The 144,179-nt window shown below is 41.5% G+C and overlaps 3 protein-coding genes across 3 annotated transcripts in view; all 3 read left to right on the top strand.

The window, feature by feature from the left end:
- Positions 1 to 15,361, top strand: part of LOC139336226 (mothers against decapentaplegic homolog 6-like) — a 20,730-nt gene extending 5,369 nt beyond the window's left edge. The window contains exon 4 of the mRNA XM_070970237.1: positions 14,444 to 15,361. Coding sequence (XP_070826338.1) covers positions 14,444 to 15,084 — 641 coding nt within the window. The 3' untranslated portion in view covers positions 15,085 to 15,361. The remainder of the gene's footprint in view (positions 1 to 14,443) is intronic.
- Positions 15,362 to 37,552: 22,191 nt separating this feature from the next.
- smad3a (SMAD family member 3a) lies at positions 37,553 to 63,377 on the top strand. The gene is made up of 8 exons (XM_070959233.1): positions 37,553 to 38,017; positions 55,223 to 55,416; positions 55,742 to 55,876; positions 56,547 to 56,672; positions 57,578 to 57,790; positions 57,913 to 58,050; positions 58,779 to 58,923; positions 60,703 to 63,377. Exons 1-8 carry the CDS (start codon positions 37,815 to 37,817, stop codon positions 60,824 to 60,826), a joined length of 1,278 nt encoding a protein of 425 aa, XP_070815334.1. The 5' UTR covers positions 37,553 to 37,814; the 3' UTR covers positions 60,827 to 63,377.
- Positions 63,378 to 86,120: 22,743 nt separating this feature from the next.
- map2k5 (mitogen-activated protein kinase kinase 5) lies at positions 86,121 to 141,750 on the top strand. Its single transcript, XM_070967265.1, has 22 exons — positions 86,121 to 86,599; positions 86,917 to 86,965; positions 87,522 to 87,589; positions 91,335 to 91,404; positions 92,141 to 92,181; positions 93,735 to 93,802; positions 93,886 to 93,934; positions 95,249 to 95,313; positions 103,383 to 103,422; positions 103,564 to 103,632; positions 104,035 to 104,116; positions 105,130 to 105,191; positions 107,311 to 107,359; positions 107,472 to 107,545; positions 109,187 to 109,237; positions 109,340 to 109,411; positions 110,881 to 110,910; positions 115,687 to 115,713; positions 116,066 to 116,098; positions 124,470 to 124,531; positions 125,712 to 125,757; positions 138,490 to 141,750. The coding sequence occupies exons 1-22, from the start codon at positions 86,468 to 86,470 to the stop codon at positions 138,598 to 138,600; spliced, it is 1,350 nt and encodes a 449-aa protein (XP_070823366.1). The 5' UTR covers positions 86,121 to 86,467; the 3' UTR covers positions 138,601 to 141,750.
- Positions 141,751 to 144,179: the final 2,429 nt, after the last annotated feature.

The raw sequence follows: 144,179 nt of genomic DNA, 5'->3' as shown, positions 1-144,179 counted from the left end.
GGATGTGATTTTGAGCCATGTCCAAGCTACCAGGCTACCACCTATCGTCTGCCTGGTGAAATGAGTGGAAATAGATCAGTTTTCTTACGAGATGTGGTGTGTGGAGTCTGTGCGTGTGTGTGTGGTCTCTGATCCCCTGCCCCCCACACCAGAACGCTGGAGCGGAGAACTGGAGCTCAGGCCAAGAGCATGAGTAGGAAAGAGACTTGGCAAAACAGAGGTAGCCAAGAAATCTGCATGTAGCTTTTGTCATTAACTTTTACAGGTTATAAGGCTCCTCCTTTGAGCTCCAGCTGCTATAATAACAGGAAATAAGCAGAACATGAAGCTTGTATCAAAGAATTGTCTGCAGGTAAAAAAACCCCCTTGATGTTGGTTAGATCTTTCAAGAGCCTAAATGAATCTTTTTGTGCAGGTGATCCTTTGGCATATCATCTAAAGCATGTGGTGTTTTCTTTAGAACAAATACACGCATTGAACATGTGCTCTGGTACTTCAGCATCTTTTTTATTCCTTTTAAACCAGCCCTAGCTTTGAGGAAAAAAAGGCTGCAGCAGGGTGTGGTCCATACATACCTTTGTCCCGGCCTCTTTTATCATTCGATCAGTTAAAGCTTTAAAGTGCAGCAAACGGCCATGCTTTGAAAAAAAGGAAATGTCGTTTAGTAGTCTTATATCTGCTTGGACTGTCCCTCTGTGACTCCAACAAAACGTGCCATTCAGCTTCTTATTGTCAGTGTGTGTGTGTGCGTGTGTGTTTGTGTGACACAGGGAGACAGAAAGGGAGGAATTTCTGTCTGACTCAGTGATAAGATCGTCTCAGAGTACTCACATAGGGGTTCTATCAAGACAAAAACACACACATGCACACACACGCACTCTCACCAATCACGCGATTTGTAGGACGGGAGGCAAAGTTTTGCTTTTTTACATTCATAATTGAGGTACAACTAAAAGTTATGTCTGTTGTATCTTATGTTTGACAAAGCTTGTGATGCTTTTTCTCTAAATACGCATTATTTGGGACTGTATGCAGTATTTTCTAGTCTCTGCATAATAATCTCATCCTGTGATGATACACAGACTCAAACTCTGCATTAAATTTGTTGGTTGCTGTTTGTTAGAAAATGTGGCTGTATTGACGTTAGTTGTTTGGTCATGAAATTTGGGACTGATATTCATGAGCCTAATGAATCTGGTGACTTTTCTTTTAGTGAAACAAACAGATCAAAATATAGACCGAAAATTAGGTTCTGCTTCAGCTGTAGCTTACTTCCCAAAAACAGCTGACATAAAATGCTAACATAGCATTGTTCAAGACATCTTAATAGCTGAAGCAGCTCTTTTTTTATCATCATAAGAAGCATTAAACTGCCCCTAGCAATTGGTGACAACTTAAAAACAAAACAAAATAAGCTCCCTTTCAAGCAGAAATCAGCTAACATGAACATAATGTCAGTTTGAATGAAAAATGCTAAAATTATCATGTTATCATGCTACAATCAAACATCCTAAATGCTATTATGCTAACTGTGCTCATCACTATATTAGTATAGGCTTATGCTAACATTAGCATACTTATATGCTAATTGATATGTGCTAAATTTCAGTCAATGTAAACAACCACAAGCTGTTGGGTCAACATTAGGCATGTTAGTGCTTTAGCATTCGCCTAGTCGAATATATACATACATAAATTCCCCATATCTCACTCTCATCGTCCCATTCAACTGCTCATATTTACAGTCTGTATCCAATAAAGTTGATCCTGACTAAGGATACAGTCGATTCGGATATGACTTAACTGTGACACACGCAAGTCATAAAATGTCCATTGTATGTAGAATAAACACTTTTGATTTGCGCAACACGATGGACTTTAAATGTTGCGCAATGAGCATCACAGTCTCTTGGCCTTGCTAGCTTGGCTGTAGACTTTTAGTCTTGGTTTTAGCAGCATTTCACATTTTGATTGTAATGTTTTTAACAGCACTGGCGAGCACACTTAGCATCGTTTTCATTTTAAGGGATTGAGAGACAATGCCAAAGCGTGATTGATGTCCTTGTCAGCTTTTACCATATGACCTCATTGTACTTGTCAAACATTTGTCCACCTTGTTGTCATTAGGCCCTGGCTTTTGGACATGTGGAAACAAGTAAAGCAATGGTACTTAGTGGACATTAGTATAGCCTGGATGCACTGAAGTAAGACAAGAAGACTGCTCCCTCTCTGCCCCCAGTAATCATATTTTGGTGGCTTGTTTGCTTAAGCAGAGCAAGGTATCAGCCAAACATCCTGTCTCAAAACCCTGTCTGCACTCGCTGCAGCATTAACCCCATGAATTGGCCCTTTGACTGATGGGGCACAGCCCAGGAATGTTGGGAAATTGGGAAGGTGAGGGGGAGAAGGGTCTCGCAGTGAAAGAGGTGGGAGGGGGATAAAGGGGTCTGACTCTGGAGAGTGACATCTGATACATGTTTGAACATATCGCCGTTAATACTTAAGAAACACGGAGCTGAGCCGACATTCTTGGAAGTTTGGAGGACAGTTTTAAGACTTTGACTGCGCCGTGCTGTTTTAGTGAGTTTAGCTCGGAAAGTGTGAAGCTTTGCAGGCAGAGCGCGTTGGCACAGTTGGATGAGGTTTTGTGAATTATCTGCTGAGGCTTTGAGACTCACAAAAGCATGGCTATTAAATGAGACACCCTAGTAGAATTCATTTCAATCGTGTGTCAAAGAGATGTGAAAACAATGCAAAGACAGAAAGCAAACAGGCACATTAAACTGTGTTCAGTGAGAATCCATCCGTCTCAGTCTGGACGGGTCCTCTCAGTGACCTGAACCTCCAGCCTGTTTGCTGGCACGCGTACAACACTTGCTCTTATGCCTGACTGAGACACATTAGACTATGGAATTCAACATCAAGTGCTGGCCCATTAACCATTTGCCATTTCCTCAAATATTTTCCATCACGGCTCTTTTTCACTACAAGCGGGGTATGCAGCTAAGGACGCGGCGCGCAGCTCACCCACAGCTCTTTTTATGTCTTTTTTTTTTTCTTTAGCTGGTTTTTGAATGCTTTGACATTTTAGGCCGAATGCCAGAATGTTAACACTGTTTTTACAACCCTGTTTCTGAGAAATTATGATTATATATAAATAATTTGCAAAAGCAAACACATTTTGAAGGAAATGTAATGTGTTTTTTATCAACATAGTGAGGAAATGTTACAAAAATGCTGCTACTGAATGTTCGCTGACAATATATTTCATTTGTTTTCCCCAAAGTGATATCTGCTCATACTGATTACAGCATTATTAAACTTTTTATGACTACTTTTAGGCAATGCCAACACTCGGTTTGGGTTTAAGGAAAAATTGTGATCTTGGTTCAATACAGAAAAAGTCTGCAGCGATTTAGATCAAGAAACGTGATGATTCACCTTAACCAAAGTACTTTTGTTGCCTAAATCTACCCACCGACCAGGCTCTCTGGGGTGTAAGCCTGATCTTTGATTGTCCATCATCCTCCCAGTCCCCCTCCAGGCAACTCCGTCGGCTATTATCTGAAAAATCATGGTAACAGTAAAGTAAAACTCCGGATTTTCCTAGATGACAGACAAATGCTTAATGTTATGACCAGAAAATATTGATTGACAAATGTTAGAAAATACAATAAGAAATGAGGAATGATTGAGAACAAATGGGAAGGAGGCGAAATGAAAGGTGTATTCATGCTCTTGAGATGCTTTTCGGGTGGTGTAGTCATGCTTTTGAACAAAAAACACTGAATTAAGGCTGACACCACCAATATTCTGCTGTTTTCCAGCTTGAACTGTGTTGATATTTCAATTTACTCTTCTTAATTGCTTACTGTGACGTCCGAGTTAGCCTTGAATCACCCCCAACTTCAGAGCCTGTCATATCTCTCCAGTCTTCCTCGCCTGTGTTTAATCATCACATGCATAGGAAAGCTGTAAACTCTGAAGTGGTTTCATTGTCTGGAGACACAGAAAGCGGCTTTCTAGTTGAATGGAGCTTGAAGATGCCCCCAAACAGTCAGTTCACACTAATCTAAAATGTTTGAGCTCCAAGTACTTGAGGGTATCTGAGGCGCCCATTATTTTAATTTATTTAGCTTTTTTTTTATTTTTACATTTTATCTTTAGTGAATCTTTATCTTGTGAGTCTCAAACTGAGTATTTTGTTTGCTTCCTGGTATCCCTCTGTTAAGATAAGGACGTTGGTAGTTTAATTTTGGGTTTTGTATTGAGCACTGACTTCCTCCTTACTGGAAGTCTAAGAGCATTTCCTCATTATTATATCTAGTTATCATTATGGTCTGTTTTTTAAGTCTGTTCACATTGATATGGGTAAAACCATAACATAAACATAATGTAAAATGTAAGATATTAAACAGTAATTGGCTGATGATTGGCTTAATTTTAGTTTTATTTATAAGTCTGGCCTCCACAGCGTCACAAATGTAGCTGAGAACTTCATGTATTTGTGTTCACACTCTATTCGATGTACAGACGGACACATACTCGTTTAGAAAAGCATATTTCAGACATTTATATTTTGTTGTGAGTGACGCTGAAGTGACAGCCTTTGACCTCTCCAATTTCATGGATTGGGGAAGCGATCCTGACTATCAAGTATGTCGTGCCGAATAACTTTTTGTCCTTCGTCTCAGTGTTAATTTGACTTCTGCGTTTGTAGCCTCTCCTGTTTGTTGTACACACGTTTTCACTCTCTCTCAGTGTCTCTCTTTCTCTGTAGCCCTCATTCTCGCCCTCTCTCTTTCAGTCCATGTTGTCAGGCCATCACAATTTAAAATAAGGTTTAAATTACAGGACTGGCTGTGGCTTTCCGTTGTTCCCTCAGAGTTTTTGCCAACCCGCAATTTGGCTTTTAATGGAATCCTGCCATGCTGCTGAACCTAAAGATTCTTTGCAGATGTCGACAGGCTCTGACTCTATGAAATGTTGGAAACTGTCGCTTGTGCTGTGAGCTGTGGATGCAGTGCTGAGTTAAGACTGAAGTATGTTTGAGGGAAGCGACATTTTCAGGAACTTTTAAGGCGACATAGCTGTCTGCTGTTAGCGAGAACAACTGTGTGTGTGTGTTTGTCCTAAGCATTCAGCCCTGTTATTGGAAACCAACAGCAACAGCTAACAGGCAAACACATACAGTATTCAAGCCTCGCTATCAGATGTGAATAAGAAGTGAACGGCCATATATACACACATGCACAGACACTCTTCTCTCACACATGGAGCTTTCAGCATCCATTGATCATTACTCAGTTCTTTTGTGAGAACTGCCCACTCTTGTGCATGCATCATGGATTGCAGTCATACTATTGTCTTTGAATTTATTATCTTAAAGACAAGCTAAATGTCACTTCTTTTATGCCAGATTTGCCTCACAAACTGGGAATCTAAAGCATAAATGCTTAAATAATTGCTTCATATTTTGATCCTGATCCTGGTTCATGCTGTAAATCATGTTAGAAGTTGTCTGCATTTAATTTAAACGATGATCATATGATCATTTACTGGTTGTGGTGGCTAAATATTTTGGATTAACATCAATGAAGCAGTCTCAGTTAAAGTTTTTTTTTTTTTTTCATTTGGAGCAATGCATGCCCATTCTGAAATATGAATACATAGCTTCATGGGTAAAGCTGCACTAATCAATATTTCTTATTAACAACTGATAAAATGGCTATGTGTCATGTGAAAGGGGTTGCTAGCAGCGATGAACCCACAGATCATCAGACCCTGCAGTTCCCCTCAGCTCTACAGCATCTTTCAGCTCATTGTTCAGGTTGGTTTTCTTGGTTCACCCTCAACAATCTCACAGTGATGTTTCCAGCTGGGTCACTTAGCTGTTTCCTACACAAAGCTCAGATGAACCTGACTGCTACATGTCCCTCATAGCAACTCCGTAAAGTGATAGTATGTTAGGCTGTGTTGCTTCACTCAGCAGATTTAAAGTATTATGAAGGAAATGTTGATTGCTCAATGTAATGGCTGCAGTATAATGACACCATCGGCATTTAGACTGATTCCCTATAAGCCTCACTTTCACTATGCAGTTTGTCTGCCGTTGGGTCAGGAAAATGAAGGCTGCCTGCCGGTCCAGTCAGTCTGGCACCGTTTCTATCCGCTTTCATGTCTCCATTATAGATTAAATGAATGAATGAACTCAGGCTTTTTCTCTTAATGTTTTCTTCTACTCCTCCACTTCTACCCTGACGCCAACTCCTGCTGTAGTTGCGCAAAGCAATGCTCAAACTATGTTATTACTCCATATAAAATCATGACAATTTCACCTTACGTCTTTAACAAACATGCTTCTTTCCTTTCTCTTATTTCCAAACTGGTGTTGATTGTCATGGAAACCTGGAAACAAAGACAGTGTATTCTGTGTGGTTTGTGCTTGGTGCACTCAGAGCATACCTCTCAGCCCCCCTGTTTTTACTGGGATTCTCCCACACTTTGCCCTTTTTTTCCTGCTCTCCTCCTGTTTAAATATTCCCCCATCAATCTCCCATATTTTTAACTTTCAAAAAAATTGATAGGAGGCTTAATCTCCTATTTGATGTGTTTACTGCATTCCCCTCCAGGACAGCAGGTGGCAGTGTGTAGAACATTAGCTGTAACATCTATTGAAGAGGGGTCCTTCAAGCATACAAAAAGAAGAGGAAGAATGAATGGGAGAGGGATGGATCACCTGCCCAAAAGGCTAAAAGTTTGTGTCTCACTAAATGAAAGGAGACTTACCCCAACTTCAGACGAGAATCATTGATCAAAGTCAGGCTTTTCATAAGTATTTTATTTTTATTTTTTTAGTATATCATATGAATGGAAAAGCAACAAATCTACAAAGCATAATCGTGGCCAAGAGGTGCAGAGACATGCTCCACCAGTGACTGCATTTATACTATCTCTGCCATCGATTTTCATCTTCCTCTTCTGGTAATTGTCTCTCTTGCCAGCAGCCTCTTTCAAAATCACGCATAATATGTAAGTTCTGAGTATATATCCTTCAAGTGAGACATATTTAAACTAAGTGCCCATGACCTTTTGTGTTTTCGTTCATATAATGCAGGGATGTTCACTTTCATCCTGACACCTAACTGTCGTCACTTATTTAATACAGGAAGGTGGTGATTTTAGGATTGATTGTGTGCCCCCTTGTCTAAATGTAAGGAGTATGTGGGACGGCCCAGGGCATATTTTCAGATCCCAGCATTGACAGGTACGACTGAGGAAAACTGAAAGCGATCGGCTCGTCTTTGCGACAGCTGCACTAACAATAAAACCAGGAACCACTCGGAAACACTAGGGGGCATTGAAAAATTATGTTTCTACTCCAAATGCGTGAAATTAAATGTGCTCACACAAAATGCATTTGTTTTCATACACATTTTCTAAGGATCATTATACTAGATTACTGCAAGTCTCAGTTCTTGCGTCATGTCCTCACCATGTTAGTTGTGTATTGTATTTTCAGCCCACGTCAGAGCTGCTACACTGAGAGACTTTCACATTCAGATAATTCCCCCAAATTAAGTTTTCGATGGAATTTCATAATTCTCTTTTCATAGTGGAACAAATGGATCCATTCCACCAATAAATGTGTGTAATTATGTTGTGAGGAGTGAAGGCAATATAGTCGGACCACGTGAGGCTCAATGAGAGACTTGTCAACTTGACCTCTGTGACTGGCTGAGCGGGGGGAGGAAGTGTCGAGGAAGAGGGCCTGTCCAGGAATGTGTTGGGAGGGGAGGCTTGTCAACTGCAGACCTCTGCTTCTCTGCGTCTGCCTTTGTCTCTCTGTTCAGGTTCAAATCATCTTTCTTTATGCCGTTTGTGCAAAACTTTCGTTGAGCCTGATTTAAGTGTCTGTCGCAGTGTTGTGATACAATTCATGTGTCTGTGCTGCCTCTGTAGGTACAGACATGGCTTCCTCCTATCTGCACCTCCTGAAAAATGTAACCACATGTATAGGGGCTATGCACACTCCACATGACCTATGACTGAACTGTTGTGTTTGTTGATAGTGAAGACAACATACAGCAAGCAGAAGAAAGGACTAATGTTCCCCTTATCAGACATAGTCAACAGATGAGCTCATCCTCATCGAGCAACAACGTTTCCTGTGCAAACTTTGACTTTGATGTGATTGTTTCTCCCACTCTGTCACAAGTGAAATATGAACGTGAATGTGATTACATCAGGTATAGAGGGAATATAGAAGCAATCGATCAAGCAATCTACTTTAACACTGCAGCACAAGAGTGAATACCTGCTGTGTGCAGCACAATAAATCACTTCACGCTGTAGCTGCTGTGACACCTTAATGTACTGTAGAAGTGTAATTTAGGCGTTGGTCCTTCCTCCTGTTTAGCTGGTTAAGTTGTACTAAAAAAAGTCGAAATGTTGCGCTGAAACTAAACTTGCTTCAACTTGAAGTGCAAGTCTGAAACAGCATGATTTAAGGTTCAAGACCCCACACATTAACACACAGTCAGTTGTGTTTACTCAGCTTTAGATCATTCTTTTTGTCCACCTTTAGAAAACAAAGAAGAAAAGCTGACAAAGCCGTCAAATGGGAATAATAACAAGAGCAGTCCTTGCGGTGCATTGTCATTCTTCACAATTGCTCTCTCACAGCTTATTTACCATAAATCTTCAATTGCAATAACAGAGCTACTACATGTCACCTCAATATACTGTAGAGGCTTTTGTTATTCTAGCATTTGCCTGTGGAAAATGTTGAAATCTTGGTACATCTTGGTAAATTCACAGCCTCAAATTTGTTGGTTGTTGTGCAAAGAAAAGACAGCAGAGTGCATCAATGAGAGCTGCTATCAATGCTTCTGAACTTGAATCTGAACAACAGCTGAACACCAGTAATATAAATGTACCTTTGTGCATGTTCTGCAGGAGGAGTGGTTGGATGCAAACTGATATGTCGCTATACAGAAACTATATTTAGTACATTTTCCTTATTCTTTGTTTACTGAAACTGAACAAGAACAAGAATAAAAGGTCTACAGTGTCCCCAGAGGAGCGCTGATTTCTCACTTTACTCCTTATGAGATATGTTAAGCAGATGGTTTAAGATCATTCTAGTGCATACTTACTCATTTATGAACTTGACAATGTAAAGTCAGAACATATCCACATTTGAAAATGTTTTTATTGACCTCTTATGGTGTTTTTGCCTGTATTTGATAGGCAAACAGTACAGTGAGATAAAAAAAAAAAGGGGGCGATTAGTGACACCCTCTATCAATCGTATGTACATAATCAATATGTTATATCACCTGAAACCACCTTTTATTTCCAGTGTAACAGCTTTCAATGAACTAAGAAGAAGAAGTGTAAACATCAAAAACACCTAAATTTTGATTTCCAGTGTTTCTATGCACACAGCGGCAACACAAACTTGCCGTCTTGGCGGATGAAGTATGACATGACAGCAGACTTGTCCGGGATGCGATGATGTATGCAAAACCTGAGACATTCCTTGGCTTAAGTTTTCTGGCACTTTGAAGTAGCAGCAGAAACACAGGAAACTGGTTACTTTCTCTCTTCCTCTTGGAGGAGCTTTCTAAACTGCCTGCAAACACATCTTCCTAGGAATTTTACTGGGACACACAGTAACTTTCCTGTGGCTCCGTTGCCCTCCAGGTTCAAGGAATGTGGTCGGCTGTTTGTACGAAATGATGGATTGGCGTTGGAGAATTGTATTTCATGTGTTATTATACGAGAGACAGAGAAAGATGTCTTGTTGTCACACTGCAGCAGGCTACATCACAAGATCCACTTTACAATGGAAAAAGAACAGGGATGAGTGTGTGCGTATGTGTGTGCAAGAATGTGTGTGTGTGTGTGTGTGTGTGTGTTTGTGAGTGAGAGCCCCGTTGTGTTCGACTGTAAAGCCCATGTCTGGCGATAACACAGCCCTCTGATGGCAGAGATAGTCGAGACGCCAGCTTAAATGTGGCTTGCTGGATTGAAGTTACCCTGTAATGATAGTTGTCTCAAACAAAACAGAACCTACCAATTGTAGCCAGGGAGGGGTGCCCCCCCCCCCTTTTTTTTATTTTATTTCTTCTTTTTAGAGCTTTGGGGGGAAATTTTGAGGAAGCTGAATCAAAACAAAGCATCTTAGAGGGGACCGACAGTGGTCAGTGGCTGAATTCTGTCCTCCCATCTCGTCCCTCTGCCCCCCCTTACACTCCTCCCCCCTCTCCCCAACCCACCCACTTCTTTCAGCACAGTGGAAGAGTCTAATAACTGGAGGGGAATCTAATCCTTGGCACTGGATGAAAGACGAGGGTCTCCCTCCCTCCCTGTCTTTCTCACAGTCTCTTTCTCTCTCTTCATTTTTTCCGTGGGTGCTGGTTATGCTTGGCAGGTTCTCTCCCTCTCTCCCTCTCATTTTCCCGCTCCCTCCTTCACCCAGTCTCTCGTTTTTTACTCATCTACTCCCCCCCAACTTTCTTCTTCTCCTCTGTGCAGGTTAAGGTTAGCAGGAGGAAGCTTCAACTGCTCCAACTGGAGGGAGAGAGGAAAAGGAGGGAATTTAGAGGAATTTTGGGAAATATGCTTTGTTGCTGAGAATGAGATGACAAGATCAATCCCACTCAGCAGCCGGTTAGCTTAGCATCAAGACTGGGTAAGCAGCTAGTCTGGTAAAAAGGTAAAAATCCACCTCTAAGAACCACAAATTAACCTCAAATTAAACCTTGGTCGTTAAATTTGTGCAAAAACCCCAAAATGTCAAGTTGAGATTGTATTGGTTAGTTTGGTTTCATGACTTCCTGGAGTCACATTGAGGTTGTCATGTGACCAGCAGAGACTCCAGGATGTCACCGCTCCTGGTCAGTAAATAATCTGGAAAATAACCCCCATAACACCACAAACTGTTCTTTCTACACTCTTGTTGCATTTGCACAGAGCCACGCTGGCTGTTACCCCCTGTTTCCAGTCTTGATGCTAAGCTAAGCTAAGCTAACATGCACTGGCTTCATATTTTCTGTCCAGACGTGTGTGGTATCAATCTCCTCATCTAACTCTCAAGAAGAAAGTGTTTGAGGATATTTCCCAAAATGTCAAACTATTCCTTTAATATCTATTCAGTTATGACTGGAGGTAAAAAAAAAAAAAAAAAAGATAGATAGATAGATAGATAGAAAGAAGAGGAAAGAGAGAGGAAGTATGAGTGCTGCTGTCATTGTTTGAAGTCCAGGTTCGACTGTCTGTGGGGAGCTAGCAGGAAACTGACTGTCTGACTCCTGAACTTTGATTGCTACTGCTTCTTATCAGTCCAAATACAAAAGTAGAGCATAAGTTGGTGATTATTGAGATGTAATTACAGTTCGACCTTTATTTTATACTCCACCTTTCTTCCCACCTTTGTTCAGGCCTTGGATAAAAACAGCTGTGAAGTGTAGCGGTGTTTTGATGAGATTGGCACTAAGAGACAGCGATTTTGAAATGAAATAACAAAGGCTACTTATCTAATTGGTAAACAGAGCCATTAAATGGTGGTTGGCTTAAATGCTTGCAGGACGCAGTAATTGCTGCCAGCCCTCACGTACAGATGCAGGCATGCACATTCGCACATAGTCGCACACTAACTGCTCGAACATAAACATGCTGATAACCTCCAGTTTGAACCCGTCTGTAAAAATTCCATTGAAGAAGTCCCCCCCCCCCACTCCTTCTTCCTTCCCACTCCCTGCTCTCCTCGTCATCCTCGCACGAGCTCGTCATACCTTCAGCTGGATGATAGCCAGGCTGAGCGTGATGACACCGAGGACTGTGCCAGAAACATTAAACATGACATGCTGTACTACTCATACTGTCAAACACTGCTGGAAAACCTGATGGAGTGTTTCTAACTTCACAACAGTCCATCTTCAGAAGACTGTGGCGCTAATGCATAATGTGAAAGAACACTCCCACTCACATTTGTCAGTTTTCAAGCCTTTTGATTACTTTTTAGACTTTCTGGACTCTTTATGCCTCAATGCAATGCCCCTGACGAGGTAAATGAACAGTTACACATAATAGAAAACAAAGAATTAAAAATAAAGTCAGCATGCTTATCACCCAGTAATTGAAATGAAACTCTGCACAAATGCAGCACAATAAATTCAAATATTATAAGTACATAAACAAATATACAGTGATTTCAATGAATAGTTTGAATAGTATGAAACTTTATTTGTATGGTGCATTTCAGCAACTTTACAAGAGGCATTAAGACAAGATACAACACGACACTATAAACAGCTTATTACCGTCCACTACTACTACAAATTACTGCCCAGCTATAGTGCAAGACATGAATGAACAGCCTTAAATTTAATTTAATTTTGAAGCCCTAATCAAAGAGTTGGAGCAGATCTGGAGGTTTCCACTTTCTTCTCGACATGTGGTGCTGAAAAACTGAATCGCATCATATTCTGCAGTTTAGCTCTTTGTTTGCAGGATCCCTGCTCTGAATACTGAATGCACTGGAAACTTAAAAGCCAGGATCTCATATTATATCCTCTGCAGTGTCATTCATTATATGATAGAGATTAAAGTGTACTGTCCCTAAAAAAAACCCTAAAAAGTCCCAGTTTGTTTTATGCCTCGGGAATTAATTTGATCGTGAGCTCATAAAGTCTCCCTGTGTTTCCCCAGACATGTTTGTGTTGCCTTATTACAGGGAAGAGCATGGCTTGTAAAAGTGTGTGCGTGCGTGTGTGTGTGTGTGTGTGTGTGTGTGTGTGTGTGTGTGTGTGTGTGTGTGTGTGTGAGAGAGATAGAGTGAGAGAAAGAGAGAGATCCTGCTAGCTGAGCAGCCTGCTCTCTTATTGGAGAGCTGTAAAAACTCCAGACCGCAGGAGTTGCCAGCCTGGAATTCACTAATGACACACGTGGGCCTCAGATGAGAAGTGCAATTTTGTGTGTGTTAGTGTGTGCGTTAGTGTGTGTGTGTTATAGACATACTGTTTGGATCAGAAGGCCGAATTTGTGTGTGTACATGTGCTTGTGTGAGGCCCTATCTCATCATCTAGTGTGTGTGTGTGCTTGTATTTGCGTACAAACACCCACACACAACCCCCTCTCCTCCTCCTCCTCCTCCTCTTCCTCCTCCTCCCAGCTCTGCGTACTTCCACCACCTCCTCTACCACATCCCCCCCGAAATGAAAATGGCTGCTGTGCAAATATAACACACCTAGCCTAATCTCGGTCCTGGTTTCACCCAAAAGTGGCTTGTTAATGGGAGAAGGGCCACAGCCGTCCCGGCCCCTGGTGGATGAAGAGGGGGTGCTCTCTGGGATATGAAAGGAATGGGGCCACAGGCACATGGGTCTTTAAATCTTCTGTGTCAATAGAGTCTCTGGAGCAAAATAATGGCATCACTCTGTGTGGGAGTTAATGTGAGCTGATAGCATGAGGGCCGGGGGGTCAAGGGTTCACGGGCTTGCGCTAGGTTGACAGAGAGCTGAATACTTTCCACCCCCCCCCCCTCACTGCCCTCTGTGCTGCTCTCCACCTCCTCTTTAACTCTGGACCTGAGGGAGTGTTATGGTGGGAGATGATGAGGGATGTCAGTGCAGGAAGTGGGCTGTTCCGTGTTGGCAGTTTTACCCACCTTTTCAAAGTGAGTGAGGAAAAGCATGAGTGGAGAAACATCGTGGATGCAGATGCTTCCATGCAGAGTAACGGGTCACAGTATGGAAATGTTGTGAAGCTCATACTGTAGGGAAATCCTCAGGCAGCACAAGCGCATCCAGACAATCTTTGCATGTGCTAAAGGTAGCAGTAGTCTGCATAAAAAAACCACTGTCATCTCCAATTCCATTCCCAGTTTTTTAAGTACCACAGAAAACGCACTGTCTTCCAAACCTTTGCGATGTCGAGTATTGCTCTACTTCAAGCATCATGCGCACCACGTCAATGTGCAGAGAATTGCAAAGCTTGATTGGCCTGCTCCTAGTTACAGATACTAAGCTATGATTGGACAGTTGCTGTTCGGAGGAGGATTTAGGAGCAATGTTAGACAAAGAAACAGTTTCTGTTTCGCAAAGTAATGAGAACAAAATCAGAAGTAGCTCGTTAACGATGCTTTCTCCTCATAGTGACATACAGCTCTTCACTGCATGATAGTACATAAGCTGTCAGTAATGAGTCTGGTCCTGGTACTACTTGTATTCAGATTGCAGCCAAGTTATTGTCCATCTTTCTCCCCAAGTGAAAACAGAATGAGCATTCAAACGTGTGGCTCATGCTTTCGTAAAGACTTCCTCTGTCATTCCTCCTTCCTCTTAACAAAACATCACTCTCCCCTCCAAGATGAATTACTGTCATCAAAAAATAGCCCTATGCAAACACTAATTCTTCAACCTCTTTTCTTCCTCAGACACTGGTACCTCCCTCGGCTCCTCGACTTCCGGCGGACATCGCTCTCACTGGTGCAGCGTTGCCTACTGGGAGCAGCGCACGCGCGTGGGTCGCCTTTATCCAGCCTACGAGCCCTCGCTCAACATCTTCTATGACCTACCTCAGGGCACGGGCCTCTGCCTCGGACAGCTCCACGCCAATGCCTACTACAGCCGCCGGGACGACCCAGGCGGCCACGGCACATCTGGTCTTCACGGACATCACAGCCATGGAGGTGGAGGGAATGGCAGCGGCAGCAGTGTGCAACAGATTCGCAGTAAAATCGGCTACGGCATCGTGCTGAGCCGGGAGCCGGACGGCGTGTGGGTGTACAATCGCAGCCAGCACCCAGTGTTCATCCACTCACCCACTCTGGACCCACCCAGTGCTCGAGGGCTGAGTGTGAAGAGGGTGATGCCGGGCTTCTCCCTCAAGGTGTTTGACTATGAGCGCTCCAGCTGGATGGCGGAGCACGGCGTGAAGCCTGAGTGCCAGGAAGGGCCCTGGGACCCCCACAGTGTTCGCATCAGTTTTGCTAAAGGATGGGGCCCCTGCTACTCCAGACAGTTCATCACCTCCTGTCCGTGCTGGCTGGAGGTGCTACTCAACAACCACAGATAGCACACAAACATTCACAGACTCTCATGAGGTTTCCTGACCCAGTATCCGTATTGTAATCTACCTAGATTTAATATAAAATTTATATATTATATAAAATATATTATACATGTAAATACTTGAGTCATTTTTACAATGCAATTATTTATGTATAGTGTAATGTGTATATGGACAAACTAAAAAGGAACAAGAATATGCACTTTTGATTCTATATATGCATTACAGTTTCTCAATGTCATTTTGCAAATGTAAACTGTACAATTAAGGCAAACCTGGTTTATGTTCTCATGATTTAGCAATTCCATCAAAAGGTATGCCATACACACATTGTCAATAAAGTATTTGTATTAAATGAAGCTTCTGTGGTGGTCTCAAGTGCATCTGCCTGAGCTGTGGATTAGTCTGCACCGTTGACATGCAAAGGTTATGACACGAGATCCTCGATACTCATACCGTCTGTTAATGAGATGCTCATCAACATATTTGCAAGACAGACGCTTTGCTGCCTGTTTGCTCCCTCAGCAGACGGACATATTCCTCTGTTCATACCGTTGTGTGGGAGATATCACCATCATTCAAACATCCTTTTACCTCCAGTTCTATAAAGTATGTTTGTCAGCCCAGTGTCACTCCTGTCACAAAGCAAATGACCGAATGTAAACACGGTGTGGGAAATATAATTAAGGACAACACAGACTGAGATCAAGTCAAACAAAACTTAGCTCCAGGTGACGTGACATCACAGCTCTTTGCTGAAACCCACGACAACCATTCATTTAAAAGCTCTGAAACGCTCTTAAGAGGACCTTTGAGCTGAGATTAATTTCATTATGTTGTTCCCAAAGGTCAAGAATGAGCCTTCATGTGCACATGATTTGCATTTTGTGTCTGCATCCGTATACATGTACAAATATGCAAAAAAAGTTTCACAATGAATGCGCACTTTTTAAAAATGAGTTCAAACTGTATGAATCAAGATCAAACTTCTGCTATCTTCTTGGCATTGAAAGGGACCAGTGGCAATGGAAAGCAGCGCAAGGCGTCACAGTGCCAGTGGTAAGAAAATAAAGTGCATAACTGAGAGATTACACAACAAACCACAGCAGGGCACTCAGGCCCAAACCGACTCTGCTCGGAGAAAGTTCTGTGTTTATAGCATAATGGCATCCTGTTTGAGTCTTTCAACAACACAATTATTTATGGAAACTCATATTTGGGCAAGAGGTTGAAGAGCGAGAACAGTGAGATGAAAAAAGCAATGTAAGCAGTTAAAAAAGCTGCCGCCGACGTGTGCTTAAGAGGCTGAAGCAGCAGCGCCTCGCTCAGCTCCGGCAGTCAGGCATTTTTGTTTTGACCCTGAACCTCAGCAGGCTGCTTGCTGAAACCTGTAATTAACTTTAGCTGTAAAAGTAAAGAGGGGTTGATTACAAAGTCGCAGCACTCCTGAGGAAAAATGAAGCATTACAGCATTCAGAAACCTCTCCAGTGTGACAGTATGTTAGCCTGAAGGTTAAAAGACGTGTATTGAAAGGACTGTGTCTCAGTTTCTGAGCTCTTGTTTGTATGTAAAGACATAAAAAAAAAAACTTTTTAAGAAAAGCTCTGGGCATTCCCATACACCCCCCCAAAAAATTCCAATGTATATTTCAGTCAAGTCTCCTCTCTGCTTTTCCAGGCAAAGTGTGGGATTTGTGGTCAGGATACAATGGAAGGATTCAGAGGAGGGATTGGGGTGGGAGAGTTGCTGCTGGCAGGACTAGTCCAGAAACGTACCATGTTTCTCTTCCGTCTCTTTTTTGGTTTTCTCATCTGAAAACACCCCTTGCCCAGTCTCCTGTCTTAATTGTTTTCCTTTGTCAGGATTCAGAGTCATGGAGACGATGAAATGGATCCCAGGCAGCGAGCGGTGGAGGAGGGTTTCTGGCCCTCGTCTTCAGGACTGCGGTGTGTGCTGACCTCACCGTGAACTGAAGGAAAATGGGCTAATTCTGCCGCTGGCTCTTGAGCTCCACCCCTTCACCGTATAATTATCCCTGTCCAGATTATGATGTTATAATTATGTTAATGAATACATCAGTGATGGGTAATTAATGGAAGACATTTTCTGTTTTGGCTGAAAACAAGATGAGCCATCGCTTGAAGAACCACACCAGCATGTTTACACGTTTTAGCTGCAAATCAAGGGTACTTTATGTTTTTATTGATCATTTTCAGATGCAAGGATTAATGTAAGTGCTCCCAATGTGTGGGTTGCAGCCCGTTTTACGGGCTTCAGGTTAAACCTTTGCTTTATTTCTTGTGAATTTCTGAATAGTTGTAGGTGTTTGAGGCCATTTAAACATGATTGTCACTTAATGGTTAAACTGGGAAGACACGCAAAGAGGTGGCACAAGGGGACATTGATTTATTTTTAAAGGGCAAAGTCAAAAAGACTTTCCATTCATATCGCTTGAAAATGAATGATCAGATTGTTGAAACCTATAATATTTTCACCGTCACAGTTAACATCGAGACTGCATCAGTTCTTCTGTTGTTGTGTGGTAAGTAATTTAATTACAGATTAATCTGAAAAGTCTGCATGCGATGTAACAAGACACTAGAGCACACTCGACGCTCTCTTGATGGCTTTCTAACAGATTGTTTGAGAAAAGAGTCGATTACAACAAATGCATGTTTTAGTCAAAACCATTCAGATGTCTAAAATACAGCAGGATGGATTGTAAAATGCTGTAATTAGCTGTGATTTGGAGCAAATGGGCTAAAACATGAAACTGCTACAATCCTTTAAGTCCAGCTTTGTGCTGACTGAGTAAAATTTCAGAACAAACAAACTAATTCAGACAGCATGTTGCACAGTGAGGCAGACGGGTGATGGTGTTATTTTGAACTGTTTCAGGACCAATTAAACCTGATTAACTGCAGACAAACACTGTCAGATCTTCACAAGCTGATTTTACTCAACTTACTGCTAAAAACAAGTGTTTTGCTGCTCTCTCTCACTGAGTTTCAAGCCTGTTTCACAACAGGTGTGACTGAAGTGGGCTTTACTGCACCTGTAAGCACGTACAACACTGCAGCCACTTGAGGTCAGCAAAGGGGATGTTAGGCTGATCTTTTCAAGAAAGCAGGAAACCAGATGCCTTGAAAAAGGTAGATACTGCAGAATCCTTCTTAAGTTGTATTTGCTTAATTTTGATAAGCTCTTTAAACACAGTAAAAGCAGGTAACTTGTTGTTTTTGTTAGCATCTTAACATAGCTGATTTTACAGAGCGCCTTAGAAACAATTAACCACAAATAACAATAACAACAGTCTCCCCCTACCTTATATAAGGCAATTGCAATAAAAAAACGCCTAATTTGGCACCAGTTTTTCAGTAATGCAGCTCTGAGTGATCCCATGAGTGCAGACATCTGAAGCAGTACAAGTGATCACCAGAGAAAAGCACAAAATCCTCACTCCTCTTCCCTCATCACACCATCATCACGCTGACAGTGTTTTGTCACAGAGTGCGTGTGGATCGATGCCGCCGCTGTTAGCGAGGCCTCTCATGTGAAACCGCAGACAGCCCAGACATCCCCTCGCTGTCTTGCTGCTGAGTGCACATCAGTGTTTATTAATGTCTGCCTCGCAACCAAAGGATGATGGCAGACAAGTCCTAAGTGTTCTCTCACTGACTCTAAACGAGGAAATAAACAATTGGCAGTTTGTTAAACGAAGACTAGGCGTACACATATATTTCTGATGTTTGCTAGTCGCATGTAATCCAGGATTATAGGCGTGCCTCCTGGAAAATGTTAAAATTCAGACAGATCTCAAAAACAAGCAAGTTTGCCAATGGACAAGTTATGTTAGTTGTAAAGTTATCCTGTAAACACGGTGTGTGTTTGCAGAGTCATCAGTAAGTGAAGAATAAACATCCAATGACACCGAGGTCAGCGCTGTTTAAAGACGCCTCTGTGACTCAAAGCACTGAGTCAGTTTCATCTCGCCAGCCATTTTTATACCTGAAGACATTTGAAAATAAATTTACGTTAGAGTGACGCTGGTACAAACTGAGCTCAAGCTCAGTTCAGTTACTTATTAAAATTGTTGATTTTCGTTACTTCACCCATGAAATGTAAATGTTGGGACAGTTGCAACAGAAGACTGGGAAAGTTGTGAAATGCTGAAGGAAACAGCTGGTGGATCATCTCAGACTTAATTAGGTTAACTGTCAGCAGGTGAGCAGCATGATTAGGTATAAAGCGCATTCACAGAGGCTGAGCCTACGTTTACACGTAGCAGGGTATTCTGGAAAAACGGATATTTTGGCTCCTCCGTTTTCAGAAATAACATCGTGCACGCAACATTATTTTCAAAAATGTTGTCGTTTACATGAACCCGGCTAAATACGCCGTCAAGCTCCATCATAACTATTCCAAACCTATGGGTGCGAGTGTAAACACACATCGCTGACATGACATTAAGTATTTTCAGTCGCATGTTGTGACGTTTCCGAACCTAAAACGCTGTTTAACCCTGTTTACATGCCAACACATAGCCGGCGTTTTCAGGAATCTCCACTTTGGCTGGAGTTTTTAATAATGATTGTTTTCCGTGAAAAAAACCAAACCAAACTGCATGAAAACACATGCCTTTTCCCTAAGTGTAAACGTAGCCTGAGTTTCTGAAGTAAAGATGGGGAGGGCTTCACCACTCTGTGACCGACTGAGCTGAAAAATGGGGCAACAATGGAAGAATGATGCTTCTCAGCATACAAATGCAAAGCATTTGGGAATTTCATTGTCTGCAGTGCATAAAGTCATTAAAAGATTCAGAGACTCTGAAGAAATCTTTGTGCACAAGGGACAAGGCTGAAAACCCCTTCAAATGGCCTTGGCCTGCAGGCCTTCAGACGGTGCTGCATCACTGCATGAGCTCATGAACATTTCCAAAAACCACCGTCTGTGAACAGAGTTCATCACTGCATCCAAAAATACGAGCTGAAACTCTACCATGAGGAAACTGTAGATAAACCAGATCAAGGTCCGGAGCTCATTTAAGATGGACTGAGGCGAAGCAGAACACTGTCCTGCAGTCTGACTAGTCAAAATTTGAAATTCTTGTTGGAAATCATGGACACCGCATCCCCTGGGCTGAAGAAGAGAGTGACCATCCACCAGCCAATGCTGAACCATACACACAGGTTTTAGAGCAACATGCTACCAAGTAAATGTATTTTTCAGGGAAGGTCTTGCTTATTTCAGCAAGACGATGCCAAACAACATTCCAGTAAAAGAGTCCGGGTGCTGAACTGGTCTGCCTGCAGTCCTGACCTGTCACCCACTGAAGATGTGGCGCATTATGACATGTAAAATACGACAAAGCAGACCCAAACTGTTGACCAGCTGAAAGTGTACATCAAGCAAGAAAAGGAAAACATTCCACGGTTGTTCTCTTAGAAGAAGAGCTGATGCAAGAAATTCTAAATGAGGATAGAATTTTCAAAAACAATGACATTTATCATTTGAGTTGTCTTTGTTCTACTTTCAATTCAAGTCGTCTCATTCTGTTTTATACATTTTACACAGGGACCCAACCTTTTTGGAAACGGGGTTGTAGATAAAACATGAAGAGCCCTTTATGGTGGCCCAGTGTCCAAGTAGATGTGATGAGGTGCACTCCAGAGGGCTCTTCCAACGGAGAAAATGTGATGAAGTACCCTCTTCAATGCCCCCTTGGTAGATGACACATGATACGGTGCCCTCTGGGGTGCCCTTCCAGTAAAGAAAACTTGATGAAGTGCCCACCAAGGTTCGGCCCTGCCCCTCAGTTCACCACTGTCGTCCTCTGAATGATGGTTAGTCTAAATGGTTTGCTTCAGGCCCGTTAGCGGTGGATTTACCCCAGATTCACTTCGTAATGTGATCCACTCTGAAGGAGAGACACCTCAGGAATGGGGGTAAATGTTTGTGGCTGAAACAGCAGACAGTGGCTTAATGAACCTAATTAACTCAGGTAGTTTCAGTGAAACAAAGGGCAGACACGCAGGCATGCCATGCTGTTAGCCTACTAGGCTAATTAGCTTGTGTATAAACTTGACATTTTGGAGTATAGACATTGACTTTTTTTCTTTTTTTTTAAATTTAGTCAGAATGTCTAATGTTTAATAATAATGTCTGTAAATAAAATGCGAAAATATACAGTGTCTTTGTTGATGTCACACACACACACACACACACACACACACACACACACACACACACACACACACACAGACACACACAGTTTTTCAGTTTTATTTCTGAAATCTAAAGCATGAGGTCACTGTAGACTACAAAACTGGAAAAAAAAAACATGGCTCACTGGTGTCACTGGAAATAAGAGGATGTCACCTTTATGGCTTCCAAAGACATAACTTTGCTTTCACAGTAAATTATTTCCCATCTACACTAAACTAAAACTCAGCAAACACATCTCAGACTCGCCATTTCAATGAATGACTGAGGTGCTGTTTATTTTCCAGCCCGTCTTTGTTTTGTTACTTTAAGCACCATGTCTGTCAGCCATAGTGTAATTATATGGAGACAGAGACACAGGAGGGGGGGAGGCGTTGGAGACAGCCTTCTCTTTCAGCTGCTGTGAGCCGCGACCAGTACCGCCTGAAGCTGCTCACCCCCTTGAAAAGCAGCCAAGAGACTCTTCGACTCCCGTTTAACCCCTTAGATCACCCAAAGAGCTCTTTCTCCTCCAAAACACCTGACGGTTTCCTCAAAAGAGTCCTGAGCTGAGGGGCAGAGAAAAACTGGAAAAGGTCTCAAAAAAGAGACGGACACACAGTTTTTGGAATGGTTTTTATGAATGAAGCTATCGTAAATAAACGATAAAGATTTCCTCAGTAATTATCTGTCTCAAAAAGTCCATCTCTGAACTTTTTAATTGAGCCACGGAGCATTTATACACACTGCAATTAACACACACCATTATTTAATCTTTTTGCTGCTTGTAGCTAAATTAACAGTCACACATTCACATAACACTCTGCTTTTTCTGAAAACTCACCTTAAAGCTCGTAGTTTTTGCGAAATTATAACATAAATACAACATTTTGGAATGAGATAACTTGATCCCTTCACTCAGGGATTAACAGGCTGTTTTTCTGGGCTCGTGAAAAGTTTACTTTTGAGAGATACGTGGTTTTCACAGGACAGCAACACTACAAACATATGATGATCTTATAAAATATGATGCTTTGCTGTAAATCAAGCTAGCCAACGGTATATTAAATAGTTAAAATTTGCTCAACACATGAATGCAGCAGTAATATTAATCCACAAATATCAAATATAATAATAAATTGGTACTTTTACTACTTACTTTAAATAAACACATCTTTCTGAATATAGGACTTTTACTTGTAGTGAAGCATTTTCGTAGAGTGGTATTAGCACTTTTGCTTAAACAAAGGATCTGAATACTGTTCCCACCACTGCTGCACAGTGATATCTATAGAGAATGACACAAACACGGACATTTCCACAAACTATGGATGCATGTTCAGGGTCAAAATTAACCCTGTCTCCTACAGTATGCGTTTACATACATACTAATTTTGCTTTGTCAACGCTACGATCCTTGCCTAACCTTAACTTAATGCTGTGAGTTGCTTAACATGACATCATTCTGCATGACAGACGTGTCAGAACTGATAACAGTGTTGTTACATAAGCTCATATGGTTGCAACTATACTATGCCTACATGTGATGTGGCCTTTGAGTGAATATTTAAGACTGAAGAATGGATGTAAGCAGAGACAGTACAATCACTTCACTAAATCCAGTTTTCTTGCTGAAAGAAGGCCTTTTTAACCAGGATATGTCCTTTTTCAAATATGGCTGCCATGTGATAATGTCTGATAAATAACAAGAATAACAAGCTACCTGCTCTTCTCGTTCTGTCCATCCATCCAACTAATGAAAATAGGAAATCAAGAGGATGTTCAGCTATGATAGAGTGGACCTGGCCTGAGCTATGCAGAACCTCATTTGAAGAATGTTAAATGTTCACTAATGGTGAGTGTGTTGTCTTATGTGCAACACAGTCCCTTAATACTAAGTAAACGTGATTCAGGGTGCGTACGAATGATTCAGACAGAGGTTAAACGTAAAGCTTTTGTCTCTGTGTTCAGGACTGACATGTTTTTGTTCCCTACATAGTTTTGAAACGGATGGAGTTACAGTTTTAAAAACAGTGGAAACGTATACAACATATGGTGGTTTAATAGTGGTTAGAGTAAATATCATGCCTGGTTATCCTAGCGCAGAGCCACACCACCCAGACAATAGCTGCAGCACATTTCCAGAGACACAGAAGATGTTTGACTATTTTCATAGAAAGTTTGATATTATTCATTTCACAAATTCAGAACAATGAACAATTGTGCCCCCAAACCACACAATCAAATATCAAACCCACTCCTCTTCTGTTTTCAATTTGTTATTGTTCGCAGATAAAAGGTTTCCTTTACAAAAACTTGCATTTACCCCAAATACCACCAGAAAAAAAAAAAAAAAAAAAAAATCACAACCAATGTGTGACTTGACTTTTCTTCTTTAAGAGGTCTAAATGTTTTCCATATTGTGGGGCTCTAAATGGATGCAGGAAATGCTGTCACTCCACTGCTTTCCAAACTTCCAGAATGAGGTTTTGGCTCCGGCAGATGCCAGTGCGGTAGATTCCAGCGCAGTACTGAGCCTGCTCAGGTTTCCTCTCGCTGGGAGAGAGACCTCAGGAGTCTCCGCCCTCTCCTGATTCTCCAGGATTTTCCCCTCGCTGTCCATTCAGATCTTGAGGAGATGCATTTGCTTGACTTGAGGACAGTCTGGTTATTTCTGTTTGAAACCTGCGTGTTGCTGAACTGCTCCTTTGAATGCTGACCGAGCCCATTTTTCCCATTGCAAACCAGATCTGCTGTCAGCTCAGTACCAACATGCACTTAATCTAAAACACTACATCAACTAAAGCGGACCTGCAACTCAGAAACAGAGTACTGGCCTAGTAAAAAGCAAGTGAAACAGAAAACAGCAAACAGACGTGAACATAATGAGATGATGAAGAAGAGGACAGCATGCAGATGCGGTATATTTCAGCCACCCTGGCAGTGTTATTCTGCACTCTGGCAGCCTGCACTGGGTTGGGCCTGTCAGAGGTCTCATTGTTGGAAATCGTATACACAGCGGTTAAAACTGACAGAAATCAGAGTAAAGAATGAGCCTTTGGCTACACCCTGATGAACCTCACAACATTTTAATTGTTAAACTGATCTCTGTTCATTTAGAGATTCCTTATGTATCTGCCTTCTCAAACCCTGTGAGAGGAAGAATGTGTTTAAGATGCACATTAGCTGAGAGAGTACAATCAGATTTAAATATTAAAGAAAAAAAAACACATTTTAAATATATTCTCAGACCCAGATACAGATGTAGATGTATTTTAGACAATGACTTTTTGTGTCCAAACCCACAATGACAAATGAGAAGAAAAATGAGTGGATGTACAGTATGCCTTCAGAAATCTGACATACTGTGACAACACGAGAATATAGTTCTCACCAAGGCTGAGGATTTACAGCCGTGCTAGTAGCTCTGTGAGGCTGTACTTCAGTTTGAGCTAAATGCTAACGTCATGCTCATAATAACAGTATTAATATACAAGTGTAATGTTTAGCATGTTCATCATCTTAGTTTAACGTGTTAGCATGCTAGCATTTGTTAGAGAGTGCTAAACATAAAGCACAGCTGAGGTTGATGGGAATGTCATCACTGTTGCAGGTATCTGATCATAAACTTAAATCTGGGACCACGAATGTCAAACATTTATAGCAATCATCCAACCCTTGTTGTAGGTTTTCAGTCTGGACTGAACAGACCATCATTGCCATGCCTGTGGAGCCATAACGCCATGTGTGCCTACAGATGAAAGAGGCGTTTGCGCCATAAAACATGCAGAAAACAGCAAAATAACTATTAATTTAAGCTGTTCCAGAGCTTGTTTTCACATTTTCTTCAGTGGATCAGCACCTGACTGCATCATACAACGTCCAAAGGATTTCTGATTTTTACATTTTCAATAGAATTAATTAAAGTTTTGAACTGTTCCTTTAAACGTCTTCCCTGTGATAGCTCTATTTATAAAATCAATGAAAATCATTAATTATACATCAGAAGAGTAATGGAGCCGTTCTGAAGCCTTTCATCTTTGTAAGTATGATTACTCCAACCAGCTGCATTCATGCCATCAGTAGACTGTGGTATCGGCATTATTTGTGCCCGAGACTAAGCTGTTCTTCAGCATAAAAAAAGGCCAGGTCTACATCAGACAACCCCAAACTGTTGGAGACATTAAAGGTGACTCTTTCATCCCTTTTCCTTTATTCTTTTCTTTCTCTCTTTGACACACATGGACATTATTCCTCATATCAAAGCATTTCATTGAACCATGGAGGCTAGCTAAAAGCCACAAAGCCTTATTGTCTGACCTCCTCTTGAACCAGTCTGGGATATACAGCCATTTTTCATCTCTCGCCCTTTGTCTCAAGCAAGGTGTTAAAAAGAGAAATAAAAGGGTGGAACTGAGAGGTCTCACTTTCAGAGAACTCACTTTCGGCTCCTCGTATTGACCGGAGAAGATAAAACTGCCTTGTTTTCCTGCAGCCGTAACCAGATCTTCTTTCAAAAGGAGAGTTTGGGTGTTGAACAAGAAATGCAGCGAGTGAAGCATCAGATCAACGCAAAGTCCCTGCGCTTGTGTTCGGCTCTGCCCGGTTGAAGCCCATTAATAGTGATTCTCTTGGTTTCTCTGTGAAACTGTCAATCAAACTGAGGTGGAGGTGAGAAAGCTTTGTCAGCCTGTCAGTGTGCAAGTGTTGCAGGTACTAGCCTGAGCCCTGAAGGCAACATTACTGAAACTACTGATTGAACTTCAGATTGTTGGAGGAGCTGCCAACACATGCCCTGGAGTGCTGCAGTTGGCCTTCGCTGCTGTTTTAAAAATCTTTGTTCAGTGTTTTGTTCTAACATTTTCAGTTTGGTATGCTGGAAAGTCCTGAAAATCAAGACCCGATTCCCAAAACCTGAAAAGCACCAGTGTTCTTGCAGAAATAAGGAGGAAAACCACAGAACTGTCAATGTGAAATTGCACTGGGGTTCACCTTGCTTCTTCAAATGAAATTCATGACATGTCATAAATGCTGCAGTGAAAGATTAACACTTTCCCACCACACAGATGATGCATTCACACTCTGCCAAAAGATTCGGAGAAATTTGGTTGCATTTTTCTCAGGAATTTTCCAATGATGTCATTGCTCCTAATCTGCATCCAGACTGAAAGTTCAGTGTTCAAATAATTATCAAATCTAATTTGATAATTTTTTTGTCACATGCCCTATCAATTTAAAGACCAGTGTCCTTGCATGCTTTGCTCAAAATAGAATGAAATCATAACTCAAATGTAATGACTGAAGAACAGACAATAAAACTCAGTGTTTAAATGATTTCATTCATTAAGTGGCCAGTGAGACTGTGCACACAATAAAGTCAAGCTTCATATATGTCTCCAAATATTCTGTTTGTTACCATTTCTGGCCTATGGTACTGTCCAAAGATCCACTCTGTGCACTTGGAATACACCTGAAGGACTTCATACAAACATCCGAAGAGATTAAACTAAACAAGGGAGCGCTCGGACAGAACTGATCTGGGAAGACTAACTTACAATATTAAGAAAGACTTTGTCCAGCTGGAGGAACCATACATGAATCATAAAAGCTGGAAATACAGGCTTTACCTGAAAGGAAATCATAAACAAGGTGGGAAAGATTGAGTTTTATTTGTATTCTATCAAATATCAGGTTGAGTGTGTGTGCATGCAGGTGTGTGTAATGTGCCTATAACTTGGCTCAGACTGTTTTATTTTCACTGTATATGTCTCTTTGATCACATATTATAACATAAGAAAATGACAAAAATGACAAAAATTATCTTCCAGGGAGCCTTTGACCTCCATGTGTTTCATTACAGCACGGAAATCCATTTGTCGAGACAGAATCTAACACATTGCAAGCATGCATAGGAAAACTGACACCAGTCATAAAGTACATGATTAAAGGACTTCAAGCGACTGGGTAACATTGATATATATGGTCTGCAGCGAAGGCAGTGACAGAAATGGGGACAGAGGTATGTCAAACTGTCACTCATTAATTTCTGTTATCGTAATGTGCACAGAGACAGTTATGATGTATAAAATGCATCTGTTGAGGCGATAATAAGTAACATCACGCTTGCAGGTCACAGATATAATATAAAAGGTTAACAAATTAAGCATGTGATGTGAAACAATTTAAGCCTTACATCGAAAAAGGATGTAATGCAGTACATGCACTAATACTAGTACTAACACGCAAATAAATGTCTGTAAATGGGAGCATGTTCACTGAGAAAAACAGTTCTTTATGGACTTTTTAATGTATTTTCATACAGTAGACACGGTCTGACTTTTACTTGCAGATGAATCAAGGGCGAAGAGAAACGCTGCTGAACTCTGATCCAGCTGCTGTAATCTACACGGCACTGCAGGGCATCAGAGCATGTTGCTGTGCAAGTGTGTCTGACATTTCCTCAGATGGTAGAATTTACGACTGCATGTGAATGTTCACAGCCTCCTTTTATCAATTGGTCTTTTGTACCTATTTAGCAGAGATACATTGCCTTAAACTATTCCGAACTACCGCAAAAGCAAATCAATTACCAGTCAGTTAGCGACACACCTGCTTGTGTCAGACAAAGAAATGACTCACCTAATCTCTACTTACACTTTCAGGCTAACATCAGTGTGTTTGATCAGAAAACACACATTTTTAAAGTTACATTATTTCACAAAATAAGCAAAAATGAGTGTGAAACATAAATATAAATGTGTTCAGCAGAACTTTGCCGTTGTTTCTTGCAAAATGAAATATCTCATGATGATCATTTTGATCATTATCAACAGTCTAATAATATCATTCTTTACTTTTAAGCAGATTTTCCTGGTGATACCTGTATTGTTTTACTTAAGTTGAATTTTAAATGCAGGATTTGTACCTGGAATGAAGTCTTTTTTCATTGTTGTATTGGTACTTTTACTCAGGTAAAGGATCTGAGTGCTTCTTCCACCACTGATCTTATCACAAGAGTTAAATCATGTTTAATATACTGTGGAATTAACATTAGATACAAAAGCACACTTTTGATGTACAAACACATTGACTCTCTTCTGTTCTGCTTTCTGTCCTCTTAATAACCTTCAAATGGTTCTGATAACGTTTTAACGTCATGAAAACGGAACTTGTTGGTTTCCAGATTTATAAAGCTGTTGAACTTGAACAAAACATCACGCCTGACATGGGAAATGACATCGAAGCAGAGATAAAGCAGCTGATCCTTCCAGCTGTGACGCAGATATATAACACACTGTTGACCTCGCGGACAGACAGACAGATGGTGACTCAGATGGACGGATAGATGGTCAGACTGGCAGGCAGACAGGCAGTTAGACTGTCTGGCTCTCAGTGTTTTGTGAGGTGGTTTCTGTTGAGAAAGGACTTTGTTCTCTGGGTTTCAGACTCACAGTTAGAGTTTGCTGCCATCTTCAGGGACAGCTGTAACAAGTCATGCATGTTTTTTTGTTTATGGAATGAGCAGTGGTGAAGGAAGCACTCAGACCTTCTGCTTTAGTACAAATAGTAATACCACAGTGTAGAAATACTTTGTTGGAATAATGTGTGTTTTATTACTGGATTGCGATTATTGATGCAGTAATGTGTTGATCACTCCACTGATGTTGCTGGTAAAGGTGGTTTTAAATGGATATATAGTTATTACTTTTATTAATTTATCACCATCATTTACATATTACTTTCTATACTGCAGGGTAGCATGCAATTTTTAATTTTTATTCTAAATCTGAATCTTGAAAGTAACTAAATGTATTAGTTACAAATAGAGCAGTCGAGGAGGAGCAGAAGGTGGAAATAGTTCCTTTCCATCTCTGGGAATGAGGGCAGGAAATATTGATAAATGTCTCCTGGCTGCCTTTTTCAACATCAAAGTACAATCAAGTAAATCTGAGGAGTCCCAACATCAAGATGTGTCACACACATTATGATCTCTGTTTGTGGAATACTCTTCAAATATACAATCTTAGCAGTAAAAATGATTCCTTGTTTGAAGTACAGACAGTCTAACCCGGGGCCATAAGTTTTGACGAAATATTGCTTCATTTTAAGGGGTCATAAGCCAAAAAGGTTGGAAATAACTGTATTAGGGCTTCCCATCTCAAAAAGACCAAATATCATCATAATCATAGCAGAATGGAAAAAAGGTGGAATAAATTGAATTGAGTATCTCATTTCCATGTTGCTCATAATAAAAGACTCTTATAGATCTCTTTGTTTATGCCCCTAAATTATGATCAGCTGCAGCCATTTTTAAAGGCTCATGGAATCTGATAACAACTCCAGCAACAATAGTGTTCCTCTCACTCATACTGTTCAAGTGCAGCGATACAATGGTAGCCCAGGGACATTATTTGCATATTGTCAAGGGGTGTGTGAATAGGGCTTAGGAGAATGAGAAATTATATCAGGCACAAAGAAAAGCAATGGTCTGTGACCAAATGCTCGATCTTCTATGCATATGTTATCTGAGATTGAGGGGTTTGTTGTCATATAAATGCAAATGGAAGACGGGAATGCAGGGATATAATGTGCAATTATGGTACAAATGGGAATTTCACTCGATCTAATCCACTTTAGTGTTCTGTTAAGTATGATGTGCAGTGGACAGAATCATACAAATCCCACACAGATGTAATGATTTTAGACGCATTTCCCTGAACATAGCATGCAGAGTGTTACAGTTAGCGCCCATCATGGTGGTTCAGCTCAGAGAAAACACGATAAAGAGTTTGACGATCAGAATTGAGTCTGATTAGTCTAATTATTTGGCTGGTTGTGATAGTTTGAGAGTAGATTTAATTTTTGTAGTTTAAGTCAAATTACATCCTCTGTCTCAGCTGCAGGAAATTAATATGTGAGGGCAAGTGCTTGTAATAAAGCAATATTTCCACTGGATGGCGCAATTCAACAGTTCTTTTTGAAAAAGAAAATAAAAGCAAATATGTTGACAGCTGAGTGCAGGACAGCAGAAATTTATTTCATAGTCTTGATATGAAGTTTTCTATTTTAACGAACTCATGCTTATTGTATTATTTCAAAAACTATATATTTATTTTTCTTTGTGTTGTCATTGGTGGCACGTTGGAACAAGTGGTAACACTGTCGCCTCACAGCTAGAAGGTCCCGGTTCGAATCCCGCTGTGGGTGCCTGTCCGAGGAAAAAGGGGGCCTTTCTGTGTGGAGCCTGCATGTTCACCCGGGGCATCCTCCCCAAACAACCCCCACCAAAAACATGCGAGAAGATCACCACCTGACCAATGGTGACAAACAGAGTTGGGTGCCACCGTCGGCCAGCAGTCCACCGCCCCCCCTGAAAAATGTTGGATCAGCGGAGAAAAGATGATGATGCGAGACAAATATATGGAGTTACTGGTAGAAATCCAGAAATTCAGAGATGCTCCTTTGTGTTAGAATGAGGACCAGTTTACTGGTGATGTACTGTCAGTCACATGTGGCAGAAACTGGTCTGCACAGTATAACGTTACTCATACCACTGATTCCCAACCTCTTCACTTCTTTATGACCCCATCAAGGCAAAGACGTGTCTTGAAAGTTATTAGTCATTATTGTGAAATTGGCCACTCTACAGTGAGTGAGTACTACTACTTGAGATTAGCTTAATAATGTGATAAGTTTTCAACACTAGGATCAAAAATCTCTTCAGCTTTAAGAAACAACTGTTAGTCCTTGTTTGCTCCTTTGTGTATTTGCTCATGTATGTATTCACTCATCTGTTTCTTCTTTACTCTTCTTCTACTCTTCTTTACTTGACCTACAAGTGTCGCTGTTCACTTACTTTATTTCTGTTTCTGTTGTTTTTTATGTCCATATACCTCACTGAGCGCTCAGCATAAAGAAGAAGAGAAGCTTAACTTCAACATAAAGGCTGCATTTTCATCTCTGTCAGTGACATTTCTTCAATTGCTGTGACTGTTTTTAGGACTCAGTAATGCCATTACCGAGTACATTTAGAATCATTAGGGAACGGAAGTAACAATGGATAGATAAAATAATTCATATTCTGTACTTCAGTTACTGTAAACTGCTGTTAAAGAGGCCTGAGTGTGCTTAACATGATGAAAAATCGCAGCCAGGAAGCTTCCATTGACGGTCTTCCTGTAATGAAATCTATGTGCATTGAACCAGACTCATCAGTGAACACGCAGTTGAGTCATTTGTACGAAGGATTTTGTTGGGTGTACAAAGTTAGATTACAGCTGTCTTAAAAACAAATATTTGCACTGCTACTCTAAAGCGCGTCACGTTTATAACGTCAGATGAATCATTTAGCAGTTTAGTCCAAGTGCTCTCACAGAGCATGTGCTGCTAAATGATACCAAATGACAGACTCATATGTGGCCCAGTACTCTGTGTGCTACTTGCATTCGCACAGCACAGCACCTCCAACTGAATGACCTCGACTCAATATCCTGTCTGCTATCAATGAGATTATGCAGGCATGCTAACAACAGGAAATTTGCTCTCACAGGGATTGACCAAGAGCCATTTATAGTGAGTCATGACTCAGAGGTAAGTGCCTCAGACCGCACTGTAACACAAGCTTTGATTTTATAATCAGGGACACTCGGTTATCTCGGTCATTTCAGGCGCATCGTGAGTGGAGGTAAACATTTCACTGCAGCTACAGAGATTATCACACTATGACCATTTAAGGGACGAGAGCAGCCCTACCTGAGCTATGAGTCATGCGTTTTCTCACATAGTATCAGGGAGAAGTCGCATCAGCAGAGTCACACAGTGCTGATGAGCAACAAACATATGACTCTGCCGTTCCAGTCTGTTACTACAGGACACTCACACTGACCCATTTCCTTTGGAGGGCGGCAGCACACGCAGGCCTTCGCCCTCTCAACCCTCCTCAAAAAACAAAACTGAAATTTTACTCCTGCTGCTACTGTGACAAAGTCAGGGCCACAACTGCCACTGAGAAAACTGAGGCTATCGCTTTGTATGCATGTAGCAAGCTGTGGGGACACAAAGAGTGACAAATAACACTGTTTTCTTTACGTTTTATTCAAATTTGACAGCTTTCAGGCTAACAGAGAAGACAGCATTTGGACCTTCATGTTGGAAAAATGAGACTTGGAGGGTCTATTATTGAACAGAATAAATCAGCAGACACATAGAAATCCCCAAAATAAAATCATTACACAAATGCAAAGTAGAAAAAATTAGAGCCAATTACAATATTCAACATAAATGTGCACTGTGTGTCTAAGCTGGCTGTACATACTGTGTATATAGGCTACCGAGCAGCCACCTCTGTATAAATAGCTGCTTATGACATGCATTGTTTGTTCCAGTGACCTTTGCACTGAACTACCAACCAGACCACAAGCATGTTTATACACTGACAGTAATAATTTAACCTTTATATAGACACTGCATTTTGGTGAATTTGACAAGTATGCATTAAATATTTATGCTGTATTTTCATGCTTCTTGTCTGAAAATCAAAAAACAGATATGTTTGTCAGCTCAACTTTATTTGTATCTCACTGTGCATTTGTGGTGTGAAACCTTATAGAGAGGTATTAAGAATCAAACTCCTTGTTTGCATACATTTTTCTGAGAACATTTTGAGCAGATGGGGCCGTAATACAGCCCCAGACGTCTCCCCTGTGTCTGTGAGCTGCACAGAGCAGTGCATCAAATGTGACACCTGACTTTAATGCATTTGTTCAAGCATTACGGTTTTATTCCTCCCACTATGATGAGTCGTTGTGTTATAGAGAGTCTTCGATTTGTCAACTTGTTCAAACCCAGTGACTAAGATTTAGCTAGATATGATAAACATAACAGCTGCCCACCACAAAAAGTCAAACCACACACTGTGGGCTGGCCAACTTTTAATGAAATGACTAACACTATAGAACAACTAAAGCCAACTTGTTTATGCGAGTGTTGTCGGTGCACATCAGGGAGACAGCCCTTTTTGTTCAGTGAGGATCAAACAGACAAAATTCTGTTATTTCATTTACAAGTAAGAGAAGTGACACAAGGCCTATGTTTGTATGTTGGTTAGCTAGCATTATTGACAGCAGATGCCGCATGCAAGCCGTGCTAGCCTCCATAACTGAGGAAAAACAAAGAAAGTTAAGCTAATCTGAACAGTTCCTGTATCCACTGTCTACCATGTATATGGTATGTAATTTAAAAAAGCCTGCCTTCATATGTGGTTTGCATTTATGCAGGCTGCCGCTGAGGATTTTGCTGAGTGACAAGCAATTACACTGAGAGGAAAAATAGCTGTCTTCCTGTTATTCATAGCGCAGCGAGTTGTGCAACAGCCTGAACTTTCAAAAGGTTTGTCACCCAGGACTTATGAACCAAGAATTGTTTCCTCTGCTTAAGTGGATTATCTGAGGTAAACAATAGGTCCATGTAAACACACGTTTACAGAAATAAATGTCTGTGCAGATGTGGAAAAAAAGGGGAGTTTGTGAAGGGAGCGCCAACAAAAGTGAAAGAGATGGAAGGGAAGACATCTATAGAGCACTGAAGCGAGAAAGGAGGGGCTGGCTGCATGTGTACGAGTGTGTTTTGTGTGTATTTATGTGTGTGTGATTGTGTAGGAGGGTTATGATGTCGAGCGTACACCATGTGCTCTCGTCGCTGGAGGAGCTGTCAGGAGCTGTTGAGCGATTGATGGCATTCTCAGACAGAAAGCACTTTTATATCTTCAACGGTTTGCCCTGAGCTCTTCAGTCGTAAACTCACCTGAAATAACACCCGCTGGTGTTTGACATGTAAAGATCACATACATGCAGGCGGTCACGCCCACGCTGTATACACGACACAAGATCTTGACAAATATTGAGCTTGGCTTTGTGAAGCCGCAGAGAGATTTTTGAATCTGTCGCTATGGCATGCGAAAGCAGGTTGTGACAACACAGACAAATTGGTGCATCGTTGTAGATTAAACTACCAAACTATATAAAATAGTTACAATTATCTCCACCTTGAGCAGCTATAACACTAAAATACTGCGTACACATTAATGCATCTGTAGTAATGATAATCCAATAATATAATACATACTAATACAAGAGGAATTATTTATATTGAGTGCTTTCACTTCTGATCTGTGAGTGAATGCAGCATTTTTACTTGAAATGTCTGGTTTATATATTTAACATAACATTAAAAAAGATAACAGATAAAAACAGATACAAGGGTTAAATGTGCTGCTGGAGCTTCTTAAGGAAACTTTAAGGTGGATATTGGCTTCAAATTAGTGAATTCACTTAATTTATTAGTATTTAAATTGCAGATGTGCTTTAAAATCTTATGTTCATCAGCCTAACTGGGGTTTCCTCTTTACGTTGGCCAAATATTGGTCATCTGTGTCCTTATCACATCTATCCAGAAACCCACGGTTTCTATCATTTCTGACCCCTCTACTCCACTGGGACACCAGCTGACATCACACACACCCACACACACCCACCCACACACACACTCTGGACCAAGTCCCCAGAGGTCCAAGCCAACACAATGTCATTATCATCCATCGGATTGTGCGTGGCCACTGCCCATTCATTCTTGCTGACGTGCCTTTTGTGCTCAGTAATTCTTCTCACAGAAGAACCCCCCATTCCCCTCCACAGTCCCCCCTGTCCACCCTGTCCTACCCCCGTCTACTGCGGCCCATCTGTAATCCCATCCCCCATCCTGCACCCCCATATCCGCCCTGTCTCGCCCTGCACTTCTCCAAAACAAACCAGCTGTCTTGGCCGGTCGTGTCCCCGGGGGCGTAAACAGGTGCCGAGAGGGCCGCAGGGCCTCAGCATGTGACACATGGCAGCACGCTCCTCCAGCCTTCTCCTCCAACCTGCCAACACACAGAGAGACAGAGAGAGTGGTGTGTTTTACAGCTGCAAGCTTGATTGTTACCACAGACAAGGAGCTGTTGATGGCTAAAAGCACAAAAACCCCTGCAAATGTAAATTTCTCAGCTGGGTCTGTGATGTAAAAATTGTTAAGCGCTGCTTAAAATATCATATCCTATAATTACTAATGTAATTAATAAGGATTTACTTAGTTTTACCTGAGTTTTTTCACTTGAATGCATTGTTCAACTTATTTATTAGACATCTTTTGGTTGCAGGCATGAAGGAAGAACCTTGACATGCCTTTACGAGATATAAAAATATACATCGACCAAAATAGATAAAAGGAAAGGGGTCTGTCCTGCTGAGCCTGAAGCCAGCTGTATTTTTAGCACAAACTACACACTGTTCTCAGAGAGGGGGAGAGTTGGACGCAGGTCAATGCGCCTGTACACACATACCAAAATGGTAACCACAAGTCGCTGCTACTATTCATGTAGGAGTGTGAACTGTCAATGGAGGCCCTGATTGAAGGTTTGCACATCTTTAAGATTTGGGCATGGGAAAATTGGCAATCAACCATAGTTTGTCTTTAGGTTCAGATCATTGCTTAATCGGTTTAGTTAAAACAAAAAATAATGAATAAAGTTTGCAGCCTTTTGAGGCTCTAATTTTGCAAGGCATGCAAGTTTTGCAAGTTACACATTTTGTGTATTACATCACTTTTTAAAAGTTAGAGTTTGGAAATGGCACCATCTTCTCTGTGCAGAGCTTTTACAACTCTTTCAAGCGCTTGCAAATAAGGCACCCAAGTTTGGAAACTGCTTTTGAACGCAATAAAGTCTTTCTTTTGAAGCTTGAAGAACAAAGGCAGTGTCACACCCTGAAAACTGTCCTCCTATCGCTGCCGCTGTGGAGAGCTCAGCTGTGCTTACACACTCCATTGTACATCTGGCACTTTGACTCCTTGACACCGTGTGTGTGTGTGTGTGTGTGTGTGTGTGTGTGTGTGTGTGTGTGTGTGTGTGAACCAGTGAGTGTGTCAGGGAGGGGGGTGCACGTGTGTATGCATATGTGTGAATGTATGAATAAGTTGCGGTTTTAAGGGCTGAGCCATGCTGCAAACCAAACTGCCACCTAGCTGAGTAGGCGGCCTACGTTCGTATCTCTAACAAGCTCAGGCAAGTTGGCCCAGCTTGTATGTGTGTGCATGACTTTTATCACCTTCCATCTTACAGCAGCTCCTGAGTTATTTACCCGTATGGAGACAAACAAGCCAGCAGCAATTACTGTGAAGTCTCATGGTGGAGATGCTGAATGTCAAACCCTGCAAGTCGCAATAAACACACACAGGAATGTATCCTTCTGCAATAGCAGTTACATGACTGCCTGCTGGATAATTAAGAGTGTGTGTGTGTGTGTGTGTGTGTGTGTGTGTGTGTGTGTGTGTGTGTGTGTGTGTGTGTGTGTGTGTGTGTGTGTGTGTGTGTGTGTGTGTGTGTGTTTCCAAAAATAAAATGGAAAAGAAAAAATGAGTGTATTTTCCTCTTAAAGTTAAAAACCTGAACTTCATTACCCTGTGGAGGGAAATAAGGAGGTAAGAACATCATGGCCCTCTTTGGACTATAATTATCTTACGCAGATAAACTGAAACAGATGGATGATTTAATTTTGGGAGTTTTCAAAACGATTCACGGAGAATAAATAAAGCATCTAAAAAAAAGTGTCTTTGTCTTAGGTAGAGCCAGCATATATTTTTCAGACAGCACCCCTACATATTTTATATGGTCCACAAGAAAGAACAATAACACCAAGACAAAGAAAGACTCAATTTAGCTAAACTTCCCAAAGTGCACGCACGTGCAATAAACTGTTTTGCGCAGTGTTACATAACTACATAACTAAATCAAGTGATCTGTGCATGTGTTTGATTGTGACAGCCACATGCAATGTTATGAGCAAAGCAACAGCAGGGAAAAGGCAGGGATTGTGCAATATCAGAGCAGCACATTTGGCCAGCTGCTCAGACTGGCCTTTCACAGCTCTGCCGTGCAGTCTGAAGCCTGAATAGAGACTCTCAGCAGCAGCTCCAGCATTTGCATTTGATGCAGACTTCTTGCAGACTTCAGCCGGCGGACCAAGCACCGCGGATGACTCTGAGCTCAACAAAACTTTGCAAAGCGAAGATTAGAGCATCCGGAGAAAAACACGGACAAAGTAATGTCAGTTCGGTATTTGAACCTTGCTCGAGTTAAAGACGTAGTTTCGGTGTGACTCGGGTTGAGTGTGCTTAAAATAGCTGCCGCGTAAAGAAGTGGAGACGGAACTAGGTTTCCTGGCGGAGTAGCACTAAATCCACAGCGCAACAGACCGCCGGTGCACAGTTCACCGTTGAGCTCTAGCCAGACGGGCTGAGTGCGCTAAAACTGGAGGGTTTAACTCTGGGATGCATCTGTGTGGTGTTTAACAACAACAACAACGACAACAACAACAATAATTCGTCTTTAGCTGAATAACGCGTTCACCTCCACTGTTTGGACCGCTTGAGCAGCAGTTGTCCCCGTGTTTCGTCCAAACCCGACGGACTTCTCGATACTGGAAGGACTTAAACTGAACTCAAGATGTCAATTTTGCCTTTCACTCCCCCCATTGTCAAAAGACTTTTGGGCTGGAAGAAGGGAGAGCAGAACGGCCAGGAGGAGAAATGGTGCGAAAAGGCGGTGAAAAGTCTGGTGAAGAAGCTGAAGAAGACGGGACAACTGGACGAACTGGAGAAAGCTATCACCACCCAGAACATCAACACAAAATGCATCACCATACCAAGGTAAAGCTGAGTTGATGGTGACCGTGAACTCAGCATCCTAGCTAGCTGAGTTCACTCCTTGATTTAACCGACGTTTGCTTGATTACAGCTTTGTTACTGAAAACTCAGATGTACGCAGGTGTTTGCTCATTCGGGCATGTTCACCTTACACATGTATCCTTACTTGACAGAGAAGTTGACGTTTCCACTTCCTGCCTCGCGTCAGTATTTCAAACTCACGTTTATTACACAGTACCACGGCGGCTAAGGTAATGCTGAACGAGCTAACGCCGAGGAAAGCTAACAAATCACCGGTCAAACTCCTCGTCAGTTCGCTGCCATGGCATCATATCAACACTTTACTTTGCATGAACTGCTCACTGAGACACTCCTGTCAGTTTCTTGAGATCAAATCGATATTTAACTGAAGTAATATTGTTGAGGAGATGCTGTGTAACTAGCACATGCAATACAAAAGCACAAATGGAGTCCAAGTTATATAACTTGGCCTTAATCTGGGACGCTTTCTCGCGCTGTGTTGGTGTTGTTGCGTAGGCGAGTCTGTGGAGCCGTCTCTCTCTCCTGTCAGCCCCCCCAGCCACCCCCCCCCCCAGCCATTTGTCTGGCCAGACATTATTTACATCAAACCATCATCATCACCAGATCAGGTTATCAGCAGTGTCAAATTACTGCTCGTAGTTTAAGGGATTCACTTCCGCTATGAGCAGTCACTTTCCCACCTTGATGAAAGGCTGTGACAGGTAAGAGCTCTCGAGACTGTTTGTAAACACACACCATGTCCTCCAAAAGACTGACTCATCCCAGCTCGTAAACATGTGTGTATCATTAATATGAGCAATGTAATTCTAATGTAAGGTTATGTCCGTCTTAATATTTTACAATATTAGTTAATTATTCAACTTTGTCCACCCCATGTATAGTATATCAATGAGGGTATAGCTGCAATAATTACTTAATAAATCAATCAGCAATTAATCTGATAACCAGTTAATCGCACTGGCTGGTTCCAGCCTCTCAGATCTGATATTTTATTACTTTTATTTGTCACACATGAAAATAATGTGGGTTTGTACTGTTGGTCAAGTTAGATAAGACATTTGAATGCATCTCGTGGGGCTGTGGGAAATTATAAAAGGCATTTCTAACTGTTTTCTACACTGAACCATTTATCGATTAATCATTAGCTCCGGCCCTAAATGATGGCAGTGTAAATAATGGAAAGACTTGTCACTATAGCGCAGAATAATTCAGCAGCCCCAAAATCTAGAGCTTCCAAAATGACAATGAAGTTGAATCAATGTCTCTGTAACAGTTTATACGAAAACAGAAGACTGTCGCATTTATGAAAGTGGGATTTATTGCAGGGTTGTTATATTAGGCTGCATTAGTTTCAGTCAGGTGTAACAAAGTGTGTGTCCACAGCTATTTTTTGATTCTGTGGTATTTTTGCAAGTTGCAGAAATAAACGAGTAGAGGCCTCAAACTTTTGCTTGTGTGCACAGAATCTCACTTGCATGTGTGGGCAATTTGGATTTAATAGCACACTGTGTGTCAGATGAAAATTGAACCCCACGCAGGGCACTCCTACATTCTTGATTGCCACAAGTGTGCATATCACAGCTTGCACAGGCCTGGGCCAGCGTTCAGAGCTAAGCCTACCCGGAAAGTTGAATAACGTTTGCCGTGATCCAGGTTTCATATTTCTCACCACTAATGCAGAGGGGAAGAGGCAGAGTGCATTAAGATGACCCCAGATCAGAGCTGGCTGTCAGTGTGGGCTAACAGTGTCCCTGGAGAGCTGCTGTTTCTATTAATTCCCCCACGTTCTGGCTCGCTGACAGCAGCTGCCTGCATGTTCAGGCCTGTCCACAGGGAGGTCAGCTCCTATCTCTGTGACACACAAACTCCCTGATGAGGCTCATTGCTACCCCTCTTGATGACGGTTTGCCGTGATGCTGAGTGCTGAGGGAAGCAGGCACTGCGCATTGATTCAGTCATTAGTTGCATACAGTGGTGGAATAGCAGATCAGGTATCTGTTGGAGTAATTTAAGATGGAATTGTTGGCATTGAAAAAGGGGAAAATATGTGATTTACTCATCACAGATGATATATCATGGAGGGTAAAATACCAGAAGATGATTTTGAAATCTCAAGGCTAATATTTTCCAGTTGTGTCAAACAAAGTTAATGTTTATAGATATTGTCCAAAACCACTCCTTCCTGTAAGTTTTGTCTAAGCCAACCTCATAACGTTCATCTTACCAGGTGGTAAAAATGAGATGCTGAAGACCTTCAACAAAGCTAGCTGTCTTATTTTAAAGGGCTGTGAACTGCTAGATGACATTTAAAATAACTTGATAGTCTCTGGTTAGAAGCCATGGTATCACAACGGGGTGAGTTTGGATGAGACACAGTTATTTTCGGGGTTGGGTTGTGTGTGGGTGGTTAATGTGGGCGCTGTGTGTGTATATCCCCGTATGTTTACACTGGAGATAAAGACTGTGGCAATGAAAAAACATTAGTCACAGTCACTTTGACTTACATTGCCATATGAAGTTGGAAACAAAGGGCTTTTACAGTATATCAGGTTTTGCTGCCTATCACTTGGGCAGGACTATTGCTCTGCTTGCCTTTTAGGTCACTCTGGTTTTGTTTTTACTTTTTTGAAGAGCAATACGCAAAGTGAATGCTAAGGCACCAGTCCAAGTTCAAGACTTAGTCACTCAACAAGGAGCAATTGTGGCATTGTGGTATTGACCTACACTCCCTCCCTCTTTTTCTCCCTGTTTCTCCTTTTAAAATTCTTTCGTTCACTAAGTTGTAAACTCGGGTTAGTCACAAACATTGGTGTGTAAAGTGCGTCAAGCCATGAAAGTCTACCAGTTTCCAGTGGATGAGGGGTGGATGTAAAGTGTGGTAGCCTGTGCTGCATGAACATGAAAGGATGACTCACAAATGACTTTCCTGCTGTTGTTTCAGGGGACTCTCAGTGCATTTCTAAACAGAAACCGAGTCTGTTTCAGTTATGCCTGTGTCTCGAAGGCCCTAAGTTGGTGAATATTTCACATGGTTGTACTGTAGCTGCCCAATAGCCACAAAGCCCGGGGTAGAGGGAGGAGTTCAGGTTGGTTGGATGGGTCAACAAAAAGTCTGCCTTTGACACAGGAGGCTGCTATTCGGTTCCTGTTTCATAACAACAGTCCAGATAGGTTCTTTTAGCTGTGGCATATTCGCTAATCAAGACAATGAAGGCCCCCCTCACCTTAAGGAAGTTGTTATTTTAACCCGAACCACATTACTTCCCTAACATTAACCAATGACTTATTTGAACCCAAACCATGACCTTTCCCTAACTCTGACCAAGTCATTTTCATACCTAAACACTCCTAAACCGTAACCCTAATGGTATCAAATAAGGACACAGCTTTGCTTTTCCATAAGTGATTTGTAACTGTTTTGGAGGACGCTAGTATTTGATGTTGTCCTGCTGATAAGGGTGTCAGATCAGAAAACTCTTGTTGCTGTTGACTGTCAATCCAAGCCTTGACCAACTATATGCAAGATATATATTTATTTCACTCTTGGTGTTGTTATTTACTGGCGTTACTGATGGTGCAACTGTGGCTTGCTGCAAGTTTCTAAATTGTCACTTCCTCAAAATTCAGTGTAAGGTCTGTTTTTTTTAATCATATTGTGTGCACTTCTGATACAGGCTACACAGTTCTCTCTTCTTGAGTTTACATTGACAAGCAACCTTGGAAAGTTGAAAGGACACTGGCCATGTGCGTCAGGTTCAGTTAATTAGCCAAGTGCACCACAGAACTACTTGGCTGCTACGTAAATTCAACTGGGCAGACCACCAAATCTTAGTTATTATGTGGTTGAAACCTGAATACTGTAGCGTTGTGTTATTGCAGACTTGCAAAAATGTACCTTCACTGAAAAACTGTATCTTATTAATTTACTGGTGTAATAAGGAGTCGCAGTATATAGATTGACCTTCAGTAAGCATTATGCTTATTGTAATTAGCAGGCAGACGACTGAAGCAAACATGTATAAAAACCCTTTGCAGACATGCACCGTTTTCTGTAAATCGTCTAACAGTTTTACACGATGAACAGATGGACATGGCTAATTTTTTAATGGTACTTCTTCACTTACCAGTACAGTTTATCAATCCAGTACTTTAACGGTACTTGAAGCAAAAGAGACAGAATTAGCATTGCTTCATTTTTCATATGTACTGTATTTATATTAAGATTCTTGAGTAACAACTGTAGCAGCATTGTTTGGAACAAATCACTGTTACAGACGATAATGTGATAATTGAAATGTAAAATAAGTAAAATTAACATTTTTTAGCACTCTGAAACTGCAACTATGAGTTTCTGAAAGACAGTTTTGATGATGTACTGATGATTCCAGACTGAATTTATGAATGCATCCATATTTATATCCAAATAATCAGCTGGCTAATCGTAATTTTTAATCATTAACCCATGTTTGTATAGTTAACTCTGTGTAGGCCAAGGCTGCTAGCATACATAACATACCTGAGATGGATGGGTCAACAAGAGGTCTGAGCTATGCATGTGTGTGGAAACTTTGCGTTTCTCCGTCTGTATGTGATGTAGTTTCACAAGGTGTTTGGAAAGATTACTTGTGTTTCCATCCTTACATGCACAGGACTTGTACTTTTGCCAATTATATTGTTATCGACTCAAGTGAATTTTGGAGTGATTTTCTGATTACTCAATTAACAATTAAGCCTATAAAATGTCAGCAAATAGCACAAACCCAAATATTTTCAATTTATAATGACGTAAAACAGGTAAAAGCAGAAAATCTGCATTTGAAATGCTCAAACCAACAAGTCTTTGGCATTTATGCTTAATAAATGATTATCGACTACAGTCAACAGGCCTTTGACTACGCAATTGTTTCGGCTCCTCCTCTCTGCAAACTGGTCACGAGCAACTAGGATGCAGTAAAAGCTGTAAAGTGTATTGTAGATATTGCGCCTTGTTCATGGACGTCATATGGACATACTTTCATGACCTACGCTATTTTGTACCAATGGATGGAAATTAGTCAGAAATTAGGAGGGGGAGGACATAGGTCAGCAGTCTCTCAGTAATTTCTTGAATTGTCTAGTCTTGCCTGCTAAACGACAATTATTACAAGAACAGTGTGTACCCACAGTAGCTGTAACAGCCAAACAGCCTGTTACCAGCCCTTAACGCAAAGATAAACCCATTTTGTTTCAGGTATATATCTCATAATGGTTTAAGAGTTAAGGGGGTTGCATAGGAGCTTACAGAGCAGTAAAAGAATCTAGTGTTTAGTGGGGGAACACCGGTGGTACAGTGAAAGAAAGGATCCAAGGTGTGTGTTGCGTGCATGAGTGTGTTGTGTCTTTTCACAGAGCCTGGGGGAGTGGATTCCTCACTCCTACCTACATTAACTTTCCCTGAGATTTGGCCAGTGAAGGGGAGTGCTTTCGTCTTGTCCACACACATCCCTCCTGGCAGGAAGACTACAGTCTGATTCACACTGGTGCATGTCAGGGCAGGAAGGAGGGAGAGAAGGAGTCCCAGGAACAGAAATAAAAGATATGTTAAAATGAGAATCATGGAGATAGGAAGGAAGGGAGGAAGCAGGGTAGGACAGAGACTCCGGTACCCTTTTCACATTTAAACTTCACCATTTACAGGACAGGACCCAGGTTCACACTGTGTTTCCATACATGCCATTGCTGAACTGAGTAGCTGAGATTCATGGAGGATGTTGCAGACAATTTGGTATAAGGTTAGAGGACTTCTTTTATTGATTTAGTCAGCCCATGACTAAATCAATAAAAAAAACAGTGCTCCACAATCATGCAGAGACGTCATTTGTGATCCAGAACAGCACAATTTGTAACATACAAGTACTGGTTTTTATGAGCCAGGTTCAGGCTGTAGTGTTAAGGGGTCTGAGAGAAGGCCAGGGTGGAATAAAGAGATAAAGAGCGAATACAGAGGGATGAAGAGGAGATGGGGATTCCCAGTGTTGTGTCTGGTGCTTGAGAATAGGGATTGCCATCATAGTGGGAGAGTGTGCTTTAATAAGGGAGGATGGCACATAAATGGCAGAAAAAGACAGAATAAAAAGATTTAAAGCCACGGAGGTGAAAAAAGGCATTGTAATTTGAGATGATGAGAACGTGAAAGAGAAAGGCAAACCAGAAAGACAGCGGTTTAGAAGAAGGAAGAGAAGGAGACGAAGTATTTGTTAAGCGGCAGTGTGTGGGATTCTCAAGCTTATCAGAGGGAGACTGTGGTTCGTGAGGCTTGCAAACGCTAATAGCTGAGATAGAACTGGTTTGTTTTCCAGCTAGACAGCAGTTCAGCATCAAAGGAAGGGTGTCCTCGTAAGTCTGGATGACACATGAGGACACCCGGACTCACACACTGCAGCTACTGTGTCAGGAGAATGTTGTATATAGCTGCATTGCTTCATACTCCACCTGCCTGAATGCCGCACATGTGTAGTGTGCATAGAGTATGCATAGCTGTCCTACACATGCTGTCATTTAGCACCATAGAGCTGCAGCAGCAGTAGCAGAAGTCTGCGTATGCTGCATGTGTGTGTGTAACGTATGTGTGTTAATGCTTGCCTGTGCCTCCTAGTGATTATTACATTGCCATTATGTCCCTTGAATCAGTTGCAGTCATCCTATTTGCTTTCTTACTGTGGTCAAAGTTGAAGTGCTGAGACAACAAATTCGCTTTTCTGTTAATGAGAATGGACACGCATGGTGGCGAGCAAAGCCAAAGATTGATGATTATACACCCACAGAGATTTAACTTTAAGCAACACCTGCCCAGGTTAAATCCAGGCTTGGGTGCAGTTCTGGATTGCAGTGGATTTGAAGTTGAACCGAAGCTTGATATTAAAAGCTGATGGTAAACACCATCATGGCAAATCACTTATTGTTATAAATATGATGCGTGTGTTTGCATCACATAGTCAAAATACTCAGAACTGGCACCTTGAATCAATGCAGTGAGATGTCTTTTGATTACCGCCAGGCTGTCGGCTCACATTTTCTTCTTTATTATCCTCATTGTGGTCAGAAGTCTACCATCTCCACACACACACAGACACACTCTCACTCACTTCAGCAGCTTTCATTTCAAGTATCACACCTGAGTCATTCGAGACAGCATTGTTCAACAGGGGCGCGATACAAGACAGGTCACGGAGAGGTTATGTGTGTTGTCTGGCTGTGTGGCTGGCTGCTCTAAAGATGGTAATAAGTTGGGTTCAGGATCCTTCCTGCCATTGTGTGATTTGCTTGATAGAAAAGGTATGCTGCTGTGAGTCAAGACAGATACATACACTAAGTGTGTGAGAAGACTACAGTAGCTGTGTTATGTTCACCTTGTTGTGACTGAAGAGCTTTGACCTAAAGCAGCTCAGTGAGTCAAAGCTTAGAGCCTTCATCTGGCTGCTACGGCTGTTTTTAAGTGGAGTCATATATCATGCTATTGTAGTATTAAGACATTTTTATTGCTCATATTTCTGATGTTTAAATGAATTACAGCTATGTAAAAAAACTGTGTTTTTCTATTTAAAAACCTGACAAAGTGAGGTATGGAACATTTTATGGACAGTTATTTGAAAGTTTCAATTGAAATCACATTGAAATACATGAAAGAACATGTTGTTTGATGTTTTCTGTATGTAAGCTACATCGACATTGTATACTTAAAAAAACGTGACTGCCCTCATTCAGGCCAGTTCACAAGGGGGATTAGTGAACTAATATCAAATGGATTTTATGTCGTCATACATGTCTGTGTGTGTGTGTGTGTGTGTGTGTGTGTGTGTGTGTGTGTGTGTGTGTGTGTTAGTCAGCTCAGAGGAATGCTCTTTTAGCCTGCTGGGGCCTTGAGGAGGGCGTGGGCTGCTGTTTGGTTTTCGGCTTGCATTAGGGGTGGAGGGGGTTAGAGAGACAGCTCTGCCTCGACTTGGCACTGGCCTTTTCACTATCTGCGGGGGAGTGCGCGTGCATGACGCAGAAGCACACGCACACACACACGCAGTCATATGCAGACAGACAAGTTCACCAGACAACAAGCCTGCCTTTGTGCTCCACTGGCCAGTACCACCACCGCTGCTGCAGCTACCGCTGCTGGACTACAGCTGGAGTGTGTGGGAAAGCAGATTGACATGAAGGTGTAAGGGTTTAAATGGAGGGATTGCTTTTAAGCCAGGAGTACTAGCCAAAGTTACACAGAAAGAGAGCAATGGATGGCTGAGAAGGTTGCTAAAAGTTGGCAGATGTTGTTGAAGGTGAGCACCGTCTATCACAAAACAACACCGTGGTCCAGGACAAAAAGGGCGTAGGCTGGAGTCTCTGCATGACACTGGTTGACAAAAATCATCTGTTGATCATTTTTTAATTAGGATGTCTCAAACATTCATCCTTGAATCTCGTTTTAAGATGAGAGCACCACTTAAGTCAAAGTAGAAGAGGAGAAGCTTAAGCCCAGCTAAGAGCTCCCAGAGACTTGACTGTCTCTGGACACCCAGTATAGCAACACAAGAGACTGTAGACCCCAATTTTGTCCTGGACTGCCGGGAACCAGGGGGGGCTCTGCTCTCCAGTCCAGAAACATGTAGGTTAGGTGAATCATTTGTATGTTTCTGAACTCATTAACTCATATCAAAACGTCAGGATCAAAAAATTTAAACAACAGCCAGTCCTCATCTGGGGGATACCCTCCCTCTCTCCCAGTGTGTGATGAAATAGGCTCCAGCCCCCCTACAGCCCCGAGTATGAATGGGTGGAGGACAAATCTACAGTGATGCACTTTTCTCTCAGTATGAGAATGTTCTCATGTCGTAAACCAACTTAAAACTATGAATGGTTTATTATAAAGTCTTAAAAAGCAATGTAAAATTACTCAAATTTGTACTTGAATGATAAAATATTAAATTTGAGTCATCAATGAAGCTCTGTCGATTTTAGCCCCAGCTCATAGTTGTGATTTTTCATACGAAGTTAACATCAGCTGTGTATCAAATCATACTCGGCGCCCAAACTGGATTGTATAACTTAAGTTTTGAGGGATATCAGATCCAGGTGGAGGGTGGTACGAGTCTGTCTGTGTGAAAAAAATGAACAGACATCAATTCACTGGACAGGTAGACCTGCCTGCACTTCGTCTGCAGGAAAGAAGCTGTGGAGAAAAATTTATTGATGACTTGCATCTGGAATATTTTCAGCCATTCATCATTTTGATTCAGAGACAGAGGAACGGGCTGGCCGGCTCATTGACTAATAGCAGTAGAACTAATGGTTCCCAGTCCTCTATTGTCCCCCTAGTTTTTGAGTCCGGACTATGTTATTTGTCGTCTAGCCTTGCCGGTCGCCTGTCTACTGGTTTCTTATTTCACGTTAGGCCCTCCTTCACTGGTCCCAGCACACTCCAGCCCTATGATATCACCTGTGGGCCACAGTCAGACTTGCTTTTCTCTCACACTCTATTCTTGGTTCTCTTCCTTCACTGCCCCCCTCCTTTGTAAGAAAAAGAGAAGTCTGATGGCTTTTCCAGAGAGAGTGGGAGGTGTGTGTGTGTGTGTGTGTGTGTGTGTGTGTGTGTGTGTGTGTGTGTGTGTGTGTGTGTGTGTGTGTAATATGTTCCCCTGTGAGTTGCACCACTGCTGGAATGTACTCACAAGCTGAGATTTGGGCACTTTAAGCATATTTTTTCTGTTCATCACTGCTTGTGATGAAATTTTTGTGTAAACCAAAAATCTGAGTAAAAGTTGTTTTGGAACAAGTTTGATTTTTGAGAAACTGACCAAGACAGAGTTTAAGGTTTTACCGTCTGTCCCACAGTAGGACTTTCAAGGACTGTAAGAAATCATTTTTGTCTTGTATTAGAAGACAGGAAACAGGTCAGAGAGGAGTAGGACATACAACAAATGTCGCCAGCTGGAATCGAACCGACAACATTGCAAAGGAAATGTTTTCTTAATCTTAAGACCAGTATGGTGACATTCGTTAAACCCACATCCTCCTGATTGGGGCTGAGCGTAGATGCTGCCCAGCTTTGCTTAACAGGTATTTCCAGGAGGGAGTTTAATTCTGCAGAGGGAACTGAAACTGTAACTATTTTTAGTTTTATAATTATGTAATGCAAGTAATTCAGTGTAATTCAGCAGTTGCAGATTTTTTGAATTGTGGGACAACAACGGATTAACATGAGATAAGAACAGGTCCAACATGGGATGCCAGTGCGTTCATTAGCCTGTGAGGCAGGTGTCCTGTATGGAGAGGGGAAAGGTGCAGATGGAGCAGTTTTAGGGAAAATTAATTTGCCCAAATAGCTCCTGAAACGTGTTGACCTTCACAGATCAGTGAAGTCGCCATGTCAGGTTTCAAAACCAAAACTTCACAGCAGCCTCTTCTCCAGAATTACTGAATAATTTGTCTCTTCTCATGTTGTTGCTGGAAGACAGCAGCCCTCTGCCGAATGTCATTGGACTGCAGCCCTCTTGGACGTGGCTCGGCAGACTGGCCACAGACTATATGAAAGGCACAAAGGCCATTTCAGCCCCACACCCCACCTTCACCCCTCACCCAGTACTGGAACGGAGGAAGGGCGGTCAGGATAGTGGGACAGTGGGACAGACGGAGGAGAGGGAGGGGGGTTTTTAGGGGCCCAGTCAGACACTCTGAGCTGCCCTGAGCTGTTGAGACAGTCTGCTCACCCTATTGTCCAACAGCACCCTCCTTTCTTTATCCGTCACCCACTTTGTCCTCCCCCCTCTGAGCTCTTACAGGACAGATTGTGAGTGGGGGTCCTGATGTTTACATACACTTGCAGCCACTAAAATTGCTATAATTTCTACTCTCATTTCTAATCATTTCTTTTAATTTTTGAATTAAACGTGAAAGTTTAGCTGCTTTGATACAGTTTATATAGAAGAGCCTAATGGCCAAGATTGGAAGACAACAGAAACTCTGAAAGACTTTTTGCATCTCACAGTGTTTTCTGGCATCTTAGTACTGAGCTTAGCCTTTCATTTGAGTTTGACGCTTGGCAGAGAGTTGTAAAAAGTCCATGTCAAAAGGTCTGAACCCACAGTGAGAGAGAGGGAGAGTGTGTGTGTGTGTGTGTGTGTGTGTGTGTGTGTGTGTGTGTGTGTGTGTGTGTGTGTGTGTGTGTGTGTGTGTGTGTGTTCAGCACCGCTTGGACCATCGCCAGTCTGAACACACACATGCACGCACACACACAGTGTATATGTTTGTGTCTTTGAGCGTAACTGGGCATGCCTCAGTGTTTGTTTTGTCCACCCCTCCTCCTCAGCTCAGTGAAGCTCAATCTGCTCTGTCTGAGTCTGTTTTATGAGTCAGCCAAACTCACACACACGCACACACACACACATCTAAAATTTGTTTATCTACTCCTCTGTGTGTCCTCCTCCTTTTCCATTCAAACACCTCAGTTATAACACGGAACTTCCTTGGAAGTAAAGTTATTTTATCTCACTCTTGCTCATACCTCTGTGTGTGTGTGTGTGTGTGTGTGTGTGTGTGTGTGTGTGTGTGTGTGTGTGTGTGTGTGTGTGTGTGTGTGTGTGCAGATTGTGATCCCCACCATTCACACACAAGCGGAGCTGGTTGGGCGTAAAGGTCAGGTTCAACCTCAGCCTCGGGTCATGGAACACAGTGTTGTTGACACAATTTCCCCTGTGGCAAAAAATCTATACCAATTTGTCCCTTTTATTTTTGGACATCAGTTCCACCCTGACTGTCTCTTGACAGGGAAAAGTCAGAGCTGTAGATCTGGTTATCAGTCAGGAATGAAGACGAGCTAAAGAACGGGTTTTAACCAGCCTCGTTGGTTGGATCTATGGAAATGTAAATCAGTCCAGAACAGAAAAGTACAGGGAGGTTTGGATGCTGACACTCATATTTTATTTTTTGGGCTATCAAGTCATCCCGAGAGCAGACCCTGATTGCTTTTTGTCAGGTCACTGGAAATGTTTGTATTAATCAATCAATTAATCAATTTGCCTGTGGACTAACAAAAAATAATTTTGAAAATTAATTAATTAATTAGTTTGTCTTGCATGACACAAAATCAAGCATTGGACAGACAGAAGCAGTTAAATGCCATTAAGAAACTTCCGTGGGAATTGTTATGAATTTTTATTGTTTAATTTATTGTTGGATTATTTGATCATTTGAGTTTCTTTTAAAGTAAAAATGCCAAAATCGCTTTTACCAGCGTCTCCAATTAGATAATTTGTTCCTTGTCTGTTTTATGTCACTGTAAACTGGATATCTTTAGACAACATAAGACACTGGATGATATCAGTTTCCTGACATTTTACATAGAAAACAAACGAATAATAGATAAATCAAGAAGATAGTTGGTGGATTGATGATGAAAACGATCATTTGTTGCAGCCTGTACACCCGACAGTGAACTACTAGATAGACTCTGAATGCACAGTTATGCATCTGCACATACTGCCTCAGCCCTCTCCAGCCTCAAATTATATATTATTCTTTTTGAAGCAGTACTGAGTCTGTTCTTGAAAGCCAAATCTGAGGCACAGAGACAAACAATTTTACACAAAGTTGGTATTGCACAAAAATGTACCTTAAGCAACGCAAAATAAAGCTGTTCCTTTGTCATTTTGGTGTGAGTCGAGACTTGGTCTGTAAATAAAATCAGTCTGTGGTGATCTGTGTTGACTGCTTTCTGCTGCTGTAAGGAGGAGCTGAAGGTTGAAAACTGTTGGCCTGGATTCTTGGAAGCCTTCAGATCCCACCCATGTCCCACACACACACACTCAAACACACACTCAGGAGCACAGCAGGGAATTTGGGGTCATGGTCCCCCCCCTTCTGCCTCCCTGAAGCACTCTGAGCTCCAAATCATTTTAAAGTGTTTTGCAGGATCTGAGGTTAGCTGTTTAGACAGTGCTACTGGCTCTTCCTCTGAGCAGCAGGCTGAGGCTCGATGGTGGTGCAGGAGTGGTTTTGCTGTCAGGGAGGTGTTTCCCATTAAAGTATCATTCAACGTGCCGTCACAAATCTTTTCAATGAAGTGAGTAATTCAGATCGAGAAGTGAAGTGTGTCTGGACCTGTCTGTGTGTTTGATGTGCGCTCTGTTTTGACTGTTGCTGTTTGCCTTCTTCTCTCTTTTTCTGGAGATAAACAGAATTAAATAAAACTAACACGTAAAGAGAGAAATCTGGCACAGCCTGTGAATCCTGTAGAGTATACCGCTTCATTTAAATGCACCTTTGAAGTTTCTAGTTGTGCTCCAGAGCAATATTTTTTACAATGTTCAGCTTGTACTGCAGTAAGTGTGTAAAGGTACACAGAAGCCACAGTTCAGTTCATACCCCGGTGTAGGAGGAACGGTTCAGTGTGAGTTCGGTACATCAGAAAAAAATAATGATAATGTGCATTATGAGTTTCAATTGATTTCACTGTGGCTTTTTTTTCAAGCAAAAAATTTGACGGTTCCAACTTCTCAATTGTGAAGATTTGCTGCTTTTCCTTGTTTTATTGTAACAGTAAATTGAACATCTTTGGGTTTTGGACTTTTGGTTAGACAAAACAAGACATTAGATCATGCCACCTCGGGCAGAAATCTTTGATATTTCATTTTCCAATAGTTAATAAACATAATTGTTAGTTGTAGCCCCAGTTCATAATTTTTGATATTTTAAAAATCTGCTTTAGTAAATGTTTAATCAGGAAATTGCAAAGATGTTATTTAGACATCGATATACACAAAATGTTGGAAAATGGAAAAACAAAATACTGTGCATCACATGTAACACATCAGATCAGTTCAAACCTCCATTCCTGCCATCAAACATGTGATGTTCAGTCAGGAGGCTACACACACTATACCATAATATCCACAATATACATGATAATATGAGCTGAGCTGAACTATTTCCTCGTCTTCTTGGAGCATTTGGCCTGGTTTGTGAGCTGTTGCTCTTGTGCAAAATCCCACTGAGACATTGTGCTGCACGTATAAATGAACTTGACTTGATTTGACACACTCTTGCAATAAAGGCCCAGTGGGGGTTGTAACTCGGCTTTTACTCACATTTCCAAACGTGTTCCAAACATCGCTGTCTGCCTGAGCATTGGCGATCTCATCCATTGTTACGGTTATATAAAGTCATGTCCATTGTTTCTGGTTCTGTGTAGATCCTCTGTTTTGCACATGTGCAGTTCAGCTATTTAAGTTATTCGTATGACTCATGCCACACTTTTACTGTAACTGTTTTCCTTAAAAACACTGACTGGAAGGGGCTTCGCAAAGAGGAGGACACTAAGGACTGTAGGGCACCAACTAGCCAGTAATGCCACTGCAGTTTGTGCATGTCTGTCTCAGCCCACGCAGTCTAGCCCCACCAAACGCCCACTCAGGCAGGGACCGAACACACATACCACTGACATCAGATCAGTCCTGTTTGACTGTTTAACACATCTACAGTGAAAAAGGAGTTTAGCTTTTTTTTCTGCTCCAAAAGACCGCAGTAACCCTGCGTTAAATACGGCCTTTTTTGATGCACTATTTTTGTGGATACTGTCAGCGAGGTTATGGTGGCGGTTATTTCGATTGCATCGTTATTGAATAAATGGCTTGTTTCCCTCAGTCAGTGCTGGCTCCATGTGATCACTGTTCCTCTTTATGAATTAACTTTTTCATGTGTTTCCCTAATGCCACCATGAATTTCCTGTAATTCACTTTTGTAGTTGCCTTCGTAACTGTCATTCAATTACTTTCAAGCTACAAGCTGTCTTTATTTCTTCATGTTTATTTTATTTTGTCCAACCCTTGTAAAACAAAGTTGCACAGTGAGTCAGTAAGTTAAATACCAGTTGGCTTTAATGAAAGTCTGACGACATTTTTAAGTGAGTTTTGAGGCAACTTACAGACGTACTAAACTTGCAGCAGCATCAGCCACTAATGCAGAATACACCAATGCATTAGTGCAAAGTGATGCAATGTGATTAAGGGAACCAGCTTCAATAAATCATGGCAATGTATGCTTCACACAGGAAAACTGCAATCGAAAAGAGGAACCGGAGACCCTCACAAGCACCACCCAAACAACATTTAACAGACTGTTAGCTTGACATCACGTGTTGACAAAATTAACATTTAGCTTTACAAAGATAGCATTTGTTGCAGGTGGTCTGTTCTAGATTGCATAACAACCCAAGGTGTTCCTGTTTATTTGTGTACTGTGGGAGCAGCCACATGTCTTTAGTCTGTTAAATGTTTTCTCTCAACACTGAGATCAAAAGCCTTGATTTAAGAGCCTGAAGTCTGGCGGCTCCGTGATCAGACGCTAAGCTGTGGAGCCTGTCTTACCAAGAGGCACCCCTACCATTGTTACGTTCTCAGCCACGATATAAGAGATTTATCGTTATTATTATTAATATGACTGTGTTGCCCACTTCCCTTTTTGATGTGTGTCAGCAATGATAATCTGCATCATGTTGCAATGGCTCACTCTGAAAAATGACTTACTGCATTACTAAAGACAAGCCGCAGTAGAGACAAGAGGTACCGTGAGCAAGACACCAGTTCCGGTTTTATTGTGAAGAAAAAACATGCTATTTTTGTTATTGATTGACCATAACAGCATTCCACAGTTGAGAAAAGCTCTGCTAACAACTTTCAGTTCTCTAATGGTGGCTACTGGAGCACTAAGGTGTAAAGCCCCAAGAAATGGCTGCTTTTTTTACAAGCTGTGAGGGACGATGGCAACTTAATTCCAGCTTTTCTATCATTAGATGCCGTTAAAGGGATTCCTCCTTTAACCACTCACTGGGTTACATGACTTTTCATTATATGGGGAATCTTATATAAGGTTTATACAGTATAGTCTTGTGAATACTGTTGATTTATTCTCATAAGGTTTGACCTCCTCTGGATGCAGAGTTCAGCTGTGAACCAGGCTAGCTTTAACTCACCAGCTCTCACGTGCAGACCCAAAGCCTCGCCAGCTTTCCTCCTGTGATAATTTGCTTCTTCAGCTTTATGCTTCTGTATGCTTGTGTGCACATAAAGTACTCAGACCACCATTTACAAATTCAAGACCCGCCCCCGACACACACACACACACAAACACACACACGCACACACACACACGCACACACACACACGCCACAGCTCCTTTTACACGAGCAGCGAATAAAAGCCTTTGCCATGAAAAATTAAAACACACTTCTCTGCCTGCTGGATGTACAATGGTTGACCCAGATGGGGCACTACTGAGCCTTGTTTTTATTTAGAACAGACATTCGTCCTTCTAAAGGGCTTTAGCTTATGCCTTTGACCCTTACTCTGTATTTGTGTGTGAGAGTGAGTGGATGAGACAGAGAGATAGCGGGGACATATGCGGTCATTGCCTCTTGCATAAGATGATAAGTGTGCTTTTTTCCCTCTCTTTCGTGGGTCATTGTGCTTAGCGATTACAGGCTACATCCCCATTATGACAATCTGCAGTGTCAATCTATCGCTCATTACTTTCTGGCAAACTAAATCATCATCCTGCCAACAGTATTGTATAGCAGAAGAGTGCAGCTGTTATACAACACAATGAAATTCCTGTTATACATACTGTAATCTCATTGCGGTTTGTTTGTTATTATACCTCATAGCCAGTGCACACACAGCTGGGACCCTCATCAATAGGAGGCAGGGTCACAGTCCAGACTTGACAACAATAGTAAACACCACACCTAGCGCTGCATTGTTTATGGCAAATTCTGAGAATTCTTTAAGAAATATTTAATTGTGTTATTTAATCTCACTTCATTAGAGACTCAACATTTGCTTTGTTTACTCTCTTTAAGATGAGGCAAACCATAAAAGTCCTGAGAATGAAATACAAAAATAGAGATAAAAAGGAAGACGGAGACAATAAATTTAAAGAAAAAACAATCATTCCTCTATAAATGCAGACAGGGAGAGCAGACTTAGATTAGATTAAGGAAATAGTAAATGGTAGTTAATAGTCTAATATTAATACAGTCAAATATCTCCAGTGAAAGCTGTAGAACATTTTTTCATTCTCAACCGAAAATCAGTCACACATTTCCAGGTTATTGACAAACACCTCCTCTTCCTCCTGTCCTCCTGTCTGCAGGTCTCTGGATGGCCGTCTGCAGGTGTCCCACAGAAAAGGTCTGCCCCACGTCATCTACTGCCGTCTGTGGCGCTGGCCCGACCTGCAGTCCCACCACGAGCTGCGGGCGGTGGAGCTGTGCGAGTACGCCTTCCACACGAAGAAGGATGAAGTGTGCGTCAACCCGTACCACTACCAGAGAGTAGAGACGCCAGGTATGACAACCGGAGAGTGTTTGTCGTCTTCATCAGGTTTCTGAGTTTTAAAAAAAACCTTCTCTGTGGGCCGAGCCGCCTTTTTGCCAAAGCACATTTTTATAGACTTGTTTTTATCTATCCAATATTTGCCCAGTGATGTATTAAACATAACTTTGTTTCCATTTAAATTTTTTTATTGCATAATTTTATTGTGAAGTTTTCTTTCATTACATATTTATTTCATCAGGAACTCTTTGTGTGTGTGTGTGTGTGTGTGTGTGTGTGTGTGTCTGTGTCTGCGTCTGTGTCTGTCTGTCTGTCTGTCTCTATGGTCATTATACAGTACTCCCACCAGTGCTGGTGCCCAGACACACAGAAATCCCCAGTGAGTTCCCACCTCTGGATGACTACAGCCATTCAATCCCTGAAAACACCAACTTCCCTGCTGGCATCGAGCCCCAGAGTAACTACATACCAGGTACCAGCCTGCAGCCTAACACGACTCACACGGACAGTCAGATACCCCTTTTAAATCAGGACTTGCATGAGAGTCTTTTGGATCAAGTCTGATTATCCACAGTGTGCCAACATCTGTTTAGCCGCTTCATCACTCAAAGGGCTTGTTGACCAGTACTTCTGTTAACTGTTTGTTCATGAGTTGAGCACTGATCAGCTTCTCCTCCTGCATCTGCATCCTACACATTAACAAATGTTAAGTGCGATTCTGACAGCCTTCACATAACTGCGTTGTTGACGTGCAGTATTAGATGCTGATCAGTTTATATAAGTTAGTGTGGTTGTTAGTACAGCTTTCACACTAACGCAGTGTTTGTGTTTGCAGTCGATCTGAACGGGTCAACAGTTGTTAAGACTTTTTATGAAGAATGACCAGAAGATTTTATTTAATGTCAGTCAGAAAAAAAAAAAAAAAAAAAAGTTTAAGACAGAAACATAAAAATTTGGCTGTATTTGATATTTATCGTATGTAATGTAATTCTTTGTAGACTATTAGTGTTTCTGCTTTTCCTTCTGTGCTCTTGTGTCAATCAACCTTACATATACAGCAGAGATTTCCACTAGATCTATCTTCGGGAGCTTTGGCACGTTTGTGATGAGTTGTTGTCTGTGTGTGTCTTTGTTTGTCTCAGAAACGCCACCACCAGGCTACCTCAGTGAGGATGGAGAGACCAGCGATCACCAGATGACCCACAGCATGGACACAAGCTCCCCAAACCTGTCACCCAACCCTGTTTCACCCACACACAGCAACTTAGGTGAGGACTGTGCATCTGTGTGTGCGTTTGTGTACTTTCCTGTCTGTCTGCGGTCTCTCACAGACAAATGTTTCAGGAGTCTATCTCCCCGCTGGGAATTCTCTCTTTGATTTTTGTAAGAGGAAACCAGGTGATGAAAGAGGCCTTTGTCTTCCCTGCATCATGTGAGCTGCTGAACAGGCCAAGACACCATTCAGCCCACACTAACATCAATGACAACATCCTACGTTTATTCTATCAGGATGGAGAAACGCCAGGGGGCTTGGCTGGAAAGCTACTGGTGAAATAACAAAATCACACTAGTTTAATTTGGCAGTGCCGCACAGCTCTGTTGTGGACTTCAAAGCCAAGGACAGAGCGGCTATGTTGAGGGGAAAAAGAGCAAATTACCAGAACCAGTTGAAGTTACTGAAAATTATCATGGTTAAGCCTGTAATTTGACCATTTTGGCTCCAGCGTCCCACCAGTGAGGGTTGACTTTCCACATTTTGTCTGGTAAAAGCTTCTGGGAAACAGCGCATGGGTTTGACATTTTGTGACGCAAGCTCGACCCAATATTTTCTTTGGTGGTGTTTTTCCTCCCCCCATACGTCCACCTCAGCCCCTTCGCTCCCCACATTTCACCCACTTTTCATCGTACTTGCCTCTGTCGCTCCTCATTTCTATTTTCTCTCTTGCGCCCACTTCTCATGCCGTTGACCTCGACTCACGTCTCCAGTTACCCGCTCGTTTCTTTCCTCCTGTGTTATTTCAAGCATTAAGTTTCTTACTGATCTGCACGTTTCAGTCTGTTCACATCCACCCTGCAGGCCACAGTGTGGTATTCCATTCTCTCATCTCTCTTACAACTTCCCATTTTGGTTTGATGAAAGCAAACTGGAACTTTGTCCGTCTCTCTGCGTCAGACCTCCAGCCAGTGACGTACTGCGAGCCGGCCTTCTGGTGCTCTATTTCCTACTACGAGTTGAACCAGCGAGTAGGAGAGACCTTCCACGCCTCACAGCCCTCGCTGACAGTGGACGGCTTCACGGACCCCTCCAACTCAGAGCGCTTCTGCCTCGGCCTGTTGTCCAACGTGAACCGCAACGCAGCCGTGGAGTTGACACGCCGACATATTGGTAGGACTCCATTTAGATCTCATTTCTTATACTAATTTCAAAGAGAACATGACTCTGCATTGGTAATTACTTCTCCTGTCTTCATTTATCTGATGAGTTGTTCCGTCTCTGTTTCCTTCAAGGCCGTGGAGTGCGGCTCTATTACATCGGAGGAGAAGTGTTTGCTGAGTGTCTCAGCGACAGCGCCATCTTTGTCCAAAGCCCCAACTGTAACCAACGCTACGGCTGGCACCCGGCCACGGTCTGCAAGATCCCTCCAGGTGTGTGTCAACCTGACAGAGGCACGTTAAAGAGAGACACAAGTAGGAGGAGAGGACAGAATAGAGAAAGGGACAAGTGGGGATAAATGGATGAGGAGTGAGGAGGTAGATATAAAGAAAAATCAAAAGCCAGAATGGGAATTGGAGGGAACCTTTGGCTCAGGAGGAAGTAGGTCGCCCACACTAAATTTCTTGTGAAGGTTGGACGGTTAGCCCACTTGGTGTGAGAGAGTGTGTCTGTGTGAATGGGTGAATGAGAAGCAACTTGTGAAGTGCTTTGGATAAAATACAGCAGAGGTTCAGTTTCAGTTTGTTATTCTGACCTTAAAGAGTGAAATCTGCTTTGGTTAACCAGAAACAGCCCGTATATCACAAAATATTTTCACGTCTAACTCTGGAATCATTTTCAGCTGACAGAGATTTCAATATGTCAGACCGTCCTGGTAAGAATAACAGTAATTACCAGATAATGGAAACTCTGAAATGCAGCCCATTTACTAAAACGGCCAATCACACGCCTGTCCAGTCTAGTATGCAGTTGTGTTTTTTTTGTGTACAGCTTACGAATACACAGCTGCTGCAGTAGTAGTTGTAGTAGTTGTTTTCCAGTTACTTTCAACGTCTGTGGCAAAACTGACGACACTGGAGGACCTTGTTCGCTGGCCCAGTTGTGATTCATCTAATTCTTTAAAATGGATGATTCTGAGCACTTGTGACGTTTCTTCCAGGATGTAACCTGAAGATCTTCAACAACCAGGAGTTTGCAGCCCTGCTGGCCCAGTCAGTCAACCAGGGGTTTGAGGCCGTGTACCAGCTCACCAGGATGTGCACCATCCGCATGAGCTTCGTCAAGGGCTGGGGAGCCGAGTACAGGTAACGGATCGACTTTGTTCACTTAATGACAACCACTCACTCATTTCCTAAACCACTACAGAAGTGAACTGCCTCACAGATGACAAAACCCACAACCACCATCATAAGTGCTGTTGTGCAAAGATGACGTCCTTAGCGAGCCCTTATGTAAACGCAGACAATAGAAAGAAACAGAATGTGAATCACATCCCACAATCCACCCGCCCCCGCTCACAGGCATCTGCTCACACTCTGGTGAATCCGGCGTATGACGTCGTCGAGCCCTCATCAATAGAAACAAGCCCCAGTTGGTACGCCAGACTATTTTTAAACAAACACACATGTGCTGTGTCAAAAAGAGAGTTCAGACGTTCCCTCTTCCATGCCCTCCCTGTTTTCCATACAGTCTGACTCACTGATAGTAAGACAGGAGGAGATGGAATAAAGGCAGAGCAGATAATTGGCTGAAAGTTGGCTCGGCGCAGGAGGTTTCCTCAAGGGGGAAAACCTTTGTGCCGCGAGCGACTGCTAACCAGTCCTGTCCAGACCAAACTCTGACATGTGGAGACACTTAAAAACAGGATTCAGGTTACTGGACCAGCCAGGCTCCTTCTTCTCCACCTCCACCCACACCTCGCTCTCCCTGCCTTTTCCCGTGCCGACTGCTGGGAGTGTTTTTGTCTCATGTACCCTTGTAACTAAAAAACAGAAACGTAAAGATGAAGGAAAGATCTTGCACCTAATTTATTCAGACAGGAGCTCATTTCCAGTACTCATGAAGCAAAGTGTATAAACCAGAGGGAAATCACGCCGCTGATCAGCCTCTGTTCGCCTGGCTTATCAATGCATAAATTAAATGGATGACAACATGCAGGATACGTCCTGTCTGCTGCTGCTGCTGTTGACATTCACTGAGACAGTTGTTTTATTTACTTAGCTCGTTCAAGCTGCCTCGAAACTTTTAACCAAATGAAATGTTCAGTTGTGAAAAAAGGTTGCATCAGCTGCACCGAAGACTGCCTCTCCTGATTGTTTCCATTGCATCTCAAAAGGACCGCTGATGGAAGTCAGATGCACCAGAGCTCAGTTCATAAGTGTGTCGTAACAAAGGATCTGAATACTAGATTGTTTTGAACACCTCTGCCTCTCCTCTCCTCTGCACGGGTTTTTGTTAACGACTGTAATCAAGGAAGGATACGGTGATGAAGAGGTTGAATGTCTGGGGGGGAATATACAGCCTCTTAGGAAGTTTGTTTTTCAAGAATCAAGAACAACAGAAATGGATTATACTCTTAAAAACGTATTCTTTAAAGAACACGGAGAATTTGACATTACAAACTTTAGCAGCACGTCACCCTGAGGTTTTTAAAGGTTTGTAGAGCGAAGGTTTATGGAACTAAACTTCCTGTTTTCAGTTGCAGTATGATAAAGAAAAAATGATATTTTCTCTTCAGCAGTATTTGACTTGTAGACACAGAGAGCAGCAAACTCGTCACTGCGTGGATGAGGCATCGATAAGACAAACAAAGCTGCTGTAGACATGTGATATAGATCAGATCTTCAGGTTTCCAATCCCAAGTGAAAAATGATAAAATCAGTAGAAACATCAGCTCACTTCACACTCTAAGCTTATTTGAGGCTAAACTGATCTTAAACTCTGTCTATTTGGGTTTTGATGTGTGAAATTAGAGCTGTTTGACTTAAAGGTGACTTTGTGCTTTTACTCACAGACGTTCTGCTCTAACACAACTTTCTCTGTGTACCCAACATCTGTTTCTGCTTTCAATGTGTCTCTGCAAGGCGACAGACGGTGACCAGCACCCCCTGCTGGATCGAGCTGCACCTGAACGGCCCCCTGCAGTGGCTGGACAAGGTGCTCACACAAATGGGCTCCCCCAGCATCCGCTGCTCCAGCGTCTCTTAGGGAAACCCTTCATCCACCCACTTCCTGTACACCACGTCTCCTGTCAGTGACTAAAAAACACACAGACTGCATGCAGACCAGAATGGCTACACAAGTCCAGAAAGACGTCGGACCCCCTCCCCCCCATTCAGCCAATCCTCAATCTGTAACTTAGTCCTCCTCCCCACCAGCTGTTTGTAGCACTTTTTATATTCATGTTGTTTGTGGTAAAAGGAGACGAGCGCAGAAAAGCAGTACCACGTTACTATGATCTCCACGTTTTGTCCAGAATTATTTTGATGATAATTTCGTAATCTTTGGCGTCTCATTGCCAGAAAGGCTGTCACAGTGGGAGGAGGAGGTGTTTATCAGCCAAGAGATTCTCATTATTTTCCTTATTTTTCATGATTTTTACTTTTTTTTGTACAGATTTGAAAGTGAACCGTGGTTTAAAAAAAAATGAATTACATTTTTTAAGCATTACTAAGAATTTTGTAAAGCATGTTTAACGTCGTGCTAAATGCATTTCACTTGACTCTGTTTCTGTATTTGGGCATTTGATAGGTTATGAAGACATTCACAAATGTGACCCAGTGATCATGTAATGGAAATGTTCAAGCACCATTTGTAAACACTGTGTGAAGGAATGTACTGTAAGCCTGGAACAAATGTTTGTTTAGGTTTTCATACTGTCATTTTATGCAGCCTGTGTTACTCTGACAAGACAAATAACGTGATGTATAACTACACAAACAAAGGACAAAGCGAGGAATCAGTCCCACTTTAGATAGAACGCCTTTTCCTTCTGATAGCTCTAAACGACACGCTTTGACTTGAACCGTAGGCCAGATTACAAAGCGGTCTGATGCTTCAGTATACAGTCGAGCAGACAGGAGGTACAGCTCTCTAAACCCGTGTATGAGTACTTAAGATAGTGACATTCATCAGATGTCATGAGGAGGATGATGCACTTTTGTAGAAAGCTAATATTCTAGACCAGCGATGTTGGCAAAGTACATTCAGTGGCAGTTGTAGTTCACAGCTGCAATAGTTCTTGTCAGAGGGTTATATGAAATATATCCTGCATTCATTTCAGGAAGCTTTGCCAATTCGCTGAATACTTTTGCAGCATTGCGTTGTGTAGTCGGTTGTATATAATAGGCATTTACACAGAACTTGAAAATGTCTCACATACTGGACTCTTCTGCAAACCTTTCGACCGTGAGCACACAGAGCGTGTTGGAGTATGCGTGCGTGATGTGAGTACTCTGCAGAAGGCTGTGTGAAGAGAGCAGGAAGATGCCTGTGCTTTTCTAATTTTCTCTCTCAGCAGTCCATAACATTGGTCTTATTTTTAGCCATCAGTAATATTGACTTTTTGCACACTCAGGACCGTTAAAAACAAAAAAACCCAGCTGAATTATGTACAGGAACCATTGAAAAGGACAGATGCGTGACTCTCAAGACTTTAAGGTCTGTTTTGCTACCAATTATTTTTGTAGGACGATAAGGTGATAACGTGGGGACGACTTTGTCCGCTCCAAGTGTTTTTGCATGCCGTGACAGAAAATACTGCTAGCAGGGCCGGGAGTACTAACCTTGTATTTCTCTACCTGTGAAGACGTGGCAGTTTCAGTACAAAGCACAGCTTTTTACAAAGGGAAACATTTAGATAGATGGAGGCATGTAAATAACAGAAAAGCTGATGTCCCTATTTTTTTAGCTCTATGTACATGAAGTACATACACGTGTTGTAAGCGGACCGTTAACCTTTATAATGGTGATGGTTTTGTAAACCGGAGAACAAAAAAAAGAAGCTCAAAATGAAAAAAAAGAGTAAATGTTGGAAAAAGCTATTGCTGACATAGAAAAGCATCGTCGTAGCTTTCGTCCTGTTTCCTCGCTGCCACCCGCTGTGGTGGAAGTGCATCGATTTCCTTCTGGCTCTATAACACTAGACAAAGACACAGTGGGTGAACATGGACAATATTTGGATTCTTTTGACAGTACTTATTTACATTAAACCAGCTTTTGATGTTAATGCCAGCCCAGTGGTGCTAATCTTTAACATTTTAGGGACTCAAGAGAACCACAAAGCCATAAGATTTTACTCTTAAAGCTGGAAGATTTTGATTTCTCTGTTAATGATGACTTTTTAACCTTTGAGCTGCAGTGTGGGATCGTCTCCGAAACGGTAGCATCTACCAGTCTGAGACAAGACAGCTCTTTGTAGAGCTTCTAGTGTCCGTGAACGCAGCAGTCCTGATCCTAATGGGTTCTATAACCCCGTGGTCAATGTAATTACCCAGACGGGAATATTTTGCAAGCAAATTTGTCATTTTTATACACTCAAGTTATTCTGCTTGTGCTTTTTTCCCTTTTGTTTAAATTGTTCACTGTAATCGTGATTATTAGTTTGTGATTTATGTTTTCGTGCTCTCAATTGGTCTTTTTAGATGTCTTGTACAAAATTATACCCTTTATTTTTCTCTGCCTATAAAAAGTTGATGTGATGCTTTATATTTTTGTTTATTATTGTCGGTCTATGAATAAAATATATATCTTGTGGTGACACTCGGGCCGACATGCCATGTGAGAAGGAAACTGACGCATCTTAATTGTCAAACCACATTATAGTATATAATGTATAGTATAATTGATCAAATATGGAATAAGCTTAACAGGTTTTGTTAGCATGAAATGTGCTTAAAGACAGTTATTACAGGTCTCTCTGGGGATGTTTCAGGTTTTAGACCTTTGTTTTCTTCTGCATTTTGGGGATTTCCTAGTCTGTGGGGGATAATTTGTCCTCAGAAGCAAACAGACAGTAATTACAAGCCCAAAGCAGACACTCTCGTTTCTTTACCTTTTGCTGCTTTACAAGCTAATGCAAACGATATCCATTTGCACCATCACAAAGACATGACGTGGCTTTGAACATGAATGCAGGCGTTGTTCTGATGCCCTTAAGGAAGAGAGGGCTGAACAACCTGCTCGGCACTTCAGAGATCACTGCGCTGAAAAGTGGTTTGGGTGCATGAATGAATCAGTTGTTGAAGTGAGGCAGTGGCAGCACCATAATAATGCATAGTGCATTTTTACAAATTTTGTACTACATGAGACAGTCGTAGGCCTGAGTGCCTCCATTGTGTGACGGCATCAAAGGACAGACAGCTTTACATTACGTCTCCACCACCGTCTGTTCTCCCTGAGCCTCATTCCAGACAACACAGGCATTGAATAATTAAATTTGAGGGTTTGCAAGGAAGTCAAACGCAGGACGAATATGAATCATTGATTGAGACTATGCATGTGTGTATGTGAAGTATCAAATCTGGAGCCACTCCAATGAAAGCAGATAGAAGGAGGATTTGTTTGCAGTAGATACGACGAATACAGTCAGCAAAAAAAAAAAAAAACACAAGTCAACACTTTATGAGCATATGTTTTTCAGTTTGAATTAGTTTTAAGCAGCCTGACATATTACTTGGTTTGAAAAATATGGCTACTCTTTCTTGTATTAATCAGTTTATGAGTTGTTCTTCAACTTTGGAAACATTCAGTGACAAAGTTCACAAGCCAACTTTCATTTTTATGCTGTTTGTAAACACTTAGGAAGATGTGTACCAGAAATACGGTTTAATGCACTTTCCAATTAGAACATCATGTTCTTCTGAGGCATAAACCAAGATAGAGACGTGAAATATGGATGGATCCTGTCTATGGTTCTGGATCATAAATCACAATCACACAGTGGATGACACCAGCAGACGCTGTGTTTTGAGGAACTGGGGAGTGGTCCTGTTAGAGCAGAAATAATTTATAAAGCACAGCCTCATGTGATTTACTCCACACAGACAAGATCCAGACACGAGCTGTTCCAAAACGCGTGCAGAGCGGGAGGCTGGGGGTAAATGTTGTGGTGCTCTGTGCTCTATAATCATTTTACCTTTTATCTGCTGAAACCATCATAACTTCAATAGAACCAGCATTAAAATGACAACTCATAGAGTTTATAGGACTCCCTCATCACTGTTGTGTTGTTTGACACTAAAACACACACACCACTCATGTCACAGAGGAGCTGTCTCTTTGGTCTTAATCACTTTTAATTAAACATAAATGACAATTCAACTGATTCTTGGTCAAACTGAGACAGTTTTATTTCAAGATATCATCTAAAGTTGTTGGTTTGTGTTTGTTTGCGCCAAGGTCAACCTGCAGCTGGTTTAGCTCAATAGTGCCATCTGCTGGCTGCAGAACTCTATTAACACGCAAGTTTAATACTGCAATGGTTCCAAATTCTCATGTATTTATTTGCCGTTTTTGGCTTGAGGACGGCACATTATAATTAGTTTTAATGTATGTGAATTTTGTCAGATTCAGCAGTACTGAAGAAAGTTTCTTCCTGTTTGTTTACAGTCTGTGCAGCACTCATACATGCTCGGGTGAAAGAAGTAGCACCACAGAAGATATTTAATAAATGTCCACATTGAGAAGCACATTAACATTAGACACAATTTAGATGAGAGCATGTCTTCTTGTATCTTATGTAAAGACAATTTTTCTAGTGTTTCGAAGTTAAATTGATCAAGACCTTTTAAAGCTAACTAATTAATCTCAATTTATTTGAGATGCACCTTTCAAACACAGGGGACAAGTGCTTTAAATAAGACTGAAATAAGACGTTTGTCCAGAGATGACACATAGCTCATTACTGTGCAACATGAATAATAATATTATGGTGCAGATTCAATCACTGCCCCAAGTATTGAACTCCTTTAACAACACTGATTATTAAAAAGAATAGGTTCATGTATGTTTAGAACTGCAGAGAGTGACTCCTATATTTATCACTGTGACTCAAATCAAGTGAAGAATTATCCCAATGAGCCTGTTTCAGCCCACATGATTACAGCTAATAGAGATTAAATGAACTGGAGTGTATGCAGCGGAATGAAAGGGCTCCGTGCATCGACAGAGAGAGGAAACATGGATGTTAGATTGATATGGCTTAGTGTTGACGAGTGGGCGCAAAGATGAACAGATGAGAGCCGTCAGCTCCGTCTCTGTGTGAAGGTCACTCTGGAGCAGGTGTTGACAGCGGGAACATTTGTGGGTAAACAAATCCATCTTTGCAAAGGTCACCATTTGTTCAGTGGCCTTCTCTCTCGCCCTGCCTCTCTTCATCCTCTCTTTATCTCTTCATTCCTCCTTTCTTTGTCACGTCTCCACTCTCCTCCTGCTTTCTGTTTACTTCTGAGTTATTTTCATGAGGAATTCCTGTCACTGGTTGGTCGCAGCTCTGTCTGCCAGGCAGAGGAAAGAGCATACTGCAGCGTTATCAGCATTCAGAAGCCACCAACCTGATTGCACGGCCACGGGTGGCTACGTTACAGCTGTCTCTGGACAGCAGCAGGTACGCCAGCCGAGATGGGCACCCACTTCTCCAACTGGCTGCCGCTGGCCCTCTGCCTGCATGTCACCCATTCCCAGCCACCCACACACACCAGCAACTACACCAGCCAACACTCATCCCCCCTTGTCAGCTTTACCACCCGTGCGGGAGAGGAAACTGTCACGCTGTCTCCACCAAGAAGACGTTGTGTTCAGACAACATTCATAAGCACCTGGCCAACACTTATGTTCAGTGCAAAAGAACATGCAAATGAAAAATTCAAATGCAAGCAGGTTGCAAGAAGATGTTTGGTGTAGCTGGAAGCAAGCAAAAGAATTTCATTTTGCCCCTTGAAGCAATTTTCTGCTCCTTGGTGCCTTTTTCCCCCCTGTCAGTATGTTCTCAGATTCTCCAAAGTCAAGCATTGCACCTAAAACTATCTAACTTAAAGGTGTAAAGGAACACCTTCACTGTTGAATCCTGCTAAAGTGCAAAGAAAGAACAGGTCGACATGAAACCCCAACGAACAGAGAAAAAGAACAATAATAGGAGCAGCAGAGAGAGTGGGAAAGAAAAGTGGTGGGAAAAAGAGGCAGTGAGGGAAACATATTTACTGACATCCATGGGCTGTCACCACTCTGATTAATGGTGGTTGGAATCCCTGCCTGGTGAAAAGGTGTTGTTGGGGTGTAGAGAAAGCCCAGGCGCTGACCTAGAACTAATAGCATTCGACTTGAACAAGCTGTGCAACCTGAGAGAGTGGGCTGCTGCCGGTACAGCGCTGGGCTGCAAAGAAGAGGAAATAAGAAAAGTTAGGAATGGGGAAAGTAGGTAAGAAGGTTCACATCGCAACCTTTGAACTCTGAACACCTGGCCTGACTCCAAGCGGTGTCGAAAATCACCTTGTTCACTCGCTAACTGTTTGCTATATAACACAGTCCTCTGGAGTGGTGAGCAGTAAATTTCATATACTTATGAATCAGGCATTTTGTGCCATCATTGACAGGTGTGGTGTCACATGACTGTAACTGGATCATTAAAGGTGAATATTGGTGGGATTCAGGACCAGTGGGAACACAGAGGACACTTCTGCAGTACTGTTTATTGGATTTTTAAAGGCTGATTCTGATGACGTCAGTGACGTCACATTAGCTTGTGATTTAAGTTCATGCAATCACTCAGCAGCAGTGACAGCAGAACCTGTCAATCATCTGCTTGACGCACGACAAACTGAGTCCACAGTGATGCTCTGTGGCACACGGCGGTGCTTTGAGCTACAGGTTTATTTCAACAGGCTCGTATTGATAACGCTAACGTGCTGATGTTCAGCAGGTAAAACGTAAATCATGTTCACCATCTTAGTTTAGCGTGTTAGCATGCTAACATTTGCTAAGGAGCAATAAACACAAATTTACTGTACAAAGAATATCATTAGTTTTGCAGGTCATAAAAGCGAAGTCTTGGAAAAGTTATGAGAAGTTTGATGAACATTAATGACTGAATTTCATGGCAATGCATCCAATAGTTGTTGAGGTATTTCATTCAGGATCAAAGTGCTGGCTTTTTGATCCTAAGATCCAGGTCAGGACTATTTCTTTAGCCCAATAATATCACATAGCTTTCAATGGGCATTGCAGGGCCACAACCTTGGCTCATGACCCAGCTCAAGCTCCAGGAATAACAAGGAAAAACTCCTCAGAGGAAGAAAAAGGAAGAAGAAAAAGAAAGAAACCTTGGGAGAAAGCATTCAGAGAGAGATTCTGCTTCCACACAGGTCAACTCACACTGGAAAAAAAAACAAAAACAAAACACATGATCACCACCAGCTCCTGCTCACGTTTCCCTGCAGAACACCACAAAAAAAGGTCTTGCTTGAAATAATCTGCGGTGTGTATTTGCCAGGAACATCATCCTGCAGAGGCTGTTTTTGCTGAGGGCAACAGCAAGCCCAACAGCTGGGACATAATGAAGCTTTCAGGCACTTGTTCTCCCATCGTGTAGCGCCAGCCCCTGTCTGCTTCCACCAGATGTTCCATGTTTTCCCTCCAAGAGGCTGTGCTGCCAAAATGGGGACGGCCGCTCACAAAGCGGGAACCAGCTAGCTCCACAGTTGATTCATGATTATAGGGTGATAGTTGGGTTAATTGCTTGTTTCCTGTTTATTGGGCGAGGCCCTGTCACTCGGTTGTCATCCTTTGTGTAGCTGAGAAAATCAGTTTGACAGTAACTAGAGCTGCTGTTATCAGTGTCGCTGGTCTGGAGTCAGCTGGGAGCAGATAAACATGATGTCATTGATTTATTCTCAAAGATCAGGGGAGCTGTCATTGTTGTTTGATTTTTGATAAAGGATGACATGAAAATATGTCCTCATGTGTCCTCAAAGCAGCTGACGGAGGTGACGCTCCACCAAACCAAATTAATACAAGATGTTATATGATGCAGGAGACCAGAGCGGCGATACAAGTGTGACTCAGCACTGATCACAAGCTGCTGAACCAGCCAGCTTCACAGAGAGGGAAGATTCAGAGATCTCTCTTCAGCGCAGCAACAGCTGCTACAAAACAGTGCTGCAGAATCGAAGCTGCAGACAAACAGAGCTCTGCAGGCCTTTGTTAAACGCTCAATGGTGGAGACCATCCAGGGACGTGCAGCGGAAACTGACCACTGAAAACTTCAAAACAAGTTGATAAACCAAAGTCTTATCAGATGTGAGAAAACATATGCACAGTTTGCGAATGGCAAGGAAGTTGAAGTAACTCAGCATTTTACTGTTTTTACTGTCAGAAGCTTTTTGGTTCTTGTAAACTCAGCTTTATATTTCATATTTTATATATACATTTTGCATTAATAATCTAAATCTGTTATCTGTACATTTTTCTGCAAAATGTTGTGGAGGACAAGTATAAAATAACATTAAGTGGAAATACTCGCACTGCTCAGAATTAGCTTGTGTGGATTTGGGACTTGTCACCAGTCTAAACGCACTACACACACCTGCACAGGTGTTTTCAATTACTCCTCTCTGGACTGTGAGGGTATGTAGAGACTCCGCTTAGTGAACTCACTCTGCTGTCAGATTTGTTCAGAACAACTTGAATCTTTATCATTCATATTGGTAGATGCAGGTTGATGACCTGAAATAATCTCCAGCATGAGTGAAAACCTTTAACCACCTTTCTTAATCATGAGCCTGCTGGGTGACTGCAGGTACCAGCTGCTAATGTTGAAACTTGCTAACAGCAAAGCGAACTGTCTCTGGTGAAAGCTTAGCCATGAGGTAAAGCTAACAAACCTTAAAAAACATTGAAAGCAGCTCCTGTGGTAACGTGTGGTAAGTGGCTATGTCAAAGTACGCACTTCCAGGTGTCTTGTTGAGAAAATAAACCCAGAGCAGGAAACATGTCCACCTTGTCCAAGCTAGCTAGCTAGGATAACCTCCTGTAACAGCTAACGTTATCAGGACATGTTATTGCTTTATAATGTTTCCCTTTCTAAAAATTGGCACAAACTTTACTGTTTGTGTGTTAAATTATCTAATATTTAGCCTGCTTTCACTCTGTAGATTCATTAATCGGTCAGTTTTTGTTGGTTTTTGGGTAAAATATCAGCTCATTAACTAGCAAATTGCAAAATGCTAAGTTTCACAAACTAATAGGCCAGAACTTTCTAGATAAACTGATGATAATTCAGTTTTGAGTCAAGATGCTCTTCAGAGCTACACCAGCATTATTTACATTCACAGTTAATTTGCCAGTTATCAAAATACATGTCTTTAACTGGGAGTTGATCCACTAATTGATTAGTCAGCCAATCATGTCAGCACTACTGTAAACTTTGTCTTTATTAATGCAAGGCCAACAATTTTTAAGTCAAAACTGTCATCTGTTCGAAATGCTGATCACTTTTTAATTAGGGTTTACTGTGTGTGTGTGTGTGCGTGTGTGTGTGTGTGTGTGTGTGTGTGTGTGTGTGTGTGTGTGTGTTGTGATACATTTTCTGTTAATTACACCATCTAATCTACCCCTTGCCAGTGGAATCATGTTGCAGGCTAACTGAATTAATTGAGACTAGATGTTTTTTACATGTGTAATTATTTTAAATCATATCATTTATGCTTCACTCAGTTCGTGGTAAACTGAAGGGGGATGTAGTCAAACCTTGTTTTCTTTTTAGGCAAATGAAGAAATCTCTATGGGCTATCCTGTCACTGATCAATGCACATCTAGATGTTTAACATCTGGCAAGCCACTGGAAATTGGCTTCTATGGCAACATTGCGTCGCCATCATCCTCCCATCATTAGCTTTCACCATTGCCCCGGGGTTCATAATGTCGTTAGCTTACATCGAGACGCAGTAAAGTGATGTTACATGACGTTTCTCAACTCCTTTTATTGAAGAAACCCGCCATGCAGCGTGCTCGTCCTATTCCATGGGCACCACAGGGAAATAAGACATGATGAGAGCAGAAGCTTGATGACAAGAGGTTTAAAATTTCTTGCGTCAAACATCATTTAATTTGGGGATTAGGCAAGCAAAAAGCATCACACAAGCTAGCAGGAAAAGCTCTCTAGCAGTGGTGTAATTTCACATGCTCATGGAAAATAGGCTATAAAGGATTTGGTATTAAGCTGTTTGGCCGGTACAAGCTTTTATATGTTTTCAGCTGCTCTTTTGCAGCCAGATGTAAATCTACAACATCTGTATGTAGCACAAAAGGTTGAACACAGAAATTCAAACTTGTACCATTTCTGCACTAGTTTTAATCGAATGTGCAGTCAAAATGATTAGCCACAATGACTGAAATTATGTAGTTGTAATTACAAACAGATGGGAGGCTTTATTTGCACTTAAGGCGACTGTGTTCATGGGAAATGCAGTGTGAAAAAGAATAATTAAGAAGTTAAAGTCCTGTTTTTTCCAAGTTGTGTTTAAATAATCAACACTATGATGTAAATTTGTTTTAAATTAGCTATGTAGTTATATGAATGCTTTGCCAGGAGCAGCTGTCACCTTCAAGCCTTGAGGTTGTGGAGATACAGAGATTTTTATTTATTTATTGAGACCTCAGTTTGTTTCTTTTCTGGAGGGAAGCAGCGCGTAAAGTCTGCGGTGCCTCATGCTGAGATGTTTCACGATACCCGAGGGCTCAGTGGGGAGAAGTAACTCATCGAGTGAGTCGGACAGTATTTCTGCTTTAGTGCTAATTTCTCTTCATATGTGTTAAGGAGCACAACCGTTTTTTTAATGGACAAACTACTTACCACAGTGCAGTCACTCCCGACCTATGATAAATATGAGGGGTCCTGAGATTATGACAGGGTTGAATACACAAATAAACATTTCTTTTACTCAAAATTATGTTAACTTGTTCAGACTTTGCTCCCTTTTTGTCATGTTCACAACTCCTGTCCACACACAATTTGCCTTAACATTAGATATTGATTCATGCATACCCCTCCAAAAAAGGTTAAAATTGTCAAATTTGTACAATAGTATTATTTTTAAAAAACTTTAAGTCCAGGAGTGAAAAATGTACATATTCATGGTGGTCACAGGACATATTCTAATAACTCTTTTGACTCATTTGCACCATGATTGTACACAAGAGCCCGTTGGTCGCTGAGCAGCTGTACTGAGGCAGTCGCCCGTCACATGACGTCACATCACATCACAGCAGGCGCCTCGCTCAAACCTTTCCCGTCAAACTCTGACTGCAGCACGCCTTTCAAATTTATTCCACAAATCATCTGAGCACATTATTGTGAACTTTACTGGACAGATTTATGCTGTTTATTTTGAAATGGCCTTTCCTTCCTGTGCCACCCTCAGGCCTACTACTAGCTGCAAGGGTGGAACAATAAATAATTAATCAGTGTGTTGTTTATTCTGTCCGACACTCTGATATAGTGTGATGAACGCCGCAACCACCAGGAGCCGCTAGTGGGCTTCAGACTTTAGTGTTCAACCTATTAATAAGAATGATTATCAAAGCATTTTTGTTAACTTTTTTTTTTTTTACTTTAATTTGGAGGATATGCATGTATGTGAAGTCATGATAAGAGGCTGATGTGAATGTGGTTTTCTAAAAATATGTCCTCTTATTATTCAGACGTATTTGTTATGCAGCTCTGCCTCCTTTAAACGTCTGATTTACTGCACAGGACTCCATCAGTCCACAACAGGCTGGGTCGTTGTTTGCAGTTTACTGAGTGTACAACAGAGGTCACTAGAAGCTGCTCTTGCATGAAGCTGGCATCCTCTCCATCAGAGCGGCTGTGTCACACTGAGTGCTGTGGACTAAAGTTTAAAAAAAAATGCTGTAGTTGTGAAAGTCTTTCTTTAAGCTACCATTAACAAACAGCTTGTATCTTATTTCCGCCCTATCTGATTCAGCAAACCTGCAAGCACAGGCGTGCTTTATTTATGCTGGTGCATTTTATGCATGACAGTTTTGCTGAGGGGAAAAAAAAGTTCCTCCACCCCGTCTTCCCCATGTTTCCCCCATTGATTTTGGCGCTGCTTTGATGTGAATCTGCGCCAGAAGTGTCACTTAGATAAATCACTGTTAGTCCAAGCTGGCATAGCTCGGCACTGGTGACAGAAGGGAGAATTCCACTCGGATCGAATAAATACAGATGTGAAGTAATTAGTTGTATTCCCAAGGAGCCTATTGTGGGCATGTTAAAGATGCTAGGGATCAGCTGGCTTTCCCACAAGCAGCTTTTATCAATTTAAACAGGGACGGAAACTAGGTGGGTCATAACCCATGTGGCTTTTGATGAGTCACCTGTCCAGCGTGCAGGTCTGGAAATTAGACAAGGTGAAATGCTTGAAAATTTAAACAGGAGCTGACTTTTGTGATTAACAACAAACTGGCCTTTCTTTTCACAGACACTCAGAAATTAAAGCAAATATTTATTCTAAGATAAATGCATCAGTAAAGTTCACTGCTGCCTTCATATCCTTCCCAGCCACGACCGAGTGACAGTTCAACAGCAGCTTTTTGCATTGTTAATTTGGCTTTTGTAGGTGATGGCTATTAAATTGCTTTTATTTAACCTTGATTCAACCAACCTGAGAGCAAATTCTTATTTACAGTGGCGTCCTGCATGGCAAAAGGAGTCTTAATTAGTGGAACAGAGAAAAGAGAGAAGAGATAATAAAAGGCAGCAAAGCAGTGGAAAAGGATCGAGATACAGAAAAAAATGGACTTGCACATGAGCAACACCTGCTATCTGTTATCTATCTTTCTTAAATTTTATATGAAACACCTATAAATGTATTTCCTCTTTAGCCAGAATGAAACAAAAACAGTATGCTAATGCTCCTGTATTAGCAGAGCTTGCACCAAATGCTGTTGCTTTGACGCATTGAAACATCCTGATAGGTACATTTAAAACAATTTATGTAAAACAGGCTTTGATCTTCTCTCCAATGCAGAACACATTTAACAGAAATGCTGCTTTTAGTGCATAATCTTATAACAAAAGGAGTGTATGTTTGCCACATAATACTGCCATTACGATTAATGCCACCTCCTTGTGAAATTGAAACCCACTTTTTTTGCTCTCGCAATTATAGGCTCCTTCAGGAGGGGACGTATTTATGCCCAGCAGTTAGCAATGCATTGATTTAATACGTTTCTAATCAGGACATACAGCTTCAGGGCCTAAAATGTTAATTTTTCCTGCTGCTTACAAAGTAGCCTTTGATTTTCTGTCACGGCAGTAATTACAGTGTTTTGCCACTAGATAGGGAGAGAGCTTTGTCTCGTCTAATTATGAGGTAATCATTGCTGTAGTGCCAGCATGTTGTTCTCACCTTTTTGTTTATACTATTTTTATTTTATTTTACAGCTTCTGGCAGTCCCCTCCCCTTCTAATTCACGTCGTGACTCTGTTAACACTGTGTGTGTGTGTGTTTGTGAGTGTGTGTCTGAGAGTATATTTGGAGCGTAGTAGCCTAGTGACTGTAATTGTTGTGGTATGGGTGCTGTTAATTACTGGAGTAAACGGTTGAATCACGGCCAGGGCCCTTTGTGGTTGCAGAGTGGCGGGCAGCAGCAGAGAGAGACAGAGGGCTGGAAAATTGTTTTTACCATCTGGGGACTGGGGGAGAGAGAAGGGGAAGCAGAAAGGAGAAAAGGGGGAACAGCGGTAGACAGAAAGGCCCAATTGGTGGCCAGAGCCTAAGGGTTTGGGGGTCCATATGGAAGGCAGCACTTTGCCTTGCACTTTATTGCACACCTTGCTGTTTTAATCAATGGCAAGCCTGTTCACAGAGCCTAGAGCAGCAGTGGTTGTTTCTCATTGTCTTACTGCTACTTCCACTTTCCCTGCTCCACTACACCCCAACACTTCTTACCAAATCTCTGAAGAGCTGTGCAGCACTTTCAGGCCTCTGTGGAGGCCGGGGGAAGTGGATGTGCTGCGGTGAAAACGCTTGCGCGATGTGTGAGGTAAAAGCTCCTATTTTGTAATGATGATTTGATACGCTTTTGGCTCCTGCCTGCGCTCTTCTAATTTCCCAGCAAAGCAGGGATAAGAATGTCGACACCTGCTGTGTTTGGAGTCGTTTCTTAAAATGGAGGATACCATTCCATCTGAATTCCATTTGAGTGTTGAAAGTAATGGGATTAGGCTACAAAAGGCGCGTTAACACTGAGACTTTTCAGCGTGCGCTAATAACACTATAAAAGTGCCAGCCAGCGGAGGTCTGACTCCCTCGTAACCCCACCCTGTTTGGAGGCAGCGCTGGTAATCGCCCCCCCCTCAGACCAAGCACCATGTTGAGGAGTGGGGAATAAGGCCATGGTGATGTGGGAGGTTGAGTGCTTGATTTTATCACAGAACTCTTGCAGGAACATCAATATTTCATTAAATTAGACCCATTTTGTTGGAAACACACAGAACGGCTAAAGCTACCTGTTTGAAATGGAAGACCTGCTGTTTTAATTTCATCGCACGGGCAACATCTTAGAGAAGCAGTAACAGCAATCAGACAGTGCAGTGCCATAGCGTGTGTCTTACATCAGATGGTGCATAAGGACTAGAAAGGACTAATCTGTTTGAATGCCAGCTCAGGGTGTCCATATGTGAGCATGTGCAGTATGAGGACGGACAACACTAGAATCCAGAAAACCACGGCAGATTAGAGATTTTATTTAGTCACATGTCCTTTAAATGTGATTTCAAACTTAATCTCTTCTCTCCAGATGGGAAATAAGGCGTTGAAAACCGTACTTCTCCTGTGTTGACTTCATGGACTCATGAGAGACGTCAACACGTAAGTAATTCTGAACACAACAGCCTGAGACGACGGAGACAACACAAGATTTCTGTTCAGTGAAAACACATTGAAGCTGTTCTCAATGCACTGTGTTTCTAGTTTTCACATTATCATTCCTTTGATTAACTGAGTACACATAATTTGACATCGTGCCAAGACATTTCCTCTGTGGCCACAAGGGAAAGTCATGTTTGAAAATGTGGAAAGTTGAGACAGGGAGAGGACGTGGACATGCAAAAAGAATTCATCCCAAAATAACTATTTTAATACTATGCACAGAACACGTATCAGTAACTATATTTGATGCTGTTGCTAAGTAGTTTTCACATATAAGTAGACGTCAAAGTGATTGTCCAGTGACTGAACCGTCCGTCTTACCAGATGCTCACCAGATCATGCAAACACCCTGTAGGCTGTCAAGAGAGACTAACTGCCATGTGTTAAATAATGAGTCATTTTAACTGTAGCACCAGTAGCACTAAAAACCTCCCTCTCAGCTCCCTGCTGATGCTTTGAAGCTTAATAAAGTTCACAGTTGAGTTTCACATCAGCAGGAATTTTTTGCCAAAACAAACCTCATCAAAATGCTGAATAGTGCTAGCTGCATTGTCTGATTGGCTGGCACAGCTGCGTGATGTCATCCAGATGTCTACATGGTGCAGTAAGCAGCCTTATGTCTAATTTCCAGAAGTCCGGGTGTGACTGTCTGCACTGCCTCTGCTCCACGTAAGCTGACACTGTCGCTGTTGTCTGGCTCGATGTACTACAGCCTTTGCCATTACTTGGATTTGTGATTAAATTTAGCAAAGTGCTGCCGATAGCTGAATTGTCCAGCCACTCTCAATTACCGTCTAGGGAGGGTACCTGAGAAAGCTTAACACAGCAATTAACAACTTAATTAAGTGCCACAGCCATTGTGGCACTTCTGGAGCCATGCAACAAGGGAGGTATTGATTGCAGGGGATTGCCAGTTGGTCCCCAATTGATCGCCCGATTGATTGGCTTGGATAGGCATTCCTCAATGACTTAGGGAAGGAGATGGTGTGTGTTCTGTCTTGTGTGTACGCGTGCATGTGTTTTGTCTCAGAGGAAGTAGCCGTCACACCGCTGCGTGACACACTGATAATGACCTGCCAGACTGGCTGCATGGCCTCTCCCAATCCCCCTGAAGTGTAACACACATGTCTGGTGTCAATCACTCACTCACACATAGCACATAGCATAGAGAGAGAGAGAGAGAGAGAGAGAGAGGCCCCATGACTGCTTGAATAAAGCAACATCTGCAGTCTGTTCATTCTAAATACACCTGACAGGGTGCAGTAATAAATACACATATATACACACACACACTCACAGCAGAATACACTACAAGCACTGGATACACAGGTAGAAATTTTAACCCTAAAAAACACAAAAACACTTTAATGCATCTTCTTACAAACACAATAATTCCTAATCTGATGTCCTGATTTTTCTGCTGGTCCAATTGTATCAGTATATGACTACAATGAACTCACAATTTCTTCAGGAACAGACGCTTTTCTCAACAAAAGATACATTGGACACAGATAAACATATCAAAACAGATAAAATTACAACACACACACACACACACACACACACACACACACACACACACACACACACACACACACACACACACACTCACAGAGATTCAGTGCTCTCCGGGGAGCAGTTAGGATGCAGGACAGGGCTGGATGTAGGAGGGGAGTGAAGTGGTGGTGGGACGTCAAATAAACTGTCATCTCTTATTGTGTCAGTGAAGTAATTCCCTTTTAAAGGCTTGACCCTTCACCCTGCCGGAGCTCGGCCAATTGCTCGGTGCATTGGAGGAGCCATGAGGTGATAACAAATGACTCAACTGAGGGGGGAGGGTGCTGCGCCAGGCTTGCGCTGGAGCAGTTACACCACTTCACCAGGTAAAGGATGTGTCCAAATCAATTACTACACTTTCAGCATCAGTTGTTTCAGTACCAACATTTTAATCGCATTATAATTCTGCTAAATCTACACATTATTCAATGCAAATCCAAACTTTTATCTGAATATTAAATCATTTTAGATATATATATTATTTTCGATTGTACTGCATTACACCCCAGCTATAGTAGTTCCTTATCTTACCACTAGGTTGTAGTATTATATGGACAGACTTGAAGATAGACTCAAAGCTTTGATCAAATATATTTTTGGCTAATACATCCACAACTTCCTGAACGGTCATACAGTACTAAGCTTCAGGATAGTGTAATGATGCTTGATTCTCAGGATTTATGGCAAAAATGATGGCTGCGTGTGTGTGTGTGTGTGTGTGTGTGTGTGTGTGTGTGTGTGTGTGTGTGTGTGTGTGTGTGTGTGTGTGTGTGTGTGTGTGTGTGCGTGTGTGCGCATGTCAGGGTGCTTGACAGGCTCAGCTCTCCCTGGCCTGCAGTGGTTCTGAGGTGGTCAACTTATGACCTGTAATTACATTGCTACTTTGCTCTCACATCTCACCGGAGTATGTTGGTCTCGGACACTTCAATTACCTCACCTCAGAACCTGTTTTGCTCTCACAGGCCCTGCAAATCATAACGATAGCCCAGGGAATGGACTGACTCAAATTTTACTACATGTGCTGCAGCATCTATTGTCAATACAAAGCCATTACAGGAGAATAACCAAGCAGATTAAACCTAATATTTTTTTGTGAGGTATAAAGCATATTTCATGATTTGAATACTTAATAAGAGGCTCAGAGAGGGGGAAAGAAATGAAACCTGTGTCCCCACGCATCCCCCAAGACAGGCCTGTAAAGTCTTGTACGCATTTCAATCTGCAGACATTTCAATACTTAAACAAGGGAGGCTTGAGAAAACAGCACAGCAAGGCCAGCAACAATGTCAGACACACATTCGTTGAAAATGGTATGCATCAATTTGCATTCAAACTTGTTCTAAAATAGAGAAGAGCAAAAGATCCATCTATTGGGCCATATTTGAAGGTTGGGTCCAGGTCGCATATGTTTGCCCTTGTATAGCTCTGTCACATTGTGGTGTAACGGAGCCTCAGCTGCAGGACTGCAGCTTTTAATGAAAAAGTGGGGGCCGCCACATCCAGGTAAGACCCCTGGAGGTTGTATTTCCAGGGCTTTGTTATACCCCACAATGAGGCAGTGTGGACACACACTCATGCACGCACACACACAGATTTAACCAGACAATAATACCTACACTAGTGGCTGATAATACAAACATGCATCTCCCTGTAAAAAGCAAAGGTTGGATGTATCTTTGATAATCTGAAAGAATCTTGAACAGGTATTAGATATTAAATGTCCCAAAATGTCTGCCACACAGAACTTTGGAAATGGAAGAAAAGCTTATTATTTTTGCTGATGTTATAAAACTGGCAGACAGACGGCTCAGGGTTCTTTGCGGGCTTATTGCAGAGTTCAGGGCCAGGTTTGTGCTGTACTGTAATGTTCCCGTGAGATGAAATGCCGAAAAAATGTAGAATTTCTAACCTGATTTATGCTTTTTTCTCTTTTGTCACTGGCTTTATATTAGCAGCAAATTAAGATAAGTGGTGATAACTGATAACAGAGAAAAACCACTCCAGAAAAAAACATTTCTAACAACGAGGTTTTGCACAGAACCACCTAAAATATTCCTCAAAGTGGTATTTCAAACACTTATTTTTCATCCTTGTTGTAAATCCTGCTCTTGTTACCATTTTTATTGACATCTGAGTTAGTTTATATCAAATACGACATATTGGGCCCAATAATTGACAAGAATTTAATTATAAATAGTACATCAGGACAGCTCAGGGCTTAGACTGCATGCACAGCATCAGCAGTATCTAGTGGCTGTCTTTCAGTTTTACCCAAAACAGCTTCAGAGGGCTCATCAGTTAACTGTCAGCTTCCAGAGACACTAATAAAATCTACACTCCCCTACATTAGACGACACACCTCACTCCTCACAGACACTTATCATTAACCAAAAACGTGTCATCCAGTGCTTTTCAATCACACCGTCAGTCTAAAAATAAGACATCTGACCATCCCGGGTCGAAACCGTCTCCTCAGCAGTTCAGAAGCTGCACCATGGCAGCTTGAAAGGACCTGAAATTATTGGTAAATTTAGCAGGTGTGTACTCTGTTTTTTAAATTAATGAAGCTTAAATCTGCTGGACACACAACAGACAGATTGTATGCCTCTCACAGCCAGCTTCAATGGCATGAAGCCCCATTGAGGAAAAAAAAAAACTTTGCCAACTGCTGTTAAGCAAGCTTTAACGTCAAGATTTATCACAAGGATACATGAGTTGCTGTTTATGTTGTATTGTTACTTTCACTTGTAATTGAGTATTTTTAAACTTGTACTTTTACATAATTAAATGATCTGAAAACTTCCATTTGTGAGAAATGACTCAAAATTATTTCATCCTATTTATTATTATTTTCTATGTGCAAATCTTAGTCTTCGATTAGCAGATAAAACTTTGTTAGCTTTTCCTATTTGGAATTAAAAATTTTCTTTTGATCATAAGCTCGACATGTGCTCTATTTTAGATCGTTAATGTTATTGTATTTGCTTTTAGTATTCCAGTCTTTATTTGCAAATCACACAAATAATATATTTAATAAGTCTTTCCTTATCGGATATTGTCACACATAGCTGGTGTTACTTTGCTATGTGAGATGATGATGACTTCAAATATGAGAATCTGTATTTTGAAGTGTGTCCAGACAAAGTGCATCACTTCATGCTGGCGGTGTGGCTTAAACACACTCTGCTCTGCAGGGGCTACAGAGGGAACCGCACCTATAAAAACGCTGTGCAGCCACTATTGGTTATTGTGAGCAGAAGGTCAGACAATAGGCCAAAGGATAAAGATTTGAGTGTGTTGGCAGTCGGAAGAATCTCATCTGACAGGAAGGATCAACACACACCAACCCCATCCACTCCACTTTCCACTGACTCACCACAGTATCAGGTATGTTGTCAGCCATAAATTAGACCAAACGTACGCAGGCGCTAATGGCCTACTTGCTTAACCACCACCTGTAAATAACCTGCTATCCACGCCACACACTGATCACAATAACATGATAATAAGACATTTTATTAATTCTAATAAACAGCTCCTTCCAGGGAGGTCAGAGGTCAGATTAGTGACAGCACGGTTTCCCTGTAGCACCTAGGATACTGAATATAGAAGGATTTAGACATAATCTGGCATTAAGGAAGCAAATTCATTAAAATATATTGCTTTGAATAATATTAGCCTTAAAAAACTAATGCTAGGTTTTACAGAATGTGCTAGTATAGATATTCGATCATAATCTTGATCAAAATGGTCACATCGTTTAATAATATCTTGATAATTGTTAATTCCTAAAATTACGTTTAAAGGACGTTTATATGATAAAACTTCTTTACACTTCAATAATATACAGTTTCTTTAATATCTACATTGAATTTAAAGCTGATGAATAACTGAATAAACGGTGCTTTCATGAGTACGATGTCTCCACACAGTCTGCAAACCATTTAGTAGTTCAGCATCCTCATGAAAACTTGCTGTTGTCGCCAATTTATTAATAATTTAATACAACATTGTAATTCACATCTGCAGAGTAAAACTGTTTTCTAAAAAAGCGCCATTTAAAAACGCTGAGTCACAGAAAGAAAGTTTTTCGTGCTGGTATCAAATGATTAAGTTCTTCCTTTGGTCCATTGGATTATTTCTTTTCTTTCTGACTTTCACTGTTCGGTTCTTTGTGTCGGGCTTTATATGACATGTGAGCACTGACCATGATGAGTTCTTTCACACACCAAAGGTCAGAGGCATCACTTACAGAGAGAGGAGGACCCCCCCCAAACACTCACTGAGTCATTTACCTCATTCCCCATCAATTATTGACATGAAGTTGTCAGTTGAAAAGGCAGCCAGACTTTCCGTTGATCTGTTTGATGAATATTTCAGCTGACAAACAGGCCACCCGACACTCTGCAGTGAAGCTATGTGTGGTTAGAGAGAGGTCGCTCATCTTGGCCACAGTCATGCACATATGCACGCACGTGTATATACAGTTACAGTGTTGTTGTTACTGCTCTGTTGTAAATGTTTTACTTACTGTTTATTTACATTGATTTCCCTCCAGACTGAGTGTTTGTCACCTTTTGTTTTGACCACAGCCAACTAAAAATACATACATTAAAGCAGGTAACGTTACTTTCTTACTGTCTGATATGTGAAGAAGATTAAAGAAGAAGACTTTTAAGGTATTTGTACTTTACTTGAGTATGTTTTGCTAACTTATGCTTCTCTATCACAACACCTCAGAGGGAAATATTATGCTTTTAAACTCTGCAGCGGTATACAGGAGGTACCACTTAGTTTGCAGGAAACTGTGAAACTGTGCATAAAAAAACTGCAATGAGCACATGAAGTACAATTCACTATTCTAGATAAAACTACACAACAGTAGTAGTTAAAACTAGCTCCACTTCCACCAGCTATACGGCATTAAAATCTGTATCATGCAATGTAACAGTGACGGGGCCATTCTGCTGCGTAAGAAGGACTTTTACTTTTGATTCTGATAACTTTTACTTCAGCAAGATTTTGAATGCAGGACTTTTACTTCTAACAGGGTATTTTTACACATCTTCACTGTTTTCATGGGTAAAGTAGTTGTGGGATGATTTTTAGACATCCTGAATAATGTGCCGAAGCTTGTTTAGGTTCTATTTATGTACATTTGAATATAAAACATGAGAAAAGAATTTGGTCAGGCCACTTCTTGGTCCCAATTAGTCCCATTTGTGACCATTATGTACATATACATATGCAAACCACAGAAGAAAAGTCAAAATGTTATATTTAATGTCATTTTTATGTCAGCAATTTCGGCTCGGAAAGATAAGATATCTGAAGTGGGCAAAACAGATTTTTAGATCCAATATTTCCACAGACTTCCACGGTGGACTTTACATACATTTCACCAAAGAAGAAGAGCAGAGCGACATGATGCAGCCTGTGGAAGCGTTGGACTGAAAAGCTGGCTTTGCTGCGGGCAAACATTTTATCATTCTGTGCAGAAAGCAGACATCTGTGAGACCTTTGAAGACGGAGGCTACAGCTGGATGAGGTAAATAAAATAACGTGAGTGCTGAGATCACCAATGGTGCTTTGTATCCATGAGTTTGCTAGAGGAAAACACTGATGCATCATGGGAATCATCAGTAAAGTTGAAACCTACAGCTGGAACATTTTAAACAAATTCCCAGGCTGAAACTCTCAGCAGTTTCATGCAAGTTCAGGCAAGAAATGCTGCTGTAAAGAGAAAATGCTTTGAGCCAAGTAAAATATTTTATGGCTTTCAGCAGATTTGTTGTCACTCTATCATGTGAACGCAACACCATGTCGTCACATCTTGCGTTCAGTAAAGTCACTTGACCACAGCATGAAAGAAGAGCCAGTAGAGCTCTGCTGAACTGGTGATGTGTTATTTATGTCAGGCTCGGCTCAAAAGCAGCCTCTGTGGAAAAGACACACCCCATAAATTTTTCTATGGCCCCTATGAGCAGGTCAGGAAGGCACCAATATTTCCTCTTTATTAGAAACAACAGAAACAACATGCAGCCATAAAGGGGACCTCAGAGGTGGATCGGAAACACGGGGAACGGCAGGGAAAGCATGCTGCTCTGAGAGCTGAGAGGTAGTCACACAATCCATTTCCTCCAACCTGCTTGTCCATATATTGGGGCATTTCCTCATAACTCTCACACCAGTGACCGGCAAACTCTCCATGCTTCACCACAGGTCAACTTGGAGATGAACTTTAAAGGAAGATGTAACAAATGATCGCAGCCTCTCAGGAAATTCATATCTGCTGAAGTGCCATAACCCTCTACATATCCTGACCTCAATTTGGAGTCTGCGTGTCGAAGGCCCATCTGAGGGGAGATGGTATCGATCTGAGCAGGGACTCTGGCAGCATCAATAAACAACAGGCTTCAGGCTTCAAGGCTGAGGAGACACATCTCTATTTCAGCCGGAGGGGTCGCATCTGGATACCTGAGTTGGGATGTGGCTGTGGACAGATGGTGGGACATGTTTTTCTTGATGAACTCGTAGCAGGTCCAGCCCGAATTTGAGACCAAAGTCGGTGATATCTTCCCTAGTCTTGATTCATCAGGGTAAATAATGCCTTAAACCACAAGCTCACACATTTTCACTTTGAATAATTACCATTTATGTTAAGGGGCATTGTAAATAGAAAGCTACCAAGTAACAGTCAATAAGTGCAAGAATGATCAATGCTTAACCAGCAGACAAATAGTATTTTAAGATCTTCTATATCAGCATTACACAGAAGGAAGACAGTGCTGACTTTGGCTCTTTAATCAATAAACACAAGTCAACCAATACCTTTGACATAGACTAATGAAACAATAATCATCACAGGAGGAAGAAGAAGAAGAAGAAGAAGAAGTAGCAAACACATACTGCACTCAGACACTTGGTTACACACGAAAACAGCCATAAATAAAAATAAAACTATAGTAAATAAATAATGGCCAATCTCGCTGGACAATTTTGTCGCTGTCTTGTTTACTTGATTTTTACCTCTTTGCTGAGAAAGTTAAATAAGTGTGCCTCATATATTTAGAGTCAAACTGAGCTCACTTTGAGCTAAGCAGCTTGTCAATAGCAAGAAAAGAGGCACGGGGCAAGAGAGGAGGTCTGATAAAATGGCTTTTAATTACCAGACAGTGAATGCTGGCCTTCCTTTCCCACTTTCCCCTCCCAGCTAAGTCAGGAGTTTGATTTCTGATAATGTGGATTGCTGACTGGGCTTCATCCTCGTTGGCCCTAAAGCAGAAGGACCTAACGTCAAGTCCTGGGAGAGTATGTTTGACAAAGTGCCACATAGATCCTCCGCTTTTCATCAGAGGGCAGTGCTGGTGGAGGCATTAATCAGAACGCTTGATGGCCACGCTTTGTTTTTCCCCTTTACTCTCCTGCAACGAATTAGGCAAAGTAATAATTCCAGGCATTACATGGAAATTAATGAGTCTTTAACCCAGCTGTTGGTACAGGTGTAAGAGATTAGATGCAGGTCGATGCAATGAACTTCTAACCTCTCTTTGTGTGTAGATAGATAGATAGATAGATAGATAGATAGATAGATAGATAGATAGATAGATAGATAGATAGATAGATAGATAGATAGATAGATAGATAGATAGATAGATAGATAGATAGATAGATAGATAGAAACAACTGACAGAGAAGTTCAGCCGCAGGCCAACAAAAGGTGAAACTAGACTAGACTTTTGTTTTAGCAGCCAGTGAAACCCAACCTCCTGCGATGGCTGGCACATCACTCGTCTCGTTGATATTGTTTTCAGGTACCACATGTCCAGCCAGATCTGAGCCATGGGGAGACAGAACAAGCTTTAACAAGTTCTTATCATGACACAGAACCCAGGTCAACAGACTTGGGTATCAGTTCCGTGAGGGCTGTAAATTAACAGAGAAAGAGACTTCATTTTGTCCAGGGATCAATGTCTTGTTCTTGGAACTGCAATCAGAGCTCTTTGGTGAGCTGGCAGAGAGACTGATGCAGCTCCTCAATCATAAGGCCGTAATCAACAATGGTTTTAAGAGCCAGTTTGTTTTACGTTCCATTACACGCTGGTAACTCATGCTGAGTGAAAACCTTTACATACTAATGCTGTGCTAATGGAGAGAGAAACAGGCAAAAAAACCTCTGGAAAGCCATGGTCATGAGGACACAAAGTTGGACAAAGGGAACGGATGGGTCGTCAGTACAGCTGTACGTTTCTGTGAAAGTGAGGACAATTCATACAGTATGAACATATTGATTGAACTTTTGCAATGGTGATCCAAGGTCAGTACTAAAAAGAATATTTACCCTTTAGACACTCGCTGTTATTCCTAGAGAGGTATTTTATGCTCAAAATTACACTCTCAAACTTGATCTCACATCAATGTCATGTCCAGGAAAAGCAGTCCAAGATGGCAACAATTTCTTTTGGTTCAGTAATACCAATGCAGTTTAAAAGGCTGAGCACACACAGTGTGTCACACTGTGTTGTCTTCATGCACTTTTTTTTTTCTTTCAGTGAATCCCTTTCTAGTCCAAAGCACATCCATAGGGTGGCATCTTGATTTTGTCAGGAGTGAAAAACAACTTATTAAAAAAATAAAATAAAATAAAATAAAATCATAATGTATCCACATATCAAGCTAAATAAAGCATTACAAAACTTTTGCTGTCGTGTTGGTCATGTGAGTGTATAATATATTGGTTGAGGGTCAAACAAAGCTATGCAAACAAAAAACCTTTAGAAATGCAGCTTAAATCCTTACTGACATCATAGGCCATTTCTCCTTTGGTATGGAAGCAGAAGCACAGTGTCATAAAAGTTATTTTCACAAAGGATTTGAAAATGTGCTTTAACATATTATGAAAATTTGTGACAATGAGCTTTTTTGGGAGTAGTTTTGAATGTAGTCTGAATGTCAGGCCACTTTGCTGTCAGCAAAAGTAGAATTATCTTGAGTGGACAGGCTGGGAGTCTTTTATTTTGAAATACCCTGTGCGGATGTTGATTCGGAAGCGCTCTTGGAGCAGTTGCGGTTTCCTCAAAACTAGCTGCATGGCTAAATATACGATAACACAGTGTGAAACTTTGCCTTAGACAGCCTGTGAATACATACTTCGAGTTGAAGCTTAACCTTTCATGAAGTTATGACGTGACTTCGGTGTCGGCGGTGACTGTTAAGGCTTTTAAATCTCCGCATCACTTAATAAAAATGTCCGGACTGAGCAGGATGCTAGCTTGTGTCGTTAGCAAACCACTGCAGGAAATTAGCTTGTTAGCTTAGACAGCCAGTCAAGCGCTATTATGAGGCTTCGTTTTTCCTCTTTATGTTCATACTCGATTTAAATAACATCCGCGCAATGGACCCCGAGGCAATAGTGATCCGTATAAAAACACCGTCAGGGGACATGGACTCGTCCGTCGACTGTCCCTCTCTTCTGAACTTCAATGACTTGCTGGTGAGTCTTCAGGAGGCTACATAGCTAGCTAGCTGTCTTTCTGTATTCCACTTGATTTGAAGAGTTTTCAGTTAAAAACCGTTGTACAGTGAAGCGACTCACACATGCAGTTTGGATTTGACACTTTCGGTTTCTGAGTGAAATTGTCTGAGCAATTTTTACAACATAGTAATCCCACTTTAGGTATGAATATCTGTGGATCTAGTCAGGTCTGACTGTCTCCCTTAAACCTGACAAGCTGTGTGCATCTGTCCACTGTGCTTAACCCTGTACTTAATTATTGTTCCTGTTATGATTCACTCTGCCAAACATGTCAGGTCGCAATCAGAGATGTCATGCCTGAAGCCACTGTCACAGCATTTGAATGTAAGTTTCTGCTTCATTCTTGCATTATTCTAGTATTAGTCTAAAGCCACCATTAGTTGACAAGGTCTCTAATGCTTCAAAGTACTTCTTAAACTCTAGACAATCTCAAAGTTCACAGTACTGCAAGGCTTTGGTAACCATATTTTGTATAAAAACTTACTCCTGTAGTTTGCTAACTTAATATCAGTCTTTAAGATATGTTACCTGACTGCTGAATGGGAGCCTGTTAATTTTTATTCCCATAAGTTTTGTACTTAATTAAGGTACCTCTGTTAGGATGTATATGTATACTACATGGAGAGGGTGGGAAAGGGCAATCAGTCGAATCTTATTCTTTTGAGTTTATGAAAATTTAGCCACAATTTTCTGCATTTCTCTCATGTTGGTCCTCACAATGATGTGTCCAGTCATCTCATCAGTGTGTACATATTTGCTATACCATAAGTACAGTAGGATAATCTTGTCTCTTAATCCTGAATCAGTCATGTTTTATATCAAAAAAGTGTTTCGAATGTTGCAGATGGTCCAAATTTTAAGATGGCTCTGTGTTCTTTAGATGAGGATGAGGTGGGGGACAGAATCACTGTAAGAAGCGATGAAGAGCTCAAAGCCATGTTGTCATATGTGAGTATACAAATGAATGAATTTATGTTTTTCATCATGGTTCACATCCATCCCACATATTCCATTTTTTTCTGTTGAAGCAGTTTTATTAGGGGCTGTTTCTTCATTAGAGAGAAGTCCTGGTTAAAAATATTCACATCTAGGTCAGACCTCTCTGTCGCCGTTTCTGTCTGCAGTTTAAATATGATATCCACTGCATGTCTGAACAACTTGTTTTATGTTCTCCGGTTTTTCACATACTTTTTGCAAAGGGTTTTATTGTGCAGTGCCTTTTATTGTGTTTTTCAATCCAAGTCAAAGGTCAAAGAATACAGAAGGTTTGATTTTCTACAGATTGTAAAGCTCTCTGAGGCAATTTTGTGATTTTCTGGTTTACAAATACAATAAACTTGACTTGACCGGGACATTGTTTTAACTGTCCTGTGTTTTTTGATTGGTTTGTGCAGCTCAATGAAAGAGCCAGTCACCTTTTCATGGGGTGAAAAATCTTAGAAATCTCTTAGTTTGAATGTGAACCCGTCTTGCTGGCATGAAAATGTCTTAAAGTATAGAAAAGAAGCCACTTAGAGAACAATTTGACACAACATATGTTTTTGCTGCCGTAGCTAATCTCAGTATACAGAATCGCTTCCCTGGTCACAAAAACTTTATTTAGTGGTGTTCAAATTGGCCACCTCATGTTTGCCAGATCTGTCAGACGAGAGAGATATATGCAGATGACGAGATAGGATTGACAAATATTGGCTTTGTGCTTCCACCTCCACACTGATCATCTGCAACTTTACAACCTATAAAGAATTTTGAGATCACACAGCCTGATCCAATTGTATTTAACCTGAGGTAAAAACCGTCTTATTGGTAGTTTTCAGTCACACACACACACACACACACACACACACACACACACACACACACACACACACACATTCCACTAGCCATTGAGCTCCTCCACCTTGCAGTACATTTTCATATTCCGCCATACTTACTGTTCACGCCACGGACAGCAAGAGTAATGGCGTGTAATGGGTTTCTGTACGAGGTACACTGAAAGCTAAATGAACTGTCAATTTTTATTATTTATTATTCAGTACTTAAAGTTTTGCCTCATTAAGGAGCGGGCCCCCTGGGCTGCAGAATTGTTCAAAATCTACTTTCATCTGTGGATGTCTTTTACCCCCCATCAGCTCACAATGATGCTGCTGGAGCCACAGGCACAATTTACACTCCTTGTTTTTTGTCCATTTTCATCATGCATTCACTTGTGGTTGCTTTTTAATCATTAAGTAGCACAGGGTAGCAGGGCGATTAAGCAAAAAGAGACAGCTGTTGTGCCAATGAGCGTTGTGAAACAGGGATGGCAAAAGTATTGACCTCAGCCAGCTTTATTATTCACAAATCCAGCTGACATGTTTTGAGGCTCTTTTGCAGTTTGGCCTTGCAATGCTGTGAGTCCTGTTTGAATATACCTATGCATTTTTAAAGAGCAGAGGAGCAACTGTGATGCAACTATAACAACTGCAAACTTCAATTGGAGCCATCAGTGTCCCCAGTTGCCTTTTTTTTCGATTGCCACACATATTTGTCACATATTTTAGATTTAAATATCAGGGAAATTATGTGGCAGACTAGGCGACGATAAACATATAGTATTATTTCAGTTTGTAATGTATAATGGCATCTTATTTTCCCAACACTTTACTCAGATGATGTCTCGTGACAGCATATTAATTCATGACCCTGACCTGCACCTCACTCTACCCAGCACAAATATTTAGCACCCACAACGTTGCACTGCTTCATCCACAAATGTCAAAAACCATTTTTGGCAAACAAATCCAGGAGCCCCGTAATGGCTTTCTGCTCCTCGTGGGACAGCCAAGTGTGCAAAAAGCTGCTGATCTCCTGGAAAATACTGGGCTCAGAAAAATATAATTTACACTGGCGGAGTACTTTAAATGTCTTATGCAAGGGTTATGCATTTCAGCAGTCATTTGCATTTGTATTCAGAGGATTTTCTTTCTTTTTGTGATTGTTTGCTGTGGTTGCCATTTGGCCTCCGCAGGGACCCCGGTGGACTTTTGCCTCAGTGTTGTTAATTCCAGGTGAGCAGACAGCCATTATGTGAAATTAATAGAAAATAAGGGAAACCAGCATGTTAGGTGAAAGGTGGGATAATTCATTAGAGCCTCTCATGGCTGCCTCTTGTGTGCATGTGTTTGGATGTTTGGGATAATGCATTTATGACCAGACTTGTAAATATGCTTTCACAAAAGTGCACTGTCTTATTCAAGATCTCTGATTTAACATCACCTGGCAAAAAACTCATGCTTCTTGTTGCTGAGCAAAATTAACGCTCAAATTCAGCACTTAATTAACATCAGTCTGCGGAGGGCATTTATTTGAAAAGTATCGCCCATCACTGAGAACATTGATTGCTACACGCTCCTGAGAGACCCACTAGTCTTCCAGGCATCTCTAATCATTGTTCGACACCTTGAAAGACAGACGCCCCTGTTCAAAGTTAAAGACTGGCCTGTGTCAGGTGCTTAAAAAAAAAAAAAAAACGTGACCTCATCTGTTCCTCGCTCAGCTCCCCCTGGAGGTAGGAGCTCTAATTCCACCATTCTTACTCCCATTTCCCCTTAGTCTGCTAATGATGATGAGACCCACTCTCTGCTCTCGCTCTCCCACTTGTCCCTTAAGGCTGAGCGATGGTATTTGGGATCGGACACTGTTTAGTTATTGGCCAACAATGGAGAATGTCTTTTAATAACACACCTACTACAGATTAGGTGGTAATTGCAGCCTTAATCAATAAGCTAGCTGAGCGGAAAATTAAAGGTATGTGAAGCCCAACCCCCCGCCCCCTGCACCCTCAACACACACAACACGTTTTTTGGTATTAGGCTTATTGTTCAGATATGGCCTAGTGAGAACGCTGGAGGGCGAAAGCAGAGGGCTTGGAGCAAGGAGGGACCTGACAGTGATAAATAGGCCTTTTAATAACAGCTGTGCCACTTGGGTAGCCATTCTGATCCATTCCCATCCAAGCCGGTCCCATCGTCCTCCCTCCCTCCCCCAACAATGAGAGAGCGAATTTACATATCGCTGCGATGACTTGGTACTTCATACTGGATTGTAAATGAAGCACAATGCACACATGCACATGTGGACAACATGGAAACATACATCTTCTTAACTGTCTCACAGTGTCTTTGCTCTGGTCTTTCTGTTCATTTTTGTTGGTTTGAAGTCTCAAATAGGTGGGGGCACACACACACACACACACACACACACACACACACACACGCTCACAGTTTAACAGATGGTTTGGTTAACTGAAACATCAATTATTGCATTGCCTTGGCAAGTGTGTGAGAGGCTCCAGAGTGTGTGTGCACGTGTTAGTCCTGTAGGATATGAGTGTTTGGTGAGCTGTTGACCTGCAGGAGAAAAGGGTTAATGCTACACTCCTTCAGAACAAGCCCACAGGGCATTGGTCTTCATCGGCAACAGATTTCAGCACAGCATGCTGCCTTTTCAGGAACACTGTGGACTAATTCTGACATCATTTAAATACACATTTTTGTTCATAGCGCAGAGTTTGTGTTCTTTGTTCTGTGAGCATTCCTGCTGATTCTAAGTCTTTATTTTGGAAATTGCTTGATGGATTTCTGAAGTATATTTAATCCAACTTGAAACCAGCATTGCTCTAAACTATTTGCGACTTTGTTTGCCCCTTTAGTACTGCAACACAATGAATGAACAACGCATGAATGGACTGCTGCCGGACCCTCTGCAGATTTTTCCACGAGGTACCGAGTGACATGTCACAGTTTATCATGGATTGGTAATGCTGAAAGGCTCAATGCATCTTTGGAATTAATGTGTTGACAGCTAATTACAAGCAGAATTTGAATAGATAAAGACATTCCCACATCACAAAACGCCACACATTTCAGCTGAAATCTGTGTTCAAACCATCAGAACATGGCAGCATTTGGTGGCTGTAAGTAACCATGCAGCCTCTGGACAACATTAAAATTCATTGGCTCATCCTGTTATAGTGTTGACAGTCATTTATAAATCTACATTTCTTTTGCTCCAAGGACAGGCTTGTGTTCAGACGAAGCTTTTCCCACATCTTCGCCGTTGTTTCTTCCTGAACTGGGTTTCTTTTTCCAATACATACCTTTTTTTAAAATATCTTCATATAGTTTTCTCACCACTCAAAGTCATACCTTATCACTAACAGGCCCCAAGGGCAAAGTGATGAAACATTTTATTGTCTCTCTCTTCTCTCACTCTGTATCTGGTCCTCTCTGTCCATCTCTTTCCTCTAACTCTGTGATTCTGTTTTTCCTTCCTACCGACCAGCAGCTGTCTCAAGAGCCCAACATCTCAATCACTCTCTTGTCCACAACTAATTTCAGAGTAACCCTCATTTCATTTCATCTTTTTTTCCCCACTTTATAAAGAACTGATTCCTTTTCAGCACATTTGTAAATGGCCCAGTGATGTGTTCTACAATCTAGTCAATTACTGTTTCAGCCGGCAAGACTCCAGGGATCCGGAACATACATGGCCTGAAGGTACCTATCTCAATAATTGTTTCAGCTGCCTTACGCAGAGAACGAGGGGAGGGGAGGGGAGGGAGGGAAGTTGAGGCAAATGGATTGGTAACGCTGTGTTCCACTTATTGAAATGTCAATTTAAGTCAAGGCTCTCCTTTTCTTTCACTCATTTTCTTGCTGCCCTCGTCTATAGCCGTTTTTAAACAGAGATCCCGCAGAACTGACAGGAAGAAGATCCGTCTTTATGCCAGCAGATGTAAAAGAGGCCTCCCCATTTTACACTGACGTAGATTCGGCTATGTTGCTACCTCTGCTGCCGCCTTAACAGCGGAACGACAATGCCCCTCCAATTCTGTGTTTGTGCGTTTTATACAGAACAGAGAATAATGGAGCAGCATTCCCGCCTTGAACAGGCTATGTAAAAAGAGCTTAAGTGTGTGCTGGGACAGTCATTTAAGAGCAAGGTGTTTGTGCTAATACAGAGTGGTATGATCCTCTCATTCCATGTGATAAGAAGCGTCAGAGAAGAGTCAATAAGAAGATGTCCTTGTTGAACCATGAAATTGTCATTACAAGCCCCCCTCTGCCATTTACAAATGGCCTTCCACAGACCTTCCCATTTTATGTTAGGCATATGTTGCTATTGAAGCCCATTGCTAATTACCATGGGTTAAATGACTTGACACCTCCTCCATCTCTCCAGATGATCCATATTATATCCATCTCCATTTCAATAATAAAATTACCCTCCTGCAAATACGAAGTGTTTTATTTAATGTATCCTCTGAGGAGCTTTGGTAACAACTACTGAACTGTGTCATTCTTTTTTTAAGGTCAGGGGTCGATTTTGAGAAGATGATGTTTCCCAAAAACCTTTAGTCCTTTGGCAATCTTTCCCCTCTTTTCTCCTGTTTTAATATAAAAGTAATTGGCTGAGGGGAGTCTTGTGCTCTGTTTAAATTAGGTCTTCCTGGGCACTAATTAAAGAGAGAATCCCTGTGCTTTGGTGGACCCAACACAGCGGCCTTTTGACCTCAATTAAATGAGTTATTTTTAGTATCCTCTTTACAGGGTCCTGTCTCCTCTTTTGTGTACGATATCTGGGTTGAGCACGAGGGTCTTTGGAGTAAACATAGATGCAGATGAATAGATGCAAAGAACTATATCCCAAGTGAGGCATCATTTTTTTAGTGGCGTATCTTCACTCCAGCCTTTGCCCAAATCTGCTTTGTCTGACTCCTTTCCTCCAGTTTTAAGCCATACTTCCATGCAGATATATTTTTGGCTCTCCTCTCCTTTCCTCCCCTTTTCCCTCTGCTGTCTGTCAGCCTTTCCCCTCCTCTATGTGGACACCTCTTTCTTTCTTCTTTGCCTCCTTCCCTTCTCTCCCACGAAAGCCAATTAACCTTCAGGCTGAACTGAGAGCTTGTGTTTTGTTCTTGTTCATTAGGGGGTCTGGCCATATGTCTGTCTGTCTGCCTGTCTTTTGGCCTTGACCACTAAGTGTGCGTCTGTGAGTGCATGTGTTTGTGTCCTTTCACACATATGTGTGTGTGTTTGCACACTTTCAGGTTAACACAAGACCTAACCCAGCCAACGACTGCACCCACGCTGTCCCGGACTCCATGGCCAACAACAGGTGAGCTTGCTGGGGCATGAGGAGCATGTTTCACTAGCTGGAACAAAGATGTCATACTGACGTGTCTGCATGTCTTCCCCCAGCTTAAAAAAATCTTCTGCTGAGCTGAAGAGGATTCTGACCAATGGGCAGGTGAGCCTGTGTTTTGTTACCTCACTGCTCCTGCTCCCACACCTCGTTTCCACTGACTAGAGCACATTCTCACTGATGCTTGGCTTGATTTTCTGTGATGCCAGTTGAGGGCATGTTGTACTTCACTGTGCCACACTGGGAGCGTGAGGTCTGTGGTTTCCTGATAGCAAACCTGCTACATTCATGTCTCTCTCTCTTTTGTAAATACTCTCTCTTACACGTGCACACGCACAGTGGCGAGCGTGTCAGGAAGACAATTAAGCCAGCAGCCTCTCAGGTTTCTGCTGTAACACAGTGAACTAATAGAGCTGTTCTCTCCCTTCGCCTCCATCCCTTCATCCATCTCCTCTCATTCTCTTTACCTCCCTACTCTCACCGTGTTATCTAATCAATTGAAGTTGGGGGGTGCGTGTATGTTGTGTGCACGCATGTTGCTTGTATGTTGTGATGCCTGCCTCTTTCTGTCTGTAAAAAATTGGTCTTCGCAGCCCCTCACCGATATCATATCAGGCACAGAGCAAACAGGCATCTGTCCACACAAACAGCATGAGGCTGTAACCTGCATGGACTGGGAATGTAATCAAATAGAGAATTATTCACTTGCTTTTTATTTTCAGTTAACAAAAAAGATTCTTTTAATACTGTAGTTTCTGTTTAAATGCAGGAGTGAACCTGAGGAGTCAGTGTTTTCCCTCAGAGCTCATTTGTATAATCATCTTCACAGTATCATCTGACAGGCAGTGCATGCTTACCCTCCCCCATCTTTAGGGATTTTACAGATCTAGATATATTCACATGTGCTCTAAATCAGAACTACAGTATCATTTGAGTGAATAGAATGAAGGAATTTCATTGACCTGCAGGATAATTTTGATTGGTCACTTCAAAATAGGTAAGAGGAGGAAACATTTCAGCCATGTTTGCTCTGGCTATATTATATTTCCCTCCTCTGACGCTTTTGTTTTTATCAAAGTAGAGTGAAACAACAATAGCAAACAAATTGTCATTAAACTCCACATCAGTCACTCCCCCACTCACCCAAGCACAATGTCCTTTTATAAATTGGACAGCAAATGTTGTATTGATCTCCTCTTCTCCTCCTTATGTTGCTGAACTTGGAGTGACCTGAATGCTTGTCTTGTTTATAGCCTCCAGTGACACTGTAGTCTCTTTCTCTCTCTCCCCCGTCTCTCTCCCTCCCTCTCTCTCACCTGTGTAGTTACACAGACCATCCACTGGTTGCATGTCCTCTCATGTTGTAACATCTAAGAACCATTATTGTGTACCTGTGTGTGTGTGTTTGTGGCTCTGCAGATAAATGCCCAAGATATCAACTATCAAGAGCAGCTTGGTCACGGAAACGGAGGCACAGTTTACAAGTAAGTGTTTGCTGGCTCTCACACTGTGGCACCAACATTGCAAGCACTATAACGGATAGTGACAGTAGAGATGCATCAATACAGTGCAAATGTATGAATTTGTCGCACAGTCTGTGTGATAAAATTCTTGACTTTTTCCATTTTTTCCCGCTCATTTTTTATGACAAGCACATCACTCAGTGGGGTTCTATGAAGGGTACTCCAGTGTTCACCACCCCTCCTCTGTTCCTTCATCTGTCCATTTATCTCTCGGTGTTTGGTGTGACATCTATCAGGCTGGTTTGTGTCTATACCTGCACTTATTTATTCTGGTCTGAAGGTTGCAAACATATATGATATTGATTTGGGGCCATAAGGTATGACAGCAATTGACTTAATCTGTCTCTAGTACAGCACTTTACCTGCCACGATAGAAGAGCTCCATCCTCTCTGGCTAGACAAATGTCTTACTGCCCTGCTAACGTTATGACAGGGTTGGCATTTGTGTTGCTCCTTCCATCCTTGTTTTCCCCACCTTGTGTTTCCTCCTTCCCATCAATCCTTAGCTATTGAGCTGTTTTATTGAGATTGAAGTATTGATCACTGCTCAGGCTAACCTTGACTTGACAGAGTGGTCTGTCTCACACAGTCCCCAGCAAACCCAGTAAATGTCCCATCTAGCAAATCCGCAAGACTTTTTTCTTTTTTACTCCTTTCTTTCCAACCACCTTTCACCGTTTTATGACTTTGAGATAGTTTCATTAAGAGCCAATCTCTCATAGTTGTGGGAGAATAAGATTGCTGATAAGTTTGGCTCTAGAAATGGTTACACTGCACTGGGGAAGGCCAATATTGCAAGCCCAACAACTTCTCAGTCAATTTAGCCCAGCAAAAAATCCATATGCTTTGGTGCTGAAATTTTTATGGTTGGAAGGAGAGGATAAAAAAAAATACAGATTAGAAAGAAAAAAAAAAAAAAAGAACAGCCTGGTTGTTTATGTTACTTTGGTGTTGATTGTTTTCTCGGTCGGTTAGCAGAAGAGCCTGAACATGCCTGCCTTTTGACTCTCTGAACACATGCTGCGTCCCAAATCCTACTACGTACTTATTTTAAGGAGGTTTGAGTATAATTTGTATTGTGCATGAAATGAGAATATGAAAGTGACAAAATATACCCAAACAGCCAGTATGTATATGAGGAAAAAAAACATTTTTCACTGCAGACATTTTGACTCCTTGTAGCTGGAAACAAAGACATTTCATTAACGATGGCTCGGTTCCCACAGGTGTCCCAGTAAACCATGACGTTGTGCCAGCATGTGAAATGAAACGCAGTCGTTTTGAATTGATATCAATTACACTTTTCCTTCTATGACAAAATGACAGAATATCTGCTGTGAGAAAAGGTCTCATCTCTAACAAAGCACTGCATTGTGAGCTTCTCACAGCTGATGATAGTATGTTGATCTACTATTGTCCCAGTTGAGGTCAATTGTTTCCCACCCTGCTGAGGACAGCAGGGGCTATGGCTTTTCCCTTCTATGCATCAACAAATGCTTTTTCAGAAGCTTCAAGGATGCCTGTAAGTCATTGTCCAAGCATCTCGTGAGGTCACAGTCTACAGCTACCACAGCTGCATCCTCTCTGGCCTGTCGGTCCCTTTCTGCTGAGTCAGCAGTAGCTTAGTAAGCAGAAGTTTCGAAGACGGTTTACTCTGAGTCCATGTGCCCAATCTCCAACATGACACTGGAGAGTCTGGCTCAATGATGAACGCTAACATCGTCCTGAATCGAGCCCTCCACCAGGCATTGCCATCAAACCTGTATAGTCTGTCCAGCAAGATCACCGACCCTTTGATCCAATCAAAGAACAGAACTGCTCAGCCACTCCATCAACTCCAGCTGTCTCATGCTTATGATTGCCGATAAAGCAATATAGTTACTGTAATTGTAGACCTTTGACTTGAGGTTTTGCATTGGCATGCACACAAACAGTCAACCATTGATCAGTGCAGAAGTCCTCATAGAGCACAGATCAGATCTACCCTGACTAGCTCACACTCTGCCTGTGCAAACCACAGACACACCTGCGCTTTGCTGGCTTCACTAATGTTGATAAGGTACATAAAGAACAACTTCAATAATCACCTTTTGCCATGAAAAATGAATAAATATAATCTGTTAGCCTTTTTATATATTAAACAGAAAAGCGTAGTATATGCTAGTGTTCAAGGCTTTCCACCTCTCGTCATTAGAGCAAGAGAAACTCAAAATTATGAATTTGTAACAAATTGGTGTTAATTGTGTTGGTGGCCTTGTCGTCAGCCCTAGAAATTTCCATCAGTAACTGTTAATTGAGTCCCTGTTTCCTTAATTTTAATTATTTTGTCACAGTCAGAAAAAGCTTCAGATATTTAATACTGCTCCTTCTGTCACCTTGTATTTTGTTTGGATGGATTTTTGATTTTAGCAGTTTCAATCATCTTATCACAACTTATATAAAGCCTTCGTCTCTTCTCTGTAAACATCTCCTCACAAAGACTGAAGTGCCAAAAGTAAATTCATGTAGTTGAAGACAAAAATAGTGATCCTGCAAGTACATCTGAATTATCCACTCTGTCTTCACAAAAGCTTCATCATGGTGGGATTTGCTTAAAGTCTGGACAGGAAACTCAGATTATCCAATCACATGCATGAAGAGATGAAAACATGAACAGTCTAGGTTGGAAGGATCTACTGTGCATCGCAACGGCAGCCTTTCTTTTTAGTTCTTATACAGAAACACAAGAAAAGAACATTACATTAGCATGGGCTAGTCTACTTTTCCCCAACAGGCAGAATAAAGTAATCTCTGACATCTTTGGTCAGCATCACCAAAAACAGTCCAACGGGGGAAGCAAATCCTAGAAATCAGACGATCATAGAGGACAGAAACTGCTACTGACTGTCTACATTCACCCATTGTCTCGTAGCGCTGCGTCAGTTGATGCTACATCGAGTGCGTCACGCAGACTGAAGAAGTTTTCACGGTGGAGTAGCCAGAAGGTCGATTGTGTGGGCTTGCATAGAAAACGAGTGGTGTTTTGATGCAACGTTCCCCTGATGATGCTTAGCTTGATTTTGTCTTTTTGAAGTGACAGTTTATATTTCAGCAGGTATATATTGATAAAATTTGATATTCATGCGCATCGAGGGCCCGGACAGGTTTCTCGCTTGCTTAGAAATCACTCTCGTCTTCAGCCTCTACCCTTTGTCCATCTTATATTAAGCTTATCACGTGTGAAAAGCACTACCACTCCCCACCTTTTAACCTCTTAGCTCATTTATGACCCAGAGCCATTTAGACTCAATTGGATGTTACCAACACCTCAGCTCTCCATAGCCACATGCTGACCTAGCCATCCATCAATGTCGGCCTTTGTTTTTTATTACACACTCTCTCAGAGGTCCATCTTGTCCACCAATCTAACTGACTCTACGGCTTATAAATACAATAACAAGGACACACGGGCTATTTTCGTGACTCATGGATCCAGGACCAGGAGCACAATTAAAACAAGCACATTTGCCTGGCTGTGACTGTGGTGGCATCTACTTAGACACCCACAGCTGTTCCTTTAGTCTTACAGGACATTTTCTCTATTGATTTTGCTTTTTCAGCTCATTGGTTAGACTGGATATTGTGTCTAAAACCAGTTGAATGGGATTGCAGTTTACAACTGGAGTCAAAGTACATTTTGATTGAAATCTTTATGAGTGGCTTTCATATCTCTATTTTGATTTCTGAGCTAAAAAAATATGTATTTGATGGTGCTAAAGATGAAGAATATGGTGGCTGTTTGAAACTTATCTTTGGTGAACTTGCTGTGGTGGTTTGGAATAGGTAAATTAGCTTTATTCTTTATTTTGGACTTAAATTGTATGCTATATGCTAAACTATAAGGATCGCAAGGCTCTCCTTGCAATGTCCAGTTAATTCCCCCATCAACCCCAAGTGACCAATGAATTGGGCTGCTGTAATGTCATTGTTTTCAGTCAATGTTGTTATCTTTATTAGAGTACACAGCATTAAGCAAGTTCATAAAGTACGACATTGGACGTTTATACAGGGCAATAAAGCCATTGTAACATGGACACTGAAATTGTTTAGTAAATTTTATAAAATTAGGCCTATGTATTGTCTTTGGTCCTAAATACTTGGACTATAAACTTGAGTGTTATTGAAATACTTTGTATATCTCTTTTTTATGGTTAGATTGTTAACTGTTTGTTTGGCACTTTGAGTATTTCTCCAGCAAATTCTGCTAAATTATGCTAAATATTATTATGTCAAATTCTGCTAAATTATGTTAAGAGCCTGAGTGTAATCTGAGGCCGGGGAGAAAAACACACACACACACACACACACACACACACACACACACACACACATATACATATATATACATATATATATCAGTGCTGTCAAAAATATCGCGTTAACACAAATCAATTTTAACTTCATTTTTTTTATCGTGAGATTAACGCTCTTTCTGACCTAGTGAACTTGTAGTTTTTTATAAGCTGTAGCCAACACTGCTAGTAACATAAGAAAAACTACAGGATCCGGTTGTAAACCGGAAACAAAACAATAGGAACGTCCCACGCACGTGTTTGGTCTTGTCTGCTTGCTAGCTGTAAAAGAGTAGGCTACTGGTTTGTGTGGATGTCAAGTGCGAAACACCAAATTAGATGTGAACAAGATTTTGAATGGAAAGTTTAGTTTCAAAAAGTTGCCCGATGGGTCGACTGACAAGACCAAAGTTATCTTTGTGTATTCGACAGAGGCATATGGATGCTAGTATGTTCAAAGGAAACTTAAGAAAGGAAAGTTTAAGCCATGGTTTAACTGCACTATAGCCTTGACACGTCTACATCTGCTGGTCTAAACTGCAGCCCCTTTCCTTTCCTGTAGGTGGCGCAGTGTGGCACGTGTAGAACTGGTTTGACGATGATCGAATGTCTTCGGACACCCTCAAATCATAAACAATATTTTTCTTAATGTAAGCAAACATAGTGCCTCATAGCTACTGGCCCGTACACCAGCTCATTTAAATCAACAATCTGACAATCTGAGTGGGTGAAGGACAGTTTTATAGCAAACCAGGGCTGAGTTTTTCCCTGTCGGAATCAAGGATCTAGGACAAACCCTTGAGGCAAGTAGTGATTTGGGCCATATAAAATAGAATTGATTTGACTTAAACAACAGTTGTGCTGTTGTGATTTCTGTCTCAGCTGCAAGAGGCCTACTCTCAGAAATGATGTTCAAGTCCATTCATGGATTAATTTTTTTTTTTTTTTTTTAAGCATGGTTAGACATAACCAAAACAAACCTTTCATCTGTGACACTTGAGTTTCTCAGCCCTGCTGCCTCTGATCTGCTGGATATTTAGCAGGCCTTTTTGTGGATGTTTATGTGTACATGCATGTCTGTCTGTGAGCGTGTGCATTTAGGTTTCTGGCTGTGTGTGACAGTTAGGAGACCCATTATGGCCGTATCAGGTGAGAGAGTCGGGGAGGGAGAAAGGCATCCCGCCATCCATGTGGCAGTGTAAAACTACCACATTAGCCCTGATCCGGGAGGCCAGTCTCTCAAACCCACAGCCCCAACTTCAGAGACATAGAGAGAGGCCCTATGAATACTGCATGATGGAGCTTTTATTACAGAGCGAGCTGGAGTGTAAATAAGATCCAGGCAATGGGGCACGTTTACTGGGGTCAGATCAGGGGGAAGTGGCGGGGGGTGGCTATGTAACCTTGTCCCCATGTCTCCTGCTGTCACAAGCCTGTCACTGTAACTCATACAGGGATGTTCGGCCCTGAGGTGGTCAAGGACAGTCTGAGAATAAAGCTTTAACTAAGCAGTAGTCACACCACATCTCCAGCCCTAAAACGTGCCGTTAAAACACCAGGATTTCTTAACTCCTGTGTATCTAACTCAGATAGGCAGCTTCATTCAATCAGCATCATATAGAAATGAACAATCGTTTCTAAACATATCCAGTAAAATTGGGCCTGCTGTGCTTAAAGTTATGTGATGGAGCTATTAAATTACTGTTTGTTTGTTTTTTTGCTCCTCAATCCCCCCACCCCCCCCAAAAAAAACATTAAGGAAGTACCCTGTGAAAAAGTCCAGCATGTGGGTTTCATGTGTGTTTACCTCCATCTAACTCCGGCCAAAATGTCTAGACTTCTCATTGAGAACTACAAGTTGTTGAGCATGGTGTTGTCTCTTTCCTCACACACATAACCTGCCCAGTCAGTATTTAACATGTCTACCCCTGCGATCTTGCCTCAATTAACATCCATCCATCCATTATCTATACCGCCTATCCCTTTCGGGGTTGCGGGGGGCTGGAGCCTATCCCAGTTACAATGGGCGAGAGGCGGGGTACACCCTGAACCGGTCGCCAGCCGATTGCAGGGCCACATGTAATGACAAACAAACATTCACACTCACACTCACACCTACGGACAATTTAGAGTCATCAATTAACCTAATGAGCATGTTTTTGGTCTGTGGGAGGAAGCCGGAGTACCCGGAGAGAACCCACGCATGCACGGGAAGAACATGCAAACTTCACACAGAAAGGCCCCGCCTGACCCGGGGATCGAACCGGCAACCTTCTTGCTGTGAGGCACGCGCACTACCTGCTGCGCCACCGTGCAGCCCCCTCAATTAACATCTTCATCTTAATTAAGAGGCAGCAGTCATGCTTAACCGATATTGATTGTAGCTTCAAGGAAGACTGAGACATCAAAATGGAAACAAGGCCATCAGCCTTATGTGCAAAGAGTTCTTCAAGGAAAGATGGCGTTTAAGAGCAAAAACACTCTTGGGGCAAAAAGAAATAACCTTCACCACTTCAGTCAGAAGGAGGTGTGTTCTCACAAAAATCTTTTAAAAGACGTTATTTTTACCTTTCAACCTTTGATCATAAACACCTCATGGCTGATACAGCCAAATTGAAGTTGAACACTTGACTGCATGAAGATAGTTCTTTAATTGAGACCTTGCCTTAAACAATGAAATGAATGAATAGTCAAATGCACGTGATTATTGTGGAGTACCTCGACACCTTCAAATGTAAATGTCCTACTGGAGTTATTTTTTCTTTTAGTCCCCTAAAAGTTTTGTTTTTGACTTCAGGAGTGCTGCTTATCAGAGGTTTGCAACCTGCAGATCACATACAGCATGGCATAGCCGGTGTTTGTTCTACAGTAACTGTGGGTAAATACCCGACGTGGCACTAATAGGTGCCATTAATTAAAGGCCTGGGCCAGTTTTGAGGTGTCTGGCCGAAGAGCAATACGATACTCCAATCTAAGACACATTAATCACACCTTGCACCATCCACATTCTCTCTGGAAGACCCACTGACACGTGAGTAGCCAGGTATCACATTTACTCTGGCTGCTTGCAAGCTAACCAGACTGTGTGACGTGCACTGGACCCACCTCGTCCCATCAGCTGACAGCTGTTGGACAGTATTCGTCCTTGAGGATTGTGTGTTGAGAGATCCTGAGGTATTGTCACTGGCGCCGTAAACTAACCTTCAAGGGCTGTAACTAAAGCCGATGTTTGGCATTAAGGAGTTTGATAATTAAATCATTATGGGGATGGTCTGTGACTGCTGCTTCTCTTGCAACTCAAAACTCTGTCTGGAACAACTAGTGATAGGGCTCCTGGATCTGGTTTTGGGTGGTGACCTCTGACCTTGAACAGAAATGACAGGCATATTGTCCTGCTAACGTGGGAGTTTTTATTTCAGTTTCATTTGTGTCCTTTCATTAACCATCAGTTGAACTTAATCACCCGGTTTAGTACATTATTAGTGAATTACATTAACAATTTGTGATCACTTTCATCAATATTAATTTATTAACCACATTACAACAGTGACAATGGATGTAATGGGGCTGTACCTTAAAGGAGAAAATAAACTCAATGATCGGAGTTCAGTCTAGGTTTGAAAATCACAACTCAAATCTCAGGTTACCATTTGAATAAATACATTTTGTTTCATATTACCTTCTGTTTTCTCCCTCCAGAGCGTACCATCTTCTTGGCAAGCGAGTTTTAGCCGTCAAGGTGAGAGCTCCTTCCATGTCGGTGACGGTGCTTGCTGTTTGATAAGTGACCCTCAGTCTAGTCAACCATATCAAACATCAATGGAACTTGTTAATGTTGTGCTTATTAAAGGCTGTACCTTTTTCCCATGTTTGGTTACAGGTCATTCCCCTGGATATCACGGTGGAATTACAGAAGCAAATCATGTCGGAATTAGAAATCCTCTACAAGGTGAGTTCACTCTGATTTTATGCTCCTGTCCAATCAGGTCTACACTTAATAAACCGCCTGTCTTAACTAATGAAGCGGCATTTATCGCCTGTGGTCTTAACAATGTAAGCCATGGATCAGTGGTACATGGACACACACGCAGCGTACACATGGACAAGGCGTGTGAGTCCGCTGATTCCCGTCCTGCTTTGTTGGTGGACTTCAGATTGAAGCTGCTGACTCTTGCTTCTGAGCACTGATTACAATCACGTCAGCATGAGAAACTTCAAATGCCGCTGTCGCACTCCTGATCACTTACTGTCACTGTCACATACTGTCCAAACCGGTTCTTTTGCATCACGGCTAAATATTTTGTCTCCTTTCGCTCTCTGATCATCACCTTATGTCTTCTCTTGATTGCAGTGTGATTCGCCCTACATCATCACTTTCTTCAGTGCCTTTTTTGTAGAGAACAGGATATCCATATGCACAGAATTCATGGACGGTGAGTTTCTCTGCGGCTGAAACCAGCTCATGCTTTTTCTTTGCTTGCCACAGCTGCGTAGAAGAGACTTAGGGGAACTGTCCTCCGTCTCTACTGTTTATCCATTTACACTTCTGCAGATCAAAAGAGCGTCTTATCGCTGTGAGCTGCTTAGCATGCCTGTGTGCTAAAAGCAACAAGGGTGTGATAAATCTTGACTTGAGTGCATTTGCTGGTGTGTTTGTATGTGTGTGTCCAGATTGGTGTGAGATGGGGGACTGTCCATGTTTTTAGGTGTATGTGTGTTTGTCCATGTGTGTGTTAATGCTGTGATTCCCCTGTTTCACACGTTTGCCAACTTGTCAGCAAAATCAGTCGAAGCTCTCAGCGCTCCTTACCTCATGAAACTTTTCTCGGACCAGTCGTTTCCACTCGTTCGTGATCATTGCAAACAAGGAGTTGCAGTGTTGTGAAAATTGAATGAATTTGTAATCTTGTTTTATCGATATGGAAATCAATGTCAAACACAGTTTAAGTGTCAGCAAGTGGAGTTATAAGAAACGGTGGGTATAATTGTGTAGACTCACTTTAATTTTCAAGTACTATTTGAGCTACACCTGGAGCATGTCCTCTAAGTTTAAACGAACAGCCTTTCTGAGATCCTTCATGTGAAACATTTTGGAAAAGTCTTTTTCTTCTCTGCTTTGTTTTCTGCTCCTGCCCTCCTGAAAGCTCAGCTGTACTTCAAACTGAAATACATTTAAATACTTTTTTTGGGTGTAAGAGGATCAACATTTCTTTCTTGACAATCGTGCCACTTTGGGCTACAAAGCATTGTGGGAAATGTTGGATCTGGGTTCACGTGAAATTGTGAGGAAGTGTTTTTTTTGTCAGTTGTTAAGATGCGTGTGATGTTTTTTAACCTGCACAGCCAACTTGAATATGTCTTTGTGTTGCACCAAAAGATAATTAGCAGGTTAGTGAAGAAATGTGATCCTGTATTGCTTCCTGAATGGATAATTTGTCTTTTGCAGGTGGATCTCTGGACGTGTACAAAAGAATTCCTGAGCACGTGCTGGGGCGGATCGCGGTGGCTGTAAGTTTTCATGAAATACTCAAAATCTCCCCTTTAGTAGTTTGTTTACAGCGTGAAGAACATTTGAATCAAGAGGTTCTGGAGTTTTTAGACACATTTATTTAAGTATGTAATCACTCTGATAGTACTCTGATAGAGTGTGTTCGACTGTGACGGTCCCTGTGTGCCTGGCAGCCACAGTTTTCAGTGTGACCTGTTATTTGTTGGATACAGAACAGGTCTGGGGAGAAAACTCATTTTATTAATGAAATAAAAGAGAACCACAGGTGTGAATTTTTCAATTAGCCTCTATTGGCTGAAGTGATAGGACAAACTCAGTGTTATCCTCCCCTCTCTCCCTCCCTTTCTACTCTCAGTTAAAACTAGCATTTTGATAGAAATGGCCTTGATGTTGATAAATACGTGCCTCTTTTCCACACTCATTATCCTTCCCCTGTCTCCACCTCCTCTTGTCTGTCTCCCCCCTTTAACTTTGTCCGTAATCAAACAGTGACAGCTATTTAGTCAGTGTTAATTCTAATTCACAGCTTTCCCTCCTTTCCACTGTCACAGTTGTTAATTATCACAGAAGGAAATGCACCCATGAGAGTGTGAGTGAATCTGCACACTGCAGTGGTTGCACTCACACCGCCACCTTTTGAGGCAGCAGGACTTCAGAGAGCCTAATTTATCTCAGAGGTTGCTGTGAATCAGAGACGGACAGCAGGAGCCTAGAGGCTAGAATCAAGTCTCACATCCCATAAATGAAAAAATCACCACAAAGCAGTGTTACACATTGAGATATAAGTAATACTGAAGCAAAAAAAAAGATTATATGGCTGTTTTACGAATCTAACCAGGTGGATGGAGCCATATGTGATGGCTGCACAAAGGTGAAAAACAAGCGCCTCTCTTCTCCTGCCCCACTTTACCAAAAATATTCCTCCTGCCAGTGTGTCTTTTAGCTCATGTCTCCTTCCAGTCAATTGTACAGATAGCTCCTCCTAGGACATGCAGTAAGGACACGTCCTCGCTATGTTCCTGAACAACTCAATGAATTTCTTTCAATGCAAGAGCTAAATCCCCCCTAATTGTTCAGCTCATCGCTCGAGTCTGTAGAGAAAGATCCTATGAAGAAACGCTGCTTGTGTCTGCAGTCTTATTATTTAAGTGATGACTGCCCAAAGCTTGTGACCATACCTGAGGATTCAAACCAAGATTGGCAGGCAAATTAAGAGCTTTAATGTGCAGCTCTGCTCTCCCTTTGCCACCACAGTCTGATATAAAGTCTGCATGATTGCAGCTGGCACACGTGAACTGTAGTCAATTTTAGGATCCTTTATCCTGTTGATAAGATTCAAAGATGGCTGACGTCCTCTAGTTGGGGCACCATCTTCTGCTACCTGCTCCAAGAAAAGGAATCCTTGCTGGAGAGAATTGTGATCTCAGAATCACAGGGCATCACACTCAGGTAGAAACCTTAGGAGCCATGTTTACGTCAACATATTTTATTCCGCATTTTGAAATATTGCATTTGGAAAAGTTGACGTTGAAACGGCAAAATTTGAAAAAACTTCCTCAATTTCTCCAAAAGGTTTTTACGCTCACTTGAGCTGGTTTTTGTGCTTTTTCAAACGAGTTAATGCACATAGTGGGAGAGGGAAACCCCTTCCTGACCACAGCTCTCGCTCCAAAGTCCTTCCTCTAAAAGCACCGTCCACAGAACTCCTTGGGCAACACAGTTTCAAGCCTTTTCCCAGATACCACATATATATAAAAATCCCATTAGAGAAGCACATTTCTGGGACGCCTCAGTTATCTACTAGTCTGTAAAAAAAGCAAAAAAAAACAACTTTAGAACTGTACCACACCCAGGACAAATCCACATTGTTAAGAGCAACTTCAATACAATGTTAACCTTCCTGCCACTTACTGACCACCTCAGGTACATGTGCCATGACAGGCAGGTTGTGAGGTGCAAACAGGGTCACTGTAATTTTCTTTCCTACCTTTATTCTGTTTGTACAGTTCAGCTGGAGGTAACCACTCTACATTAACCAGATTAATGAATTTCATCATCGATGTGCTGGTTAAACCTTGAATGAGGTTGAAAGTAAAATACTTTCTCTTTCGTCTCCAGGTAGTCAAAGGCCTGACGTATCTGTGGAGCCTGAAGATACTTCACAGAGGTGAGTAAGGTAGCGGCCGGCTCTGTGTTATTAAAAAAAGAGCAGAGTTGATAAAGACAAGCTACTGCAGAGTGCTGATGTTGCAGTTCTATCAAGCAGTTTGTCTCCGCAGATGTCAAGCCTTCCAATATGCTGGTGAACACCCGGGGACAAGTCAAGCTCTGTGACTTTGGTGTCAGCACACAGGTACACTGATTTGTTTGTGTGAGCGTGATAGAGGGAGATAGAAAGAGAAAGGATGGAGGAGAGAAGAAGAAAAACAATTGTCTGTAGCTGCATCACCACAGTCCTGTGCAGTCTGTGTGTGTGTGTGTGTGTGTGTGTGTGTGTGTGTGTGTGTGTGTGTGTGTGTGTGTGTGTGTGTGTGTGTGTGTGTGTGTGTGTGTGTGTGTGCGTGTGTGCGTGAGAGAGTGTGTGTGCGCGCACAAATCTCTGTGCATATGGTCAACCTGTCAATCACTGCATTCATTTTCAACTCTAAACATCGGCGCTGTCCCAAGGGTCTTCCTCTCACATTAACTTCCTCCCCCACCTCCATTGTTCTGCAGCCTCCAAAAAAATCACTTGTTATAATTGTGACCCGCACACACAGCAGCAAAGCCTCATTGATATGTATTCAGAAGATGTGGAGAGAGCGTGGGTGGCAGACAATAGCGTAGTGTGTGCGCGCGTGCGTGTGTGTGTGTTTGTGCACTTGTACATCTGTCTTTGTGAGAACCAGACCTTAGGCCTTGAATGTCCTGTTCCTCACTTTCCTACAGACCTTCAAAGTCTGTTTAAAGGTTCAGACTTGGTTTTCAGGGTTAGGTTAGAACAAGGTTTAGGTTCAGGTAAAAGTTCGCCTTAAGCATTTAGTTGTGATGGTTAAGGTTAGGGTGAGGGGCTGGGGAGTGCATTATGTCACTGAGGGTCCTCACACTTATAGGAATACAAATGTGTGTGTGTGTGTGTGTGTGTGTGTGTGTGTGTGTGTGTGTGTGTGTGTGTGTGTGTGTGTGTGTGTGTGTGTGTGTGTGTGTGTGTGTGTGTGTCAGTGTGTTTGTAATGTAATCATCGGGGACAGACCTTCAGCGTATCCCAAAACATCAACCCTGAGGGCTCTGTCTCCCTTTTCAACACACGCACACACACACACACACACACACACACACACACACACACACACACACAACATTGCTTCTGTGGTAAATTGTTATTCATTTTTAACCTCCACTTCCTTGGAACCACCAAGGTGAATTTTACACCGTACCTGTGTAACACTAGCAGCGTTGACTTGTCCTCTGTCTTTTTGACTCTATTTTTCTGTTTATCTCTCAGCTACACACACACACACACACACACACACACACACACACACACACACACACACACACACACACACACACACACACACACACACACACACACACACACACACACACACTCTCCCCCTCCATCCCTCTCACACTGTAGGGCATGCTCCAAAAAAAAAAAGAAAACCAGCCATAAGGGAACAGACACTCATTATCGCAGTCCTGTCATTGATGGCATGTGCCATTGTATGCACGCACACACACAGACTCACTAATGTCTCCTTGTCTTACTCCTGTTCCCTTGTGTGAGTGTTGAGAGCAGCCCAAAATATCAACCTGACATGTCAATAGATTTAGATAATGTAAGTGAGGTCCAGCTCTTTTCTTATTCCCTAATATAGGACTTTAAAGTAATGACTTCTAAAAGTTATTTATGCAGGTCAAGGCACCTTAGAGCCAGTTGAATAGTCTGAATTAATATTGATTTGCAGCATAATTAATTTGCTTATCCACTGTTTTTTAATGTCATGTGCAGTTGGTGAATTCCATTGCCAAAACGTATGTGGGAACTAACGCATACATGGCGGTGAGTGACTCCTCAGATCATTTTAAAGTTGCACTAGTGAAGTCAGCTCAGGCTTCAGAGTCTCTAATTTAACACTTTTTGATGTCTGCTTTCACTCTACAGCCAGAAAGGATATCGGGAGAGCAGTATGGTATCCACGCAGATGTCTGGAGTGTGGGAATCTCTTTCATGGAGGTACGACTGTGTGAACGGCTTCATGCCCTACCTGGCATTTGCACACAGAGAGAAGTGTCAGGACATTTATGGAGAGGAAATGGTCCTTTTATTTTTTGTGATTGCACAGTTTGGTGTCATACACTTCAGACTGAATGTCTTTAGACTGTTGCTCATCCACTGAGCAGCGTAGGATGAAAGTGTTTGTGTGTTCATGTGCATGTGCGTCAGTATCTCTGTTCATCTCTCCTAGTAGCGCTGATGGAGCGCTTGACTGACACCCGGCGTTTTCAAATAGCATTTTAATTTCAGTATTACACTTCCCTGGTCTCTTGTCCTCCCACTGACGTTATTGATTCTCCATCTGTTTCTGTCCACAGCTCTCCCTCCGCAGTATGACAAATGATTTGGGCTTCTGCCTCGCCTTTGCTTGTCAATAATGTTTAATATCATTACAATTATAACAATAATGGATGAGTTCACAGGGAAGGAGCCGTGTCAAAGTTATTGACATGATCTTTATGTGATAAAGATAGAGTTTTACAGCAGTGCCCCCCTGGCCGCGTTCTCTTTATTCTAGCTGTGGATGTATGCATTAACCTAAATGAAATAGCTTGCAGTCCCACTCAATTTGGATTGATCTTTAGCCTACGAGTGGGTCTATTTATGTTCAAGGAAAGACCGTGAGCATTTTGACGTTTTAATAACGTAATGTTGCCAATAAGCTGCCCTTGACCAAGATGAAAAATGCCCACACCAAGTGAATTGCCAAATGTCAGGGAGAGCTGTCACCCAACCCCCCAGCCAAAATAACACCCATACACACATTACATACAACCGTCCCACAATCCCATCCTCCTCCTCCTCCTCCTCTTTATCCCTCTATTTTGTTCTCTGCAGGTGGTAATCGTGGGGGGGTTATTAAGTAATAGCTGATGTTGTTTGATGAGGAAGTGTTATCAGCAGGTGGGCACTAAGCTTACCTCAAAGACAGAAAGTCTCAAGTTCTGCACGCTTCAGCGGCTTTAGCAGCATTTTCCCTTTGAACGAGGAGAAACACTTGAATTCCATGCCGTTAACACACATGCAACGGAAACACATGTGTGTATTGTTACATGTGTACACATGCCGATGATACATTATCATGAGTGGCTGTGTGGTCTGATGGAGTTAATACAGCAGCCACATGAGAAACTCTTCTTAAGGCCGTCATTTCTTGTTCTGCTATTGCATTATACTGTCAAGGATATAAACTCACGCTCACACAGTGTCTGCTGGGGAGGTGGGTAAAATATTAGACAGTTTGAAATATAAAGTTGCTTGAATTGGCCTTTATAAGCTGCACTAATGTAATCTTTGTGGAGGGGCTGTTGGACTGAACCACATTCATTTGTATGTAGGCTCAGCACCGACTCAACCTTTTCCAGTATTATTTCACATTTCTCAAGAAGAATCTTGTAGCGCTGATTATAACCTTCTTCTTTACACAGTTGGCGCTCGGCATGTTCCCCTATCCACAGGTGAGTTATTTTCACTGTCATTGATTTGTATTTAGTCTAATTGTTTGTGTTTAGCTGATGAACACTGTTAGTTTACAGTATCAGTGTCCTCATTGGTGTTTGTGCTGGCATTTTTGTTTTTTAGGTCAGATTTTCTAACAGCATTTTATATTATTAAGTTTTCAATATCAATTTTTTTAAGTCCTTATTGAATAAGATGAATTTTTAAAATGCTTTATACACCTTTGAACATTTTGTGCAGGAAATTATTTATATAATGAGGTTTTCTAACGATTTAAATTTAAAATTTTGTCAAATAGTTGAAATTGAATGAGACTAAGATTTCTGCTGACCTTGGAGTCTACATTACTTTCTAGATAAGTTGTTTTCCGTATTGACTTTACATGTATAAATCCACTGTTAGGGTTCATTTTTTCCCCTCATTACACTAAGTTAAAATCCTGCTCAAATGTAATTGCCGACCACAGAAGTGACTTCCCAATCCCATCAAGTCTTAATTAGCCCTCTAAGATGAGTTTATCTCACTAATCCCTAGCTGAGCAATCTAAATCTGGTTACCCCAGGTTACCTCCTGGCCGCCTGCCTTCTTGAAATGTGAAGGAGCAGATTTTATCGACTGAAGAGTTTCTCCTTAGAACTACATTGTGTGAAACTTGCGCTTTAAAAACCTTGATTATACTATAGAAAGGTTATTTTTAATTCCTATGTTAACAGGTCAGCTACATGCTACAAGCTCTTTCTTTGTCCACAGTTTGATTAAGAAGAAGATAAAAGTAAAAAGCCTCAGCATATTTGCAATTCTGGTCATTTTCTGTGTAACTTTCCTGCTGTTTGAGCGTATGCAACACTTGGACTGCTCCGTCAGTTCAGTGGAGCTTCATTGCAGTTGATTAAAGAAGCAGAGTGTGATCTAACCACTGCAGAGATTGCCTAAGCGGCTGCTTCCTTTCAGTATGGCAGCGTTATCCTATCATTGTTTTCTCTTATGTGCTGAGAAAATGTGTTTTTACAAGAGTTATTTCAACACCTAGTTACATATTTCATGGTGAACAGCCATCTGTGAGACACACTCCAGCCACTATTCACTTGTTTTGTGTTGATCATTAATTCTCTCGTGATGAAAAGCATATGCCAGCCTGTGTGAGAGGGAGTAAAGGTGTAAATGTCACACAATGATCAATCTGTGTCTTCATGTGTGTAGTGTGTGTGCGTGTGTGTGATTACCCAGGGCATGTCTGATGTTGGAGTGCTGTTCCTTCGTTCATTTAATGCTTCCATTATCATGTTAATTATTCCTGTGTTTTAGATTAATCTAGCCTCACTGATATAGATTGGGGAGACGAAATATTAGAATCACCTCTTAGTTTATAGTTTAGGCTCTCCACTGTCACGCAGCGTTCCTCATCTCAGTGTTAATTTTCCCCTAACTCCATATGGTACTGCAGACAGTTCACCTGCAGGCTGTAGCAGAGCGGTGTGGCGAGAGCGCTCGGATCCAGCTCGTCAGGCGCAGCCAGCCAAAGTCCTCAGGCCTAAGCTGTCATTTTTGCAGACGCTGGCACAGCTGTCTGTGTAAAACCCCCTGCTACACTTCACAGAGAACATTTTAGTACAGACTGAAGGAGAAGTTAGAGAAGACGAAAGAGAGAGAGAAAGATCGGAAGAGAGTCAGTGGCGTCTGAGTTTCCAGCGTAGACTCGTGGGAGATACAGAAGTTGTTAAAGTTGAATTTGGCTTTGAGGCATTCATGATTTGCACTGTTGAAAAGCCAATTTTAGCATTGTTTCGGGTCTTTTGTTCACCCTTTATATGTGTGGTTGCCACTTGCTTTCATTTGTGGATGTTTTAGTTGATGCATTATCTCTCATGCATTCTTGTGTGTGTGTGTGTGTGTGTGTGTGTGTGTGTGTGTGTGTGTGTGTGTGTGTGTGTGTGTGTGTGTGTGTGTGTGCGTGTGTGTGTGTGTGTGTGTGTGTGTGTGTGTGTGTGTGTGTGTGTGTGTGTGTGTGTTTGTGTACACGCACGCACAGTGCAGTGGAGTCATCACCTCATGTTTGTCATGATTAGAGATGGTCTCTTTAATTCCTCTTCACCACATGTCGGGATTCATTTGCGTCCTTTGTCAGGAGTTAATGGAGTTTTTGCACGGCTCGCTCTGAAAGTCTTTGAAGACACCAGACCTGATGGGATGTGTATACAGCCGCCAGCACTATTGCCTCTGATTGATTTTGATTTGTGGTGTTTTTGTTTGCTCGGTGGTTGTTTTTGTTTCTCTGTAGTTTGTCATATTTCCTCAAATTTGAATGAATTTCTGGATGAAATATTGTGTCAGTTTTGTGTGTGTATGTTTCAGGAGCTTCCTTTACACATCACTGCATCCATCACAAACAGCGTAGACACTTTATCTTTGGTACTTTTTTCCTTTCAAATTAAATGGAAAGGAAATGGTGCTGTAGGTCTGTGTACTGTATGTGTATTGTAAACAATGTTTGCCGCAATTTGTAAGTACCCAACGCCCTACAGACTCAACTTGGTCGCAAGTCCCCCATTAAGAATTAGTTAAAATGTCATTTCAGTGTATTAAACTTCCCTTTGAGGCTTTATATGAAGCCTTGTTGAATAGTGCATACTGTCAGCATAACCTGTTTGCCTTCCCTATGCAGCTGATGAATGATTAATGATTTTTGACTTGATATTGATATCTCTAACCAAACAGGTGATGCAAATACAAATTTACCACTTTGTGGATCTAAGCTGGGTAGTTTTGAAGTTTTGGCTTAAAGGTTGTCAGTTTGGATGAGATCAGAGAAGAGCTGCAGCTCTTAGATGATGTTTAATAGTGTACAGTTTTAGGGTAGAATATCTCTGACTCTAACAATAAAGAAAAGAACAGAGAGAAAGGCCACTCACCATTTTCCCTCCTCTTACAGTGATGCCCCCGTGGTCGGACTGCCCACTTGCCCACAACCAAAACATATTTGTAAAGCTTTGTTGAAGTAGATGGATTTGATCCAAAAAGAGGAGCATTGTAAGAGTTTTCGGGTTCTTTACCCTTGAAGACATATCTTTGAAATCCCTATAGGGAAACAGCCATTTGATCTTTTAGAAGTGTTTATTGAGTTCCTCTTGAAAGGAACAGAAATCATTTGACATCTGAAAATTTTCACACTGAGATATTTTCAAGTACCAAATAAAGACTGACGCCGCTCGCAAATCATCACAAAGCCATTTGAGTGGCTTTATTCAAGCTCAGGGCAACAAGAAGCTGCCGCTCTTCACAACTACAGTCGTCATTTTGTGATACACAAACATAGAAACACGCACAGAGCTATAAACACTCTCAAACAGTCCCACACAGACTGCATAGAAACAGTGAAGGACGTGGGGCCCTTCTCGCTGTCTGCAGTAAACACAGCACCTTGGCTTGTCAAACATCAGTTTGTTTGTTCTTCTTAGATCAGATATTAGAAGAAAATTTGAAAGAAGTGTTGGAAAGTCTGTATAAATGTCATCTTAAACAATGTTTACCCTCAGGACAAACATGCAGTTAATGATATGTGTACCAGATAATCAGCCCACAGTGATGAGAGACTCAGTTAAGAGGGAAAGCCAGAGAGGTATTATTAAACCTCTCTTTTTGATAGGCGGTCAAGTTACCTAGTACAAGAAGAATAAGTGCTCAATTATGCTTGAATAAGTAAGTCTCCCACTATCCAATTTCAACCCCTGGAGTAGCACGCAATTTTGTCCTAGTAATTATTTCTGAACAAATTAGTTTTCCATAGTTGCCTTTAATGTGTCTGAATCAGGCAAAACTGGATATAGAGGCAGTTTAGGAGTCTCTTGGTGTTTGCAGAGTGTGAAAACCTGTATTTAATTGAGTGAATCAATAAGTGCTCTAATGCACTGTCAAAACACCTGGAAAAATGAGCACTTTATTTTCCAAACATTATTAGACATTTAGCTGAGCCTTGGTTTCAGGCCTCATACCATTTAGTCTATATGATGAAGTTATAAATTTGGGTTTCTAGAAATTGAAACTGATGAATTACTGATGAATCCAGTCCTCTGGGTTTTTAAATAGGAAAACTAAATGCTTTCTCTCTCTCTCTTTCATACATTTTAAGACATTGTGTCCGAATTAAAAGTTCTTGTTCTTGCTCATTTTTTACAAGACCTTTCATAGTGATTGTGACCAAACAAAGTACACTTAGTAACTCATCTAAGTATGGAATATCTTGAAAATCATGTATTTTCTATGCAAGTTCACAGCACTAATTATCTGGGGTTATTTTTTCTGCACTTTCACGGATCTGCTTTCAGATCACTTGTTCTGTTTCACCTAGTCCAAGATTGGTACCTGTAATCCGATTATCATCATGTATGCAGGTACCTTATCATGTCCTGGTCTGTTCATTGTCAGCGTTGCACCTGAAATTGACACATTGAGCGTGTTCATTGCAAAGCTTGCTGATACTGTTTGGAGCAGTTTTTCTACATCCTAGCACATCTATATAACCTGGAGGGCAGGAATAAAGTACTACTCTGAAAATTAGCATTAGTGGGTCTTTTACCCCCATTCTCCACAAATGAGAGCAAGGCCATTAACATTTGTGTGTTTTCATTATGTAAATGGTGTTAACGCATACTCACAAATTGCCAACAGGAAAGCAATAATTTTCTCCGAATGATCATAATGTGTCCAAGTGCATCATCTTGATTATGACACGCTAATTACATATTGCCTCGTTCCTTCTCCTCTGTCTTGCCCTACAGATTCAGAAAAACCAGGGATCTTTAATGGTAAGTTTTATTGCAGTAGAATAGGAGGAAAGGAAATAGAGGTCTCCCACACTATAGTCTGTTACTCTTGGTTGGCTCCCTCATTCGAAAGAAAAAAAAAAAGCGCTCAAATTGCATTTTTGCAATGAAATATTAGATCATGCTTAAACTGCTGGTATTACATTAGGTGCCATTATGGAATAATAAAACATTCAGCCGCAGAAGGATGGCTTTGCCTGAGCTCGCTGCATTTGATTAATCTAAGTGGATACCTTCTTTTTTTATCACACTATTGATTTTCCTTATTGCCAAGAAATTCTATGTAGGCTAACATGTTTTTTTTTTCATCTCCTTGTGTCTCTTTCTCTTGCAGCCTCTCCAGTTACTACAATGCATCGTTGATGAGGTGAGTCGTCGTCTTATGTGCTTTTGCATCTAAAGTCAGTCCTAATGGCCCGGAAAGCTTATATTTTGTTTCCTAATGAAGCAAACCACTCAGGCGGCTTTGCTCCCCACTCACTCAACCCTTCGCCCTATGCAACCGCCTCAGGCAATACACATATGCACACGCACATTACTGTAGAGGTTGGACCTGTCATGAGTGACACACACACACAGCAGCCCAGCTCTGAATCTGTGTGCTGCAGAGCCAAATACCAAACCAGACAAAAATTTGTTCAGCCAGGACTATTCTCATGACCGCTCTGGGTGTTTGTTTCTATATGAAAAAGCAAAACACTCACACAAACATACAACTAAAAAGACTGATCATGACACATGAGCACTGGAGACCACAGTGAGTGTTTAACCATCTAATAAGTATCATCTGTTTTTTTTATCACAATATACACACAACATATAAGCATACACATGTATAAAAGCAGCAGTCAGGCCATACAAAAGCCAAAAATAACAAATAGGATCAGACAAAACAGCAACAGACAACACACAAAAAAGATGACATCATACATTAACCAACATATAACACCAACACCAACATATAACATCAATCCACTCTGTAAACCTGCCCTTGTCCCTTCATTCAGTGTCTCCTCAACACTGTAAGTAACCCAAACTTGAACAATTCTCGTTATAAAACATAGACAGAGCTGTGTCCCATTACAGAAGTCTATTGTGAAATAAGTGATATCTGCCATATTTAACCCACTCTTTATTATGAGTTTAACATAACATCTTACACAGAAATGCCCTCGAGTCCTTTTCGATTTCTTGATCTATGGAAATGTTATTTCATTGTGTCTGTCTACATGAATTTTTAAGCTTGCATTGCTTTTCATCAGAAGCATTAATTACAACCTTTCTCTCCTCTCTATTTTTTCCTCCTCATCAGTTCTTTGCAGACTTGCACTAATAGCAAAAATGCCACAACACCTCTCTAAACCACCTAAAACAACCCCGAAACCCCATCATCAGCCATATCACACATTAAACATACAATGTCGCTTGTCCTTAACTGCCTATGGATTGGCCGTAATTAATAATTAAATGCTTTTGGTTGTAATGGATTGACCTGGGCTGAACTGTTCATTAGTCAACTAGACGGAGGCACCAGTCAAACTATTTTTCCTGTCCCATCCCTTGAGGCGAGGGAACATTCTCTGTTGTCCCCAGTGAACCTTACTGTCCCAGCTAATGTAGTGCTTTGGAGGAAGAGACAAGAGGATAAGCACTCTTTGGAAAGGTGAAGTCACTCAGAGAGAATGTAAAGGTTGAGATTGAGCAAGCAGACACACTTCAGTGTGCAGTAGAATATGCAGACAAGTGTTCTGTCTCTGTAGTCCAAGATTATTGCCCGTTCAGGACCAGGTGCACTGCGATCCCTCTGCCTTGCTGGGTCATTTTTAGGCTATTTAAAGGATACAATTACTAAATTAAAGTCATCATCCTTTAGAAGTTATGCCTGCCAGATTTCTGAAGGTCTTTAACAGTGCTCTTTTATTATAATACATATTATAAATAGCTCTCTGTCCACTGGCTGTGTTCCCTTCTGCTTTAAGAAACACTAGTGCACCCACTTCTCAAGAAACTTAACCTTGGTCCTCAGGATTTTACAAATTTAGACCCATTTCTAAGTTAACGTAAAGTTAATTTCTTTTATGAATAATCACGCATCTTTGATAAATAGTGCTCTAGTCTGGTTCAAATTTTGTTTATCAAACAAACCTTTTTGGTAGTGGTCAGTGATGCCTCCTCTTCTGCTGGGAAGACTAAATAGTCTTCTTTGGCCTGTTTGACCTGTGGTGTTCCCCAAGGCTCCATCCTTGGCCCTCGGTTGTTCTGTGTATACATACACATACTCTGCTTCATTTCCACTCTGTCTTATCTGTGTTATTATTATTCTCATTTTTATCCTCTATTTCTGTTTGACATTTAATTTGATTTGTGTTATTGTCACTTATCAGTTTTATGTTTTATTCCTGGGTCATCTATGTAAAACGCATAGTTATTTTGTTGTGAAAAGTGTTGTAGAAATAAAGTTTATTGATATAGTACAACCTGTAGAATTTATTCCATTATGGAGCCCTATGGGTTGCCTTTTTATTCCTTCATAGAAATACCTGCATGAACGTACTCACACTGATCTCATGGAGTAATTAATTTAATGCTAAGGTATTTTTAATTGGGCTAGACACACCTGACTTCAACATCGTGGCAGGTGTAATGAATTATACCTGACTCACTGACATTTAGTAAGTATTGCCCATTGGTACATACTGCAGATGTGAACCAAATACTTTTTATTTTCTTTAGCTGTGATGCTTTGATATTGTGTGTGACTTCCACTGGGGACTTGAAAGTTGCTGTAATGGCTGAATGAGTAATAGGCTCCTGTGAGTAGATCATTAATATTGTTGTAGCTAGAGGTATGTGTGTGGTGGGGGGTGGAGTGTGACAGTCTGCCTCTCTTTTTTTATTTTTCTATCACACACAAAACCACAGTGAGGCATGGCTGAGAAAGACTCAAATAAAGACTTGAGTCTCATGAGGCTCAAAATAAAGACCAGATAAATACAGAGATGATCATTAAGGTAAGGTAGACAGATTAACAGGCTCACAAAAGATTGTAACTCTGAACGCAACGATGGCTACTTAATAATCAGACAGAGATTCTGAAATAATTTGATTGCAGATTCAGCTGCCTTCCCATCCCAAAATTTACATTTTAGTAATTCAGAGTGAACCAGTGTCCCCGTTTATCTGGATAGTCCACAGAACAGTCCACAGTTTTAATAATGACCATTTCCTTTGGAAAAAAAATAGTTGAAGTTAAAACAATTTAATGGTGAGATGGAATAAAAAAGTTACAGTACGGCTTTAACAAAATCAATATTTAATGTAAACCTTTGAAGAAATGACTTTTATTCAAGGCTTGCCCAGAAAGCACACAACAAAACCTGGACCCCTGAATGATAGGGGCAGCATTTTTCATTCAGCTTGAATGAGTATGTGGAGAAAACCGAAGGACACCATAACCCTGCATTTCTATCATGGATCTCAACATGCGGCAACACACACTCTCACATTTCAGGGGTTGTATATATGTCAGCAATTCATGTAGGCCTTAGGTGTTATTCAGGCCAAAGAGTGGTTTCCACTGCACTTTCAGTAAATTACCTATCCATTTAAGTATATGCAAGTGTACCTGCACCATTAGGAATTATTCAGTGCGTCCGTCTTTAGTTGGTATGAGTATATGGCAGAGAAGCGCGCTCCTCTTATTCAGCCAAGGTCTTGAACACAAAGTTCTGTGTAGTTCCTGCCATCTGTCCGCTGTCCACCCTCATTTATGTGCCTCTCTCTCCTCTATTTGTTGAATAGCAAGTGGCTCCACTAATAAAGAACCCCCTACTTTATTTTCAAGCCTGTAATTACTGATCTAATTTTGCCTAATAATTGCTTCATGGCAATGACATGTATATTTACTTGTACCCTTCTACCCTCGTAGTGTGTGTTCTGTCTCATAGTGGAGCGCGTTGACAACCAGAGGAATAATTCACACAGACTAGCCACTTTCATCAACCTGCTTGTCTTTTATGCCATCGCCTGCTGCCACATCAAAGCTGCAGCGGTGTTCCTCTCAGCTGGAGACATGAATACATGCATAAATGTGTGTTTGTGTTTGTGTCTGCAAAAAGGCGCATGTGCATGCAAATATGTTGGGGAAGTGCAGAGAGAGATTTTGTATCAGATTTAGCCTACAACACATAAATTAGTTGTCATCGTCAACACTTTGCACAAACTGTGCGTCCAATTGATCCTGTTTTTCTGTGTGTGTGTGTGTGTGTGTGTGTGTGTGTGTGTGTGTGTGTGTGTGTGTGTGTGTGTGTGTGTGTGTGTGTGTGTGTGTGTGTGTGTGCGCGCACGCATGTATACTATATACTACAGTGGTTGCAAATTATTTGGTACTCTCCTTCTAAACGGAGTGTACACTCAGGCTTGTGGTGTGCAGTGCTCAAGGGCATTTGTTTGTGCATGTCTGTGTGTGTGTATGCATGTGCCATGATATATTGCTCATCCAAGCGGCGGTGGCTCTGTGAAGTGCAGTGAGATTAGAAGGGAACCCATTCCTTTGTTAATTTAAATGGGTTCATGCATCATGCTTTGCGGGAGCCTGCCGATCAGAGCATTAAGGAATGGCGAACACTGCCCAGAGGTGTTTTTAATGGCACAGCAGGGCCTCAGATGTAAAGAGGTTTAATTCCCTGCATTTGAATAAATGCCTGGTTCTGAACCCGGGTTTTATGATTTTTCTACTCATCTGAGTAGTTTCTGTGTTATTGTTCATGTCATTGGATGCCACTGCTGTGCATATTTTAAATCTTTTATAATTGACACCTTTTATCTACTGTTAAACTTACTTTTGATATTTTCTACATCTTGTATCTGAGGTAAACATCTCTGGGCACATGCTGGTGTGTTGGAGTGCAGTACATTAAATTTCATTGTCACGCATAGGAACCTGTATTTTCGGAACCACTCTTGTTGGGTTTTGTCTTTTCACATTTTCACGTGCTACATGTTTAAATGCTATGTATTAAAAAAAATCATGGATTGTACCACCTCATACTATAATGCTTTCTTAGCACCATGATTTTATTTTTTTCCAATCAATTTGTAGCTTAAACCAAGTCTATCATATCATTGAAACGTGCAGTTTGTTTCATTTTTATTTCCAGTAAAGTAAACTATTAACATTAATAAACATTAATTTCAATGCTAGAATGGAAATGCTAGTCCTGCTACTTTTCACGCAAAGTTTCACACTCATGTCTCCTCTGCAGTTTACTGGCATTGAGACAAAGAAATAGAATACTTTGTAGAATTGTTGTAGTTTTTATTTCCGTTTTACACAACATCCCAACTTTTTGGGAATCGGGGTTGTAATTTGCAGTGGTCAGCATTTTTTCTGCAAAGATACTGAGGGCAAAAATAAGCCTAAATATTAAGAGCTTTTTATACCGACAGCCAAACATAGGGAAAGATGTAGAGTGAGAGGAAGGAAAGGGATGGAGTAATGAGGTGAGGGACAGTAATAGACAGCCAGTCTGGCCCAGCTGTTCTACGTGATATGGTTCATAGAACCTTCACTGACAATAGGGAGCAAACCTCACACAAACACACACCTTACTATTGTTCATTTTGACAGGTAACCATGGATGTTCTGACTGGTTTGGTTTCTAGCTTTAAGAGCAATAACGATGTTTGTGGGATTAAAAATTGTTGCTGCTAGCTGATGGCAAACTTTGAAATAAAAACATTGTGTTTCATCACAATAAATTCTATTAATGACAAAATCCAAGCTGAGAACATAGAAACATAGTAAAAACCTGCCAATGATGGAGACAAGGCCTGAATAATCAACCACCCCTCAGAGTGAAAAAGCACAATGTAGAAAAAAGGAACAACATTCATGAAAAGTCTCATACATGAATCAGCAGCATTAAGGACTGTAGCCTTCATCTGAATGGCTTAGCATAGCTGAGAACTTCTGTAATTACCCCAGTTTCTGTGTCCAGGTGCAACGTCTGGTATCTCTTGAGATCTGCAGTCCTGTAAGGCCGGCTCTCTCACAGCACCTTGACACGCTCACTGTTTCCTCTCCATAGCTTTTGTACTTTAATTAAAGTGGATTTGACACGTCACTTTAAGTGGCGTTTTTCTACATCCATTTCGAAGTTGAAGGAAAATTCAACATTTTGGGAAATCCTCTTTCTTGCAGAGAGTTAGATGAGAACATTGATTCCACTTTCAGGTCTGTACGATACACGTGAAGCTATTAGCAGCAATTGGCTAACATTTCAAGCGTTTTACATATATTGATGTTTTTCTTCCTTCACTAATGGCTACTTTAACATAGATAAAACCAGTATAATTAAAACCAGTATAATTCAGATGGCAAATGTATTATTTACATTAGCAAATTGTTTTGGCCCCAAAAACTTGTGATTAAGCTCTAAATATGTTGGGAACCCTTTTTTCTTTGGGCCCTGTCAGTGATGACATTGAATAGGTTAGAACTGTGATTTGTCAATTCATATTATGTTAAGCTGATGATTCATAGAGCCTCAACTTCCCAAACTTCTATTTCTATTTTCATGTTTTAAGAATAGCTCTGCTGAAGCAACACACCCTTTAATCAAACTTGATTCTGAAACAGGAACCTGTTCCTATCTAAGTCTGCACAAACTTCGATGCTGGGCTTCCAGCTTCTTTTACCAATGACGAGTGATTTCTTATGTTCTTCTTTAACTGTTACTCAGAGGTAACAGTCTTTGTCTCACTCTGCCCTTTCATTTGTCAGTCTCGATGAACCGTTGTACAGCATTTTGTTCACCATGGAGAAAACATTACTATTCATAGAAAATAACATCTTTTTGTGAGGAGGTATTTCTACAACCTAAAAGCATGAAAGACTCATTCAAAAATATGAATACATCCTCTCAGCCATCTGACAAGTCAAGCTTTTGTGGCTGGTGTCTCTTTTGAACAGTTGTGTAATTTAGCACAAAGTTTGGAAACATGGGTAAACAGCTAGCCTGGCTCTGTCCAAAGATACCAAAGCTCGTCAATTGACCAGCTGTATCTCGTTTGTTTAATCTGTACAGCATCCAAAGTTAAAAGCCGACTAATCACCATCTTGCTTATCCGGTTCAGTGTAATCTAAAGAATATATCTATATTATAAAAAACATTTTATTCACATTTTAAGTGTTTGGTCCTTGACCAGAAGACCCTGATTTGCTCTTTTCAGTGAGAAGTGCATATTGACTCGGTCACAGAAAAAGAGAACGTTTAGAATCAGTTAAAGAATTAGTACGTATGTTATTGACAATTATAGATAAATTGTGACATGTATTAGCTGTTAGAAATAGCTGTTTCATGGTGTTATGTTCTTTCAGCCGTTGGACTCAGGGTGATAGAAATCCAAGCCATGACAGCTTTGATTTACAGCAGTTTCTCTTACATTTGCACTTTCACCTTTTGAATCACTGCGTGCGTTGATTGGTTTAACCAACGAGACAATGTCGTGTCACCCAGCCGGTGTTGTAGATAAAGTTGACTGCCAATCACAGCTCAGTGTTGTCGTGAATACTAAGGAAGAGTGCTGCGTGCAGCCTTGAGGTCAGACACTGAAATGTGTGTATAAGAAAGGTACTTAACTGTGAACCTCACTGAATCCAGACTCTTTAAACTTTTCTCTTATTTGAACAAATGTTCTATCAGTAAATGAGTAATGGAATATAGATGTTTAACAGTAAAGGTTGCTCTTGATCTCATTCCTCTAATGCACCTATGGGTCCATGTCTTCTCTGAATGAGCACTAAAGCTTGTACAAACATCTTGATGTAGTCTTTTGGAAGAACTAGCAACTCTTTGCTTTTTAACACCCTTTTATAATGTTGCTCTGTGTCTGCAGGGTGGCAGTTAGTGGTGTTACCCAAAACAGTTTGGTGGTGGCTGCGTATATTACAACTCATTTCTGTGTTTATGCCCCTAATGGACAGCACTCAGTTAACCTGTAAACTTTAATTACATCAGATTTTATTTTACAACTTTTATGCACCAAGATCATAAAACTAGTTTCAATCCATCCATTATCTATAACCGCTTATCTTTTGGAGGGTCATCAGGTATTGGAGCTGATCCCAGATGACATTTGGGTAGAGTTGGGGTACACCCTGTACAGGTCACCAGTTCATCACAGGGCTGACACATAGAGACAAAAAACCATTCACACCTACGGGCAGCTTAGAGTCACCAGTTACAAGTAACCTGCATGTCTTTGGGAGGAAGCCCACACAGGGAGGACATGCAAGGCCCCGTTCAGCCGACAGGTTCAAAACCACAACTGTCATGCTGTGAGGCAACAGTGCTGCCCACTGCACCACCATGCTGCCCAGTTATAAACCAGTTCAATGTTGAACCCTCTTCACATGTTGGTTTCGCCCAATGAAAACCTGGAACATACCCAGAACTCTTGGCAGATTCTCAGGACAATAAGAAAAAGATTCATCCTAAATTTTGTGATGATTTAAATTTTTAAATCACTACCAATTCATCAAATGTCATGTAACTTCATAGGTTTTAATAAATGTAGTTAATCTAAAATAAGACAGAGCCTGATCTTGGTTTAGATAAATACCCGTTGATGTAAACCACCCTTCATCTTATTTCTTTGATTGAAGTTCTGTTAACATCATCCCAGATTCAAGTGTTACTTGTAGTCTAAATAGTCTAAATTCCCTCTCTTCACAGGATCCTCCAGTTCTTCCTGTTGGCCAGTTCAGTGAGAAGTTTATTCACTTCATCACTCAGTGGTGAGTCAGTCACTGTTTAATGCGCTTTGTTTTTAGAAAGAAATGATTTTAATCAAACAGCTTCAGGTTTTAAAGGGGATTTTGTCTGTTTTCAATGGCTGTTGACTGTGCAGTGTGTTTGTTTGTGATTCTAGCTTGTATGTGCTTAATATGTGTTTGGCACAGTCAACCATCTGAGCCCCACAGAGCCAGACTGAACAATCACAAAGACCACATGCTGCATTTGACACGATGAACCAAATCATTGTAGATGAATCAAAGGTATAATGGGATTAAAGTGCATGTACCTGTGTGTTAATGCATTGTGGTTGTGGTGGTTTTAACGATGATTTTCAGTGCTGCTGATGCTGAATAAAAAGCTGTTCTTTTGAAAAATAAAAAAAAATAAAAAGGCAAGATTGATTTATCTCATGCAACAGGACAAAGACAATGTTTACCCTGCATTTGGCTCTGAGTCATTACTCTCTTATAACCTTTATAGTTGCACAAACATCTACATACACACCCAAATCACATGCAAGCTTTGCGTGTGTGAGTGTGTGCACGTGTGTGCACGTGTGTGTATGTGTGCAGCACTCACTAGCTGGCTGTACCAGCTGTTGTTTATCCCCATGCCTGCTTTATTTGCTCAAACAAGGCACTTCTCTCTCAGGACCGACTGGGGTACTGGTGCCCTGCCCAGCCTTCTCCCAGGCTATTCTGAGAGGCTCTTGGCCTGTTCATTGTGATACATAAACCAGTTTCATGACTGACTGCAGACAGGCCCCTGCTCTAATTCCCCCAATATAGGTTATTTTAACTTATCCTGTACATGTACACAGTGCAGATTATGGAGGACACTGACAGAAACACACACACAAATCCACTCAAGCGGTCTGGTAACTACTTCACTTTTAGTGTTCTGAGTAATAAGAAATATTAATTGAAATTAGAAATATTAATTAAATGATTCTATTTGAAATAAATGTACTGTGTTGTCAGGCAACAGTGTTTATTGTCTATCAAGCCCTCTCTTTCAGCTTCTGTGGCATAAAAGGTTCGTTTTAAGCCTCCTCTTGAATATTCATTTAGAAATGAAAATTATGCCATTGAAATGAAAGTTAGAACAAAAACATCTCTTGCACACTTACACACTTTGAATAGTGGCTGGATATAAACAGCTTGTATCTCTTTTTTTCAGCATGCGGCGACAACCCAAAGAGAGGCCTGCCCCCAATAACCTCATGGTAAGTTAAACCAAGTCTTCCATTAAACAGCTCCAAGGACCACTAACTATAGGTTTTGAATAACTGTGCACACAGGGCGATCATATTCATTTATTCCAATAAAAATTCAATTAAACATAATTTTATTATCTTGGAAGTGTTTGGAGTATACAATTGTATTTTTCGCAATGATTGAGGTGTTTTGGGTCAAGGACCCTCGATGTTGGCATTGCTGTCTGGAAAGAACTGTAATGAACTTTTTGCTGCCAATGAAAGATGTCAGAGAGAGGTCAGCGAGAAACCTTGAGGTAGGATTGAGACCTACTTGAGCGATAATTCATTCAATTCACTGCATTGGAGCCAGCCTGAATAAATCAGCCCTATTTGTCGTACAAGAGTCATATAATTCTAGTTTACAAAAAATGAAGTTTTGTAGCCTAATGAAAAGTTGAGCAAGGGACAAAAGGACTGTGTGTGTGTGTGTGTGTGTGTGTGTGTGTGTGTGTGTGTGTGTGTGTGTGTGTGTGTGTGTGTGTGTGTGTTTCTGCTTGTCTTTGTGCGGTATGAAAGCATGCCCAACACCAGGTATTTTAACATCTTCCTGTACAGAACATAATTAATTCTCAAAATCCTAAAAGTTTTGCCGTCACCAAAGTGACCTCATGTCTCCTCTGCAAACTAGAGACGTGGAGTGACCGTCACTTTTTTCTTTCAATGAATGGAAATCATGAGGTTCATTTAAAAGTGGATTATACCTCACCTTTCCCTTTTGGTTATTTCCATGCATATTCGCTATCTTCTAACTCACACAACATTATTGCCACTCGATCAGGGAACATTACACGGCCTTTTACAGGGTGGAGTTAATATGTCCTTGCTGAATTATTGAAGTTTTACTTGAGATAGGATAATCCAGATATAATGCAGTAACAGGAGATGAAGCACATGCATGTATTTCTGTCTAAATCTTACAATGTGAGGAGCTGAAGCCCTGATAAATTCGGTGTCCTCAGGTGGAGGTTTAGGGTTAGAAATGTTAGAAGCATCAGGACCATTTGAAGGATCCTATAGATAGGCAGGTGTTAACAGAAGCAGAGCACAGTCTAAAAGCTATGGGAGGGTGTCTGCTGGACCACAGATAGAGTAGATGAAGGTAGTTTTATAGATCAGGCTGAGGACTTCACTAAGTTCCAACCAAAGCCAAACCACATGCCAGGGTGGATGCTTTTCTCTGTTCTAGCATTAGCACACAAGGCCTCAGCAGTTTTTTCTCAAACTGCCTTTTAAGAGTTGCAACACGTTCTGGTTTCTGTTAGGACCAAGGACAACGGCAGTAAGGTCCACAGAGAGGGGAGCGGGGAAGGTTTGTGTGGTGGGGAAGGAGGGCTGGAGGGTGTAAATGCAGAACTGCTAACAGATTGTATGTTCTCAGTCTCACACCAGAAGGGTGGAGTAAAGGGAAACGTTGTCTAGACACTCACTGGGAATTCTTGGCTCCAGACGAAAGTGTTTCTCTTGAGGGAGAGACCACGCACTACTTCTTCTGGGGAAGTTCAGCTTGTTGTGTTTGTGGCGTGCTGCCTTGAACACAGCTTCCAATGTTTTTATCGAGTGACACCTTTGACTCCAATCATTAATAGTTCTGTGTCTAAGATTGTCTGTATAACTGCTCCATTGAAGAGGTTGTTTTTAGTTTGATAGAGAAATCACTTGTAAATCCTCTCTTCACTTCGTCTGACTAAATGCCCACTTCACACATGCTCTCCACTGCTTTTGTACTCATTCTTCCATGAAGAAGAATGTGAATACTTGACAGTGTGGTCCTGTGTTTTACTGTATCCTGCATGACTGGGCTTCACAAACAAAGCTTCATTCACAACCAAAACTTCATTCCAACACAAAATAATGCAAGGACGAGGGTTACGCTGACAATCAGCTACCAATATTTATCTCACGGTGTATGTAAATATATAGATGGATATATAGACAAGCCAAGGCTGATTGCCCTATCTTGCGTATCATTGGCCCATGCTGCACCCTTCCGACAGGTTTCATGAAAGTTCGGCCAGTGGTTTTTACGTAATCGTGGCAAAAGTAACCTCCTTGGCAGACGTAACGCAGTCTGACAAAGAGGGTCGGTTCAATTTAAGCCTCAAAGTAGACGGCCTTGCGACGTCTGGGCAGCATTATTGTCTAGACTGTGAAACAGCGAGCAAACTGAATGGCTCTCTCTTTAATGATGCACGTCTGTAACATTGAGCATACAGCCCATGTTAGGCGATGAGAGCAAATATTTGTTCTCCACTACAAGGTTTGAAGGATTGACGTGGCCATTTTTGGTTTCTCTCTGTTTTTCCTTCTCGTTTGTTGGGAAGCACCAGTGTTGGAGAAGTGTTTCCCTTTTCCCGCTCTCCTCCACATTCCTTCTGTCCCACTTCCTTCACATTCATGGTGTTCTTTTTCAGATTTTCTCCTCCATCCTTTTCCTCTTTCCTTTGCCTATATTTTTGTCCTCCTGTAGGCCTTTGGTTTCCTCCTCTGCCCACGATGAACTGAGATATAAGGTCATGGGTGCCTGCCTTTGTGCCACCAGCCTGCTGATTGTCTTTCTCTCTCCTTCCCCTCATTCCCTCTTTCCTCCCCACCTCTCACTCTACCCCCAGCCTCCTGAGTACATTAAAAGTCTTTACCTATTCTATCTGTATGTTAATGCACCGAGCCACAGCTCCCCTTTTCTCCTCTCCCTGCGCTGTACAGAAAGTGTCGCCATTTGCTCTCAGTTTTTATCTCTGCAAGTCATTTCTCCTGGAAGGTAATGTGGGAAATCGCACAAGAGTGTAGACACTGAGCAAATAATGTTGTTTTATGACCATACAATCTCACCTAGTACCTCTAGTTTGCTCATCGGGTTTCAGCATGTGGTTTCTCTAATCACTGGTATAGCTTTTATTGACGTTATTTTCACTGGGATTTTATCCTATTAGACGTTCTTTAAAGGGCTGCTGTTTGATTGCATGCCTGCTCTTGATGGGTTCTGTCCCTGAAGCTTTTAACAGTATGTTTCGACTACTTATGCTGGATGCTTTGCTCTTTCTAATAATATTTTATCCTATTCAGTTGAACTTTTTTGCCAGTTTTGCCCGACTAAGGGGCTCAGTGAAAGAAAAACCTTTTCCTCAGGTTAATGCGGTGTTCCCAACATGAATACAGAAGAGCGAGAGCAGGAATAATACAAAGGAAAAAAGGGAAGAGCGAAGCAAAATGGTGCTAATCGAAGAGCATCGTTAATGATAGGAGACGTAGCATGAAAAAGTCCTTCATTCAATGATGATATATTGTGCTACAGGAGGATTCAAACATCAAAGCAAAAGCACATTTGCTCTGAAATGACTTTTCTCTGACATAAACGATATAATTTTCTGTTCAGCTTCTTTATTCTCCAAAAGTGACAAAAACCTGTGGAGACACAGGCCCAATCGCTGGTCTGGTGATGGCAGTAGGATGGTCTGAACATGTTTTCTGAGGCGCAGGTTGACACTGAAGAACTTTTTAGATGAAACACTTAATACTGCTAATTAATGGAATCCAAACTCACTTTTGCATTTTTTAACTTTTTGCTCAAACTACCACAAAAAATAAAAATAAAAATTGACTTTAATTAATGCATCTAAAATCACGTCAGTTTCAGTGGAGGTCATGACAGTGTGGATACCTGACAGAAAATGACACTGAATCCACATTTTTGTGAAGATTTGGGCTTTTAAATGCTGTGGTCTTAAACTTTTGATCAGCTGATGAACAGCCTATTTCACTTTAACACTTGTTTGCAATAAATTGCTTACTCAATTTTTTTTTGTCTCACTCCCATTTCTCTACTTAGAACCTTCTTAAGATCCAACAGTGCAAAATGTAAATTCTTGCAATTTTTCAACTGGTCTTAAAATTTTGATCAGGAGTGTGTATGTATATATATACACACATATTTAGTCATTAGTCGCATTTTAAATGAGCCATTTTGAATGGACCACTGTTTATTTGCTATGTGTAGTTTTTTTCTTCTCTCCCTGTTTATAGTGATGTACAGTGTGTAACAAGTAAATCAGTGTCTTGTAATTGATTCCTTTACCAAAAAGTCTAAATGGGAACATTTAGTAGATTTGGGCCCAGATGGTTTACTGCATGACTCATAATTGTCATTTTGTTGGACAGCTCAGACGCAATATCTGACAGACTGAGCTCAGTCTGGCTGCATCAAGCTCAATATATCACTTATATCAGTAAGAGATCTTTCTTACCATTTCCTCCCAGTCCCTTCATTTACAAAGAATCACATGATGAGCCATCAGAGAGGAAAGTGAGTGTGTTTTTCCCTCCTTATACTAATGCATCTTTCATTGTGGACACCCTATCCTGTCATCATAAGCTCATGACGTCGGTCAGTTGAGGAGACTTTCCACTGGCCTGCTCCCAGGACGCTCGCTGCAGGTACTTGGTGATGACCTGTCCTGTCTGAGGTTTCTTGCTTTTAATTCTTTGTCCTCCCCCTTCTCCCTCAACACGAGGCCTGGTCTGTGTGCAGCATTTATTGGCTTATTTTAGTAACCTTTATGTCACGAAAGACAAACAGTTTATGATCCATTATTTAGCTTCATATTAGTTGATTTGTAGAACCAAATACAAATGCTTTAAGATTATTTTGTGTATCTTTATGCCTGTTTTTGCACGTGTGCAAAAAAAAACCTACAAGTGATGATCCCACAGCCTGATTTTCTTTGATTGTGATTTGATGGACATTTCATTTCTCCCTCCCCCTCTCCCTCGTCGTCCCTCGTTCCCCAGCCAGCAGCCTTCACACAGCCTTTTAGCACCCTTGTCAATGCAGCCCTCCTATTCTGCTTTTCTATTCATAGACACACACACACACAAATTTCGAAGCCCCCTTTCAACCCCGGAGACACCAGATGAGCCCCTCGGTTTTTCACAAAGGAACCCCTCCTGTGTCTGACTGTCCCCAAATCTAGTTTCAAAGTACGCACAAACACAAAAACACGGATAGAAGCTGAGTAGCATTAAGCTTTGGTCACTTAAAGCGCCAGTTATTAAAAAACTGGCTAATAAATCTGCACTACACCTGTCCTAAACCATGTCAGCATATTAACCAAGGACTCTTAACACCCACACTGTTATGAAGACTGTTTTATTTTTCCACCTCACTGCTGAGCAAGCCAGTGAATCGATCCTGATGTCCCTTACTGGCTGATGTAGCAACACCCCATTGTTGAGACAGGCATGTATGAGACGAGGCATGCAGTGGATTATAGAGGCCACAGGTTGACTCGCATTGTCCTCATATTCACTGGTCATCCACAGAATACAGCTGCATGTTTTTTCCAGTTTTTCCCATCCTGAAGTCTTCAGGATGGATGCAGGTTTCCTTTGTCGTCTTGGTTTTCTTGTCTGTACATAATGCGATACTGTTGAAGAAGAGGTGATCTGCAATATTTACATTTTAAAGATGTGCTGTTTTACTGTAAAATGTCTGGGCAGAAAAAAGGCATCATACTGACTGTTTTGTACATATACTGTCTATATTACACCACTAGTCGAAGTATGTGTGCAGTTTTTTGGTAATTCTTGATGTGGGTGATGTCTTGCTTGAGTTCTAGTCATCATGTGTCTCAATCTTTAGAAGCATCTTTACAGTCTGAGGAGAAAGTGTCTTTGGACCTCTTTGGGGTCCCTCTGGTCTCTCTTCAGACTTGTGCCAAAATCGCTGGTGTCTCCTCCTCCCCAAACTTTTCTGTCAGCACCTTTGCTGCTAAACGTTTTCACATTTCACCCTCGAGTCTCCGTTGACATGAACCCCATTCACACATACTGGTACTACAGCGTGGCACTGCTGCACGGCTGCTGGATAGACGGAGCCAAATGACGCATAAATCAATGCTTAGGTCTTGTACAATAAATGTTACATTTTGGCACTTGGACATCCTTGATTTGGCCAAAACAAGATGTGTTTTTGGTAATTTTCAAAAATTAGACAGTAACGAATATTGCAGTTTAGAAAAATGAAATGTTCAATTTTTCAGCAGAAATTGATTTATTTCCCAAAAGTTTCCTTGACAGAATGTCATTAAGTAGCTCTTAAGACGAATATTAACTATTCTAATCCTAATCCTATTCTCTCCCAGCTCATTATGACCAGTTCCACATATGCTACAGTCCTGGTCACTGCTAACTATCTCTGTTGGTCTGGACTGCCATGTCTCCCCCAAAGCACATATTGCCACCCTGTTCTGCCCACGATCCCTCTTGTTGCCTTTGTTAGTTCAGCAACAAGCTGCAGTTTGATGGCACGCAGACGCCAGGAGCTGCCCAGCTTTGAGAGTGAATCATGGCCGGCGCTGTAGTGGACATTTTTCTGTGTTATATACCTGGTTGGGGACTAAACTAGCCCATGATGGTTCTCTTGTTTTACTGTCTTTTTTTTTTTTCTACATTTTTCCATTTCGGTGGCTAACACTTAGTGTTGTGGCTCATTGATGGGGTGCATATCTGGAGAAAGTTCTGCCTCACTATGCAAACAGTTTTGAAAGCAGCAGATAGATTTGAAAGTAGCTTTAGATGCTTGGATCATTAAGTTTAGAGGGGAAACAGCATTGTAACACTAAGAGAAGTTTCCCTATATTCTCTATGCACAAAGATCGAGCAAAGTACACACACAGTTCATTCACACACACACACACACACACACACACCAACCAAAGCCAGCCAGTTTCCAGGGGGAGCTAGTGATTAGCATGCAAATCTGTAAAGACCTAGTTATTCTATCTACCTCTTCACCCTTCTCTTTCTCTCTCTCTCACACACACACACAGTCACACACTGACAAACACACCGCGTTTCCTCCAACACTATTCTAATGAGGTGATGACCAGTCTCTTGTTATAATTGCCTCAAACTGCTTTTAATTTCTTCTGAGCGTATTAATCATACATAGAGTTATTTAAAATCGCATAAATTAATCTTAGATTAAACAGACCCTTCAAAGGCTTCAAACAATTAAAGAGTTAGGTAGAATTTCCCCAGGGTTTAGGCCATTTCTATTTGAGCAGAGCCGTTTCAGGTGATTATCCCATTTTGATGTGGCCAGACGGTGATTAATGTAACTTTTAAATGAGTCCTTCCTCCGTCTCACCTCCGTCCACGCCTGCTGCAGCAGGAAGTCACAACACCTCCAGTGACCCAACGAAAGAGTGGCTATTCACTCCCATCAGTATTTATATCTCTTCTCTTACAGGTTTCATACTTAATTTAAGTTCAAGTAATTTAATTATGAGGCGATTATGCAAGTGTGTGTGTGTGTGTGTGTGTGTGTGTGTGTGTGTGTGTGTGTGTGTGTGTGTGTGTGTGTGTGTGTGTGTGTGTGTGTGTGTGTGTGTGTGTGACAGAGGATGCATTACTAATTTCCTCAATATCAGGATGTGTGTCTGCATCAAAGCAAGACTCTTGAGGCAACTTTTGTCTAATATAATGCTGACAGTCGAAAGCAGTTTTTCCCAACCTTCCCAATGTTGGGTGGTGGGATCACAAGATAAACCAGTGGGGTTGCAAAAAGATAAACAAATCAGAAGAAAAGCACAAAATTCTCTTTATCTATGTGGACTTTCTTCCTGTGAAATACTTCATAGTTTCTCCTCAGGACTCTAAAAACTACTGGGTAATGGAGAAACCAGCAGGAGTAAGCTAGATTTTGAAAGCATTCAACCAAAAAATCCCATCACCTCCCTCCAGGCCTCCCTCCGAATCCACCTCCCCAAAACGCATGGACGCACACTGGACGAGTCCACGAGGGAGTGTTGGAGGGAGCAGCACATCGTCCAAAGTTCATCGTATCAAACACCTAACATTATCATAATGAACATCAACCACAAAAATGGCTGTTGTTACTACTAATTCTTGCTATTCTTGTGCAACAAGCTCACTTTAGCTTTAGCAATATGTCCGCCTAGCCTTGTGGAAGGCCCGCCCCCCTCCTCACCCCAGAGCATTTTAATTTGTTCTTGCTGTCAGGACCTAAAGAGAGAGTGAAGTGTCACACAGCCAAAAAGACTCGAGGAAACTGCTTTCTTTTTCCTTTCAAATGTGAATCCAGGATTTTTGGATGCTCTCGTTGCCACCAGCTGTGTAAAGATCAGCACCCCGCTCTTCCAGAGCATTTAAGTATATCTGGAGTGAGTCCAGTCCCTCAAAGCGCTGGATATTTGTGACATGGTGCCAATTGTGCCACTCTGGACGATTAGAGTGCTGTATGGTCCATAAAATCTGAGTGTGCCCACTACCTCGTTATTGCTGAGCGTTTCACTTGTTGCTAATTTTAAAGTATTAAGTAACCACAATGGAATGAGTCAGTTAACTTTGACAAAACAGTGTTGTAACAAGGTCCATTTAGTCACTGCTTTGGAGCTTTCAGTCGCGTCACATGATTGAAAGCAGAGTTTTCCCAGTTGTCAGTGGAATTGTAGAAAAGTTTCAGTTTTCTGGGTGCCACAAGGACCTTTTCCAGCCCCTCGTCCATACCGGCTTAAATGATTCAATGATTAAAGTTCATTCTTGACCACGGGGACAGTATCACACAGGACTGTCTCAGCGCTAGGTCCATTTAGTGGCTGTTCTGAAGCTTTTACACCATCCATTAAGTTTACTGTAACCTCACTTAGATTGACTTTGCTTCACCTGCCGTCTCTTATGATTTCATGCCTAGGTGCCTACGTCAGGTTGCTTGTTTGTGTCTTGGTGGACATTCAAAGAGATTAAGATCAGGCCTGAACCACAGCTTCTGGTAGTAAGCTGTGGTTCAGGCCACAGCTTAGTAAGTAAGATTGCACAGAGTGTGTTTTTACCCCAGTTAATGTTGCATCCTTGCATGTGTGCTGTGCGGGTGTGGTGTGACGAGCCACGCACCTTCATCCTGGTCAGATTCTAGCACTTGTCTCCGGCCTGTCAGGGTTAATTTCTGGAGCAGAGGTGGAAGGTTGGATTTTAAAAACATCGCTCAGGACTTCCTTCTTTATTTCTGTATCGCCCCCTCTACTGAGGCAAGGAAGGATGATTGATGAGATGGGTATTCAGCACATAGGGGCACCCAGGAGCGTCCACTCCACCCATCTCATACCGACACACACACACACACACACACACACACACGCTCACACTGATATGAGAGTAATTAACCTCAGACTGCGTTAACCCCAGCTGCCCATTAGAAGGACAACAGGATTGATGGGGCTCCCCGCAGTCCTTCACCATCTCTACAGTTTGTGCAGGATTAGAGCACGCAGGAATGTGTTCCCATTTCCCTTTAAAGTGTAAAACTACACCAAACTACACATGTGGTGATTCAGTGTTCACGGTCAAAAGTGTCAAGAGTGAGCAAAGAAAGAGGAGAAGTCAAACATATTGATTTTATAAAGAAATCACAAGACTTTCATAACTTAGGAGCGTATTCAATGTATTCAACCTTCATGTGGTTTTATTTTATATTCCGTTTATACTCTACACTTTAACACAGCGCGACCGCAAATAGACGAGGAGGATCCCAGGAGGACGAAAGTGGACCGTCACTACCAGTCTGTCCTAGTTTGTTACTAATCCTAATTGTCTGCACCAGTTTGGGTGTTGCTGGAGGGTATTTAACGTTGTGACACCCCAGAAAAAACAACAACATGCCGCTCACTTTGAAACCACTTTCTGCATCAGATCGGAGTCAAACCAGTTAGATCGGCTGTCGTATTCATATTGACCAGAGTAGCTTCATTCCTAATAAGTCACAAAGCACAGTATAATAAAGGTAAAAGGTGCTTGTGAATGTTTGGCCGTTGCTTATCCACGACTGCAGCAGACGCCTGTTTACTTCAGTGTTACTTTGAGGCTTTGTTCTACTCTAGGGTTCTACCCTAACCCTAACCCTAACCTACGCTTTTATCTAAACCTAACCCTAAACATTATGTTATGACAGGAGCTCAGCTTTTTTTTTTAGGTGTGACCAGCATGTCCTGATTGACTGAGTGAATGATAAACTTGTCGTTGTTCTCTGGTGGACAAAGCTATGTCTGAATTAAAGCAGCTGCTTTTATAGTAATCCCTCCCCAGCAGAAATCAGACGGATGTTGACATCAAGCTGGTGAACAGGTGGAGTAATTAGCCAGCCCCTTTTCTCAGGTGTTGGTGGCCAAAAATCAGTTATTTGCTGGTTTAAAAAATATCTTTCAGAATTCAGTACTGCAGGTTCTTGTCCCTGATTGGTCAAAATGTACACAGATACCAGTATATCTCTGATAATCTTCATCAGCTGGAGTCTCATTGAGAACTTGAATAGCAGAACAAAAGTCCAGAAATTCCTCTTTTGTGTCCTAAAGTCAGGTAGAAAGTGCAGATTAAACCTGATTTTAGCCCTGAATTTGGCAACCAGGCTGATTTTAGAATCGGGCCAAAATTCTGCCAGATCAGTTGTCATTTGACATGTATTTTGAGGGGGGGGGTCTCGGTGTCTGATGAGTCACCTTCATGGCTCAGATACGATTGGATGGATTTCTGACTTGTCTGAAATGTACATGTTGTGGCTAAAACTACAGTCTTGTGCTCATCCTGTGTAAATAAACTTCATTTGAGTCGTCCCTGGACTAACCTGACCAGGGGTCTTATGTTCAGTGGGAGCGCCCACATCGTGGCCGGTCGACTGATCCATACAGCTTGAGGATGAATGTCGTGGGTTGAGGCTGTGAAGAAAGGCAGATTAAAAGGTTTAGTGTGAGTTAACGCGGCGTCGTCGGCTCAGCTCGGGTCAGAACTGACCTCCTGTAAACAGCGACAGCCTCTCGCTGTTAAAGACGGACGTCATTCAAATCAGTGTTGACAAGTCCATTTAAAGAGGCCGGCTGTAGCGTTGTTTATCTAATTGGACATCGAGACACCGCAAATAAAATTCAGTCTCAGTTGAAGTGTCTCATTTACAACCTCGTCCCCTCTCACCTCTGACCCCCCCGTGACCTCTGTGACCTCTGGCTCCGGTCTCCCAGATGAGCCCGGTGATTGGGCCCGTCCTCATTGAGATATCACATGAGACGTCTCTGTTTCATCCCGGCAGCAGTAACAAGTGAACCCGGCCAGCGTTTAACACACTTGATGAGCCACCAATCAACAGAGACTTTGTCATCTGTTCGCCGGTTTCCAAGAGCTCATTTATTGGCACCACTGATGAAAATCTGGCAGCTTTAACACTGTGTTGTCGGGTTCAGCGATGTTTCGGCTGAAAAATGGGAGAGTTTGCTGCATTTATTCATTAGCTTTAGTCTAATAAACAAACAAGAACTCCCAAAATGTCAAGAAAGGAAGTATTCTTGCACTTTAACCTTTATAGCTTAGTTGCCTTTTTAACTCACCGTAAACACCATTCATTCAAATTCAGCAGAAACGAAACTCACCAAAACCGTCCTGGTTAGTTTTTCCACTGTGTCAACAGTCACCAGTTCTGGTTTGGTCAAACTAAACCGAGTTCAGTGTTAAAATATTCTGGCTCTTCATGCTCCTCTCTGCTGCCGCTGTCCTCTTTGTGCTAACAGGTCAGCTCACTGACCAACAGTTTAACACTGAGCAGCGATTTCACTCGAGGCAGATCATTAAAATAAAACCAAGTAAAATGACAAAAATCCGCAAACTTAAAGACACCCGGCGGTGGACTCATCCAATCACTGATAGCTGATATATTCATCCAGTCATCCAGCCCTGCTGTATTATCTGTTGAAACTCTTAAAAAAGATTTCTTCAGTCTATTTAAAATGGTTGACAGATGATTTGTGTTGCTGCCGCCGCTACAGCAAAGCTCATTTTAGGGCCTGTGATGATTCATGTCACTCATTAAAGATATTTCTTTAAAATGACCTGACAAACCATTACTTAAACGTTTGGCATTTAAAACCAAATCTGCCGGCCGTAAAACTTTAAGAGGGTTTAACGATGCTGCTGTTTAGATTATTTGTATTTTATTATTATTTCTTGAATCTCGATTTAGAATAATTATACCAGTAGAACCAAACCGTTCACGTCACATAAAGGTGTCATAAAATTTGTGGCTCCAATCTGTTTGATAATAAAAATGATATTGCAGAACAGGTATAAACATTTTTAAGAGCTGTTAGAATATAATTTTCTTCTGTTTTTATGAGAAAGCTCATTACGTGTGTTTTTACAGCCACTTCATTTCTTCCATGATGACAGTTATTCTGAAGGTCATCTGTATGGATTAAGATTACAGGCAGATATTTACATTGCAAACGTGTTGAATATGAAATTCACTTCCTAATGGGTTTTGTTGATATTTTGAAAAAATTATGAAGAAAATGTATTTTTCCTGCACAATTTGAGATTGAATTCAAAGACTTTTCAGTTTTTCAGGGAGGTGATAAAAGCAAAATTTTGTCCCTTAAGTATAATTTCTAGTTTGGTTTCTCAGTGCAGTTCAGGCTGAATATGAAAAAGACTTTTTGACTTTTAAATTCATTTGTTCCCTGAATAACTTTTTTTTTTTTTTTTTTAATTCGGCTCATTATTGTTCATAAAGTCATAAAGTTTTCAAATAAAACCTTAATTCTGTTCCAAAGATGTGTATTTCTTCCATGCAAACCAACATAAATGTCAGTTGTTTCTTTAAATAAAAGTGATTTAACCCTTTCTGCGTCTCTCTTTGTATTTTAGGAGCATTCCTTCATCATACAGTTTAACGACGGTAACGCAGAGGTGGTGTCCATGTGGGTCTGTCGCTGTCTGGAGGAGAGACGAGCTCAGCAGGCTCAGGGACACGTCTGACGTCCTCCTGCTGTCCACCCATGATGGACCAGGAGGCTTGGCCCCAGACCTTGAGCACTTATCAAAGGCTTCAGGGTCAAGTGCGTCCATATGCACTGTACAAGTGACTGAACCTACAGGCACAGAATCACCCGGTGTTCAATGCTGCGTGTGAGTGAATCTCACGTACAGTGTTGATGTGTCACGCGTCCTTTGAACTCTGCATCATCCAAAAATGCGCACAGAGATCTGCGCTTTCTTCCATCCGCAGCTTCGTCCCCACGTTTTTCGTGAGTAGACAGAAAAGCGTCCCACTCTGATGAATGGAGATAAACGGTCCCGACTTAAAGGACCAGTCACTTCAAAGTGTCAGACTGAAGGCGCTGGCAGGGTGGAGCTTTGTTTCTTAGGATGGTATCTCAAATAACCGTCTCGTGCTTTACTGTTGACAGCCCTCTAGTGAATGTTAAGGTTTTTGCCTGTGAGTTACTGCCCGTGTGTGTGCCTGTTTTTACCAGTGGTGTAATGTAATTACCTCAGCAAACTTAGGTGGTCACTGGAGTAGGAAAACTTCCCCCAGAAACGTACCTGTTTTTAGTAGCTGGACTGAAACATTTGGCCAGCTGTTCCCTCGTCTTGTGAGGATGCAAAGCTCTGTCTCCATCTGTAGGAGTGTTTAAATGAGCCTGCAGTGTTACACAGTGAAACATTGACATGCATCTTTTTTTGCTTATCAAGCTTACCAACCAAACAATTTATTGTTCATTCTTATGGGGAGGAACCAGGGTTCCTTTACGTATCTAAGCTGTTTTTAACTGGGTTTTATTTTTCCATTTGTGCAAGAAACTCTGCTGAAGCAGCTTCACTCAGCAGTTATTTGTCTTAGAAAGAGAAGCAGACACCATAGCTCTTCCTCTTCTTCATAAATGTTCATTTTAAGTTATTGTTTTAACCACTTTCTCACCAGAAAACCCTTACTTTACCCAAATATGTCATGTATGATACAGAAATTATACAGATCAGTTGATATGCAGTGCTGTAAAGGAAAAAACAGTCACACTTTATATTAAGGTACACATTCACCATTAATTATTTGCTTACTAGCATGCATATTAGTACCATATTGGCTCTTTATTATTCACACTAAAGCACTTAATAATACTTTATACTGGGGGCTAGGTTATTAAGATTGTAATTAGTGTAGAACAACGTCCTTATTTGCTATCAATAAGCACTAATTTGGAGGTTAATGGCCAAGTCGTAGCAGAATATGGCCATGCAGAATAAGACATGCTTTCTAATGACTAATAGAAGGCCAGTGTGCTGCTACCATTCACGCAAATAAGCAGCAAGTTAATGGTGAAAGTGTTACTGGGAAAGCATTAATGCAGTGCACTTAACACCAAAGACCACTGACAATCCAGACAGTGAATTGTATGGATTTCTCATGAACGTAATGGGTTAAGTGACTCAACTGAATTGCTTTGACAAGGTCTTTATGTGCAGCCGTTGAAATGTGTCGTGCTCAAGTGCAATTAAATTCCATTACTTCCACAAAGGCACAGCAAACGCAGCCTACAGTGACATGAAGTGATTCAGCGTGAGCATCGCTGGGAACGAACGTAGCGGCAGTGCAGAAGCAGAGGAGGCGTGAAGCAGCAGCTGATCTCACGTGTGGTGAGTCCTTTCTTCAGTGCACCGTTCGATGTGCTTTTGTCCACTGTAGCAATGAGGAGACACGTGGACGGTAGATTTTAATTTGACTCTAAATCATCCGAAACACTGCTGTTTGTGGGACAGTGTACTCCGTCATGTCATTCATAATTTGGGAACTGACCAAGCCCTGTCAGCCTGTGCTTTTCCTCACTGTGATTGTCAAGCTTATTATTTCCACCACGGGTTATTCACTTAGCGTTTTTTCTTCTAAAGTAACCTTAAGAACTGACTCAACTCTGGACAGGAAATGAAAGAAATACTGTGTGTGTCCCCCGTGTCCATGCTATATACTCGAGTATCCAAGCTCATGTACGGATGCAAAGTTTGGTTAGCTAAAAGATGCAAATCTGCCTGATTTTATTTTTGGTTTTTGAGGTGTTGATGCCCACTGATGGCCCACAGGCCTGACAAAACTAAATAAATAAACTAAATAAGACTAAATAAGCAACACCTTGAAAACAAAACATCTAATTCGACCAAATATCTTTACTCAAGGTCGACTTTTTCCTGAACAGGAAGACCACGAGATGCAATCCAAAGTTTTGGTGAAAGCTCGCAAGCAGGGTGAAGAATGGACATTTAATCTTTGAACTGATATTTTGCTTTCTGCTGCAGCAGGAACTTTCATATCACAGTTCAATCAAAGACGAGTCATTTATTATAAATACAAAATTACTAAGCAGAATACTAAGTACAGTAGTTTACTATGAAAGTTACATACTGCATGGTGCAGTCTGCAGGATGGAATCTGGACACAGTGCTAATCCTAATCCTGTGGATCATTGTTGCATTGTGATTGGTCAGTTCAAGAGGTTTCAATGTGGGAGGGAAAATTCTCACAGCGCCCCCTACTGGTAGTGCTCAGAACAATTTTTTATGGAATCTTTTCCATATCTAACAGTTCATCATTGGTAATAAACATCTCTTATCACAGCACATCTCACTCTGTGTGACAGCAGTCACCAGCGGAGGTCCTTCATGTCATGATCCCTCCCACGTTAACGAATGTCATGAGTGCCATTATTTGTATCAGAAAACGAGGCACATGCATTTTCCAACAGCTGCACAAGGAATAGAATATGTACTCTGTATTATACCTCATATACTGTTAAAGGTGAGGTGAGGTCACTCTGGAGAAAGATTGGAAATTCAGCGAGTATTCCCTCACAGTTCTGTCTGCCCATTCTGTGTTTTCACTGAAAAAATATCCAGTTTTTATACAAAGCCCTGACTCTGTAAATGGGAACTGAGCCACACAACAGCAACAGATTCACGCGTTCTCCAGAATGACTCACTCACCTTTAATTATATTCATCTGTCACTTTGGGTGAGCCAAGTTCAGCCGAGCTGTCGGTCCACCTGCGAGGCGTCCACCTGACTTTGAATTGGCCTTAAATGTAACTGAAGCTATAAATACTTTGCATTCTGGTAAAACTTCATGTATTCTTGCAACTCAAATAAAACCAAAAAGGAAAAAGGAAAAAAAAAACAATTCATATTTGTGGACAGACATAAGCTCAGACGTGTCTTTTATGGTTTAGCAATGTGTACTCATTGACTGTGATTTTTGAATGTGCATCTGCAGCATCAGTGGAAATATTTATTATTTTTTTGACTTTTCAGCCTGCTTATAACAGATCACCTCTCATGACTCTTGCCCTGTTTTTTCCTGTTTTTGCCTAAAACCATAAAGCATTAAGTCAGTGATGGGACTCAGCAGAAGTATTAGTGCTGTGATATTACTGGCTGATTATGGCCTTTTCTGTAATTATCTGTGTTGGCACATATTCCAACCATAATGCACAAATGATAATAAAAAGTATTTAAACACGATGATTTGGGTAAGTTTGTTGTTCACTTAACATTATTCCTCATATTCAAGTTTTTTTTTTTCCGTCTACATGTTGATTCTGAACTTGCTCCATTTTAAACTTCGTCTAGTTTTCTTTGTGCAGCCACTATCAGATCTTTTGAAGTCTTGCTGCAAAGACAAATGATAAGCTGATTTTTAAGTGACACTCCTGCCTTCATGTTCAGTTTGTAGAAAGGAGCTGATACAACTTAATGGACATATTGGAAGCTGTAGTTTATTGTGTTATTTTATTGCCTTATACAGAATATTTAGGAAATGTCAACAGTACTCTATTCCTGTGTGGTGTCATTCCACAATGAGGATGCATGGAAACAAATTGCATCTTAATAGAAGATTGCAGGGAGACAGCTTCAGAAACATCAAATTAAAACATCAGTATTACTTTATGTGTTCCTAGAAGATTTGGCGTGGACATAAAAGCTCCCACATTAAAATACATACATGCACTAAAGTGCAGTAACAGACAAGGCCATTGGAGTGTATGCAGCACAGCACATCATTCACACCCTGCCTGTGTCCCGGGTTGAGGAGATTTCACTGATTGAGGGATGAAAGAGTCTACCCTCGTTGATAGAAAGCAGCTTCTAAAATGACCTTAATGTTGAATCAACGCAGCTCTAAAAGAGTTTGATAACACCGTTTCAACAAAAACTGAACATTTTAACCTTCATGAAGGGCAGATTTATTGCTGTCAATTAGACTGCATTTGATTTAGCGAGGTGTTCCTAATAAACTGGCAACTTGGTTCAAAGAACATACAGCCAGATTGATGATGTTTGCACTGAAGTAACACGTGACCCCAGCTCTTCACATGGCTTCAAGTATGTAGAAAGATGACGCTCTGTTCACGAACAGTTTGACATTTGCATGTCGTGATGTAGAATGTCCCAAACATGTGAGCACCTTGCCGTCCCCAGTTCAGCTACAATTTGCATTTCATAATTAATCTTAGTCAACCTTTAATTAATGTCAGCCTTGTTCTCGGTTATTAATTTGTGCATTAACCTGTGAAAAGTAGTTCAAAGTACACATATATCTCAGGAAGAGGGAATTTCTTCAAATTTGGCCCAAACGTTCAAATGGACTCGAGGACGACCTGATGAGATTTTTGATGGTCAAAGCTACAAAACACGTCTTGCATGCTAGTGTTAGTCTGTCGGTGAGTACGATTGCCTCGATTGGCATGAACCTTAGTGCTGATATTCATGGTCCACAGGGGATGAAGCCCTCTGAGTTTGTTGACCTCCGGACTTTTCCTCTAGTGCTGCCATGGGGCTGACATTTTTAGTTGAAAATTAAATATATTGACAGTTTGGACACACATTCATGTCCCCCTCAGGATGAACTGTAAGCACTTTTTTTGATCCAACTGTTCCTCTCGTGCCATCATCAAGTCAAAATTTCTATTTGTCCAATACTTTGGTTTATGACTAAATACAGTCTGGACCAGCGACATTGGCTTTTTTTCCAATTAACAAAATTGTTAAATTAATTTAAATTAATTTTTGGTATTGACATGTGTATTCTTTGGTTTTCAGAGGAACTAAAAAATAAATAAAAGGTTGAAAAAAAATACTGAATCCTATTTTACGACATCTGAAAATGGCCTGGACAATATTACTAATATAACACCTTTTTGGAGTTGCAAGAAATAACTGGCTTTCAAGGAGGTGATTCACCTTGAACAGACCTGTGGTGAGTCACAGGTGCCTGCAATCTAATAATCACTCTTTCAGCCAGTTTAAATGGAGCAAAGTACTCGTCTAGCTGTTTTGTGTCAGTGTGCACTGCACTGAACGTGGACCAGAGAAAGCAAAGGACAGAGCTGTCTGAGGAGATCACAGAGAAAATAATAGACAAGCATGGCAAAGGTAAAGGCCGCAAGACTGTCTCCAATCAGCTTGATGTTCCTGTGACAGCAGTTCCTAACCCTCCCTGATGCTACGAAAAGAACCAAGGGTCACTGCCAAAGAGATACAGGCCGAACTCCAAGGTCAAACTACGTCAGTCT

The sequence above is a fragment of the Chaetodon trifascialis genome, chromosome 1, assembly GCF_039877785.1.
Source record: "Chaetodon trifascialis isolate fChaTrf1 chromosome 1, fChaTrf1.hap1, whole genome shotgun sequence".
Taxonomy (NCBI): Eukaryota; Metazoa; Chordata; class Actinopteri; order Chaetodontiformes; family Chaetodontidae; genus Chaetodon; species Chaetodon trifascialis.
This window is presented reverse-complemented; position numbering and strand designations above follow the sequence as displayed.

Bases quoted from the DNA above. Each gene is read 5' to 3' on its own strand.
- smad3a (XM_070959233.1), top strand. From the start codon at position 37,815: ATGTCAATTTTGCCTTTCACTCCCCCCATTGTCAAAAGACTTTTGGGC. The intron at 55,877-56,546 runs GTACCAGCCTGC...TGTTTGTCTCAG, and splicing joins CCAGAGTAACTACATACCAG to AAACGCCACCACCAGGCTAC. The intron at 56,673-57,577 runs GTGAGGACTGTG...TCTCTGCGTCAG, and splicing joins ACCCACACACAGCAACTTAG to ACCTCCAGCCAGTGACGTAC.
- map2k5 (XM_070967265.1), top strand. From the start codon at position 86,468: ATGTTCATACTCGATTTAAATAACATCCGCGCAATGGACCCCGAGGCA. The intron at 107,360-107,471 runs GTGAGTAAGGTA...TTGTCTCCGCAG, and splicing joins CCTGAAGATACTTCACAGAG to ATGTCAAGCCTTCCAATATG. The intron at 107,546-109,186 runs GTACACTGATTT...TGTCATGTGCAG, and splicing joins ACTTTGGTGTCAGCACACAG to TTGGTGAATTCCATTGCCAA.